The sequence below is a fragment of the Adiantum capillus-veneris genome, chromosome 8 (assembly GCF_014529385.1).
Source record: "Adiantum capillus-veneris isolate H3 chromosome 8, ASM1452938v2, whole genome shotgun sequence".
In the NCBI taxonomy this organism is placed as follows: Eukaryota; Viridiplantae; Streptophyta; class Polypodiopsida; order Polypodiales; family Pteridaceae; genus Adiantum; species Adiantum capillus-veneris.
Window position 1 is genome coordinate 22701853 of NC_140938.1, and position 144179 is coordinate 22846031.

The following is a 144179-nucleotide window of genomic DNA, read 5'->3' on the forward strand; positions in this document are numbered from 1 at the left end:
TGAAAACACCAAGATTTCCTTGGGTCATAAGTCTCTAAGTAGAAAAAGTCTAGTAAGAATTTGGCAAAGCATCAAGAAGAGTCTGCACAAGGAAACTGTCAGAAATGACTTCACGTGCAGAAATGAGTTGCTCATTTATATCCTTGATACCAGCAAGGAAAGTGTCCATGTCATCTTCCTTATGCATAATCTTTGATTCCAGCTCTTTATGCAGCAATTTAATTTTGGCCTCATTGTGACTTGCATAAAGACTAGTTAGAATATCCCAAACCTGTTTAGTTGATTTAGCTGAGCGAATGTGAGGAGTAATAGTGTAATTCACAAATAATGGAACCAATGCATGAGCCTGCACATCTCTAACATCTCAACGAGCCTGCTCACCTATAGGATGACCAAGACGTAAACTCCCGTTGAAAGTGGGTAAACCCGACTCCAAACTTGCCAATCCTTGCACCACTTTGGCTTTGTCAGGCCTGCAAATTGAGGCTACCAGTAACCTTGAAAATCACATGCTATCGTTCTTAGGCACCAACTTCCGGCTGCAATATCTCGGCCTTCGAGATCCCGTTTGGCAAGCCGTTGATTCCAGCTAACCGCATACAATGCATATGACATTCTAGAACTTGGTCAAGGTCCAAAAACTACCAGTTGTTGGTAAACTTCCCAAAGCAGGAAAATGGGCCCATAACTGACCCCCATCGACAAAAATTCAACTGGCCATAACTTTCTCTCTAGAGCTTCGATTGATGATCCAAGAAGATCTGCATGCTCCCTAACTTGAGCTCTTCAATCCTATCTACTGACACTAGCTCTAGCCATATGTCCCCATCTGCCCTGCATGTAAGGGATCTGCAAAGCCTTCTAACTTTGAACTTTAATATCTTTCACATTGGTTGACGAGCCATTTGGACGGGCTTCTAAAGAACTTTGAACACTACATTTTTGGGCATTAGAGAGGGCATTTGGACACGTGAACCTGCTTCCCCAGTTAGCCTTCCTCAAGCCTATTTGAACCAAAATACCACATTATGCATACATTTCCACCATCCTTTGCCTGCCTAGGCCTTGTATACTTCCTTACACACTCGGCCCCACACCTGTAGGCACCCTTTACATGCTTGGCCCCACATTTAGCTTCGACCAACTTTGCATGCACCAGCACCGTGACATCCATGGGAACCCCCTCTCCCTCAATAAAAAGATATCAAGCCACTTGGGCCACCCACCAGATAGGTTTCCACATCATCAGCTAGAAAATTATGATCAAGAGCACCATCGATGGGCCAGAGGCATTGTCCTCCACCTGACAAAGCCGCTACAATGCCACGTAGCACCCGCTAAAGCTGACAACTCCATCCCGCACAGAATGCCATGGCTAGCCATGTAATGAGCTCCTTGGAGGTCCTTTGAGATGCTCATGAGGTTCCTCCCTTGCATATTATATACAATGTCTCCAGATTAGTGGTCCTCGCATGTGGGATGATCCCCCTATTCATGTGGAATGCCCCTGTCGAGCGACTGCCCTCCACAAGGCCCCCCAAAGCCCACTACAAACTGCAAAAAAATCTTTTTCTTGATCCCCCCTTCGAAGATTTCCAGGTCCTTCTTGAAACTCCAATCCTCGAACCAAAATCCTCCCCAAAATTTGCACAGCCAGCCTTGAAATCGGCCTTGAAATCTCCCGCCTTGATCCTTTTTGACTTCACCAAGTCCGCTAACTATGGCCGCCCAAAGCTGGCAAAAAAACCATCTATATCGACCTGCTTAGTTACAGAGCCCAACATCAACCGGCTATAACTCTGCAACCATAAGCCCGTTGGATGCACCGTCATTCTTGCTAACTCCATATACTGCCCTCTACCTTCTCTCAAGCTTCAAAAAAGCACTTGATGGCACATTTCCCAAAGCGATCAAACCGATTGAGAATTGACCCAAGTCAATTGGAAATAGTTTTCTCATTCTAGCTCTGATTGACGATCTAAAAAGACCGACATGCTCCATAATTCATGCTCTAAACATCCATCACTTCAAATTGTCTTTGACCACATTTCACTACATGCCATGTCCATCTCGGATCGACAACCATCTCCAACTTCAAACCACCATATCTTGCAATCCATAGCTCCATTTGATGAGCCATCTGGACCTACTCTCTCAACACTTCAAGCTCTACATATCCAAGTAGAAAATCATCCCTATGATCCTCTATACCTTCCTTCCTAGTTAGCCTCTGTAGAGCCCTTTTGGCCTATGAAAATCACATTAGACATACACCTTTGCTGGCTATCTGCCTGCCCAAGACCCTTGTAGCTGTTTCAGTCTCTGCCATGCATCTACTAGCACGTACATACCTGTCGGTGCCATCTTCTACAGTCGACACACTTTGGCTGCACCAACATACATCAGTGCCTTGCACACATTCCAAATTCCCTTTGACAAGAGAACATGTTGCATCATGTATGCCCACATTGTCCCAATCCAATTTATCCTCAGCAGCAAACATCTTGAACAAAACTATATTGTTGTTAGCTATGGCGAGTGTCTGCACCCGATGTGAAAACTGCTCAAAAAGAGGAGAAACAAAGCGGGACAAATCCATGCTATATAGCACAACCCAAAGAAGACTGTAAGGGACCTATTATGCAAAAAAAGCGTTGACAAAAAACATGAACAAAAGGACAAAATTGCATGCACAATATTGCTTGAAGTGGAAACGGCGGCCAAAATGAGCCCGAATGGAAAATTTGAGCAAACCAAGCTCGTTGAGCATCCTCAAAGTATTTGTGTACCTACTGATGCTCACCAATGATCACCCAAATATTGAGAAAGTTATCAGGCGTGTGCTGGCAATGCTGGCGACTAAGCTCGGGAGGATGCAACCTGCTTTGATACTAATTTTTGGAAATAGGGTTGTAGGGAAAAACATACAGCTTGGAGAAGACAAATAAGCTCAAGGCACACAATAGAGAGTATGTATTCCTTAGTGCACAATGAAAGATAATCTAGACCTAGAATCATGGGCATATATACAATGCACGGGGGGGAAAACCTCCTAGTGAGGAAAAGAAGGCCTCGATGGTTCTACGTGTGTTCGCACCACTACCACACATATGTGTTAACAAGTGGAAAAACTAGACTAAAGGATTTATCTGGACTAATATTACCTAGTGTATATAATGGGGCCAAGATAAAACTTTACTATTCAGCACCAGAAGAACCCCCAACACATCCAACTCAGTTATCAGATACATCAAATTTAGAACTAAGGTCATGTATTTACTTATGGTAGGGTTTAATATGAACCAAGGTGTTAGGACAAGGGCCAGAGGCGAGTTTGAACCAAGCTCGAGGGTTGCCTATATAAGGGGTAAAGCAGGCAGGGAGAAGAGAGGGGTTCTACACTCTCCACTCTAATGGTGGTATTAGAGCCAAGTGTAACAAAGCATCTCTCTCTCTCTCTCTCTCTCTCTCTCTCTCTCTCTCTCTATCTATCTATCTATCTATCTATCTATCTATCTATCTATTGAGGAAACATGGAAAAGCACCCTTACACAGAGAGGGAACTGGGGTCAACCATCACAAAACTACCCGCAAGCAGGCTTGATGGAGGTATGTCGCAATGGGAGGGATTTTTGGTTGAGTGAACGAGCCAAACCAAGCAGGTGCTTGCAAGCTTTGTCTTGTTGAATCCTGCACACAATCTATTGTCACCATGGAACCTTGCTGAGATCGTTTTTGTTTCACATTCAGTGCCCATAAGGGTTGAGAGGGTCAAAGTTACCCCCCCTCCCCCCAAATTTATTCAAGGGATTGTGCCCACCCCAAGCACACCTATCACCTCCCCTTCATCTTCCAAGTGAAAACGACATCACTGATAGTGATGTATCAAGCAAGGGAAGTCATCACTAGCAACACCAATGTTCTATGAAAAAAAAATTGTGGAGAATTTTTTTTTTCCATCAAATCTTTATTTTTTGATGAGGTCAAGGATGGCAATAAACATCAATTAAGCTCTTCTTGCTATAACAAATTCGAACCATCTTTCTACATCAGAATTGGCAAAGTCAATTTTGATGGTTTTCTAAATTTTTTAATACGATATATGTTTTTTGACGTGCAACATCACCACCAACAATTAGTTATGAATTGAAAATATTTCTTTAGCAAGGGTGAATTGATTCCATTTGCGGTTTCTCTTTGATTTTGCAAGGCGATCTTTCTTTAAGTTATTTATTTATCTCGCTCTTCTAGTGCGGAATGCTTCATGGGCTCCATGTTTAGCTCACTAGACATGGAGCTTCGTGGAAATTAACTTTTTAATTTTGAGATCGCTCCATGGGTACCCACTCCTCCTCTCTAGAGTGTGCTCAAAATTTTGGATGGTAGCAATAATTTTCCCAAAGCAAAGGAATATGTCACACTACGTGAGCTTCAAAATCTTGATGACCGTTTTTGTAAGTTGGTAATATGTGGCCAACTACTCGCCACTCAGGTGGAGACACTTACTGAGTTAGTAACCTCTTTAATTCCAACACAGTCATTAGACACCCAGGGTGAAACAGTCTTGACCAATGTGGCCAAGAAGAGATTGTCACGTACAGCTTTTCAAAAAGCAAAGCTACAAAAATTATGTTTCAACTTTTTGGGACCACATCAGAAAAAGCATTATCCCCATGCCCTAGATCCATAAGTCTTTAATACATGCCGTTAATAAGCTACCACCGTGATTTTCAAGTCCCACGTTAGGCATCTAATTTTCCAATTATTTGTATATAACATTAAAGACTGATAGATACATATATAGTTAGGACTTTACAAAATTTTACTTTCTGTTTTATTCCTTGAAGGTTTGTTTGCCACATCTCTCCGGTGAATCTCTTTGTGTTGCTTGAATCTCCTTTGTCAAGCACTTCTCTTGTGAAAATATGACATGATGTGCCTTGTTAGTTGATTTTTTTTTTTGGAGGGAATGACCCAATGAAGGGCATACATTTTTTCTTGAAAAACTGCATGATAGGTGAATGTGTGTGGAAGCATAAGGTGGCTATTAGCATAGTAGCATGATAGAGTTTTTAATATGACATTATGTGAAGCAAGGCTTCAATTTTATGCATATCGTATCGTGACTTCCAAATTTGGAGATATGCTATTGGCGTACAAACTTGGGGGGACTTTGCAACATTGCTGCATGATTTTTCACTAGAGGATGCTATGTACCAAGCCAAGCAAGCATGTAGGATACAAATGACATCTCTCAATTTATCAGCATATATGGCTATGAGCTAGATTTAAGCAAAGACAACTCACTATAGAGGGGCGACAAGCTTATAAGATTTCAAATTCTTCTTGTTTATCTGCGTTTTACTCTTCAATTTGGATAAGGTTTCCTATTGTAAAAATCAAAGTGCTTTGAAAGACTTAACCAGAAGCAAGGCTTCTAATTCATGCCATGTTAGTGTCCATTGAGTTTAGATCAAGAGCACTGGCATAGAGGTCTAGGGAATTGGCAATATAGGGGTATAAGCTTACATGGATCACTAGCATCATGAAGACTCAATTTCAAACCTGTTTCCATGAGAGTGGCAATAGGTTTGCAATCCTCAAGTCCAAACTTACATAGCAATGTCTTTGTGAAGCTTTTTTGTCACAAGGCAATACCACCATCACACTGCTTAAACTGTATACCAAAGTAATGATGAAACATCCCCAAATATTTCATCTTGAAAGTAGCATTCGTATCATCCTTAAATTCAGCAATATGTCTCTCATTTGTTCCAATGATCAACAAATCATCCACATAAAGAACCACAATGAGAAGTACATCATCCTCATGCTTTACATACAATGTGCTTTTTGTTGGACTGTTATGAAAGCCTCATTTGACCAAATGAGTGTCAGCCTTCTCATACCAAGCACGAGGAGATTGCTTCAACCAATAAAAATCTTTCTTACATCTTCACACTTTATCCTCTTGTCCTTTCTTGACAAAACCACAAGACTGTGCTACATAAACTTCCTCAATTATGTCACCATTCAAGAAAGCAGTAACAATGTTAGATTGATGTACATCCCAACCAAAATGAGTTGCCAATGCACATAGAAAACACACAGTAGTCATACGATAAGTGTGAGCAAAAGTCTCTTCATAATTTATGCCTTTTTGCTGTCATAACCCTTTGCAGCAAGTCGAGCCTTATAGCAATCAATCTCACCATCCAGCTTGCGTTCCAACTTGTAAACCCACTTTGTACCAATGGCCTTTTTGCCAGGAAGCAAATCACATAAAGTCCACGTGTCATTTTTTATAAGTGCATCATATTCTGATTGTATGGCAGCCATCCAATTTTTTGAATTTTGTGCTTCATCAAAAGATAGAGGTTCCTCAATATCATGGAAGTTAGACACATCCAAAGCATAACAATATGATGCATAAGATGCATGGCGAGAACTTGAACGAGTACAACTAGACAAAGGTGCATCCTTACTGTCATGAAAAGTATGCACCAGATGGTCAAGGGTGGCACAATCACCAATTTTTTGTCATTGGGCCCTTGGTGAGTCCAAAGGCAAAAAATTGGAGATTGTTTTGCCCTTGATCGATGAGACAAAAATGGATGGCCATGAAATTTCACATGGGTGGGAAAAGCACACTAATTCCTGCCCCTACAAAGTTTCATGGCGATCTCAATCCATTCCAAACGTCAAGGTTGGCGAGTCCAAAGGCAAGAAATTGGTGAGTGGGCCACCCTTGACTAATGAGATGGAAATGAATGGAAATTAAAAATTTTATGGGTGGGGAAAGCACACTTATTTTTACCCTTGCAAAGTCTCATGGCCATCACAATCCGTCTCGACTGTCAAGACAACACGGTCGTCATTTTTTTGACATTGGGTCCTTGGTGAGTCCAAAGGCAAAAAATTGACGATTGTGTAGCACTTGACAGACAGAAATTGATGGTCAAAATTGCCAATTTTTTATTGTTGGCAAACCCAAAAGGCAAAAAGTTGACGATTGTGTCATCCTTGGCCCATCAGACGGTAATGGATGGCTATGATATTTTGCAAGAGTAGGGAAAGAGAATTAATCCCCACCCTTGCAAAGTTTCATGGCCATCACAAACTGTCTTGATGGTCAAGGACTACACAATTACCATTTTTTTGTTGTTGGGCCCTTGGCGAGCCCAAAAGCAAAAAAAATTGGCGATTATGCTACCCTTCACTAATGAGATGGCAACTAATGACTGTTTAAGGCATAGACATTCAGAATAGACAAAGCACACAAATCAGAATGGAACTAGAACTAGAACAGAACACAGAAATTGACAACAGACTAAATCCATCATAACTTCCACCTTCACATTCCCAAGAAGATACTGATCGTTCGACAGTTACATATTTCGATAAGACTAATGGGCAACGCCCTTTCCCAAGAACACCCCTTGGAATCCCAAAAGTACAAAAGTTCACATTCCAACTTCCACTAAGTAAAACATCCCAAAATTCCTAGACTTAACACCTGGCACAACCCGGTGGCTAGAGCCACAGGCTGACCTGGACCCACAATCCCTTGATCAAACAACCTGCTCCCCAACATCTCCTTCTGTATCTGCCTTTTCTGCTGCAACATCCGAATCCGCCTTCTTTTCCGCTTCAGCTTCCACTTCTGAATCCGCTCCTCCTGCTACAATCCATTCTGGTCCCAAAATATCACTGCTCAGCGCTGCTGTCCACTTACTCACTGCCCCTGCATTCACTTCAATCTCCTTACTTTTTTCCTTCAACTCCTGCATCTCTACCACTAATTTCTCATTTTCCACCTTCAATTCCTCATTCTCCCTCCTTACACTTTCTTTTCCTGCCAGCTGAACCAATTTTTGAATCTGTCCGTCGAAACCTCCATGTGTTCCCTCCAAAGCCTTGTAGCTTTATTCCACATCTCTTGTATATACTCCAGCACTTCCTACTTCAGAACATCCGCATCCGAATCTGCAACCAAAATACCTGTCATTCCTTGGTTCTGCAATGCAGCTTTCTCCATATCTATCTATCAACGGAGTCACTCTATTAATCAGGAAAATATTCTCAGTAGTCAACTCGGTCACTTTATCTCCTAGTTCTTTGAATTGGTCATCCACTGCAGCTTTTAGTCCGTCTACCCACTTAGTAAAATCCTCAGCTACACTCAAAAATTTCGCATTTCTCGCCAAAGCCTCTCCTGTAATCCGTCTAACTTCCTCCTACAGTCTTTCTTTATCTAATCTCTCCTGAAACAACTGCATCTGCACTTTCTACATTTCCCACTTCGGGATGGCACTGCATTTATGCTCCATTTTCTTAGCTTCCATCACCCTCAAAGCCCGGGGCAGTCACTTATCAAAAGACCCCTATATCACGTGCGTTCAAGAGGTAATTAATAATACCCCAATATACATACTATACTTACACTGTGCGCCTATTTAAAAAACCCCCACCCCCCTCTGTATGTATACATTTTTATACATTTTGGTCTTTTAATAATCCTCTCCGGTTAACTCACGTGATATCATACACATTCTAAAAAGTGACCGCCCCGAGCCTCAGAGCTGCATCTTGATTCTGCATAAACTCATTCAGTTGAGTCAAATTATTAGCTGCCTCTTCCACAGAAAAAAATCCCTTATGCTCATAACTATCACTGCTCCCCACTTTTACTTTGAAACTTTCCAGAGCAGTCTTCTCAAAACCTCTACCCATTCCTTTCATGAACAGCGTTACCTTCTTGCCCTTGGACTCCGATTTCTTTGATTCTGATTCCATTGTGAAACTGTTCGGCTTTGATTCCAATTCTTCCAAACCCTTCCAAGACACTTTGAAAGGTGATTTACCTTTTTCAACTATTGGAGAGCCCAACAACAATGTCCTTCTCTTACTTCCATATGCTATTCCCTCTTCTTTAGCCACATCTACCACTGGTGTATACTCGAAAATTGCATCCAAATAAGGTGCTACTCTGCCCACTGCTGGTGTCCAATGTCGGTCTCTTTTTCCAGTTAACTGAATCCGATCATAAAGAACTGATGCCCAATCCATTTTAATGCCTCTCTCCGCTTGAAACAAAGGAGCAAAAGCCTCCTTGGACATGTAGGCATTCTTCTAGAGGATACACACTTTTTCCAAATACCAAAACAAATTTGAAGATCTGTTTAACAAGTGCCCGATCCATTTTAATGCCTCTCTCCGCCTGAAACAAAGGATCAAAAGCCTCCTTGGACATGTAGGCAGTCTTCTGGAGGATACACACTTTTTCCAAATACCAAAACAAATTTGAAGATCTGTTTCCACCCGCATTCTTCACCATGTAGTATGCCTTCGTTCCTACTGGATTTCCGAATTCCCCTTTCATCTAGAAATCGATCAGCTTCCTTGTCTTAGCCGGCACAGTTAGACAGGGAACCTTGAAGACTTTGGACACCAACTTAGGTGTCAAGCGCACATCTGCTGTAATCATTCCATCACTTTCCTTTATCATATTCCACTATTGCTCAACAAATTCATTTTCTGCCCATGTACCCCATGGTAGACATGCAAATTCATAAAGACCGATACGCTTTAGCCATACCTGGGTTTCCGCTTCATTAGGGTCAAAAGCTGCCACCGCCATCTCCACGCTGCCCTGATCACTCAGTGATTCGGCCTCATCGCTTTCCACCTCGATTGGCTCTTCCTGTTGCCACGCTTTGAACAACTCCTCCATCGCCGTCTTCATCGACCTAGTATGCGGCATCGCTTCTGTCGCATCCTCTTGCATACCCGCCATGAGCTTGCCCTTAATATTCTCTGAAAACATGTCGCCCTTCTCACCCGACTTAACACTCACTAAACTGCGACACTCACACACTTAGATGTGATCCTCTACTCCTCTCACCACCTTACTCTTATGATGATAAAAATTCTCCTCGATTCGGGCACGCCATGCAGGATTCGCCAAAAAATTATTCTTCCTTAAGTGAGTCACATCAGCACTAAGCGAATTTTCTGCCTTAAAATGAGTACCCCCACTTATTAGTACCTCTGTACCCTTTTGTTCAATTCCACTCCTCCAACTTTCCACTTTCGAGACTTCAAATCCGACAGTCCGATTTCCGATTTCCATTCCACAATCCGAATTCCGAATCCCAAAACCCTTGACAAGTTTTGAATTGCTAGAACAAATTGGCAATTCTGCCTCTGAACATTCCACTTATTAGTACCTCTGTACCCTTTTGTTCAATTCCACTCCTCCAACTTTCCACTTTCGAGACTTCAAATCCGACAGTCCGATTTCCGATTTCCATTCCACAATCCGAATTCCGAATCCCAAAACCCTTGACAAGTTTTGAATTGCTAGAACAAATTGGCAATTCTGCCTCTGAACATTCCACTACAACTCCCACAACACCAACTGTCAACAATTTACTGCCAATATCCTCAGCCCTATTGACCATCCACTTGGGAACCTCGGGCACTTTTTCATAAAATTTCTTCAATCTGAATCCATTCACTGGTTTCACAATCTTTGTTCCAAAGACATCTTTCAACAAAAATGTTCCTTGACCCTGTTCTGATTCAATCTGATAAGGTCCCAAATATCTCAGCTTCAGCTTACCTGGATGTGGTCCCAATTTAGAATTGTATAACATCACCCAATCCCCTTTCTGAAAAATTTTGAATTTCACCTGTCTAGACATCCATGCTTGTCTCCTCTTCTGCCCAATTTCCACCAAATAGGCACTTTGAATTCTATCCTCTTCCAATTTAAGCAGTTCCTTTTGTCTATAAGGAATTGATTCCTCCGGACTTAACTTATGCTGAACTGACAACCTCAAACTTGGAATTACATATTCCATTGGCACCACATCTTCAATCCCAAAGACCAATTTTAAAGGTGTCATTCCAGTCGCCACCTTAAAAGCTGTCCTAAAAGCCCATAGTGCTGAATCCAACTTGTCATCCCAATCCGATTTGTTTTCCAACACAATCTTCTTAAAAATTCTCACCAACACTTTATTAGAGATTTCTTCCTGCCCATTTGCTTGAGGATGATATGGGGTAGATTTCTTATGGAAAATCACATGTTTGGATGTCAACTCCCGAATCACAGAATTCAAAAAATGTGTTCCTTGATCCGACACCAACTCAATAGGACATCCAAATCTTGTCATAATGTTTTTATATAGAAACCTAGCTACACTTGCTACTTTATTATCTCTCAAAGCCACTGGTTCCACCCATTTGGTAGCATAATCTATTGCAACAAGAATTTATCTGGAACCTGTCCTCTTTGCCCTTGGTTTTATTGGGCCTACAAAATCCATTCTCCACTTCTGAAATGGTTCTAATGGCAATATTGGATGATCCTGCATCCTGTCCCCTTGTGTAGGTTGCCCCATCTTGTGACATTGAACACATTCCTTGGCAAAACTATGTGCATCCTTCAATAAAAAAGGCCACCAAAGTCCAGCTTGTAAAATTTTCCGACCTGTAATTTCCCCTGAGAAATGTCCTGCAGCTGATCCCCAATGTGCCTCCTGCAACATTGCTTTCTGCTCTTCATCCGGAACACATCGTCTTATAATCTGATCTGCTCCTCTTCTATATAATGCTCCAACTATAATTAGAAATGGTCTGCTCCTCAATGCAAACTTCTTCCTCTGATCCGGAGACATTGTCGAAGGTAAAACTCCATCTGTCAGAAACTGAACCATCTGATCATACCAATTATCAAATAATTGTCCTTCCACTCGGAACAAATCCGCATCAGGTAATTTATCCGATGCAGTGGCAGATTACCTCAGCAGATTCGAACATAAGGAGGAATTACTAGGAGTATGAACAACTAATCAAATTCTTGCAACATGAGCATCCACCTTGCTAATCTGCCTTCCAGTTTTGGCTTCTTTACCAAAAACAATAAAGCCTGATGATCCACATCTGCCAAATATCGTAAATACCTACCATGTCATTTAATATGTCCAACAAACCGCATCACTGCCTTCAAATTTTTCAAAGCTACAGCTTTCTGAATGGCACTAATTTTGTCCCCATCAATCGACATTCCTTCTTGAGAAATCATATGTCCCAACAATTTTCCCTTTTGTACTGCTATTTCACACTTCTGGGGATTAAGTGACATCCGAAACATCCTACATCTTTCAAAACACTTCCTCAAATATTCTAGATGCCTGATTTTTTCCCCAAAAACTAAAAATCATCCATAAAAATCCTCATAAAATCTGTCAAATGTGGCTCAAAGGTTTTAAAAGCTGCCTTCGAAAATGATGGTGGTCCATTCTTCAATCCAAAGCTCATCACTGTATATGCAAAAGCTCCTCATTCTATGATAAAAGCAGTTTTTTCAATATCCTCCTCAGCCATTGGTATTTGATTGTACCCTGAAAATCCGTCAAGAAAAGCGTACATCTCATGTCCCACTACATCATCCAGAACTAAATCAATAAAAGGCAATGGAAATGGATCTGCAACTGTTGTTGCATTTAATTTTCTGTAATCCACACAAACCCTTAACTTCCCCGACTTCTTGGGTACCACTACAATTGGTGACAACCATTCCGCCTGATCCACTCGCACTATAAACCCTGCATTCAGCAATTTATCCAATTCCTCTTTCACCTGCTTGGCATAATTTGGATTCATCCTGTATCCTTGCTGAATTACTTGAACAACATCCGTTTTCAAATTTATATGATGCTTATACACTTGAGGATCCATGCCTTTCAAATCAAAATAATCCCATGCAAAGACATCAATATACTCCAACAGTAATTCCTTCAAGTCCTCCTTGAAGCCTTCTTCCCAAATGAGCACTAACTCTTACCATCTTTGGATGATCCTCCGTTCCCAAATTCAGATCCTGTAAATCATCCTCCTTTACTCAAAAAACTTTCTTTATCATCTTATCATATAGAGCTTCCACTCTCTGAATTGCCTCCTTTGGCTCCAATTCCGAATCCTCAATCACAGTTTCCTCTCCGATTTTCTTCTGTTCTAAATCTTCCTGTTCCACACCATCTGTATTCCCCTGCCACCATTGATCAATTCCCAAACTGTTTTCTTTTTCTACATATTTGTCAATGATCCGCTCCATATCTACCTCAAATACCAGAACAATTGTTGGATTTGCTGCTAGGAAACATGCTTCTTCATCATCCTCCAATCCTTCAAACATGTTAATTGCTTGTGCCAACATTGGCTTCGTCTCTTCTGACAATTCCTTCTTCGGCCCCATTGGTAATGTAACTTCTCTCCTTCCTTTCTTAACCGTCACGTCATTCTTTCCCCAATCCTGTTTTAGCTTAGCCGTGCAAAACCATGGCCTCCCCAACAACATAGAATATGTATTTTTTGAATCCTTCATCCTGTCGAGTACAAAGTTTACCATAAACTGCAATCCATGAATAATAATTCCTTGCCTCCTTAACATCCCCACTGGTTGAACTCTGCTCTGATCAGCCATACGCACTTGAAATGGAGCTGGTTCCAACCTCACATCTTGCATCCTTAGAAATTTCGATTCCGAAAGTATGCTAACCCCTGATCTGTTGCACCTCCTTCATACTTGGAACAGTCTTTGTCCTTCGCATCACTGCATATAGTCTATCTCTGAAATGGAACTAATGACAATAATTGATCCAATGTAAAATGTATAGAGGAATTAGTTAACTCTTCAAACAAGGCACCCGTCCTTTCTCTTTCCTTCTCCTCCTTTTTTACTCCTTTCTCCTTCGATTTAAGCTTGCTCTGCTGTTGATCCTTTTCCATCAAATCTTCAGCTACTTCATCCCGAATCTCCTTCTGCTCCTCCCAATCCAGTGGAGGTTTCAACCTTGCTTTGGACCTTGTTGTCACTAATACATCTACTTCCTCTTGCAAACATTTAGAACAATCACATTCCGGTTGACAATCCATAGCAACGTCATTCACCCCTTGATCCTGAAACGATTCTACTACTATCAAACTGCTTCCAGGCTCTTTGTTTGCTTCAGCTGACTGTGCTGGTGGTGCTACAATTACGACACTGGCACCTCTTGGCTGTTGTTGATTCCCCTCTTGATAATTCCAAACCAACTGATTCCATCCTTGTGGTTGTGGTTGCCAATTCTGCCACCGCTACTGCTGATCCCAATTTCCCCCCCATGGGGGTCTTGAATTCTGCCATCCTCCAAATCTCGGTCCTCCTCTCGAATTGAAATTTCCTCTAAATGGTGGTCCCCTTTGATTAAACTGTGGTCTCCACCCTAAATACGGTTGTTGCCTTTGCCATCCTTGATTATTGAACATCCCTTGCCTTCCTCCTGTCTCTGGAAACACCCCATGAGTTTGAGGTCCTTGTTGTTGTAACTTCTACTCAATCCTTTCTGGTACAACACCTCTGAAATTCGGATTAAACCAACCTTCCTTTGTCCAATGCCCATCCTTAACACAAATTTCACAATGAGGGGTTTTTGATTCCACATCTTTCTGCACTCCCAACTTCTTCAATTTCTTTGCTACCAATTTTTCCACTCTATCCTCTTTCTCTTTAGACTTTTTCTTTGACTTCTTCTTGCTTTTCTTCTTCTTATCCTCATATTCTTCTGAATCCGAATCCTCACTAGAATCCTCTTCACTATCAGAATCTGTTTTGGTATCTGAATCAGTATCAGTTTCCGAATCCGAATCGCTGTCTGAATCCGAATTATCAGACCTCTTCTTTTTCTTCGACCTACTTTTCTTATTTTCTTTAGATGACCTTTTGGCTGCTTTCCCATGAGAGACCCCAAACCTTTTCTCTGCTCTTTGAGTTGTTTCCACTAATGCTTGTAATCCACCTACAACATCAACTCTAGCAACAGCATTCTTCAATTCCTTCCTTAATCCATTAAAAAAAAATCCAGAAAGCATCTCGTCAGTTGGCCTTTCTTGAGCAGACAACCTTCTCACATATTGGTTAAACTTTTGTGCACATAATCCTCAACAAACATTTTCCTTTGTTTCACTTCCCTAAGCTTGGTCAACACATCATGTGGAGTCTTTTCCTTTCTGAACCTGTTCAAAAATGCTGCTTTCAAACCATCATAATCAGCAAAATGACATGCTGGAAAATTATTGAACCACTGCATAGCCTTCCCATCCAAAGTAGCTTCAAACTGGCGTATCTTAGCCTGGGCATCGTACACTCTGGAAAATCCTCTGGCCTGCCATCTTGTCTTGTATTGAGATATGTGGCAATCGGGGTCTTCTTTCGACTTTCCCGAAAAGGTCCGGAATTTGACATGCATATCCTGCCTAGCCGCCGCCATATTTGTAGCTCCACCTGTTTGTACAGGATTTCCTGCACTGGTACTTCCCAATGGATCAAAAATCAATCTCCTTCTCGCCACTAATGCATGTTGAATAACTGCAACTGCAAACAGCTATGGAAATATATCCTTTTTTTCATTCGGTACTTCTTCTTCCCATCTATCACTTAGATAATCCTCTGTGCCATCCAAATCCTCCACCGTATCATCTGAATCTTCCCCTATAGAAACTCAGTGCATCCCAGTATAATCCAAAATTCCCTGTAGTTCCGAATGTTGACCATCTCGCCCATACAACTGCCAAAACCGCCTAGCACCTGACCTTGTCCAATACGGGAATATATCCTCCTCCGCTTCCTCCAGAGTGCAACCAACTACCCATGCCAACTCACGCTATTTTGAACACCCTCCCTCCATTGCCACAACACTCGCTCCTACAAGAGAAACTTGAATCCATCCATGCTACATCGCACTTACACCGTGATCACCAAGTGTTTAAGGCATAGACATTCATAATAGACAAAGCACAGAAATCAGAATGGAACAGGAACTGGAACAGAACACAAAAATTGACAAACAGACTAAATCCGGCATAACTTCCACCTTCACATTCCCAAGAAGATACTGATCGACAGTTACATATTTCGATAAGACTAATGGGAAATGCCCTTTCCCAAGAACACCCCTTGGAATCCCAAAAGTACAAAAGTTCACATTCCAACTTCCACTAAGTAATTCCAACTTCCACTAAGTAAAACGTTCCAAAATTCCTAGGCTTAACAATGACCATGAAACTTTGCATGGACATGGAAAGCATAGTAATATGAAACTTTGTAGGGGAAAGAAAAGTACATTGATTCACACTTTTGCAAAGTTTCATGGCCATTGCAATCCGTTTCAATGGTCAAGGGAGGAACAACCGCCAATTTTTTACCATTGGGGCCTTGGCGAGCGTAATGAAAAAAATTAGCGATCTCGTTATGATTATGTCACCCTTGACCAATGAGACGACAATGGATAGCCATGAAACTTTGCAAGGGTGAAGGAATCTTACTAATCTCTACCCATGAAAAGTTTCATGGCGCATTGCGCATCACAAGCCATCTCAAAGGTCTAGGGCTACACAATCGCCAATTTTTTGTCGTTGGGCCCTTCGCAAGCCCAAAGGCAAATCATTGGCGATTGAGCCGCCCTTGACCTATGAGAAGGCAATGGATGGCCATGAAACTTTGTAGGGGCAAAGAAAGCACACTATTCATCACCCTTGAAAAGTTCCATGACCATCGCAAGCCGTCTCAACATCAAGGACAACACAATCACCATTCTTTTTGTCGTTGGGTGCTTGGAGCCCAACGACGGGAAATTGGCGATTGTGCCACCCTTGACCAATGAGACGGCAATGGACGGCCATGAAAATTTTTAAGGATAGGGAAAAAACAGTAATTGCCATCCTTGAAAAGTTCCATGTCCATCACAATCTGTTTTGATGGTGGTCAAGGACGGCACAATCGCCAATTGTTTGTCATTGAACACTTGGCGAGCCCAAAGGCAAAAAATTGTTGATTATGCCTCTCTTGACCATTGAGACAGATTGCGATGGCCATGGAACTTTGCAAAAGTGGTAAAAACACACTCCTCTCTATCCTATAAAATTTTGTGGCCATCACAATCCGTGTTGACAGTCAAGGGTGGCAAAATCACCATTTTTTGGTCGTTGGGCCCTAGGTGATCCCAAAGCCAAAAAATTGGTGATTTTTCCATCCTTGACTGATGAGACAGCAATAGGGGAAGCACACTACTATCCACCCCTTCAAAGTTTCATGGCCATTGAAAGCCGTCTGGATGGGCAAAGGGGCATAATTGCCAATTTTTTTGACGTTGGATTCTGGGAGTCCAGAGGCAAAAAATTGGTGATTGTGACGTCCTTGACTGATGAAATGGCAATGGGTGGCTATGCAACTTTGCATGGGTGGGTAAAACACACTAATCCCCACCCTTGCAAAGTTTCATGGCTATTGCAAGATGTCTTGACGATCAAGGATGTCATGATTGCCAATTTTTTTGTGTTGGGCCCTTAGCGAGCCGTGCCACCCTTGACAGATGAGACAAAAACGGATGGTCATGAAACTTTTTATAGGTAAGGGAAGCATATTAATCCCTTCCCCTACAAAGATGGCCATGAAAGTTTACAAGGGTAGGGAAGCACCCCCTACAAAGTTTCATGTTCATTGCAAGCCGGCTCGACGGTCAAGGGTAGCACAATTGCCAATTCCCTGCCATTAGACTCGCCAAGGGCTCAACTGCAAAAGCAATTGACATTTGTCCTACTAATTATCATCAAGACGAAAATGGAAGGCCATGAAACTTTAATAGAAGGAGATCAATGTTAAACCCAAATAACGACATTGAGATAATCAAAAGAAAAAAAAGGTGGAATGATAAATAGCACCAGTGAAGGGTCATTGCTAGTACTCATCATCACAATTTTATCTCCAAAATGAGTGCCACTGTCATCGGCAAGGTCTGCCCTTCTCTACAACTCATTGTATCCATAATTCTCTCATGATCATCCGGACCGAACCCCTAGCAAGGGATGCTCCCTTTCATCTTGCTAAAAATACTCTCCAACCATAGCTTCACAGCAAGCAGAAGACGGGAGTAGTATATGGCCACCTTCAGCCACTTATAATGTTAAAAGAAAAGTGACGCCCATGTTCATGCACTTATTGAAACTAGTGCCTTGAACCAATCATATTGTGAGCATCGTATGCCTGACCATAATCATCCACAATGGATTCTTGAAGCAAAAACTTTGCCTTGCTGCATCTCAAAATATAGTAGTCAACTCCATCTACATTCCCCTCCTCAGCAATAACCGCAAAATCATCTCACTTTGCCAAGTAATCAGTGAGAGTATCAACATCATCTAAGAACTGTCTCATCTCACCCTCAATGGAGCTACTCAATGTGATCATCTCAAAATATAGTAGGTCAACTCCCTCTACATTTCCCTCCTCAGCAATAACCGCAAAATCATCTCACTCTGCCAAGTAATCAGTGAGAGTATCAACATCATTTGAGAGTATCAACATCATTTGAGAACTGTCTCATCTCACCCTCAATGGAGCTACTCAATGTGATCATACCTTGTGATGGTGAAAGAGGCTGTAATGTCCACCTATCACCCCACTCTATCATGGTGCAATCTGCCCACTCTCGATTCCCATGCCCCGACTCAAAGAATCTCCAAATGCAAGGTATGCCACTGATATGGTGTCATTTGTACAACCAAAATAACTGATGTGTACTTTTAAATTGCGCACCACAACCATCCAATCAAATTTAGTGATAAGAGTATGAGATGTGACATGATGGGAATGGAATCTTGCTAGCTAGGGTGGATGAAAGAGAAACATTGTGCATACAAGTGAGTGTGTGTAGGCTAGGTTATCACTCAAGAAAATTTGGTTCCAAGATTAATTAACTTGGACTCATAAGCACTATCTTGAGTAGTTGTTAAGCCATCACAAGCTCACCATAAACAAGAGAGGTGTAATGCAAAGTAGAATGCGTTTGCTTATTCATGATATGAGCTTTAAGTAGCTCTACAACCTTGCACCACTGCATGTGGGATAATTCCACCTTTTCTCTCCTTGACTCGTGCTCCAGTACACTAGGACAAAGCTCACACCTTACAATCCTCCCCTTGAGGTTTGGACTAGGAAGAATACAATGAAGTTCTTTATTCACTAAGGATAACACATGGTATCCACACAGGATGGAAATAAATGAGGAATATTTCTCTTGAACTTTGGGCTACAACTTGATGAAAAAGATAACAATCCAATCGAGGAGCATAGACAACATACATCCCCAATACAGGAGATAAACATCATAAAACTCCAATCCAAGAGCCACACTCCACTTCAAGAGTAAAAAACAACGCTCTAATCCAAGAGCAAAATCTTGAAAAATGTCTTCTTCGCTCTAATCAAAGACCACCTTGGTCTTCTTCAAAAGTTTTTCTTCAATTGCTTCATGGCCTTTGTCTTTGTATCCTCCCCTCAAACATTGTTGTGCAATCAAGATTTATTAAAAAACAAATGCAACACAAAAATACTCATGAAAAAGAACTGCTAATGTGGATGCTAATGATGATGTCAATTTTCCCTCCCCTCCAAGTGAGTTTTGAAATTTCCCCATGGTGCTTGGAGCGTTCTTTTGAACTTGGAGACTCTCCAAGGCCAGTGTCTGGACTCCGTATAGTAGCACAATGACATTATCCTCCTTAATGATGGATGCAGTGACATTCATTGCAAAAATTTTGCTTGGCTGCAAAGTTTTTTGGAGTTAAATGAGAGAGAAAAAGAGAGAGAGAGAGAGAGAGAGAGAGAGAGAGAAGAGATATTTTCCTTTAATTTTGTGAAGTACCTCCTCACTTGAGGTGAAGTCACTCTTCACAATCAGCAACGTTGGTGATAAAGATCATCTACTTTTGACTTGTTGATTGCTCATGAGAATGCCTTCCAAAAATTTAATGCTTGAATCCTTGATTGAATGCCTTTGACTATGATTTCAACTTGATCTTTGGTCCTGAGGCGGCCGTGTGAGTGGGAGCGAGCCTACAAGAGAAAACCCCCCTTTTGGTCGGTTTGCTATGGGTGAGAACATCTTCCAATTAGGAAGTTTTGGCCGTTGGTGGTGACGGTCCCCTTAAATACCCAAAAGAAATGAAGCTCTTAGGAACACGAGGCCAGGTCAGAGGAGCCAACATTTGAATGCAAGGCTGAGAGGTGGGTTGTTGATGGCGTACAATGTAACTTGGACACCAGTAGCTAGTCAACAAGGGAAAAATGAAAAAGAGGGGCAAGCAGCGGGACCCACTATTGAAGACAAGAATGTGAGCATATGTGAATGTTGTAGATGACGTAAGCAATGATGATGCAGGCGAGGCCTGGTCTTCTCACTACACATGGCGGTAGGGGCCAACAACAATGAGAATGTCAAAATTCCACTGCAAATGGAAAATATCAATTTGAGCTTGAGATAGATCCAAAAGCAATAGGCAGAGAGCTTTCACAGGGGCTGTAGGTGATTCCGAGTTTGTAGGCAATGACAAGTGGGTCGCAAATTTTGTGGGTATGAGCTGTCAGTGATGAGGAGATCAACTTAGCAATGTGCCATAGCATTGACTAGGGGCCAAGGACGGTGGTGAGAATGCAGTAGGTAGGAGGCATGTAAGGGAAATGTCCTATGAACTTTGAGAACATCGGAAATAGGAGAAATAGAGTGAGCATTTTTATGAGACTACTTTGAGAACATAGAGAGTGAACTTAATTAGTGGTAGCAACATAACCATAATACTTAATTAGCTTGGCATGAACAATACTTTTCAAAGAGAGAAAGTTTAGATAACTTGACAACAAATTGAGGATTAGATTTATGTGGAGCCGGCGGTCCCCCCCTCCAACAGGCTTTTGTATTATAGATTCTCCCATCAAGAGATACTTGTTACAATAAAATCTTTGTGTTCCTTGTAACGTAGGTGATGTAATGAAGATGGAAAGCTTCATGCATCACGCACATAACATAGACTTTGTAAAAAGCATTAACCATCCCCAGCCTCAGTCCCAAGGCCTCAAACACCTTCAAAGGTGGAGAGAGTTGGTGTAGGCTCTCAACTTCTCTACAAGCTTGGAGAAGGATATAGAGCTCTTGAACTTTGCACCTCATAAAATGAGTGTGTGTGTGTGTGTGTGTGTGTGTGGGAGAGTATACCCCCCAAGCTAGCGCTCTCCTTTCTTTGGTCGATCCCCTCTTCTAGCTCAAGATGGAAGATCATTGGATCCCTGCAAGCCTGGCCAATCACATGCATAGCGCATATCAAGCAAGCATGCTAGCCTTGGGACAAGTGTCCCCATCCTTTGAGAGAGAGGACTTGATAAATGCATAAAAAATTAGTTAAATTAACTAAATTATCATTGGACCCCTTGGGAGGCCAACCAATAGGCTTTAGGCACACTATGAGGGCAACATGAAGAGGAGCTTGACAAGTGTCCTAGTTGCTTTCTTTATACCAAGCTTGCCTTGTGAGAGGGTGTGTGTTTTCTCTCTCTAGGTCCTACAATGAGGGCTCGCCCCCTCATGAGTAGGGATGTGCTTTGACTTTTTGAACACCTTAACCCCTCAAGCACCTTAGACATGGATCACCTTAGCACCTTAGTCATTAAGCACCTCAAGCACCTTAGTCAGCAGCAAGCACGACAAGCACCTCAAGCTTGGGTTGGGTTCCCATCTCAAGCACAACCCTAAATTGCCTAAGGTCAAAGGACTTTTAACACCAACCATTGGAGGTCTTTAATGAAGCTAACTCTAAGGTCTTTAAGCTCCATTAGCTTGCCTTTCTCTTTGACAAATCATCTCTTATTTGGACCCCTTTAACCTTGGCCCCGTGTGGAGATAGATCCATAAGCACATGTATATTTTCTAACCCTTGTTCCCATTTATTCTCCCACATTAAATGATCAGTTTAATATGAGCAAAATATTTGGGCTGGTTAGATATTATGTTGTATGACATTACCTCTCTCTTGAAATCATAGTCATCCTCGACTATGAGGTAGAAAAGATAAAGCCTTAGACATTAGTCAATGTTTCTTAGCGGGTAGAGGATCCCTTTTTACCCTACAAAATCATTCCAAGATGAATAACCAATCCATTTGGTTCTTGGAAGACGTAGATGCCACAAGCATGTATGCTCTTTAGTCCATTTCATTCTCCCAAAGTAGAGTGATAGATTCTACTTGGTGTTTGAGAGACGTCGTCATCGCAGATATGATTGAAAGCATGCATACTATTTAGAATTATTCACAATAAAAAAAGAATTAATCTTATAAGACAAAAACATTGATCATTAAAAAGAAACATGTAAATTTGCTTACTCTAGTGTAGCATTGTAAGCATTGACAAGGTTCATACTATCCTTAAGTTGTATTCCTTCCATCCATCTAGCATCTTCAAAAGGATAATTTTTGAACTTAATAAGATATCGTTGGATAATCTTACCATGTCATAGTACCTTGTCTTCATGCTGAAGAATAGCTTCGGGTTGTAGCACCTCTTCTTGTTCTTCAATTTTGGGAGGGTCTTCAATAATTGGTTCACTTGGTGGTTCTCCTCTGTCGGGCTTAAGTAGGCTTACATGAAAAGTATTGTGTATGAGCCAATGGTTGGGAAGCTTGAGTTGAGCATAATACTTTTGATGGCATGTAGGATTTTTGCCCGTCATTTGTCTCAATTGAGCCTTGGGAAACTTAAGTAAGACCCAATAATTTTCTTTAAACGTTAAGGCCCTTCTATGCTTGTTAGTAGCAGCTTTTTGCCTTTGTTGAGAGGGGATATAGCCTCCTTCATCTTTTGAAAATATTCTTATAGGTCATGGATATACTCATCAGCAGTGAAGATCTTCCCATGTAATTTAAGTAGCAATGGACTTCTAGGTCTTCCCTCTATGATTTCAAAAGGTGTTTTTATATATGGATAATATTTTCGTACGCATACTCTACAAGGGGTAAGTACATTTTCCATTGTGAGTGTTGAACTACTTTTGTAACATAAGTCTTTAGTAGATCAAGTATCGTAAAATTGGCTATCTCACTTTGGCCATTCGTTTGTGGGTGATAGGCTGAAGAGAAATTCAATCTTGTATCTAGATTTTCAAAGAGACCTTTTCAAAAATTACTGGTCATTCTAGGATCTCTATTTGACAGGATGGATGTTGGCAATCCATGGTGTTTGAAAATTTGAGATATTAAGAGATTTGCCATTTGGTATGCCTTATTAGTCTTTTTGATAGGAATAAAGTGTGCTTGCTTGCTAAACCTTTTGACTATTGTCCATATTCCTGTATTCCCATGGATAGACTTGGGTAATCCAAAGATAAAATCCATGGATACACTCTCCCATGGTGAATTAAGGATTGGAAAATGGCTGGAGTAATCCAGGTTGCTTTCCTCTATCATACTTAGTCTTTTGGCATACCACACATTTTGAAACATACTCTTGTATGTCTACTTTCATGGTGGGCCAATAGAAGTACGTCTCTACTCCTCGAGGAGTAGGTTGAATGCCTCTATGCCCTGCATAGAAAGGAGTATGGGATTCATACACAAATTTTTCTCACGAAGGGAGTAGGCAACACATAGCTTATTGCGATGGAGAAAAAAACCATCATGCAAGGTGAATGGCTCCTCTTTCTTTCCCGAAGCAAGGGCTGACATTATGTCTTTAAAGTCAGGGTTAGTAGCATACTCATCTATTATAGAAGACAGATCATTGTGAGTAGCTATAGACACCGCATTAACTCTTGGTCGTCTCGTGAAAGTGCATTGGCCACTTGATTGTTCTTACCAGCAATGTGAGCAATATGAAAATAAAATTGCAAAAGAAAATTTGTCCACCTCATTTGTTTGTCAAAAAGCTTGGTTTGCATCATGAAGTACTTGAGACTTTGGTGGTATGTTTGTAAAATAAATGGAGTCTCCAATAGATAGTGCACCCATGTGTCTAGGACATGTAGAACAGCTAAAAACTCTTTTCCGTATATACCCAAGACTTGTCCATCGGCATTGAGCCTTTGGATCTTATATGCTATGGAATGCCCTTCTTGAAGCAAGAATGCTCCAAGGCAATCACCACAAGCATCACATTGGACCTCAAGTGGCTTTGAGAGATCTGGAAGCATAAGTCCTTGGTTGGGAGGTAAGCTTCTCTTTGAGCTTATCAAAAGCATTTGCTCCTTAGCAGTCCATGAGTACTTAATTTTCTTGTTTGTTAAGTCATCTAATGGTCCGGCTATTTGAGAGAATTTTGCTATGAAGCATCTGTAGTATGCACACATACCAATAAAGCTTCTTAGCTCATGTAGATTCCTTGGATTAGGCCATGCTCTAACTTTGATGGATCCATACGGATACCATCTTGAGAGATAATATGACCTAAGTATTGAATCTCTTGAAGGATAAATTCACTTTTTTTTCAATTGAGAAAAATCTTGTTCTCCTTCAGTGCTTGAAAAATCACTTTGAGATGTTGCTTGTGTTCCTCCATGGACTTGGAATAGATGATGATAGCATCAAAGAACATTCCCAATGAATTTGCGGTAGGGTCTAAATATTTTCTCCATTAAACGATTGAACTTGGATGGTGCATTAGTCAAGCCAAAAGAAATCACTAGATATTCATAACAACCAGATGTTGTACGAAACACGTTCTTTAAGATATCTTCATCCACTATCCTTATTTGATGATAGCCATTTTTAAGGTTTCAATCCTATTGAAGTAGATAGAGCCTTGTAGCTTATCAATAGATCTTCTACCCGAGGTATGGAAAATCTGTTTTTGATAGTAATATGGTTTAGTGGTAGATAGTCCACACACATTCGATATGTACCATCTTTATTTTGCACTAAAAGGATTGGAGAACAAAAGGGAGAGGAGATAGGCCTCACTATCCCTTTGTCTACCAATTCTTGTACTTGCCTCATGATCTCCTCTTGTTGAGCTTGGGAAACTGGATAAGGAGGCTTGTTAGGCGGTGAGCTTCATGGTAGGAGCTCAATTTGATGGTCATCATCCCCTCGTTTTGGAGGTAAGTCCATTAGGATATCATCGATGAACACATCTTGGAATCCATTTAGAAAATTAAATAAGTCTAACTCTGCTTGATTCCTACCATTTACATTTGATGAAACATTGAGACCTTTTAGGGACTCTTTGACAAAAATCATGTACGCAAAAATTGAGCTTTTCATTGATTTATCAAAAGCAGAAGGATTTACAAGTGCTATAGTACAACCAGAATCACTAGCATCTATATACATGCTCTTTGCCCTGTAGGTGAAGTAAGTTCTCCTTTCAGGGAACTTCATGTTTGCAACCATGCATTGAACCATGGTGCCCCTAGGATAACATCCTCATGTTGGAGAGGAGAGATGAAAAAGTCTTCTTTGTCCATGTAGATTTGGACATGAAGCCTCAACTTCCCAATCAACGGAGTAACAAAGGGTTGTTGTCTCTTGAAAGCTACATCTGCAGTTACATTATCTCCCATCTCAAAAGCTTGAATGCCAAACTTAGTGGCCAACTCCATTGATATGCAGTTGTGAGTAGAGGCTAGGGTCAAACAAGATGAAAGCATCATGCTCCCTTACCTTTCCCCAAGCATAAGAGAGAGGTGATCCTTTGCAATGAGCATCCTCTTTTGGAGCTTTGATCGTGGAAGCTCTAGGAGTATCATTGAGGGAATTCTTCTTGGGGCAAGAACGATATCCATGTCCTTGCTCTCCACACCCAAAAAATTGTGGTCCTTGCAAAAAGCTTCAAGCTCTTCAAGAGAGATTTTATTTTTACCTTTGTAAACTCCCTTCTCCTTGGACCGATTGTTGTTGTTAAAATTGCCTTGGGAAGAATTTTGGACATTGGTTTTTCCCTTTGCATCTCTTTTGTCTTTGCTTTCCATGGGCTTGACGTTCCTTGTCTGAGCCCCTTGTTGGAAATTGATGTGCAAAAAGCAACCATAGTGTGGTGGATTACTTCGGTGATAGAACCAGGCTGTTGGGAGTTGACGTACTCGGCCATCTCTTCAGGTAATCCCGCACATAATTTTTGCTTTTTCTCGGTAAAGTCTATCTTTTGAAAGTGAGGCCTAGCTCCTCTCTTGCCTTGAGATGTAAATCCGAAAACTTGTCCACATATTTGTGGATAGACTCATGGGTGAGAAGCTTCAAACTCCTCCATTCAGTAAGAACTTTGTCCTTTGCATCGCTTGCAAGGAGTTGCTTCATGATGGAAACTCATAGATTTTTCCATGTCTTTGGGGCTTTGCCATTGCCACAAAGGCTAGCCCACCTTTGACGAGCAGATTTCTAGAAGTGCATAGCTACATGGAGTAGCTTGGAGGACTCAGTGAAGCCCTTGTCTCCAAAGGCCACATCAAATTGCTGGATGAAGGTCAATATTTTTTTGATAGCACCAAAGGTGCCATCATAGGTGAGAAAAGAGATACTCTTTCCTCTCTCTTTGAACTTCTTGAGCTTTTGGGACCTTCACCATGCAGGGTAAGATTTGCGATGTCCTCCCCTCTTGTATTCTTTAGGAGAATAGCTATTGCTTTTGTCCGAAGAGGAGGAAGGGAAGACAAAGGAGAAGAGGGTGACCTCTTTCTTACCCTTTTCTTCCTTTGTTTTCCTCTCTTGCCTTTTGAAGTGATGAGGAGAAGAACTGTGGGTTTTGACCGTTTCCTCTTAGGCCTCCCCTCTTGTATTCTTTAGGAGAATAGCTATTGCTTTTGTCCGAAGAGGAGGAAGGGAAGACAAAGGAGAAGAGGGTGACCTCTTTCTTACCCTTTTCTTCCTTTGTTTTCCTCTCTTGCCTTTTGAAGTGATGAGGAGAAGAACTGTGGGTTTTGACCGTTTCCTCTTAGGCCTCCCCTCTTGTATTCTTTAGGAGAATAGCTATTGCTTTTGTCCGAAGAGGAGGAAGGGAAGACAAAGGAGAAGAGGGTGACCTCTTTCTTACCCTTTTCTTCCTTTGTTTTCCTCTCTTGCCTTTTGAAGTGATGAGGAGAAGAACTGTGGGTTTTGACCGCCGTCTTTGTGAAGCCACATTTTTAGAGGAACTTAGGGATGCATTACTCACTCGTTATTTGGATTCCTCATCTTGTATTGGAGAGAGTCTTCTTTTGGGGAGTCTCGTCAAGAGGCCTCCTAACCTCTCTCTCCTCTTGGAGAGGAAGGGAAATCCCATAAGCACGAAGTTGTTGAGTAACTTTGGCTTGCAAAGCAGGGTTGCCCATAGCTTGTTGCAACCTAGTAACAAGATAATTAACAAACATGGGGGCATCATCATTAGTACCTTCATGTGCAAAATAAAAGTTGTCAATATTCATTCTACTCTCTTGGTTATTGTCAGCCATGCTAATTAAATTATGTATAGAATTAATCTGTGCTTTGGTACACTCAAAAACCTTTGTTGCTACTCTTCTTTACCTTTGAAAATTAGTTCTCAAGCATCCACACCCGTGATTTAGACACTGTTGATTGCAAAGACTAATGGAGTGGGTCTAACATTGCTCGGTTAATTATGGTTTGTGTTGAGCTTTTGCTCGTAGGTCATAATGGTTAAGCCAAAGGCAAGCCCCGAGAGGCTCCATTATTAAGACTATAGTTCCCAACGGTATACCTTGAACTAATTCCTTCTCAACCAAGATAATAGATCCCTATCCCACTTACCCTATTACAAAGAACACGCCCAACCTTTATGGACAAATTAAGGACCTCTCTTCTTAAGCAAGAAAAGAGAAACCAATAGCTCTGATACCAATGTAATGGAAATGTCCTATGAACTTTGCAAATAGCAGAATTAGGAGAATTAGAGTAAGCATTTTTGTGAGACTACTTTGAGAACATAGAGGGTGAACTTAATTAGTGGTAGCAACATAACCATAACACTTAATTAACTTGGCATGAACAATAATTTTGCAAGAGAGAGATTCTAGAGAACTTGACAACAGTTGAGGACCAGATTTATGCGGAGCCAGGGTCCCTCCTCCAATAGGCTTTTGTATTACAGATTCTCCCATCAAGAGAGACTTGGTACAATACAATCTTTGTGTTCCTTGTGACCTAGGTGATGCAATGAAGATGGAAAGCTTTATGCATCACGAGCATAACATAGACTTTGTAAAAAGCATTCACCATCCTAAACCTCAGTCCCAAGGCCTCAAACACTTTTAAAGGTGGAGAGAGCTAGCAAGGAATGAGGATAGGGAAGAGGAAGACAAAAAATTCATAGGAGAAAGAAATAGTTCCTCACTTATCATCACTCTTCTTGCTTAGCATACATAATAGCATAGTAATGAAGATGGAAAATATGACAAGCTTAAGCATAGGAGCATGGCTATTGGTTGGATTTCATTCTTTAGCCAAGAGTGTTGGTGTATGCTCTCAACTTCTCTACAAGCTTGGAGAAGGAGATGGAGTTCTTGCACCTTGCACCTCACACAATGAGAGAGAGAGTGTGTGTGTGTGTGTGGGAGAGTATACCCCCCAAGCTAGTCCCCCTCCTTGCTTTGGTTGACCCCCTCTTGTAGCTCAAGATGGAAGCTCATTGGACCCCTGCAAGCCTAGCCAATCACATGCAGAGTGTTAGGATTTGGATCGTGCTAGCTATGGTGGATGAAAGAGAAACATGGTGCAAGTGTGTGAGTGTGTGTAAGCAAGCTTATCACTCAAGTGAATTAGGTTCCAAGATAGATTAGCTTGGACTCATAAACACAATCTTGAGTATTGACTTAGCTTAGCACAAGCTCACCATAGACAAGCATGTAGTGAAAAATGAGTTGTTGTTTATTGATTCAAGAAATGAGCTTTAAGTAGCTCTACAGCCTTGCTCCACAGTATGTGGGATAAATCCACTCTCTTCTCCTTGACTCACACCTTAGGACAAAGCTCACACTTTACAATCCTCCCCTTAAGGTTTGGACTAAGACAAGATACTGAAGATGCATGATCCACACAGGCTAACAAAAATCCACACAGGATGGTAAAATCCACACAAGAAAGATCCACAAAGGATGGTGATGTCCACACAGAATTAAAAGTTGGTATCCACACAGGAAAAAGTCCTCCCCTACAAGTAGAGAGTCTGCATCTTTAAAATGGGTCTTCCCAAACGCTACCTTCGTCTTCGTCCTTTTTTTCTTCTACTATGTGAGCTGATCCTCTGTCAGGTCTCTTGCCTTCGTTGCTTCTCCTGTTGCTTCTGCTGCTGCTGCTGCTGCTTTCTCCACTGCTACTGCCTCCATTTGAGTAGCACCGAGAAGGAGGGTGTCCTTTCCTACCACATTTGTTGCAAGGTTTGTTTGTGTAGCAATCTTTCGCTACGTGTCCCATTCTTCCACATTCATAACACTTTCGTCCGTTTGATGGCGAATATCTTCCCTGTGAATATGTTGCGATGAAAACTCCTCGTGATGGGGTAAGTGAACCTCTTTGCTTTCTTTCTTCTGCTTGGACCGAGTTGATTACATCTTGAAATGGTGGTGCCGGTTCTTTTTCTTCAAGAATTGTAACTAAGTGGTCATAAGAAGGTGGAAGTGCACTTAAAAGTATAGCCACTTTGTCATCTTCTGGTACTTCAACTTGGATGTAAGTGAGTTGCGTGACAATGCTCTTAAGCATGTTCACTAGGCTAGAAATATCCTCGCCTTCAATCATGGTTGCTTCTTTTGGCTCTAGCTCCAAAATTACTTTCTAGGACATGCTAGGCTTTATGTGCATGCTTACATTCATCTATAAAATGCACATAGTTATCATGCAAAGAAGTGATGATAATTCCCAATGCTTGTTCGTCTTTGGCCAAATTTTGTGCACTTGCTATGAGTGTAGATGCCCTAGTGTGCACTCCATTGGGTTCGGCTTGTTGCTCAAGGGCAGTGCTAATGACATACCACAAACATTTTTTCATAAGATAGCCTCCTAACTTCGTTTGCCAAGTGTGAAATCCCTCCCCATTGAATTTCTCTATTCCCTTGTCCCCCATTTGTGCCAATAGAGGGGTCTTAGCTTAGGAGACTCTCCTAGCCAGTGTCTGCCTCTATACATGGCGCACAAATAAAGAAAGATGATTATTTATTTGCAGTTTATTGTGCTTGGTTGCAAGATTTGAAAAGATGAGAAAGAGAGTAAGACTTTGTGAAGCTCCTCTTCACCGTCGTGTCAGTGAAGCCCCTCTTCACAGATAGAGGAAAGGACTCTTTGATTTTGCTTTTGATGCTCAAAAGAATTCCTTGAAGCTTGGTTATAAACTTGTTGCCGTAATGTTGTAAGCTTGGTAGCCCTTGGAGTGCCTGATAAGATCTCGAGGTCCGCCTTTGAATACCTCTTGGAAGGCTTCGAAAGCCTTGCTGCAGCTTTGGTGGGAATGCAGGCCTGTTAAGGGCCGAGAGATGTGATGAATGCCGCGGAATGGCTTGCTTGATTGGGGCTTAAACTTGGAGCTTTGAGGCCGGGGAGCCAAAGCCCTAGAGGTAGCGCCGTGGGAAGGGGGGCCCCGTAGGGGGGGACCCGAAAGCCTTATTCAAAAGGCTTGAGCGCGCGGGGGTGGCCTGTGGATGGACGGTGCCGGTCGGAAGTAGACAGCGGCTGCGGGCGGCTAGTCACGGGCACCAGGCACGGGCGGCCAGTCGGCCAGGCACGAACGGGGCAAAAACAGGCGCGGCCGGCCAGCCGGGGTCCGGTCAGACCCAAAATTTTTTAAAAAGCGGGTTGAAGCGCTGGCCTTATGTCCGCCGTGGGTGCCCTCTTCCTTAAGTGTGGCCGCCCTTTAAAAAAGGGTCAAAGGCCCCTAAAACCAAGGTGTTCCCACCACGGTAGGGCCTATAAGGAGGGTGGGAAAAAGTTGATGATCATTAAATGCCCTCTTAGGCACACACACACACACTTTTAGAAATCTGATTCAAGGCTGGAAATCAAGCTTGCAAAACAGTGGGTTAAAGGCTACAAACCTCGATTTTGGTGAGATTAATTGAGAAGCCAAATGAGGTGCGATTCAAGTAATCAATGGCTCTATGGAAAGGCGTCGGAAAGCCCTTCGCACACACACAGATCGTAAATGCCAATTTTACTAGAATAAGGAGCAGCCGTTGAATGCAAAATGCAAGTTCTTGATCGAAATTGAATGCAATCTAATGCTAATTAGGCTTCTAATTAGCCAGTGAGTAGTGGCTCAAGAGTCTTTAGCTCAAGAACATGCTCATGCTAGCCAATGGAATACTAATTAGGCATGCATTATGCAATAAAAGAGTAAACCTAATGAATCTATCTAATGATGATCAATGAATGCTAATTGTACTAACACACAAATGCATAACAACAATCCTAGCTAGCACACCATGGCTCTGATACCAAATGTTAGGATTTGGATCGTGCTAGCTACGGTGGATGAAAGAGAAACATGGTGCAAGTGTGTGAGTGTGTGTAAGCAAGCTTATCACTCAAGTGAATTAGGTTCCAAGATAGATTAGCTTGGACTCATAAACACAATCTTGAGTATTGACTTAGCTTAGCACAAGCTCACCATAGACAAGCATGTAGTGCAAAATGAGTTGTTGTTTATTGATTCAAGAAATGAGCTTTAAGTAGCTCTACAGCCTTGCTCCACAGTATGTGGAATAAATCCACTCTCTTCTCCTTGACTCACACCTTAGGACAAAGCTCACACTTTACACAGAGTGCATACCAAGCAAGCATGCTAGCCTTGGAGCAAGTGTCCCCCTTTCCCCTTTGAGAGAGAGGACTTGATAAATGATTAAATTCACTAAATCATCATTGGACCCCTTGGGAGGCCAACCAATAGGCTTTATGCACATAATGAGGTCAACATGAAGAGGATCTTGACAAGTATCCTAGTTGCTTTCTTTATACCAAGCTTGGCTTGTGTGAGGGTATGTGTGTTCTCTCTCTAGCTCTTACAATGAGGGCTCGCCCCCTCATGAGTAGGGATGTGCTTTGACTTTTTGAACATCTTAACCCCTCAAGAACCTTATTCATGGAGCACCTTATTCATTAAGCACCTCAAGCATCTTTGTCAGCAAGCACGACAAACACCTCAAGCACCTTAGTCAGCAAGCACGACAAGCACTTGAAGGTTGGTCCGGGTTCCCACCTCAAGCACAGCCCTAGCTTGCCTAAGGTCAAAGGACTTTTAACACTAACCATTGGAGGTCTTTAATGAAGCTAACCCTAAGGTCTTTAAGTTCCATTAGCTAGCCTTTCTCTTTGCGAGATCATCTCTCATTTGGACCCCTTTAAACTTGGTCCCGTGTTGAGATAGATCCATAAGCACATGTCTATATTCTAACTCTTGTTCTCATTTATTCTCCCACATTAAATGATCATTTTAATATGAGAAAATCATTTTGGTTGGTTAGATATTAGATTTTATGACAAGGCAAGGGCAACAAATTGAGCCTTGCAAAGTGAGCAAGGAGTCAAGGTTGTAATGACTATCTCTTTGTAAAATGGTCTTGAGTGCTTGGTTTGAAATCTGCCCAATGGCGTGATTTGGTGGGACCTTTTTGTGCATGGCCACCCCAACATTACAGTCTTATCCCACGTGCTCAGAAAAAAGAAAAAATGATTTTTTCTTTGTTTCACCAAAAAGGGGCCTTAAGCATTGAATGGTTTGAAGTACACACACACACACTAAGGTGCTATATGTATTCTGAATACAATTTATTATTATTATTTTCCCCCTTTTTTTACACATCCCCCCCCCCCCCCGCCCCTCCCACCCACCATACTGATATGATAGGACTTTGTTTTACTACTAAAAAACATGCCTTATAATAGGACCTAGCCCTTGATAAAATAACGTGTATACTTCTTCTAAGAGTGTAGAGCGTGAATATCTCCCTGTTCTCATTACACTGAGAAGGCGGCCTCTTCTACTCTCTGGCTATGGATCGCCCCTGGCGGTGGTATCTACCTCCCACTTGATTATCTCACACAGTGGAGGGCGGCTTGGCCCACTCATTTCGCAAGCTCAGAATGCATGCAGATCAACCTATTTAAACAAGGTAAGGGCGCACACTACCCCTTACTTAGCCTTTGATTGGTTTTTATTGCGTATTGTTACTGTCTACTTCACGAACTGAGCTATGGAGCTCACCACTCAAACTTCTCAGGTGCCTTTCTTTTTGGCCTTTACTTAGCTTACTTCCAGTACCGATTCTCGTTTTTTTGTTTAAAAAACAAGTTAGCAACACCCTGCCATTTTGGTTGATTAGCATGATCAGAAATGGTTTGTCAAATGCATTGTGGGTTGTTTTTGCTTGCTGACATGACTGGTTTTTCTTCAACAACTGATACACCAAGGCGCTTGTACAGTTTGCCCTTATAACTTTAAATGTATGATGATTTTACTTAAAAAAGGTGACTGTTGGGATTTTCAGTCGATTGGTTTTTTTTTTTAGTAAACTCGAATCTCTCTACTCTGTTTTATTGGCTTTGTTCAAGCCGCTGCAGGTCTTTGTGATTGCTGACTAAACAGGTTGTGTCGCTTTTAACTGGTTTACTCATAGAGAAAGGGGGTTATTGATTACAAATCGTCTGATACCTTTAGTTGCTACACGGTATGGGAAAAAGATTGGTATCTTGCTCATTTGACAAACATAGCCGGACATCACCTTACTTTGTTAAAGGGGATGCTAATGGCCGGTGTAATGTGATCATTGTTCTGCTACTGCTGAAGGTAAGTATATGACAGCTACTTTGGGTTTGGCATATGGAAAGAAACCGAGCTATGACTCTTTGAATGATGTACCTGGTTTAGAAGATAGATTCTTGTTATTCTTGCCACTGGTAGTACTATATTGCATGATATCTACCACCCTTTTGATACTTAGAGAAACTTTTCAAATGGGGACATTGCTTAAGGTGTTGCACTTTCTCGGACCTATGTACTGGGGTCAAAAACATTTACAGGGCTTACTTTGAATGACCTAATCAATATGACATTTACAATCTTGTTTGGACAAGCTAGGCCTCTACTTTTTGGCTAGCCATTAGTGGATGTCTAATTTGATTAAAATTACATTGGACTTCATTACAGCATCAGTTCTATAATTAGAAGGAGATCTCCTTGCTCTAGATAACAATTAAACCTCATTACTTTAAATTTTCTAAAGAAAACTCATGATGTTTGGATTCTTGGTGAACTATACCACTCTGATTAGAAGGTAGATTGTACCACTCAGTTTGGAAGTAATAAGTAAAGACTACAAACATAAAAGTTCTACTAATAACCTAGCTTGTTTAAAGTAATTAAATTCTTTAAGATGGACATGGATAACAACTGATATGGTCCATTGATACCTGTAAAATACATCCAAGGCTAACTGAATTGTTGTCTTGTGTGGATGGATGCAGGTAAGGACTCTATCTTATCTTGGTGGGTTTCTTTTCTTTGGCAAGCTTCCCTACTTTGATGGAACACTCACTGATGACTTGGGAAGTTCTCTTACTATCTACATACTGAAAGGAGATCTCTTTCCTACAATGTAACCTCAATTGTAAGATATCCTGACTCAAGAAGTAGAAGCATATATGGTGTTTGTGTCTTAGCTTGGAGAAAGTTTGTAAGAAAGTCTTTTAAACATTTTCAAACTCTCTTCAAGTAGATCTTGAGATGCTCTTGTCTCACACCAACTCCATAAAGAAGAACTGGTGTCATTTGGTGACACCAAACTGGGGTAATAGCTAAGTTGTGTGTAGGATTAGTGATTTGGTCATTGTAAACCAATCTACCACACTTTCTAGTTAGAAGTCGACAATTGACACCCACCAAAACTGAAGCATTTCAATTGGTATTTACTCATGCCATATATATATATATATATATATATATATATATATATATAGCTAGGCTATGCTTAAGGTTAGTGATTCGCTCACTGTAGCCAATATACGATACTTGATCTCTCTCTCTCTCTCTCTCTCTCTCTCTCTCTCTCTCTCTCTCTCTCTCTCTCTCTCTCTCTATATATATATATATATATATATATATATATATATATATATATATATATATATATATATTGGTTACAATGAGAAAATCACTAACCCTAAGCATAGCCTAGCTATTATCCCACTTTAGTGTGACCAAATGTTTCAAGAGTGTCTGCAGTATGTGGCTTTGAATGGAAAGTGATCTTAGTTTCACAAAAGAGAAACGACTACCATTGGCACAATAGTGGTAGCATCTCAAAAGACCATGGTTTTGACACCTTACACTCTAAATAATCTACTCTCACTCTCTTTCTACGTGGATCCATGCATTTCAAAACGTAGTGGTTTTGACTAATAGAGATCTCTCTCTCTCTCTCTCTCTCTCTCTCTCTCTCTCTCTCTCTCTCTCTCTCCTCCCCCCCCCCCCCCCCCCCCACACACACACACACACTCGAAATAATCTACTCTCATTCTCTTTCTACGTGGATCTCTTAGTCTACATGCATTTCAAAACATAGTGGTTTTGACTAATAGATCTCTCTCTCTCTCTCTCTCTCTCTCTCTCTCTCTCTCTCACTCACACTCACACACACACACACACACACACACACACACACACATGCGCACGCGCACAAAACCTTCAAGTTTTAACTTGTATATCTATGTGTGTGCCCCTCTTTTATTTTTCATCAAAACATGGTCTTCCCCTCTTCTTCTTCTTCTTCTTCTTCTTCTTCTCTCTCTCTCTCTCTCTCTCTCTCTCTCTCTCTCTCTCTCTCTCTCTCGTTTCCACTACATGAACAAGGTTTTTTTAAAAAGGGCCTACATAAGAGGCTAAGGTAAATTGTGTATGATCCACTACTGAATCTCCCTCTTTAGTTTTAACTATGCACATAAACATAAGGCAATGCATAGTTAATGCCTCTCTTACAAGAAAAAGGAAGAAATCCACCTCAGCTTTCCATGTGGCACTAATCTTTAACACTGTTTGGTAGCCTTATAGGACATTAAAGTGTCCTTTCAGAGTTTTGAAAAAAAATCCAAAACCATAGTAGATCCACTCATTTTGGAAAATCCTTTCACGAGCTTATAGTTCAAGGACTACTACATATGGCGAAAATGACAAACTTGTAAAAATTCTCATCTCTTGGTCACAACAAGCCTCCAAAATTGATGGACCATTCCATTTTGCCCAAATTAGTCATTTATAACGGTTGATTGCATATAAATGAGAGTGGGGATTTTTGTAAGACATGAGATAATTTTCCCCGTTAGCTTCAATGGTTGATGATCAAAGCATATGGTTGCTTTTGCCTCACTATTTTTTTATTTGACAAAAAATAGGTAAAAATAAGTTGCATTTTTTCCACTCTACAGAACTATCATCAAAGTTTCTATAGTCACGCTCAACATATATATACTATATACATGTTTCTTTAGTTCCCTTTGGGCCTTTGGATTCAAAAGGAGCCATGGAGCATGTCAAAAGAATAATGAATCTCTTGCTTGGGGACAATAATGAAGTGTTAAATACAACAAACATGAAAAAATCGATTTTAGCATTATGACCTCTAGAATCTTATCGAAACTACTCAATATCTAGCCAAATTTGAAGTTTATGATTAGATACGGTTACTACCTACAAAATGCACACAATTGGCCTAATAAACTAGCAATATTGAGAAAGATATACTTGCACACTAGAATGTTTTATATTCTTTTGCAATTGAAAAACTCAACCATCGTCATATACTATGCTATATTGGGTATTAGGTGTACCAAATCTCAAGGAAGATTATCTTTATGCTACACATGCCACTTATGCAATCAAAATTGCATTTGGATATCAAGACAGCCACCCAAAAAAACATAAAAGTGCTAAATTTGACCAAAAAACAAGACTCGGTAATTCTTATAATTTGTTCATAACTTTCAACTTTAACACTTATCCCTAGAAGCATTAGAACATGTTGAGAACTACTAAGGCTAATCCTCCAGCAATCTAAACCTGCCAAAGTGAGTGTTTTAGAGCAATGTTTGCTAAAAACTTGTAAATTATCAAATACATTAATTCGATTTGAAAAAATTGAAACATTTTAATTTGTTTCATGGTGTAGTTCAAAAATATAAAGTTTTCCAAATATTTTATGAATTTCAAAATCTCATCTTTTTCTTATCTTTTAACTATACTTTTTTAAAACATACATTGTAGTTCTCATAAGCTAGGAAGTTGACATAGGTCTTCATGAAAGGTTAAATGGCACAACAAGCAAGTTGGTATGATGTTTGTTTGATTAATTCTGTGTATCAATTGACCAAAAGCGACGGAAAGGTCTCCATTTGTGATTGATTATATTAGAGACAAAATTAGAAATTTTTTATGCACAAAATATAGGCCAATTTTTTTTCTTTTGCTTCTATATAGAATAGCACTTTGCAAGATTTATTTTCTCTTTCTCAACTATGAGCTCTTTTCTATCTTCATCACAATAAGACCTAGGGAATTCACATAACTCCTACTACTTATGATAACCACTTTGCAGATACTCATCCTAAGAGACCCCGCTTACATTGCCCAGAGAATTGCTATCACTAAAAAAAACAAATGGTATTTTTTCAATCACTGATTGTGGCAACATGCCAACTCATAATAGCCCTCCCCATGCTAAGCTTGCCAAACTGCACATTACCAACATAGCATGCTCCGTCTAGTCTTTCTCTTTCAATGTTTGCCATCTTCTTAGATTCAAAGGCCTATATCTATGTTTTGTCTTTGCATGTAGATAAGATAGATGATGACATTGATTTTTACGATGAGGATAGAAAATTGTCTTGTAACTAACACTTCCAATTTATGCAAATTTCAAGAGTTGGTTTTGTGTTCTTCTGATTTGAGGTGTTTTACAATCTCTTGAAGCTTCTTTGTGACCATTCTTTCCTCGATTAGCATCTAGTGGATTACATCAAAGATAAAGGAAGATTGATTTTCAAAAAGAAAGTAGTGCATGCAAGTATATTGTGTGGTGTGTGTATTACGTATGCTATGGAAGGCTTCTACTCAAATTTTCACGCTAGCTTTGTATCCATGCACACTTTTCTAAGCTCGCTGAATTTTCTACTTATGTACCTCTAGACAAGGATGAGGAGGTGGCCCGTCTTTTGGATTTCCTTGGGGCCTGATACTATCCTTGAGTCTTGTAAATGTAGACATGTCAATGGATTCTATTTAGAGAAGTAGGGGTACCCTCTAGAAGGATTTGGTTGGGTGGAGTAAGGTACTCTATAGAGACCTTTAGATTCACAAGGTATTTTTTTCAATAGTCAAACACTAAAATTTTCCTATAGAGTTATTAATCTTGTAAGAGAATTTTTCTCTATCATGTGAACGAGCCACACACTCAAAATATTTAAAAGTTTTCCTTTCTTAAATTACCAACTTGGGATGTAGAAAGTTCAAATTGGAAAGGCCATACACGTACATAGGTTGACTTAATATGCAAGGATGTAAATGCAAACACATTGATTTTGAATGACGCCATGCAAAGGCATGTTAGTTTGGTTGACAAGCAATTGAACTATTCAAGGGTGGATTCAAGGTGTTGATAGTTTCAATATTAATGCTATGCTCTCAAGTTTTCTCAATATATTTTAAGGAGGAGCTTTCGGTTGAGCATGCAAGGCGTATTCAAGCCAACATCCTTAATTTCTTGCCTTCTGGATTTCGGATACTTGCATGTAATAAATATAATTACCTCTCCTCTTTTTCCCTCCTACACTCCCTTACACCACTTGGAACCCTCTCTCCCTCAATTGTCTTTTTCTCTCACTTTGTGTCTCCTCTACTTTCCTTTCTCCCTTCTCCATCTCACCCTCTTGCCCCTTTTATCTCTCACTCCTCCTCTCTTTCCCTACTTATCTTAGCACCTCATTTTATTACATTTCATTTCTTTTCTTTTCTTTTCTTTTTTCTCTTTATTTGATTCATCATCACTCTCTCTTTGTGCATGATCTCTTAAAACCCGAAAAAAAAGAGAAGACCTAAGCAACATTAAAATGCATCCGATTTTCCTTTGAGAGAAGGACAACCAAACTATAGATTAAGGGCTGAGTTGGTGATTAGAAAGGTCGATATTACCTTTGGTTTCCATTTCGATATTCAAGGTATTCACAAGGAATTATTTGATGTTAAAGTGTTGGTTAGTTGTCATGTTATGCCCACGGGTATTGATGCTTTTTCTCTCATCCTTGGAAGATGATTGATTAGATGCAACTACAATTGTACAAGATTGGAGGCGTGGTACCGTCACTCTCTACAATCAAAGGCGTGACAAGAAAAGGATTGATAGGGCTAGTAAGCAATCTTTGGATGTTGACTTCGACGAACAAGATGATGAAGAAGAATACTCAAGTGAAGAAGAAAAAAAGGGGATGACAACACTAAGGTGTATGATAGCAGTGAGAGTAACCTAGATGTTTCTTCCTTGTTTCTTGAAGAAGAGCATGATGACAAACATACTTTTCTTTGCCTTATGGAGAATGAGGACATCTCTGGTCCTTAGGAGAAAATCAGAGAGCTAATTTAATCTCGGTTATACCTTTGCAACCCATGCACCACTTACCTATCTCTATCCCACCCCACCATCATGTGTGATGACACCATTAGTCATCTAAGGCAACCCAATCCTAACTTGCCACCTCCACTCAATTGTGCACTAGGAGTATTGTGCCCATTTGCTTCCATGATACTTTAGTGCATAAAGGAACCTAATGCCCATCTTTTAGCAACGAGTGTTATGCCACGACCAAGATCATGCATGGAACCTTGCTCTCTTTCACAAAAAACCATTGAAACAATTTGCTTAACCTTTGGAGCAATGCCCCCCAATCTACACTAACCGTGGACAAAGATGTCACCCAGGTACACAACTCCAACTTTGAACAATTTTTGCGACCTTTGGAGCAATGCACCCCAATCTACACTAATTGTGAGACAAAGATGTCAACCAGATACAAAATTCCAACTTTGAACAATTCCAATTTGTGGGCTCTTTTCATGTTGCAAGGTGTTTTTTAATGTAGCTTCAATTATTTTCTATTGTGATCTAGAGGGCAATTAGTATCAAGTAGCTAGAGACTTGAATCAGAGGGGTTTAATTTTGATTTAATTGTATTTAGATGTACCTAGTAAACAAAGCCAAATATTACATTAATGGGGGAATCCTTATGTCATAATGGACAGTAGCACCCCTCATGGAAATTATGTAGCCATTCTACTATAACAAAGAGTTGCACACACATGTACAACAACTATCACCATTACACAAACATGCACAAGCACAAAAACTATGGAAAGCTTGACCTTGAGGTCTTGAAATTATACATCTCAAGTAGGAGAGTTAGCAAAGGTCTCTTTCACAAAGTTTCAATTTAGTAATTGTCCTTGGGGTTCCTACTCATCAAGATATTGGTCAATAGCCATGAGCCTAGTGGCTAGGAGATGAGTACGTTATATACAAGCTGTACTGCAAAAAAACTCACTAGCAGGCACGCACTTAAGGTAACCCACTAATTGACACTAGTCAACAACTTACACTGCATGTATATGTGCTTGCTTTAGCCCACAAAAAGAAATCCCACACACCTTTTGGACACAATGCATCATGTCCATATGTACATATTTTTCTTAAAAAGGGTGTCACAAATGCTCACAACATAGTTTGCCACACCCCAAGCGTGTTAGATCATTCATGATTGGCAATATAAAATAAAGCATGTAACCCAAGTGAATGGAGTCTTCACTTTATCTTCATATTCAAAAAGCACATCATCATTTTATTGAAATGAATAATAATCTTAAACCATATTCCTTAACCTTATAACACACCGCTTTAAAACTTGTAGCCATTTACACATACTTTATGTGGAGTACCATCCAAGTTAGCAAGATGATATCTGCCATTTGCAAACCTATTCAAAACCAATAATGGACCTTGCCAATTGATTTGAAATTTCTTTTAAAAATTATTATCAAACTTGGTATTGATTGTAATGTACCCAATATTTTTCAATAAAAGTATTTTATTTACTTTGCAAATATTAAAGGTTCGTATTTTGTTAGGTCTTGAAGCTTTCAAACGGAATGATCGGATTAAAAATCGGACTTTAGAACTACTAATTATGACCCTTATTCACTTGAAAACAATGGGTTGATGGGAAACTTAAGCCTCAAGTCTATTTCTAAAGATAAGAATTGACGCTAAAGAAGGATGGAGTATTTTTAGGAAAGGAAGAGTAATTTTAGAAGAGGAGTAGGAGGAGTACTTTTAGGAAAGAAAAAGTCTTTTTAGAAAAAAGTGAGGAGGAGCTTAGTTTAGAGCTCTTTTCTTGGAAGCCAAGCTTCTTCGAAATCGTGCATCGGATTCCGTGTCCGCCAAAAAAAAAGCCGCAAATGTACGCAAACTTATCTCTCTTTGATTCCCTCTATTTTTAGCTGGCCTTGAGAGCCTATATAGAGGACCCTCTTCTCTCACTTTCAAAACACAAACACACACTCTCAGAAGCGGAAGCTCTCTTGCTTTGACGTTGAAGTTACCTTCTCTCCCTCAACCTCTCTCGCTCAAACTCTTACCTTCAAGCTATCTCCATCTCCATCTCCCTCTCTACCATCATCGTGTTGCCCGTCGGATTCTTAAGTTGTCTTTCTCTCTTTTCCTTTTCTCTATCTCGTTACGATGGCCCCGAAGCGAGTGGCCCGAAGCTCGAAGGAGGCTCATGTTGTTCCATCTTCACGGAAGGTGCAAAAGAAGATATCATCTACTCCAATCATAACTCAAGCGGAGGTATCGACTCCGAAAGAAGGTGAAATCGTCCAACCTCAAATACGGGAGGTAATCGAACATGGCGCTAATCCGATAAGACAAAGTTATAATTCTGCATTGCTATTCATGTTGACTTGGGAATCTAAGTATAGAAACAAGCATATGTTTTCATAGATTAGTGAAAGAACTGTTTGATAAATCATCACTGTTTGCTAAATCGTTATTGCTTGATAAATTGTTATTGTTTGATAAGTTGATACTGATTGATATGAAGAGTTGATTGATCATGTTTGAAGAATCATTTAAAGAAAAGAATTGTTAAAAGAATATCTTTTGCTCCTCGCGTGTAGCGAGATGATTCCGCGGTTAGCGAAAATTAAGCTGAGGTTATCAGGTCTCTTTTTGTTCCTCACGATTAACAGGATGCCTCACGTGGGCATGGAAAGGGTTTTGGAGTACATGATAAAGATGTGTCAAAGCCCCTCATATCCACTTCCTACAATTCCATCGGAAGCAAGAAAAATAGTTCAAGAGATGCATAAAAGAAAGATCTTGAGCACGGGATGGATGCAAGACATAAAGTGAGGGTTTGGAAGATGAGATGCATTAGACTTTCTTCATGATACCTCAATAGACTCCCAAGTGAATGACACTTTTCTACAACGCCAATGTATTACGGCTTGGGAGGAATCCGGTGGATCGCACGTCATACATTACACCACGCATATTGCCTCTAACTACAAAACCATGTACTTTGCCAAAAGAGGGAACCTTACTCACCCTGATATGCTTTGAGCCTATCCCCTTGTCAGTGTTACACACTATCGCAATCATTCGACTTAGCTCCCACTCCCTTTGACGCGAGATGGGGCACTGAGACAATGGAGAAGAGTAAAATCCAATCCACACATTATGCTCACTTCAAGTTCGAGAGTCTTAAGTACCACACACTACAGAGTGCTTAGCTTTTGCTCACATCTGAACTTGCTTTCCTCACATTTTTCAACCATGACTTACACCTACACACTTTCCTCTCACAACCACAGTGTGGACTCTCCATTGCAATTTCATCAAGTCACTTATTATTCCCATACATAGTACATCACATGTATTTTTGGTCCCATAGTTCATATTTGACCTTCGAGGACAACAATAAAATCTCTATTTGTGGTCTCTTGGGATAGTTTCCCACGACCTTAAAAATCCTCTTTATTCTTCTCTCTCTCTCTCTCTCTCTCTCTCTCTCTCTCTCTCTCTCTCACACACACACACACACATGTTGGCACCTGTCAAACCACAATGTATTGAAATGATGTAGTTTGATAGGTGTTGACTCTAGCTAGCACCCAATGCATTGACATACATCCATCCCAGATAGAACTTCTTTGAGCTCAAGCATCCCACATCAAACTCTGTTAACATGAAATTGGTGCAAGCTTTATTTGATAGTGAGATTTGACATCCTCTTGAACATGAAAATGTAGGGGAAGTTGCAATATTGCATTAGCAAGTAGGCGGATTGAGGACATGCGAGGGAACCTTAAACAAGCCATGATAGTGAGTTTTTTCGTTTCACGCCAACCAAGCCTAGCTTATGCTTTACTTGAAGGGTGAATGGGGTTTATATGCATTGGTCGTTTGTACAACCAACGCAATGCACTTGTTTGAGTTATTAAATTTGTTGTGATTGGCACTTTGGGAGGCTAGAATTACGGCCAATATTGTGCAGATTCCCTCTTCTCCTCTCTACTCTTATGTGTTATGCTATTGATCTTGTTTACACTTGTATCTAGTGCACATTTTAGATACTATTTGCTTATCAAACAAACGTAATCATACTTCTAGACATACACTATAGATACAATTACATCATGAAGATGATGATAGATAATCAACATATTTACAAAGGATAACTATATACACCTATAGTTGGTCTTTCAGTAGACTTGCTATTATAACCGCATGCTAGCCCGACGGGTGATGCTGTCTAAAATGCCTAAAGCTCAAAATAGTCCTTTCACATTAAGTGTCGTTGGTCTAAGGTTAACACGGGCACACCCAGTCAATGGATTGAAAATCCAAGACCAATATCCAATATCCAATAGTCCCTTGATCAAAAAGAAATTACAACGGTATTCAATGGTCCTCTTTCCATTCTCTGCATATCAAGAGACCAAATCAAAAACTTGTTTCCTCTCTCCTGCATTTTCCCTGAGCAAAATTGCCATCAACCTCAAATCTTCATGAAACACAATGATCGGGCAACAAGAACAGAGCACTGGAGCGCTCCAAATAAGCTGTATTTCCACTTGACACTTGAATTTTCTTGAGACTCTCTGCATGTGTCAGCTGCTTTGAGAAGTGTCTTCTTGCCGTAAGAACACAACCACAGCCGATATATCATCTGTAACACCGCGCTTCTGTGCAAGCTGAATCAACTGTTTGGCAATTGATTCTGCAGATGATGTGGCCCTGTACAGTATGAAAAATAGCTTTGGCTATCAATCAAGCAGATAAATCAACTATGGCTATTTTATCCATCAAATTTATGCATTTTTGATACCTGGCATTTCTACAGAAATCTACAATTTCTTGATTAGGCAATTTCTCAAACAATCCATCAGTGCCTAGGATAAGAAAATCATCATCTGCAATACAAAAGCAATAGTCAGAACCAATCCTGAAGAGAGAATAAATTATAAAAATCTGTGAGCCCACATTCATACCAGAGCTAAGGGTCTCCACTGCTACAGTTGGTTCTGCATTGAGACCAAATCCACCACGGGCACCATCAACCTTGCCATCTGACCAACTTTTTGAATCACACACCATACGCACATACATGAGCACAACTTAAGTAACTTCGCAAATTCCCAAGCAAAATGGGAGAGAGAATTAACATGATAACACAGTACTCTTTCAAATAGGCATCACCAAATGCCCTCGATAATGCAAGCAAGCCCCCCACTCTCCATGTCCCTTCAACATTTACAACCTGCAGAAAGAATTTCTGCCCTAAGCAAGAGAGGTAGACTGAGCTTTGAGGTCTGCTTTAAATCAGAAGATATGTCTGCCTGTCAAACATGTTCAGAAAGGACCGATGAGGTACCAGTGGTTTTCTGGGAGTCGGATTTTTAGCCTCAATACGTTTGCGTTCTGCTTCCACATTTGGCTGTTACAGGGAAAAACTGTAAAATGAAGAGGTCCTCTTTATAAAAAAAAATGCTCAACATGGAGAACCAAATGCTTGTGACCTTTTTGTTTCTGAAAGCAGTCCCTTAAACCTTGGCATTATATGACGTTCTTCTCTGATATGAGCCCATGAAGGAAGAATTACAAACACATTGCTCAAGTGGAAGAAACTTTAGCTCCTTCCAGAATCTTGTTGCAAACTTATGACCTGCAACTTTCATGTAACTAACGTATAAATTTATTTTTATTCTAGTTTATCTTAGGAGGCTATTTGCTCCATCAAAGTCACCACAGTTGCCCCCACATGGTGTACAAGCTGTATCATCTCATAGAGCCTTTCATTTTATCTCCAGCAGGTGCCAGGCATATTTTTACCTTCTTTCGAGGTTTTTTTCTCCCGACTCTCTAGAGCACTTTTGTATCAGTTATTCATGCTACCCCCTTGACCTCACGGTTGCATCTGGATAAACCCTTTCTAGATAGTGCTGTCTTGGCCGTAGGAGGGTGTAGCTAATGGATGATGGATGTGGAGACTGGATAAGAGTAGTAATGCGGAGAATAGAGAGGGAGGAGGGTACATAGATGAAATATATATGATGACAGTCATTACTCCCCCATGAACCGCTCCCTTATAGTTCTGATCTTCTCGACCGCAAAGAACCTGGTGGATTCTTCCCTGTCCCCAGCAACGATCTCCTAATCCTCTTGTGCTTGTAGAGCCTGTGTGAGGGCCGTTGAAACCTTAGACGGACTAATCTGCATAGCATGGTCACGGAGGACACCCTGTCTAGACTTTAGTGGACGGCTAAGAGTGCCCCTCAGACTAGCACCAATCAAGTAAAGATGTCCGTCATCTGTCCTTGTACAGGTCCTCAGGATGCTGACCTCCCATTCAAAGGTCACTCCTTGAGCCTGTGCATCTCCAATAAGAAGAGACCATGACATATTTTGTATATATCAGCTTCACCTCAGGCACACTTCCCCCACCTCTTGCTGCAGCGCTTCTTGCTGCCACAGCGCACACATTTCCCACACACTCATACACATGCTCATGTTCACATCTAGGAAAACTACAAGAAAAAAAATCAACTCAGAATGAATACTATGTTTTGGTCTTGAAACTCTCAAACCTCCTGACCTATACAACTCAATCTAATACAAGAGGAAAATTCTTCTCCTCATTCTGCATCATGAGCACACCCAGAGGAATATCATCTCTACAGCACTAACAAGAGAAGTACAAACAGTAGGCACGCCATCAGGCACCCACGACCAGGGAGATGATGGTGATACTGCCACTGAAGAAGAGGGGACATATAAAGAAGATGGAATTCTAGCTGTGGAGACCCTGCATCTGTAGATTTGTGTAGTCCTAGGCACCCTGTTTTACATATAAGTCAACCTTAACCTGTAACATAGATAAAATCATCGTGTACTTGAAAGAAGAAAAGCCGATCAAGAGACGATCTCAGCGCTCACTGCTCTGCTGCTCACCATCACTGCAAACCCCCCCCCCCCCCCCCACTTGTGCATCCCTCCTCGCCCTGCCCCCCGTTCACTTGCGCTGCCCTAACCCAACCTGCCACCCACTGCTTCTCCCAAAGAAAGAGCTCTCAGCAACAAAGGACGCATCGATGCCCCGCCCCCTAGCACTAGCACACACAGATGAAGGCTCGTGCTTCGCCCCAGATGGACTCCGATGAAGTCCCCTCCACCGACCCCACCATCCAACTTGCTCTATCGCCATCGGAGCAAGTGAGCCTTGCAGAAGAGGTGGAGCGCCTTCAGCCACCTCTGTCATTTTGCAAGCTTATTGGCAACAATCCCAGTACAGGTGAGGTGCGCGACCTCCTTCAGGCCCGTCTCCTCGTAGAGGTGGGAAAGATCATCGACATTCAGCTCCTTGGGCGGAGATACTACCAGATAGAGTTTGAGATTCTCGAGACGGTTGCCAAGGTCATTGCGATGAGCCCACTGGCCATTTGAGCAATCAAGGCTCATTTCCGATAGTGGCGCCATGGGTTTGACCCAGCTTGAGAGAGAGTACCTCCCACTTCTTTCTAGGATTGGTTCCGAGGTCGGGACAGTCTTGGAAGCTCGGTGAACAGCAGCTGCAGTCGCTGCAAAGGCTGCAGGTATACCCACAATATGCATTCTGGTTCGAGACACCCACACTCTCCTGAAGGTTGTCCTTCTACCTATGGTGAGTGGCGGTTGGCCTGCCAAAAAGTGGAGTATTCGGGATTCCCGAACCAATGCTTCATTCGCAGACAGATGGGCCATCTGGTGAAGGCTCGTCCCCGCAGGAGATCTCGACCCACGCCACACGCTGAGCCTCCCAAGGTTGATCAATCGCAGCAGGCAGATACCCAGGACACACGCTACACGTTGGTACTTCCTCAAAGCCGGGTGGCCAATAAGCTGATGGCTGGCAGCAGGTTCATGGCCACCACCAACGGGGTCAGGCTCGCCACACTGTCCCCTTTGGTGGCCGACCTACGGTAGTCCAACAGCACTGGGTTCCTACAGCGAACCGTTTTGACCGTTTACAACAGGATACCCCTTAGGAGCCTCAGTCCACCCGAGACTCCCTGTTGCCCGTCCACCTCCGTCTCCCCCCCCCCCACACACACCCCATCCCCTTTCCCTCCATTGAGGCCGCAGCTTCTTCCTCTGACCCTTCTAGCACTCCTCCGCAGGCTAAAGGGACTGGACATTCCTCTGCAGCTCGACGTTCTCTTGGCAGTGCTTTCGCTACGAGCTGTTTGGCTCGGGGGGACAGCCCTACCTGAGGACAACACTGTTGGTGCATGCCTCTCCTCTTGCATCAATCCCTCGTGGGTTGACGAGCTTTGACATTAATTGATGGTGGGACTTCTTCAACTACGGCTTCACCCGATTCCTCTGTGACCCATCTCTCGACCTTGAGGCAGCCTGCTTCACAGTACACATTCTCTTTCTGGCCGCCACAAGCACCGAGGCTTTGGACACACCAGTTGGCTTCTCCTTCCCCTTGTGCGGCAAAAATCTCATAGAGTGGACTCTGCATACAGTCCTAGATTGGCTCCAAGTCCACGCTCTAGAGTTTTCACACCACACAGGAGACCTAGGCGAAATAGACTTGATTCAGACTCTTTGGCCGCTAGCCAAGTAAAGTGTGGCACCTCCTGATGTAGCTGGATGTAAACACATTGTGGTATACTTCTTTGCTGACACTCAGAGTGCTCCTTGCTATGTATTATTTGTACATAAGGATTCCTGGACAAAGGATGTAGCCCTATGGACTACACGCTCTTCTTGGGCCTGGGTTGGACAGGCACTTCAGATACGTCTATCTCGAGGTCGCTTGGATGCGGATTACTCCCCATTCAAGCCCACCTCAAAGATTGCGAGGTTGGTTGCTATAGCAACATCTGTTTTTTCTCACTAATCCCATGAGGATTGTCTCACGGAATGTGCAGGGCTTAGGTAGACCCCAGTTTCTGCGCTAGAGGGGTCGTTTGTGTTAGGAGCTCCAGAGATGCCTTGTGTGCGGTACGACAGATATGCTTCAGGAGCATCATTTTTGTGAGAGCCATACTCGGTGTTGTGGGCAAATTCTGCATGGCCATTTTGAGAATTTCTGGTCAAGTGCTTTTGGGCCTGGAGGCATTCAGGGAGGTGTATGTATGACTATTCCGGACTCACGGCAGCACGCCATTGTGGACAGAGGTATCATTGTGCCAGGTAGGGCCCAGTGGGTTACTATGGGCTTCTTGAACATTTATAACCCAACCATGTGAGTGCACGAGCTGAGTTTTGATCACATATTGTAGAGTCCTTGCCTCATGCAGAGCAGTGTGTGTTGGGGGGGACTTCAACATGTTGGAGGACCCTTTGGATAGGATTGGAGGCAGCCATGCTACTGAGCACAGGGCTGAGTTGGCAGCTTGGGAGCGTCTATGTATGACCTTGAGGATTTCAGATGTATGGCAGATGTATGGCAGCAGCAGGCTTTGTACGGCCCTCACATAGCCTCTCTTTCTCTCGATCCGATCGCAAAGTGGGGGCTATCTAGAATAGATCGCTTCTATGTTAGTGACCACATCTGTGAGACAGGGGAGGATTTATATGCATTTTGGTAGGGAATGCTTTTTCCGATCATGCGCCAGTGATTCTTACTGTGGTGGATAGACAAGGAGCGGGAGTGACATATTACACATTCCAGAGAGGATTCTACTGGATACACATTCGGGAAGGGCACGTCGCCACGAGATGGTCGAGCCACTCGGCATTGGGACCCGAGCAGTAAAAGGGTGTCTAGGCTCAATTCAAAGTCATTTAGGGCCCTCGCTACACTTTACAAGTCGGTGGATACTAGGAATTTAAGTCAAAAGAGACAAACTAGACACATGACGGTCAGAAAGCTTTCCTGCATGACTACTTAGCAAGGGACCCCCAAACTTGATTGAGGCAAGAGGGAAGGAAGGCTGATTTTGGCTCATAAGTGAACCACTGTGTGTGTGAGTAGTGGGTGCAGGTGACAACTTTAATGGAAAGCTTGCCTTCTCCCTTGCTCTATGTAGCGCGATGATTCCACTCTCGCGCACCTCTCTCCCCCTTTGAATACAGAATCGTAATGCCCAGCTCAAGGGCTTTCCATCTGTATGTACAGTTGTGTGGGTTCATGTACGTATGCCGAGGCAAGAGCCTCTTGTCCAGGTACTGGATTAGCTAATTGCTAATCCCTCGCAGCAGGTACAGGTGAATTCGGAGAGATTTCACGCGAGAAATCTCGTCCGATTCAAAGGGCAAGTAGCCCTACGTGTGCGGGAGTACGTGGGCTTGCTACAGATGCGACCGGCACGCAAAACGGAGCCCAAAACAGTAAAATACATTCTACTGTGTATTTTTGCAGGTTTAGGGTTTTGACCCTATTGATCCATAATACCCCTAGGAGACCTGATATCGAATCATGAATTTTGAATCACAACTAATTCAATGGAACTGTCGTGAGCGCATCAAGAGTTCCTGCGGGATGAGATGGCCACATAGCTAGAATTGAATGAACTCTGTTCACTATGAACTTATGATGGATTGGGATCCCTAGAAATGATTACTCGCACATGACAGTGCTGGAGTGCAAAAAACTATGGAGATGATCGCAATATGGGATTAGTCAATCCGACATCAATGAAATGTGAGATAGATCTAGATGCGATTGCTAAATATGTGCAGGAATCTATGGACATGCTCGCAATATGGGATTAGTCAATCCGACATCAATGAGATCTTGGATAAATCTAGATGTGATTGCTAAATACGTTGCCAGGAATCATGGTCCTAGATCAGAACCAAATCCGTGGACGTGAACGCGATATGGGATTAGTTGAATCGACATCAGTGAGGTCCGGTGCGGATGCGATTGCTAAATACGTCGCCAGGAATCACGGTCCTAGATTCTATGTGATGTGATTTGAATGTGATTTGAATGTGATCTGACTGTGATGTGATGTGACTGTCATCTTTGTACAAGTGCTGAATTTGTGTCATCTAGTGCATCGTCATTGTCTACTGAACTGGTTTATGGCTTATGTCTGATTTTGCAGGCGTAATCGAGGGCGATTACAATTCTTTCAAGGGGGGGGTATGTCACAAATTGATAACGTGGCATTACTGCCCGGAGACACAGTGCTCACGTGGCAGCAAGTGTGCAGATGCTGACTGTACGGACTGTCCACATATCGTGCTGAAGAGCTGATGACATGGCAGCTCCACAAATTACGCTGACAAGCTGATGGCGTAGCAACTTTGAAAAAAGCGTTGGCTGCTGTACGGAATTTCACAAATTATGTTGATGCTTTTTGGGCCAGCTTTTGAGGATTATTGCTTTTGGAACACTTTGCTTTTGAGTTTAACTGCTTTTGGGACTCTACTTTTGGCATCCCTTGTAAGAATAAAAGGACCCAAGGGGCCCCACTCTTCAGAACATCTGGATGCAAAGTCTGAGAGCAAAGGACCCGTCGGGAGTTGTAAATTTGCTCAATTGTTGATATAAAAATAAATACCAATAGGGGCGCCAGATTTTGGAGCCAATACCTCTGGGCACACAACTGCGTCGGGCTATGTCGACTCAATTGTGAAAGTGTAATAAAGTTGTGCAGTATTTTATGTGATTTAAGTCGTGTCTGATTCTCTTGTTGGGGTGCCCGAGCCCATGACAGTACTTCTCAATCTGTTCTGACAATGGCACAAACCTATAAGAGGTTACTGGCAGCACTGCGGCCTAGGACTGTTTATTGTACTCTTCAAGATTCACACACTGTTCAGCATTCAACTCGTGCCATTCTGTAATCACATCCACTCTAAAAGTGTTTGTAAGCCATGCAGGTGCAAAAGCTGTTTGAACTGGACACAAGTTGTAGGGGCTTGACCTTGATCCAACAATGCGGTCCACCATTGAAGCGCATTCCCTTTCAAGAAAGTGGCAGCCTTGCATATCTTCAAAGACTTTGTGAAGTTTCCTCCAATATAAGCTACATCAAACTAATGTATGAAGGTCAAAGGCTTCAATTGATCCTCACTTCCCCTGAAAGTTTCAAACTTCACTCCCTGCCCACCTTCCTTGTAATCCTTAAGTTGACTCAAAGGAGTCACGTTGTCATAAACATGTGCCCACAAAAGTGGTGCTCCACAATTGTCCATTCTAGCACTTGCATCACCTATTTTACCTGTCATATCTGCATTTTAGGCATATGGCCGCAAAAAAACCGCCATACTAAATTATGTTCCAAGCACTCTAAATTGATCATAAGGCACCCTGAAAACCTGGTTGGACACCCATGTTCCCATACATAGGGTTAACCATGCCTGTTTGAATTGTCCCAAACACATTCCTTGGCATATAACCTGTGGAAGGTCAAGCTATAGCTTGAAACACTGAACCACCTCCAAAATAATCAGGATATGAAGTAGGTAACGGAAGGGTCTGACACATAGCCTGCTCATAACTCCCTTGACCATTTACAAACGGTTCCTGTCCCATTGCTTGGGATCAATGGACACCGCTCGTTGCTCAATCACATGGGCTTTCCCTTGAGCATCACGAGACCTCTGTGCATTGGAAATCTCCTTTTCCTGCAACGGCTCCGTCATGCCTTGTGTCGGAGGCTGAAAACCCTGAGTAGAAGCCTATAGAACTCCTGCATCCTTGAGTTGTTAGCCAATTGCTGAAACATTTCCATGCAACTACGTAGTTGAGCTCTCAACAACCTCTCCTCTTCTTGAAGAGTTGAAGAAACCTTCTATGTGCCATGTGAGGAAGATCACTCCTTATGTACTTGGTCTCTCTTCTCTGCCATAGCGACAAGCTCTGTGTTGCTGTCACCCACAACAATCCACGATGCACTTTTTGAAGAAAAAGTGACAATCTTGTCGATGGAACCATATAACCGGCCTGTACACCGTAGAGGGCGGTACTAATTCAATTACTTGTTAACTTTCACAAAGCACTGAGAAGAAAAGAGAACACAAAAGCGTTCAGTTACTAGAATGTCACTGCGCACACGAAGACCAACACCCTGTAGGCCCCAACAACTAACGCCCCTTTCGGTATTTCTTTATTCAATTAACAACAGACGATCTGGACACATAGATCAAAGTCTCACATAGCTGTCCAAACCTGGCGAGGGCTGAAATTGCAGGTTTTTTACCAAATTTCGATAGCATAACGACGCCAAAACCCTTGTAGGTCTAAAGTATATGTCCAAGATGGATTCCCTCGCAATTTAAAAGCTTTCTAGTGAGCTGTAGCAGAATTTCAGTGTGCTGTAATTCCCTGTTTTGTCACTGCCAGGTGCCCAAAACCTTGTCTAAACATCCCGAGGCTCCCCTACTGTTCTCTTGTAGTTTAGGTGCGAGACCTTAAACCTGCAGAAAAACACAGCAGGCTGTAATTCTCTGTTTTGGATCGTTTTTAGCAGAGCAAACACGTCTACGCGTGCCCCAAGGGCTCTTGCACACGATGGGACAGTTCCCCTATAATTTAGGCGAGTTTTCACGCGAGAAAACTCTACAAATTCGCAATCTTTTGCGACGAAACTGTGTGTACCTGTGGGGGGGATTAGCAATTAGCTAATCCGGTACCTATTCAGAAGGCTCTTGCCTTGGCAAACGTGCATAAAACCTCTTAGTAGCCCAACTAGTGGGGCATTACCATATGTGCAAAGGGAAGAGAGAGAAGCACGAGAGCAAATCATCGTGCTACATGAGATAAAGGAGAAGGCAAGCTTTCCATCAAAGCTGTGAACCTGCACCCAGTACTCACACACACACTATAAATGCACAATGAATAATTTTCAGCCCCCACTTCAATTTTGGGCGCCCCCTCTTGGGATGAGAGCCTCTAGAAGTGTGTTGACTTGCAAGTTGCTCTCCTACTGCCAAGTGTCCAGTTTGCCTGTTTTGAGTTAATTCCCTAGTTCCCGCCAACTTATAAAGTTGTAAGTGACTTGTCTAGTGGGCCAAATTCCATTTGACGCACACAGGCTTCCATACTCATCAGAATTTAGTGCTGACTAGCTTGACCAGTCCCAAACTGACCGAACTAGATTCCCGATGTGAGAAACCCGTTCGGCCACAGCCATTTCACACTGGCCATGCAATGTCCACTTGCACCTTTTCAAGGGTTCCAAGGAAAACAAGTAAAAATAAAATAAATAAAAATATATAGTACATATTTAAAGAAGGCAACAGGAAAAATACACCTCCTGGTGACAGTTCAGTAGTTCTGAGTTTCTCTACAGAGAAGAGGTTTTCGGATGGTTGTTGATAATCAAGTACACTATGTGGATTGACCACTAAAGTATGCAAGTTATAGTTGCAACATACGCTTCTCCATAAGCTGGTCGGTACTATTCGCATACTGCTAGAAAGAGCATGAACTCTTATGTTCGTGAGTGTATGATCGGCCAACTGTTCCAAGATGTAAAGAACTACCTAAACCACGTACGAGAGAACATCGTGAGATTCAAAGCAAGTTCGCTTTTATGTGAACCGAGTTCAAACATCCCTTTAGAAAATGCTGTGGCTAGAATTTTACCTGCCTAAGATTTTACAAGCCATCATTCATGCTTGCCAGTTGAAAACACTCGATGACGTTTAGCCAATTTTGGCAAGCTGGCAGACTCCCTTTGCCAAAGCAAAGCATGCACACACGAGATGAATGCTCTATGATTTGGACATGCCCTATGCAAGAGAACACAAGGGGTTTACGACTATACGCACAAGATTATGCGCAAGCACAAACACCTAGATTGATTTCTAGGAAGATTATTCTTCTCAAGGTTGAGGTGTCATTGAGTTAACAAATTCTCGGATAAGACGTGAATGACGAGTTGCCTACGTGACTCGTAAGGTTGATGATTTTCTTGGGACTTTAATATAGTCCGGTGAAAGATATCCTCGAGGAACTAGAGGAAAGACAAAAATTTCTCCTAATAAGGTTGAGTGCCCCCTTCTACTTTTGAACTCGTAATGTAAGTATTGGATTATTGAATTTTTGTTTAATCCGCGAAGATAACGCCGTCGGTGATTCCCATGGCTGCCCCAAGTGAACCGGATGTCGCCAAGACCAAGTAGGCGAGTTCCATTGCAAAGAAGTGCCTACAGAGATTGTTTCCATCACAACAAGTTGCTGTTTTTCTTTGTTTTCAGCCTACAAACGTCATCAATGGGGCTGATTTATGAGAAGGAGCCCGATAACACACCTTTTTTGTGTAGGATTGGAAGAGAAGGTTCTCTACATAGAGATCTCTTCTGAGGAGTTGCTTTTCGAGAACCGAATTGCGTTCCGAGTGTCGAGCCTTCATAGGTAACATTTTTCATGTTTTGGTCTCTGAGTTTTTGTTTGTGCAAGCACTTCCTCTTCGCGAGGGTGTAGGGGCAGAGGAAGTAAGCGCTCTGAGGAACTAGAGCCAGATCAGCCCTAGGGTTTTGTACCTTGAGTTTGGGAGTAGATCCACGGATCTAAGAGTGGTAGACTCTCGAGTTGGGATCACAGAGTTGAGATTCCCAAGGAAAGACTTTGTGTCCAAGAAAGCAGAGTTGATGGAGGCAAGAGGACTCTAGGAATAGAATCGGAAAAGAGTTATAGGGATGCCATGGCCTAAGTCTGGAAGGTGAGTTCTAGAGGCCAGAACCTCGATTCTCGAGGATTCTGAGTAAGGAATGAGGGCTCCAAAGAATAGGGCTTTTGCCCTGAGAATAAAAAGCCTAGGCTTCCGAGTACCATCGAGTTTGATCTAGAATGAACGTGGTCATACGTTCGGCTCAAGTGCTCGTATAGACTTCTCCCCATTAATAAAAATACTCTTACTGGGGAAGACCAGCCCATCTCCTGGTCCCACTACTGTGTCGATCTGCTTTCTCTCTCCTTCATTCGATTGGCCTCGGTATTAAGTGATAAATTCTATTTATCCGAGTCTATTCGATATTGTTATGCTCTCCCGTTTGTGCTAGTGTTACTCTTACATGCACATGGGCCATAGCAAAAGGCTTAAGTGGCTGCAGCATGGTCAGCCTCATCGTTACTGGGGCTTTCACGTTGGCATTGACATTTCCTTTGGCCTCAAGAAGCTCTCTGAAATGGCCCAATTCTTATCCTTGGCTAGGAGAGTCCTTGTAGTCAACTAGATTTTGTTGGCCTATTGCCTCTTGTAAGGTGGTATATCTTTCTTTAGTGGGTCAATTGGTGTGTAGCTTTTTCTGGGTAGGATCTGATGGTGCGCATGAACTTCAAGCTAGAGTGGGGTGGAGCACCGTGACCCTTTTCAGATCGGAGGGTGCATTTGAGATTGTTGATGTGAGGTGCGTCGTATTTGTCCAAATGTCAAAGTCGGTTCAGAAGTCTCAACAGTAGAAAAAGAAGAAGAATATTTCTTCTGAGGTGGATAGAGTACAGGAGACAGGAGTAGACTGGAAGTTTCTTTTGCACTTCTGGACTGTATGCCTTGGTATGGAGGTTCTTTGGTGCCCTTTTTATCAGTGGGTCTTATCAGATGCTCCACCGAAGACGTCTGCTTGTCCTTTCATACGCCTTACTGTACAAGTATGGCAAGCACTTCTCCAGAGTTTGATTCAGCACGAGCCCATCCTTCCAGAGGAGGTGGAGAGACAGCTGCTTATATCAAGTAGACGGTTGCAAGATACAGAAAATCTACATATAGGGGAATGCATCCATGGACTAACTGGGAAAGAGGTCCAGCCTTGTACTATTCTTAGTGAACATACTCCGGACACTTGGTTGCGGATTTCATTGCTCAGCAGTACAATATTTTTCGTAGATTGGTGCCTCAGAGTTGTGAAATTGACGCTGCCTTTGCAGAAAATTGGCCAGGAGATGGAGACCTAGGGATAGGGACCAGGGTAATGGCCTCTTAGACACTCCTAGTGTACCCTAATTTACTCAGTTTTCTGGGTGAAAATTTGAAGGGTCTGACTATTTTCAGCTGTCCTCTGCTCGTTTCAACCACAACTTCTATTTCCCGTCTTCCGTAGGAGGAAGCTGTCCCAGATGGATCCACAGATGACGCCGTATCAGGCCCCACTTTAGCACCTGCAGCTATAAGAGGGGCCAGCTGTTATGCCAGTTTTCTTGGGACCTTGGGAAACCTTCACTCCAAGCGTGAGGCACCATGTCTCCTTCTTTGACAGTGCAGATTGGCATGCATATTCTGATGCATTTAGCAGCGTTCCAATCCCACCTGCCTACGAGCTTGACTCCATCCCTATGTGAAGCTAAATAATAATGCTAGAGAGAAGCACTGGAAAATGAGGCACAAAATTGACAATAACAAACATCACAATGCAAGCTTGAGTCAGAGATATAATTGAGAATGACAGCAGTCATCAACCACAGAATGCAACATAGAAAACAACATATCATGCCTAACAGTCATCAAGCACACAGTGCAACATAGAAGCCATCATATGCCTTAGTATTCCATGACTAGGTGTCAGGCATTAATTATGCAATGCTGAGGCATATGTTGTCTTTCTATGTTGCATTGTCATTCTCAATCATCTTTCTGACTCGTGCTTGCATTAGGATGCTTGTTATCATTTCACAAGTCACATCTCATGATTATTTTTAATGTTTAGGTATGAGCAATATTTGGCAAATAAAATTAGTTCGGAGAACCTTATGGTCAAAAGATAGCTGAAGTGCCTTTGAGCCCCTTGAAAGCACAACCCGAGCATCACCAACATTTGCTGCAATAAGCTGCTGCTTTCCATCTGAAAGGAGTAAAATACAAGTTCACTTGCAAAATATCCATCTTACATTACATAAAACACTTTAGGTAGAGCATTTCCTGCTTTAAGACAGTGTGATATACACCTGAAAAAGGTAAGAGAACTGCAGTGGCAGCAGTGGATCCACAGCGTGATCCTCCTACCCCTCTTTCACGTAGAGCCCCAAATAAACCCTTGGGCTGAGCCTGCAAATTGTGCACAACCAGCCATCAAGCATGTTCCAAAACTTTTAGTGCATAAAGAACTCCCCTTTCCATTTAAGTAAGAAGAAAAGAACAGGGTTTTTACTAAGCCAAAACCAGTATGCTTGCAGTGTCAATGAGTGTTAAGAAAAAAAAAACATTACTCATTGACCTGTCGGAACGAGGAAGGCAAAACAGGATGTAGAAATAACTTCTCAAATATGACCTGTATTGTAAACTATACCTTCTGATTTGACTAATAAGAACATTGGTGGGGAGAAAAAGACGCGATTGAAGCTTTAAAATCCTCTATTTTCATTATGCCTATGCATTTTTTCAAATAGCCTAAAACCAGTCCCCGCACAGTAAAGAAACCACACTAGAAAGCAACTCTCTGATGCACTTCATTGGTATAAACATTCTCAAACAAGCTGTTTGCCTTATAAAGACGAGAATACAAATTGAAAACCACGTAATGCATAGAATTTCAATAAAACATAAACAGCTGAAGATGGACCTCTATTAAACAGATTCAATTTTCTTTTTTATGTGTGCATGTGTGTGTGCCTGAACGTGCGTGCATGTGTATCTGTGTTTTTTTTTTTTTTTTTTTTTTTGGGGGGGGTGGTAGGGGGGGCAATGAACCTTACCAATGTTACTGTGTCAAACTCCAAATATGCAGCAATTGTAGCTTTCACTGGATCAGAACCTGAAAGAACCAAAATATCCGTAAGATCATCGATCAGTCCCAAGCTAGCCATGACGACATAAAATTTCCTCTCTAAGTCCTCTCTTCAACATTCTGTTAGGATTTTTCCCACCCTTCAAGTGACTGACTTGAGTTACCTGGGAAATCACCGTGATGACGTGGTTTAGCATCATCATGAAAATTGAAATAGCTGGTGTCACGAGGACGTGGCAATTTGCTAATTACTGGCACGAGGACGTGACAACTGCTAACCTTTGTTGTTGGTTTCTTTCCAATGATTTTTATTAATTTTTGGGACCCTCTTTTTGCAGTCACAAATGACCGAACATTGCGTGGCTAGTGTGAAGCGGCCGATGGCCGAGAGTTTCACCCGCAGTTGGGAAGGGCAGGTCGCCACAAGATGGTTGGGCCAATCGGCACTAGAATCCGAGCAGTAAAAGTATGTCTAGGCTCTACTCAAAGTTTGAAGAGAGGTCAGATGACCAGTGGAAGTGCCATGACAGCATCTCCTAAAATTTAGGGAACTGCTATTTTGGGCCATGAAATCTGTTCGCGTCATTATCTCCGGAATGACAAGAGGATTATTTTATTACTCTGCCGCTAAGTCAACTGAGCAACCGGTTGAGATATTTTTAGACCGGAAGGTGCAAAACGGAAAAACCATGCACGAGTGCCATTTGGCACATTTTTGGGCACTTTCTAGCTTGAGAGTGAGAGAGAGAGAGAGAGAGAGAGGCATTGAAATTAAACATGGAGCGGCATTTTCAACCGTATGGTGGATTGTTGCAGGTACCAAAGCTACTGTGTGCTTGCCTACCCTCTATGTACAGTGAAGTGCAAGAACTGAAGCCTTGCACAGCATTCACTGCTCTCTCTCTCCCCTCCGTGCAGTTATGTGATGCCCCACAAGAGGGCTCTTCATTTGACCTACGTACAGTTGTGTGGGTTCATGCGAGATTGCCGAGGCAAGAGCCTCTTACACAGGTACTGAATTAGCTAGTTGCTAATCCCCCGCAGGTACAGGTGAATTCAGAGAGATTTCACGCGAGACATCTCATCCGATCCAAAGAGCAAGTAGCCCTACACGAGCGGGAGCTGGAGGACTTGCTACGGATGCGACCGGCTCGCAAAACGGAGCCCAAAACAGGGAAATACAGCTTGCTGTGTATTTTTGCAGGTTTAGGGTTTCGGCCCTAAACGGTCCCTAATACCCCAAGGAGGTCTGGGGACGCGAGGAGACCACTGTGCAAGTGATTTGGCGCATTATCAGGGCAGAAAACAGAGAATTCAGTGTGTTGCACTCGCCAAGTTTTGCAAAGTGTCCGGTATGTGTCAAGAAAGTCACTTTTAGCGTGGGGATACTATCTGTGAAGCGTCCTAGTATGGTTATGCTCTCAAAATCGGGCCAGAACAAGTCATTTTCAGCCCAGATTATGCGGGGCAGCTTGTAGGAAATCACAGGTTTTATTCTCTCTTTGAATACAATAAAGAAATACCGAAACGGGCGCCTGCCTTTGGGGCAAACAGGTGTCGACATCTGCTTGGTAGCACTCTAGCTTCTAAGCCGTGTGTGTTTGGAGTATCAATTCCCGTTACAGGTTTTTATTTGCAAAGTTTTTCTATGTCCTAAAGTCTAAAGTAAAGTTTCGGGTGAAAGCCTACGTCTACTGCCCTACGGACCAGTTGCATGGTTCCGTCGTCGGGACAGAATCACTTTTTCCTCAAGAAGTGAGCCTTGGTTGGTTTGTGGTGAAGACAGAGTACAGGAACGTCGGATTACACCATGGCCGACAAAGGGAAAGGCATCATGGCAGAGGGTTCCTCTTCACATAACAGGTAGGCAATTCCTACAGTGTTTGAGGTTGGCGAGAGTTCACGGCCACGTCTGTCTGTACCTCTTGTTGATGTGAATGCTCCACCAGTGCAGGACTTTATGACTGGGCAACTTGAAGATGATGCATTCAGGACTCAGTTGGTTGCCGCTGTGAATGTGTTTTGACACAAGACGGGCACCACGTGCCAATAGAAAAGATCAGACTGATCAGACTTTTAGCACTTCAATAACAACTGAACTGAAAGAGAGAGAGAGAGAGAGAGACGACACGCGACACGAAATGGCGGAATTCCACCCCAGAGAGTATTGGCCCCAAACCTTGGCGCCCCTTTCGGTATTTCTTTATATTGCCTCATCAAAGTACAAGCTGGTACTCCAGACTCTGCACCTTCTCCAGGAAGCATGCCAGACAATGAGCCCTAACCTCATATTTAAAGGCCCTTGGCCTGAAAAGCAGTTACAGTAAAATGCCTTTAAAACTCAAAAGCTCCTGGTCCAAAAAGCAATGCCAAAAGATGCTAGCGTAAATCACAGAAATCCGTACAACATACCACGTCATCAGCCAGCGCAATTTTCAGAAATCTCCTTGCTGCCCTTAGGGTTAGGGTTAGGGTTTTTGCAGTTTTAGGATTTCTGGCAGCAAAATCAGGGTTTGCACGTTTTAGGGTTAAGGTTTCCAGAATTAGGGTTTGCAGGTTTTAGGGTTAGCGTTTCCAAAATTAGGGTTTGCAGGTTTTAGGGTTAGGGTATCCAGAATTAGGGTTCAACACTTAGGGTTTCTGGCAAAAATTAGGGTTAGGGTTTCTGCTCTTAGGCAGCCACATCACTTTGTCCCCTCGGCCACATCTATAAGTTGGCTCCATTCTTTAGGCTTTGACACGTAGCAGTTTGTTATATCTCCCCTTCTTGAAAGAGAGTAATAGTCCGCGATTACAGCATATCTGCAAAACAACTCAAGTTAGCTCAAAAATTTCAGAGGGTCATTCCGAGGGACATTCGGAGGGACAATCAGTTTGCTCTTTTGATCAAGGAGTTAGCTTCTCCTTTCTGCTCTTTTGCTCAAGGAGTTAGCTTCTCCTTTCGGCTGTTTTGATCAAGGAGTTAGCTTCTCCTTTCATCCAGATCGGAACTCTTGATATTCCGGCGTAGTAAGATTAGCCATCACACCCAGACCGTACTGATCTTCCACGGGTGTCTTGATGCACTAAAATTACATACCCAGGCAATCTCATCCAATAAGGAATATTCAGTAGTTGGCACATCACAATGCAACACAAATGCTTACATATGCATGTTACAAGACATAGAAACATAAAGCCACCGATGAACACTCCTCCCGCATAACCTAACAAGGTCCGGGTCGGGAGATATTCAACGACTCCCTCATCATTCCTCCCGCATAACCTAAAAAGGTCCGGGCCGAAAGATATAGAGGCCTTTTACAACCAAACACCCCCCAGACCACAGCTTGCGTCGTTTGGAGGTGCTGAGAGTAACCACTGCTCAGACTTCTTAATACTCCTCTCGCATAACCATCCAGGTTGGGGCCGGGAGTCACAACAACAATACTCCCCCCGTAAATAACCACAAGGGTCCGGGCCATGAGTATAAAAAAAACAACACTTTTCAATCATTCAATACTCCCCCCACAAATAACCACAAGGGTCCGGGCCATGAGTATGAACAAGCATTCTCAAACATAATTTCTCACTTCTCCACCAGGGAGTAAAATCACCAATTCTCGAAACCAGTATTAAAACCAGAGTCAAACAATTCAAATCGGCACCAAGACAGGTTCAAAACAGATACCATCCATTTCAAACAAATTCCAAACAGGATCATCAAACAAGTTCTCAGATAAAATTCAAACTTAAAAAAGCAATCTTAACATCAGCCGAGCTCGAAAAGTCGACTGACTTTCCATCCTGAAACCTGCACCAAAATTAGGATTAGGTTTCTTCCATAAGATCGTAGGCGAGACAGCATGGTCTATCAGCTCTTGGACAAACAGTGTTTCTTTGGTGGCGATGGCAATCCCAAGATAGCAATCACACTGGATCTCCTGCTCGTGAAGAGACATCTACTGGGAGATATCGAGAAATTTCAAGTTATAATCTACTAGGGTTTCCATGGCAAGCATTTCAGGATACCCCACTCTGCCAGAAGTTGCACTTCGAATGAAGATGTTAGAAACCATATAACTTCAGGCAAAAATTTTCTTGAAAGCTTAGCAAGTACTTGGAGTATGCTGCTTGGTAGCTATCAACTTCTGCATGGCACTGCCTCTGAGAAAAACAGTGACTCGAAACAAATCTTGGGTCCTTCTTTTGCAAGTGATCTTAATGGCTTATAACCTGTAAGACATGAGCAGTGAAGACGGGAGCGCGCCCGATGCGCGATGAAGTAAGGGTGGGAGTGGCTAATAAGTCCTCGTTGGAGAGCGAAGATACCTCGAATTCTGTCCTCTGTCTGCTCTTTTGTGGGACCGGTATGCTTTCAGAAAAGCACACGCCTGATGCTCTGATACCACTGTCATAAGACGGGCACCACGTGCCAATAGAAAAGAACAGACTGAACAGACTTTTAGCACTTCAATAACAACTGAAAGAGAGAGAGACGACACGCGACATGGAGTGGTGGAATTCCACCCCAGAGAGTATTGGCCCCAAACCTTGGCGCCCCTTTCGGTATTTCTTTATATTGCATCATCAAAGTACAAGCCGGTACTCCAGACTCTGCACCTTCTCCAGGAAGCATGCCAGAGAATGAGCCCTAACCTCATATTTAAAGGCCCTTGGCCTGAAAAGCAGTTACAGTAAAAAGCCTTTAAAACTCAAAAGCTCCTGGTCCAAAAAGCAATGCCAAAAGCTGCCAGCGTAAATCACGAAAATCCATACAACCTGCCATGTCATCAGCCAGCGCAATTTTTGAAAATCTCCCTGTTGCCCTTAGGGTTAGGGTTAGGGTTTCTGCAGTTTTAGGGTTTCTGGCAGCAGAATTAGGGTTTGCAGGTTTTAGGGTTAGGGTTTCCAAAATTAGGGTTTGCAGGTTTTAGGGTTAGGGTTTTCAGAATTAGGGTTTGCAGGTTTTAGGGTTAGGGTTTCCAGAACTAGGGTTTCAACAGTTAGGGTTCATTAGGGTAGGGTTTTTGCTCTCAGGCAGCCACGTCATCACTTTGTGATAGTTTAGGCCCCTCGGCCACATCTATAAGTTGGCTCCATTCTTTAGGCTTTGACATGTCAGCAGTTTGTTACAGTTTTCTCGATTGGTGAAAAACCCAAGGTTTATGGAGTTTTTGCAAGCGCCACCAATACCACAGTAGACAAGGCAACTCACACATCCAGTAGAGCCCGATGAGGCTCAAGCCTAGGTACTTCATGCGTCCCAACACGATAGGGAGCATTGGAGTCAGGGGCTCCAAGACAGGTTCCTTTTCCTCCACAAATAGGTGGTTAGGACACCAATTCCAATGGTAGAGAAACCTCTCCTGAAGCGCGCCTATCCATGTGACTCAAGCCCTCACGCTCACCACAATGTCTCATGTCCGTGTATGTCCTCCATGTGGGAAGCTCTAGTGGATGATCCCCATAAAGGCCTCTATCTAGTCCAGAGCCCTTTGATGTGTGGGCTACCCTCCCCTCTGCTTGCTCTACTAATTGTAATATCTCCATATCATGATAAACATACACCTCACATTGCCAGCTTTGTGTGTGGGCATTGAAGTCCCTCATGAGGAAAACCTCTCCCAATGTAGAGTAGTACATGATTCTCCTCTGACACGTATACGTATGGTGATGCTCCCATCTCCTCCTCCTCTCAGGGACCAGCCTCTGTGATAGCATACGAAAAACCTAATAGGGAGAAGTAACATAGGGCTATGTAGATGACCTTGTCCTATGCTAGTCTCTCTCTCTCTCTCTCTCTCTCTCTCTCTCTCTCTCTCTCTCTCTCTCTCTCTCTCTCTCTCTCTCTCTCTCTCATATTGACAAAGACTTTGCATGATGCAACACGAGGCATACTTGTGCACTCAGCCTGAGTAGAGACGGCCTTCTAGGAGTATGCCCCAAAACAGTTGATACAATGAGGAGTGCAGAGACATGAGAGCATGGCTATAGAGAGGTACTAGTGGGAGTCATCACCTATCGAGAGTCACATATTGCCTTCCAACGCCTGGTGCGACGAAAGAAGCCGGGTTTCTTGGCTCAGTTAGAGCACGGTTTTACCTGTTGTCCTTAAGCCAAGACTCAGGTGACATGGAGACTCTTCCATGAGCACTCACCTACATCACTCCTACGGAGGTATGGGGTCAATATGCCACACCTTTGTACATGTTTCCTGGACGGTTACCGCTTCCAGACCCCCTAGAGCCATGCCCACTTACTTGTGTTTTCTTTACTTCAGATATGGTAAGGAAAGCCATTGACAGGATGAGGGTTGGGAGAGCTTATGATCATGAGGGCTTAGTAGTAGAGAATTTTATACATGCTTGGGATATGCTTGTAGAGCTTCTAGCAGTGATGTTCAACCGTGCAATGTGTGAGGGTATACCTACACTTGAAGCTTGTCTACTATAGTGCAGGGGACCCTATATTGCCTATCCTCAAGGCAGGGGACCCTATGGAGCCTGCGAACTATCGTACTATTATGATTGGGCACACATCGGTAAGGTTATATACATCCATTCTTGAGCAACACTCGAGCAAATGGTCAAAGAGAGCACGCATCCGAGCAATGGGACAAGCACGTTTTAGGGAGGGGTTTTCTACTCTTGATCACATTCTACTCTTAGAGCTATTATTGAGGAGGGTAGATCACATGGGAGGAGGATTTATTGCAGCTTTGTGGATTTTCGCAAAGCATTTGACATGGTGCCTAGAGACAGGTTGATGTGCAGATTACAGGAGATGGGGTTACCCACAGAGCTTATGTCTGAGTACCAAAAAAATATAAAAAGTAATGAAAAAAGGTACTAAAGAATCCTAAACTGCTAAGCATGTAGTTGGAACTGTGTAGGAAATGAGTAGGGGTTTGAAAGTAGTGAATGAGTGCCAATACAACACAATGTGGGTGTTTGTGTGGGGAGATAATGGGTAAGAGCTGATACAAAGAAGAGAGAGCAACCGAGTTGAGCTACTATCATGTTAAGTCACCCTCTAGGCCTGCCTATCTCCAATTTAGGGCTTGCCTAGTAACCAATCCGTCAAGACACCCCAGCTGGTATCTCACTTGCCAGAGGAACTAAAGAATCCAAAACTGCTAAGCACGTAGTTGGAATTGTGTAGGAAATGAGTAGGGGTTTGAAAGTAGTGAATGAGTGCCTATACAACACAATGTGGGTGTTTGTGTGGGGAGATAATGGGTAAGAGCTGATACAAAGAAGAGAGTCTTGAAAAAAAGTTACTAAAGAATCCTAAACTGCTAAGCACATAGTTGGAACTGTGTAGGAAATGAGTAGGGGTTTGAAAGTAGTGAATGAGTGCCAATACAACACAATGTGGGTGTTTGTGTGGGGAGATAATGGGTAAGAGCTGATACAAAGAAGAGAGAGCAACCGAGCCCAGCTGGTATCTCACTTGCTAGAGGAACGATTTGAAAGTCCCTCATGGTCCGGCATAGTGCTCAATGATTTGTATGCATGCATGCATAGATGTATAATGAGGTCAGAATCTGACATTGTGTGAGTGTGTGTGTGTGTGTGTGTGTGTGTGTGTGTGTGCACGTTCCTCTTTTGGCCATTGCCAACCATCTATCTGGGAGGTGGTTTTTGGCAAGATGGAAGGGTACATTCCTGGATGTCCTCTTGCTTCCACTTTGGTGTCTGCCTGGAAAGAGGTTGCGATTCATCTTTCATGGAATCCTCGGCAGGAAGGTGATTCAATTCGTTTGGAGAGTCTCCATTGGAGTAGAGCATTCTCTCTTACTTTGTTCGACAGCTCCCCTCGCCAAGCTTACTTTCTCTCTGGCCGTGGTATTCGTGTGGTTGAGGATGTAGTCGATGAGGCTGGATACACTTATGAGTTTCCTTTCGCCGCTCGCCGTTTTGGATTGGGCATGCATTACCGTCAGTTTTGGAGAGAACTTCAAAGTATGCTGCTTGACTTTTTGCCAGTTTTACCTTTACTTGATGGTGATCGCATGTCTGATTGGGATCTTCGGGAGACGTCTTTTCGAGATATTTCTGTGGGTCGAATTTATGCTCTTCTTCTACCACAATCATGGCTTGCTGATCATTGCAATGCCCTTTGGCACATGCACAAATCTGATCTCTGGTGGAGGAAGCTGCTTTCTGCCTTGTGGAAAAGCCATTTGCCTTTGAAGGAGCGACTGTTTCTTTGGCGCTGTTTGCTTGGAGTGCTTCCTGTTGGCACTTTTCTTAGGGCGCGTCATATTCGCCCCGCCTCTTGCGTCCGTTGCTCCACTGCTGAAGAGGATTTTCCACTTGCTGTGGGATTGCTGCATTACTAGAGACTTCCTCGTCATGTATCGGCCTGTCTGTGGCTCTGCTTTCCTGTGGTTGTTTTTCACAAACGGTTCTGGGTATTTGGCATTTTCTCGCCGAAACTACAACGTTCAGTCTTCTTTATGTGGGTTCGATCTTGGGCTTATTGGACCCTGTGGAGTCAGCGTAATGCTTGCATGTTTCATCGTACTCATGCAGACCCATTCCCACTCTTCAAGCTTTCCCTCAAGCAATCGTTACGTTTTGCTTTGGAAGTTGGTGATATCACAGCAGAGATACATCGGCTTTCCTATGAATGTTTCTAGCTACTCTGTACAGCTGAGTAGTTCTGTGTTCTTCCCCTTGTACATTACCCTTTCGGTGGGTTTTCCTTGCTTTGAGGTTTCCCACTAGTAAGTTAATCAAATAGATTTACAAAAAAAAGTGTGTGTGTGCACGCGCACACACATGCGCATAGCACACACACATGCGCATACTCACGCAGCATACATGCTACATGTGGATAGAATTAAAAACAGGCGAGTATGTTGACATTTTTTTTTTCAAAAAAAATCGACAAAACTGAAATAATAAGAAATAAACAATTTAGTTTCTGCCACAATAACCCCCAGCACTTGTACCGTCAGAGCACAAGTAAATATACACCATAGAGAGCCAGATTACGACTAACGCACTAAGCTAAGGAATAACTCCGTTTCTCAGCTACCCATTACTATAAAAGTACATGCGTCATATTAAACTTTCAAAAAGCATCTGCTTATGCAATCAATGATAGGCAAATCAAGAACTGTTCTTGACACAATACATCATAATCACAAAAGCTACAAGAGCTTCAACATCTAAGTCTCCTGCCTGCTTCCCTATCTAGAGTTTGTATTCCTTGAATGAGTAGCAAAAACTTGCACATATTCCAATGATGCAAGGACAACATTTTATCTGGTTACAAGTTGCATCACGACGCAAAGCTCTTACTTTCTTGTCAAATGGAAGGTTTTAGCTAGCAATACTCAAACAGGGGCAAACCTGCCTGGGAGGCGCTTCCTGTAAGCAGACCAGAAATCATTTTTCAGCATCCTGCAATAAACACAGAGAGTGTCAAGGTAATTCTTGTTTGAGATAAAAGCCAAGAAAGGACAATTACAAAACACTAAAAATGGTTGAGGTCGACCAAATGGGAATGGGAAACCTTGTAAAACAGTCCGCGTAAGGTCAGGTACTAAAAGGCCGTCAATGTTTGCCAATCATTTGAAGTTGAAGTAGTTAGTGCACACAAAATACAGGTCTTTATGACTATGTCTATCAGAACCTCACAATCCAAGAAACCGACAGAAACAATTTTTCTGAAACAATAATTCATAGCCATGATGTCTTGGCTAACAGTGTGGAAATAAATCTAGCCCAAATGATGTATCCCATTACCATATTGACTACAATGTCTCAGTATAGTCTTGATTAATTGCAGGTTCTGATTATTTTCAGTCTTATGTTTCCGATCATCTCGTTGATTTTCAGTTAAAAGTCTGATATTCTCTTAAATGCATGTTCTTCATACTTTAAGCCTTACTCCCTCAGTCACTTCGTCAAATTTGATTAGGTTAATAATCCTCTCGTGAAATTACACCAAAAGTACACTATTCGACATATTAAACTTTTTGTAATCAGCATTGTCGGGAGCATCTACAAGCCAGCCATGCTTCATATTTCTAGAGAGATAAAGACTTCTGTAGAATTTTATGATTCCATAATCCCTTCAATGGATTTTCCCCTAACTCGGAACTCATATAAAACTGTTGCTCATTCAATTTCATCTCTGCAGTGTGTCGTCCTTCTTTCCACTTTAAGACTTGAAATGGCTGAGCCTTCCCCTCATCAAGAGGAGATGAGAAAAAATAGCACCAGAAAAATTAAGTGGGAACATACTCAGCAACAGCTATTCCACCATGGCCATCAAAAACTCCAAAGAAAGATGGTTCTGAGCCTTTTGAGGCAAGGGCAATGCTGTAAGTATCTTCCATGATAGGTCTGCCTGTGCCTTGCACAGCTGCAGCTCCAACCCTGCCACCAAGAAAGAAGTGGTGTAAGAAGTATTTAGCTCAACGAAATTCAATGAACATTCAATCCATATTACAATTCCCACACAATATAAGAAAGGTCCCTTTGAGACAAAGAGTCTCCTTTACAATGATGACTCAGCAAGCGCTTCTTAAATAAGTTTAATGCTGCCACAATTTACTCGTAGTGAATGTAAGGAGTTTGATGATGTGTCACAAGGCACAATTAGCATAATGACATACTAGTAGTTCCAGACCGGCTGGCCCCCACCACTGCCTTTGGCAGCGGATTGCGGATATAGGGAGATCCCCACCCCCAAAACCACACACAAACACGCACACATGGACATAGAGGCTAAAATTTGTGTAGATGTAGAAAGAAAGGGGAGTTTTTTTATGGCTTTGAAAAGGAAAAAACGTGGAGTCACCCTTAAGATGACACGTGGATGCCTTGAGGTCAGCATTTTCCCAAGCTTCATAAAGAATTAGTAGAGAATTCCACACCCTTTTTTCAGCAATTGCATGAGGACACCCCTTGAGTAACTGACGTGGGCCCCGTAGGTTGGGATTTGTGTGTGTGTGTGTGTGTGTGTGTGTGTGTGTGTGTGTGTGTGTGTGTGTGTGTGTGTGTGTGTGTGTGTGTGTGTGTGTCATCTGGGAGTTTGCTTACCTTTTCTCAAGTGGCAACACGCTTTGGGTTAGGCCTACATTATCATCAGATTTGGAGCTTGCTTCGGCATATGCTGGATGTTTTTCTCCCTATTCCGCCGCTGGCCGGTGGATGCCGTATGCAGGATTGGAATTTATGGGACTCTTCTTTGGATGCGATTTCTGCTCGCCATATCTATGCTTCTCTCATGCAGGACTTTTGGCTGGCTGACCATTGTAATGCGCTCTGGAATTTACAAAAATCTGATCAATGGTGTAGGCAGGCTCTTACTGCAATCTGGAAGTCTCGCTTGCCTCTTAAGGAGCGTTTGTTTCTTTGGGGTTGTTTGTTGGGAGTTTTTCCAGTTGGAACACTCCTTGCGGTGCGTCGTATTAGCTGTTGCTGATGAGATTGTCAGACATCTGCTTTGGGAGTGTCGCTGCACCAGGGCTTTCCTTCGCCGCGTTTCTACTTGTTTGCACCTTCAATTTCCCTCGGCAGTCTTCCACAAACGATTCTGGCTTTTTGGCATTCTTCCAAATTACCTCCAGCAATTTGCCATTTTCTTCGCATGGGTCAGATTTTGGTCGCTATTGTCCTTGTGGCACAGCCGCAATCTCCGCATGTTTCACCAGCATGATGCAGATCCTTTTCCATCGTTCAAGTTTTCGTTGAGGCAATCGTTACATTTTGCCTTTGACATTGGGGACATATCCCTGGAAATCTTGCAACTCTTCTATGTTTGCTTTTAGCGCTTTTGTATCGCAGAGCACTTCAATGTTCTTCCCTTTGTATATGATCTTTTCGGTGGGTTTTCCTCGCCTTGAGGTTTCCCACAGGTAAATTAATCAAAACAAATTTACAAAAAAAAAGTGTGTGTGTGTGTGTGTGTGCACGCGCCCGCGTGGGCGTTAGCGAGGGCATGCGTGTGCGTGCATGGGCGTGTACGTGTGTGAACACGTGCCCGCGCGTGTGTGTGTGTGTGTGTATGCGCACGCGCATAAGGGTGCGTGCGTGTGTGTGTGGTATATATAGATGGTTTAGTAGAGTGGATGTCGCTTATATATGATCGCTTATATTTGCACTCAAATGCTGAGTGTAACAAACTTGGACACTCCAAGTCGAGATTCTACCGCGACACCACAAGAATTCACTTCAAAAACAGTTCACAGTTCACAATTGATTCGACACTGGCCCGGCGGAGCTCTCTGCCTAAAGATATTGGCCCCAAAGACTGGCGCCCCTTTCGGTATTTTTTTTTGTATTAATCTGTTGCCAAAGTACAATAGAGTGGTTGGGTCTCACTCTCAGACTCTGCGTCCAGATGCTCTGAAAAGTGAGAGGCCAGGCCACACTTTTAAAGAGTTACAAGGGATGCCAAAAGCAGAGCCCCAAAAGCTGAAAATCAAAAGCTTTCAAAAATAAAGCATGGCTCTCTCTCACAAACTCTCTTGAGGCAAAAATAAAGCAAAATCCTTTCACAAGCCCTTTTAGGGAATTAAAGCAACTCCCAAAAAGCTGCCCAATAATTTGCGTGGATTTTTTTCAGCCTGGCATTGCGTAGAGAAAAGCATGTCTCCGTACAGCTGCCACGTCAGCCCTGCTGCCGCATCCAGCGCCGCAAATTCCGGACAGCAGTGCCACGTCAGCATTCAGCGGGAATTTCAGGACCAACCAACCGAGGAGAAGGTGTGTGCTTTGCTCTAATGCTCCCCATGTCCAGGGCTATGCCTGACACAACACCTGGGGTGTAGGTGTCCTGCCCAAAAGGCTGCCACGTCACTGATTTGTGACACTGAGAGATTATACAATGTGCCAGTCCAGCCACCCATCAAAAGCCAAATGGTCCACCCCCACAGCTCCATAGTTTTACAGACATGATTCAGACGTAGCTTTTCCAAAGTCAATCACATGTTCACACTCAGATGCTTGATCCAGTAAGCCAGGGCGAGAAGGAGACAGCTTAATGCTTGTGAATTTCCACAAAACTTTTCATTTGAAGTTTTGACACAATACCCAGAGAACGTCTGTTTCAAAGACCGCTATCATTAGGGAGTGCAATCAGCTATGTTATGGGCTTGAATCGGTGACACACAGAGATTCTTACCCAAGAGGATCATCAGACAGCATTGCTGCACCATTAGGATGAAGCTTTTGCCTCCTAAGAAAGCAGTATCAAATTGTTGAATAAAGGCTAACGCCTTATTCGAGTCTCTCAAGGCCGCAGAACACATCAAATTTGACGCTGTGTCCTCTATCCTTGAAATATTTCTTGGCCTATCTGTGCTCCAATTTGTCATACATTGTTGGCCACAAAATGTGGCTCCATCTCTGCCCAAGAGACATACCAAAAGCCAGAGTAAACCCATTATCTGCCTTCATCATCATCCTCAGAATAATCATAACATCCTCTGTATCTGCAAGGCATGGCTTTGCTCTATCGAGGCCTCAGGTTCTCGTCTTCTTCCTCCTCTATGTTATCCAAGGCCTCATCGTTGACCTCAACTGCATCTCTATGGTGTTTCCCGAAAGCACCCCTGCCGGTACCTCCAGAACCATAAACATCAACCCAAGCATGCTTGGCCGCCATATCAATGACAGCATGCTTTCTGCCCAAGAAGCCCGTAAAAGTTTTCGACTCACATTGCTTGCAAGCCGGAGCATGCCTCATACTAGCCCATTGCAGATATAGAAGAGTTGAACCCTTCTTGTTGGTGGATATAGTCGACTTTGGTTTTGATTTGACTTTCATCTGTGTCTTGGATTTAGGGTTCATTTCACTTTGCCGCTTCTTGAAAAGTTCTATCATCGGCCGAGTCCATGTGTGCTTGGCATAGAGAGGATCCATGGAAAAAGAAAGAAGTTGATCCATATAAATCTGCACCTCCAACTGTTGCATTCGATCAGTAACCTGAGATCTATATCCGGTTTGGGCTATGCAATGGGAGTATCTTCTCCTATAGGTACCTCAAGCCAAGCCTCCTCTCGCTGGGCCTCCTCGTCCTGGGCCTCTTCGTGGTCGGCCTCTTCTTCGACTTTTATCCTCTCTAGATGAATGCCCCCCAAGGATGCAAGTGTGTCACTTGGGGTGCCAGGTCAGCATTGGCTTGACACCAAAGCAGCAGATTGCCTCTCTCCTCCTGAGTATCTGGAGGAAGCTTTTACATTGGAGCTCGGCTCGCCTCTCCTTAGCAGGGAGGATTGAGGTGGCGAATCAAGTGCTTATGGCAACGATGCGGTGCATTACTTCCTATTGGGTCTTTTTGAGCTCTTGCACAGGCAAGTTTCAATGGCTTAACATGCGCTTTCAATAGTCCCGCAAGGACAGACAACTCGCACAAGCCATAGTTTCTATCACTCTGCCCACCTCACACAATGGGGTGGGGGAGCGGGGCGGGGGGGGGGGGGGGGGGGGGGGGGGGGGGGGGGGGGGGGGGGGGGGGGGGGGGGGGGGGGGGCGGTGTGTTGTCAAACCTGGCTTTCAGACTGGGGAACCCTACTAGGACTCATTGTTTGTGATCTCTTTCCGCGTGCTAAGCCTTGGAAGGATTTTCTTCTAGCCAGGAAAAAGGTTTGATTTCCCCTAGAAGGTGGCCCTTGGCGCCCAGAGATTTGGTGGATTTTTTTATAGCTGCGCAAAACTGGCTTGAGTCAGGGACACGAGGACAGATTTTGATCAGGGCATGGGAGCAGCTGCGGCTGGGCCTGATACATAGACAACCCTCTTGCATGGAGGAGCGACTTTGCCAGCCCCTGATATGGAACCCCTTGCTACACACTCGCATATGTTGGGCACTAGACCACATGTAGCTTGAGGTTTCCTGGCAGCGAGACCACCACAGAGTTTTGGGGAGTGGGTTCAGTTCTTCAGCTCGCCAGATGATGTACAGATGGATAGATTTTCAGTTCTTTAGCTCGCCAGAGGATGTACAGATGGCTAGATTATTAGATTGAGCCTCATTTGGGGAAGATTGGCTATGAGGCAGGAGATCCAGGGAATGCTCTCGGTAGATTGGCACATACCTTTTGAGTTCCAAGCCCCAATGTGGATATGAGCTGACACATAGCTAGACTCCAGAGGTATCGATTGAAGTCAGAGCATATCCAAATGAGGGGAGTGCTTCTTCTTTATGGTGTAAAAGGGTTGGCCTTCTCGCATTCCGTGTGAGGCGACCTTGATTTCCATGTGCACTTGCCACAAGGTCAGAATTTTGGCAATGGCAAGAGTGAGTGGATTCTAGACCCAGCTCTAGAGGAGTCAGACAGGGGGGGCTGGAGATTATGGGCTTTCTGGGCTTGGCCTTTAGCTCAGTTACAGTGGGACTAGGGCGAGTGGTTGTGGCAGGATCCTAATGCCTCTCCTGACCACTCCTTTCTTTGGTACATTGTGCGGCCTGGGCAGCACATGTTGATGGATAGACAGGAGGCCAGCCGCCATACCAGAAGGGCTCGTCGAGAGGTTCTACTCTCATCCCTACAACATTGCCGAATTCTCAATGGTTGAAGATATTTTTAGGAGTTCTTTGAAACATTGAAAAAAGTCAGAAAGCGTGTTTTCTTTGGGCTTTTAAAAGCAAAAACGTACATGCTATTGCTTTTGGATGAGAGTTGACTTTGTAATGCTTTAGGACCGTGCTTTTAAAGCACAAGGGCCTTTATAAGAACCTGGACTGTGTGCCAGTTATCACCCGATGAACTTTGGAGTCCATGGAGTTCTCAAAGGAAGAGCACTGAGGAGTTGCACCCTACCTTTTGATTAATAAAGAAACAAATATCCTTTGGGGGCACTCGTCTTAAGGACCAATGCTTTTGGCAGGGGAACTCCACCTCTCCATTGCCTTGAGTCTGGTTTGTTGCAGTTCCTTTTCAAGTTCAGTTGTGTTTGCAGTATTTTTGTCAGTTTACTGGCTTGCCACCTGTGGTATAAAAATTCTGGAATGTTTATTTACCAGCCTCTATCTTCAAGGACAGCTCTTTAGCAGATCAGTGTGCAAAATATATTTGTGGTTTGCCATCACCTCTTAGTGGACATTGCTTAAACAAACAGATTTCCACTATACAGCAACTCATGGATCATGCTAAAGTCGGATATAGAATGATGAAAGACAAACTGGAGTTTACTTCTCAACAAGCAGTACAACCTAGAATCGTGATTCTCAGGAGCCCCTCATCTTCCTCCCCAGACAAGGGATTTTTGGCAAGACTTCAAATGTATTCCCCTTACATCAGTACAAAGGGAATATTTGCGACAATAAAAACAATGTTTTAGGTGCTTTCAAACTGGCCATACTTTTCATTCTTGCCCAATCACTAGAAGACCTAATTTGCCACAGAATCCAGCAAATCCTAAACGCGATAAACCAGCAGCAGGTCTTATTGTTGACATGGTTGGTACACTCTTACACATGACAAGTCTCGAGAATCATGCAGAGTATGGGGAAAGGTTCGGGGAGTCAAGGCATTGATATTCAGGAAAGCTCATGCACAGCTTGGGATGTCCTTAAATGCAGAATTGGCAACAGGTGAACTTGCTCCAGTAGCACCATTTATAGGGGCTTTACAGGTTAAAATACAGGCTTATTCTGGCCAGTGAATTTTCACGTGTGAAGCTACCTCAATTAGATGTTCTCATGGGAATGCCTTGGTTTTACAAGAATTCGGTAATTTTGGACTTCCGCAAGAAGATTGTCCCTCTGACACAGAGGGCAAGATGATTCAATTGGATGTGAAACTAAAGAAGGAACTTGAAGATTCCTAAACTATTATGTAGCTTTAAATATCTTTTTTTAAGCAATTTTTTATTTTGATTGACTACTCTGTGGACTTGTAAAAGTTGTCGCATCAGTGCTGCTCTACACACACTTCAAAGACGGTGTTGTATCAGCTTTTATCCTGAGAGAGGATTTAAAGTAAAGTTTTGAATAATTGATGTGCAAGCCTGAAAGATGGTCATACGCTGCTCTGCGGATCTGATGTCGCATCAGCTCTGCTCTGCACACATCTGAAAGACAGTGCTGTATTGTTGTTTTTACTGCTCTGTGGATCTGAAATATGATTGTTACATCAGTGCTACTCTACGGATCTGAAAGATGGTTGTCACAACAGCTAGTAGGGTTAAAATTTATGTTGTGAAGTGTTTGTCATTGTGAGTATATGCATAATTTGTTGCAACAGTGTGTTTGTGATTAATGGTATATCTACAGTATGCTATCATTGATATTCATGTCTGGGATCTATTCTAGTGCATCATGAGTAACTAATCCACTTCGCTCATAACGGTCATGTGGATGTTAAATGTTCTAACGGCTGCTGTTGGACATTTTGTTTTGCAGGAGTAATCAAGATATTTTTCAATGGGGAGGTATGTAACAAAATTTTGTTTCTGCTTAGAAACTCTAACATCCATGAAACTGTACACCTCTATAGAAGCCTCAAGTGGTTAAAACCCTGGTTTCTTGAAAACCCTAATTCCTGCCAGAAACCCTAATTTGCTAACCTAAATTTTCAAGATTGTTGAAATTGAATTCTGTTCATGCCAGTGCAAAGGGCTCGTCGAGAGGTTCTACTTTCATTTCTGCAGCATTGCCAAATTCTCAATGGTTTAAGAGATTTTTAGAGTTCTTTACAACACGGAAAAAAGTCAAAAAGCGTGTTTTTTGGGCTTCTGGGCCGTGCTTTTAAAGCACAAGGGTCTTTATAAGAACCTGGACTGTGTGCCAGTTATCACACAGATGTACTTTGGAGTCTGTGGAGTGCTTTTAAAGCACAAGGGTCTTTATAAGAACCTAGACTCTGTGCCAGTTCTCACACAGATGTACTTTGGAGTCTGTGAAGTTCTCAAAGGAGAGCACTCAGGAGTTGCAAGCTACCTTTTGATTAATAAAGAAACAAATACCCTTTGGGGGAGCTCGTCTTGAGGGCCAATACTTCTAGAAAAGGCACTGCGCCTCTCTTGGGTCTGGTTTGTTGTAGTTCCTTCTCAAGTGCAATTGTGTTGGCAGTATTTTTCTCAGTTTACTCCCCCTTTTGTACATGGTACCTCTTGCTGGGGCACATGTAACCGATTAGGCAGTTCAAAACCTAACTGAAAGTTCTTTTGTGTTTTTGAAAGGGCTTGTATCATTTGCATTACATCAAAACCGACTGCATAGAGTCGGCCATTCAACGATGGGCACCGTAGAAGAGTTGAACCTTTAACTACCTTAGGTTACGATACAAGAAATATAGGAAAAACCCTATAGCATGTAAATGATGTCAATGGAAAAATACCGACACAATCACAAGATACATAAACATGACACAGCCAACGAAGAATGGTATGAAGTCCACATGCTGAGTGATGCCCACATAAATCTGTCATCTGCTAGTCCGACCTTCCCTACCACAATGACCTCAAGTATCATACTATACATGAAGCATCATCGTATAACCTTTTATGAACTCCAAAGATAAGTATCCCCTGCGCTACGCCTCAAGCATGTCTTGCATCCATCTCAAAAGGTCTCTACGACAAGTCCCCAAAATAGATGTGTTCCTCTTGCAAAGCCACATTGATATTGTGTGGGGAGGAATCCACTTATCCTCTATGATGAAAACCGAGGGACAACACCAAGATGCTGCAGTTTCTAACCATACAAGCCTCAAATACCAAGATGCAGCAGTCTCTAACCATACAAGCCTTCCCCAAAGCATCATCAATTTGGTGCTCTACCATATGGAGTAAAAACTCATGATTTCTAAATCTTTGTGCATTCATCAAAGTCTGCTTGGGAACAAAATTCTGAGGATCTCATCTAGAATAGACACATCAAAACAGAAACCATGTAAGCTGTTCAGGTCAAATAAGTGTAAAGAGGCAATAAAATAGAAGGTCCATGTTACGAGCACAATAGAGGCTTCTCAAAACCTTCCACCGAATGTGTAAATCGTTACTACAATATTATTATAATTGGCCATGCCTCGCACACAGATGACCCTTATTCTAAGGAAAATATCACTCTCTTGACCAATTGAACCATGCAATCTGTAAGAGACTCTAAGGCTCATATGGCAGAACAACAGAGGCTTCCCAGAGGAGAAGCAACTTCATTGAATGCAAAATATTACTACAATGATGCATGGTTGACAATGTCCAGCATGCAGATGAGCTCTTAGATCAATGTCTTAACCATCAGAAGACAACTCACTGCCCTTAAGAAAGCTACTAAATAATTCTTGACATATAGACCAGTGTTATGCACCAGTGCCGAGGTCGTCAGTGTAACCACATCAAGAGTTTACAGCTTATTAAAGACCACAAGATAGTCGGAAAGATTACCAGCGTCTGCTGAGAAAGGCGTTTTGTTAGTACCTTTTATCAAGAACCAGCGTACAGTGTACATTGAACAACCATCCGGACCTCGATCCATCACCAACTGCACAAGACTAAAAGTTGATGTCAATATGCACTCAAGCTCAGCAATAAATGAGACACAGATACGGCAAGTCGTGTTGATTAGCGGCCTAATAATCTGTTAGGGTAAATAGAAATAAGTTTAACAAAGATGAACAAAAGCAGGAATGCGTGGTTTAGTTTAGCAGCCTTGAAAACTACACACTTGTGCTTTAAAACACATACAAGAGATGTCAATCAGTCATCCTCCATTGCAAAGTCACTAATTAGTTTGATCCAAGCTCAAGAACATCACAATGTAAATCAAAACCTTTTTTTTTGTGCAAAGGTTTAGTTTAGCGGCCATCAAAACTACACACTTGTGTTTTAAAACCATATAAGAGATGTCAATCACTTGTCCTCCATTGCAAAGTCGCTAATTAGTTTGATCCAAGCTCTAGAACACCCTAGAACTTCACAATGTAAATCAAAACCTTTTTTTTTGTGCGAAGGTTTAGTTTAGCAGCCATCAAAACTACACACTTGTGCTTTAAAACAATATAAGAGATGCCAATCATATACCTTCATAAGTTCAGAATAGTCTGAAGTCACTAATTATAAAAGGAAATAAAGCACTCATAAAACTATAAAAGCAAGGGACACCAGAAAAGAAAAGAAAAACAAAAACAAACAAACTAAATCACTTTGTTTGCTATGAAACAAAACTAGATAAAACAAAACATTATTAACTTAAAAATGTTTTTAGAAAAGGCATGTGTAAAATAAGTTGACGTAACTTACTTGGTTTAAAACAAGTACTCAACTTTAAGCAAAAAAGGATACGACATCTTAAAAACTTAATCCTAAAAATCAAACTTCACACAACAACTTCTAAAGGAACACATTCTTAAGTCCTCAGGTAGGCTAAATACGAAATCGAAAAATGAATACTACTACAAACCTACGAAGAGCAAAGAACCAAACTTGACAATATGTGATCTCAACTTCGCTGCTTGTCCAAACAGGAAGAATAAGATTATCACTTTATCATGCATAGCTTGACAAAAACTATGACATCCCTACTCACGTCGTCAGTGCCCAAGAGTAGGTGCAGGTTTGTATAGAGGTGCCAATCAGTCGTCCTCCATTGGAAAGTCACTAATTAGTTTGATATCCAAGCTCTACAACTTCACAATGTAAATCAAAACCTTGTCTTTTGAGAGTGTAAATCAGCTCTAGCTAGAAAGCGTGCAATGTCACTGCAAGAGGCTCTAGTCTACCCTTGAAGACCTTGAAGCATATGAAACCGGCCACTACACAATAGAGGGCAGTACTAATTCAATTACCTGTTAATTTCACACAGGATTGAGAAGAAGAGAGAACACACATGCGTCCAGCAACTACATTGTCATTGTGCACACGAAGACCGACACCCTGTAGCCCCAAAGATTGGCGCCCCTTTCGGTATTTCTTTTTTTAATTGAAAGCAAACAATCCGAACACTTGGACTAAACTCCCACCAAGCTGTCCAAACCTGTCAAGGGCTGAAATTGCAGGTTTTCAACCCAATTTCGGCAACATAACGGCACCAAAATCTCTGTAGGTCAAAAGTACAAGTCTAGGACAAATTCCCTTGCATTTTAGAAGCTTTCCGGTGAGCTCACACTGAAATTTCCTGTTTTGGTCACTAATAGGTGCCCAGACTCTCATATAACCACCCCAAGGTTTCCCCGAAGCTTCCCAAGTGTTAATTTGCAGTTTAGGTGCGAAACCCTAAACCTGTAAATAAACACAGCAAGCTGAAAATCTCAGTTTTGGATCGTTTTGAGCAGAGTAAACACGTCTAAGAGTATCTCATGTGGAGAATTAGCAATTAGCAAATCCGATTCCTGTTCAGAATGCTCTTGCCTTGGGAAGCGCGCATAAAATCCACCCAGAAGACTGTACAGTCATTTGAGGAGCCCATTTAGTGGGGCATTACCATATGTGTAAGGGGGGGAGAGAGCAAAATCATCACGCTACATGATACAAGTGAGAAGGCAAGCTCTCTATCAAAGCTGTGAACCTGAAAATCCACTCAAAAAAATTCCAAACCAGCCCCCTCTCTCAATTTGGGCGCCCCCAAGCAGACCCTGTGTTTCCTGGGTGGTTAGTTGGTTGCTCTCCTGCTGACACGTGTCCATTATACCCCTTATGGTCTAGTTTCCTAACCCCTCCCAACTTATAAAGTTGTCAGTGACTTGCTGCGTGGCCCAAATTCCAGTTAGGTGTGCACATGCTGCCATACACCTGAGAATTCAATGCTAACTAGCCCGACCAATCACCGATTGACCGACCTAGATTCCTGATGACATGGCATGACCTCCCGCGGAGGGAGCAGATGACGTGGACAACAGTACAGCATTCCGTGAATCGCCATGGCATGCCCTCCGCATTTTGCGCTGACATGCCACATGGCAGGCTGTACGGATTTCCGCCATTTGTGCTAGCTGCTTTTGGGACAGTTTTTGGAGATCAAATGCTTTTGAGTTTATTGCTTTTGAACTGAATGCTTTTGGGGCATCCCTTGTAACAATAGATAAGACCCTTGGGGCCTCACTCTGCAGAGCATATGGACGCACAGTCTAAGAGCAAAGGTCCCTTGGGTTTCTCAAGCATTAATATAAAAATAAATACCGAAAGGGGCGCCACATTTTGAGGCCAATATCTCGCTAGGCCCTGTCAGCTCTACTTTAAATTGTGAAAAAGTTGTAAATTATTTTAAGTGATTCTCTCGTGTGTCGTGCCAGATTTCCGACTTGGGGTGCCCAAGTCCGTGACACCCGATGTGAGAAACCCGTTTGGCTACAGCCGTTTCACACCCCATGCAATGTCCACTTGCACCTTTTCAAGGGTTTCGAGGAAAACAAACCAAAATAAAATAAATAAAAATATGTAATACATATTTAAAGAAGGCAACAGGAAAAATACCCCTCCTGGTGACACCGTACAAACCAAAGGACGAGGCTACTAATCAGCTCCCGTAACGAGTTGACACCATGTGCCAGCTAGAATATCACGTGAATAGACTTAGCAAAACTGGAAAAGAGCTGAAAACTCACATTTGAGATCACTTTCAGAGTCAGGACTTAAAAGGTAGAGTCAGCTTGTTGGCCCCCAAATAGGTCCCTCTGGCAGATATTTCTTTAATAGCTGGGCTATGACTATTGTGTGTGAGACTACTCACTGCCAAAATAGCTATGAGAACGACATAGCCCTCGCACGGAGAAATGAAATGAAATGAAATGAAATGTTATATTAACGTCTTCAAAAAGGCCAGAATGACCTATGAGACCAAACTGATACAAAAGTGGTGAATCTATTACAAAGTCTGGGTACCTTAGTACTAAAGTACTAAGTGTGAAAAGTGTGAAAGTGTGAAAATAAATGTGAAAAACTAAATACAAAGTATTGAATAAACTTCTTAAGAGCATTTTGGGTGTCTGGCTAGAATGCTTCTAATCCTTTGTTGTAGTCTCCTCTGGTGAAGTGTGCTTCTGCATCTCGGTCGTGGTCGTCTCGATTTCCTAAGATCAATCGCCCTGTCAATGAGGGTGCCTTTGGTATGGATGTGGGTACTCCTTTGTGCTGGTTGCTGGTCTCTTGCTTCTCCTTCCCCTCCTGCTTCTCTCAATCCGAAGAAATCTGTGATCTGCCTCTGAGGCTGTAGTGCTCTTTGTCTTCTCATTAGATTATCCCTGTGCCGATGTATTTCCAGTAGGTACAAGCCTAAGCATCTTTGATCTTGGTATTGCATGACTTTATCTAAAGGTCCAAAGCCTTCTTTAAATAGGCAATGGAAACGCCCACGTATCTCATAGTATACGGTGCAATGGCATATGTAGTGTAATTCTGTCTCCGGCTCCATTCCACATAACTTGCAAATTCTACTCTCAGGTGGGATTCCACTAAATCTGCCAAATTCAATTTCCAGCTGGTGTGAGGATGTACGAATCTGACCAATAGCACATCTCAAACGATGAGACAGGTGGGTATCCATGTAGCTCGGGCGAGTCACAAATCCATCTTCAGATAGCTGTAGGAAGTTTTCTTTGTAGTCGGCCATCTTCGTGCCCAATTCTTGTGTAGGGTCTACCCATGTCCTCTTAGTATCCAACTGTATAAGATCCTGACAAATGATTTTATTAATCTCCGTTCGTATAATTGCCAGTGATGGAGCCTCAAGAGAGTATTGGTAGGGGGGTAATCTTTCCATACTGAACCCGTGTCTCTGAAACCACGAAGACAGTTGCGCATACCAGCATGATGTATCCCCTTTCATTGCTAACTGTCGAGAGGATTCGAGGGCCAATCTAGTATAGCGGCAATTATTTGTATCCCACAAACCATGTATAAAGGACACTGATCTGGTAAGAGCTTCAATTTCTATCGGAGGGGCAGCTAGTTCTGCTCGGATAATCACGTGTGGTACGGAGGCCTTAGCTCTAATCATTCGGGAAATCATAGATACCAAAGGTCTCTCCATTGGCTTCCAATTATCCTGATCCACAGATGGTCCCCAAATCTGGACCCCATAGAGCATAGCCAAAGCCACCAGAGTATCAAAGAGCCAAAGTTTTGTTCGTGGTTCCTGAAATTGCACTTGTGAACACATCCTCTCCAACCCTCCCAAGGCCGCAGAGGCTCTGGACAATCTAGCCTCTACTGCTTTCTTAAGAGTAAACTTCGGTCCTACAAATACCACACCAAGGTATGTGTATGCATCTGTGTACTCTACTGTATCCTGGCCATATGCAAATGTAGGTGTTGATCTCCTAACCCACTGCGGTGTGGTGTTAAACACCATAACTTTGGTTTTACCCAAATTCACCGACAGTCCGCTGTCCTCCATGAATCAAATGTTCTGCTACTAGACCCTCATGATCATATGCTCTTCTTGTCTTCATCTTATCAATGGCTTTTTCCACCATTTCCGTAGTAAAGAAAGTACTAGTAGCAGGGCATGGCTCTAGCGGATCTGGTAGTGGAGGCTGTCCATATACCATATATAATGATGTTACATATTGACCCCAAATCTCAGGAGAAGTAATCGTCGGAGGCGGTGAGTGCTCGTGAAATAAGCGCCAGACCTCATGTGAGTCCTGACTCAAGAAAAGCTGATATAAATCCTTCTCCAGTTTGGCTAAAAATGCCCTTTTCTTGCGACGTACTATACGCCGAAGAGCAATCCGAGACTGCTTATATGTGATGATCCCAAGTGTAAGCTCTTTTTGTACCTGGGTTCTCGTCTCTCTGCATTCCTCGTCATACCAACTGTTCGGAGGCATGTCCCAGATCCTCTCTTTGGATCAGGTTGAGTATGTGGGTATGCCTCTTGTGCTGCTCCATGTAGTATCTCTGTTAACTGAGAAGTAATCTCCTCTACAGTATATACTGGCTTGGCTGCCCACATCCTATTATAGATCTTTGCCACATAGACTGAATCAGTCTCTGGTGTGAAAGTATATCTTGTGTGTGTCTTCTTCCTTGGTACTTGAGAGGCATTGTATTGGAAGGAGATTGATAAGGTCAAGAGAGCATGATCCACTGCAATTCCAGCTGGTCTAGGTCCCACCTTAAAGTCCTCGATACTAGAAAGAAAGCTTGGTGAAGTCATGACATAATCCACTGTGCTGGCCCCATGCCTGTGCGGGAAGCATGTGAATCCCCCAGATAAAGGGAAATTCTCTAGACCATTAAGTATGGCTAAACCATGTGTAGTTGCCATCTCCATGAGATGTCTACCATATTCAGTGTGTTCTTTATCCTGTGAGTTTCTAGTAAGCCCCCTCTGTGATAAATCCACTTCTCTGAGCATTTCCTCAGAGGTATCATAGAATACTGCTTGAGAGTTGGCCGTTCTAGCATTAAAGTCTCCTAAGAGAACGATGTCTCCATCTCTAGAAAACTCCCATATGTCATTACTCAATATGGAGAAAGGGGACTGTCCTTTAGGTGAGGAGTAGACTGATGTACTTGGAGGGAAGTAGCATATAGCGATATATAGAAATCTATCTGTCTTGGCTCTCATTCTCACCCACATATACCTTGCTTGTTCATCTTTCCTGATGATCTTAGTAGTGGTTTCAGCTCTTCTTTAAATAAGACTGCTACTCCTCCTGAACCCCGGCTACCCCGTAGAGATCTTTTGTCTGGTCGACCAACTGTTTCCCATAGATAACCCTTCACATGTGGCATACGCTGTCCCGGTATCTGGTGTGTCTCTGAGTAGAAAACTATGTCTCTGTCCCTAAAGCTGTCTTCAAAGGCAACTACATCTAGCCTATACGATCCATTACAATTCCACGCCGCTATCCGGAGCGTCGCCCCATAGGTCTCGCACCGTCATGCTGAGCGCTTTTCCAGAACCACTACTTTCCCTCCTCTATAAAAGGCGATTTTCCCCTTTTCTCTTGCTGCCCTAATCTCTGGCATCAACTCTTGCATGTGTGCCACTTGTGCCAATGTAAGGTCATCTCCCAAGAAAATACCGGTTTTCTTAAGAGTTGGCCTCTTCTTTAGAAATTCTTTCCTTATTTCTATATTCGAGAAGCGGAGAATAAGTGCCCTATCCTTTACGTTTCCCTTCACATCGATTCCTTTCTTGCCCACTCTCCATGCACTTGTGTGAGTGGGCTCTGTGATGCCCATGCGTTGTAGCAGTTCCTTCACTTCTTCATCTACATTCTCTTTGTCTTTGACCCCTGTGACCCGCACATGTAGAGCCCGATTCTTCCTTTCCTGCTTTTCCTCAATGGTCATATTAATAATAGTGGAGGTAGGTGTGGTATTGGGCATCTGGGCCTTCCCTTTCTTCGCATCCTCAATCCATTTCTCTGCTTCATCAACCTTTTCTTGTGTCTTACAAAGACGTTCCGCCCATGAAGATGCCGTTTTCGATTTCTGTTCATCTCCTTCCCGTAGAGCTTTCATCTGATCCTTCATGTCCTCGAGCTCCTTTAGCACCGAAGGTTGGTCGTCTCCCTTCTCCTTAGTTACAGATTTGCAAGCCGCAAGTTCTCCTTTTAGCTCCTCAATTATTGCATCTTTTTCCCCCATTTGCTTTTCCATATTTGTTCTCCATGCTTCAAAACTTGCTACTGCCTCATCGATTTTCTTTTGCATAACGCATTCTGTTACATTTACTTCGGCCTTGATTAGGTTTCGTAATTCCGTTTTCAAGCTCTGAATCTCCTCGTTCTGTATCCCCCGGATCTCTCTCCTTAGTTCTCTCATCATGTCTCCATAAAAGGAGTTCCTGTAGCTCTCAGCGTTCGCATGCATTTCCTTCCTGATGTCATCCCTCATATAGTTTAGCTCTGATTTGAGCATCACCTGGACCTTCTCCATCATTAGCTCATCATGTATCCTGGAGGTTTTCCCCACTCGTAAGGATCCTGGTGATAGTACAGTATCTCTGTTTCTCCGTTTAAATGTAGCTGTTGTTTTTTTGGGGGTGGTGTAGCTATCTACACCCGGCCCTTCCCCTTCGGTAGGCGGATCCATCGAACCCGAGCCACAAATGTGGGGTAGGGTATTACGGTGAGGAAGTCCTTCTACTCGTAGAAGAGCTTGCAGAGAGAGCGTGTGTGCGTACGGCCCTCGCACGGCCCTGAGAGAGAGAGAGAGAGAGAGAGAGAGAGAGAGGGGGGGGCAGCACGATAGAGTTAAAATTAAAAAACGATAGTTAAAAAAGGGTTAAAAAGAGAGAGAGAGAGAGAGAGAGAGAGAGAGAGAGACAGAGACAGAGAGAGATCCGTCAAGATTTCAGCAATAGACAAGGCATTAACCTCAGGAATCTGGTTGAATGCATCAGAAACTTGATTACTGGATCCTTTTCTGAACGGATCTCAAGGTCAAACTCCTGCATAAGCTCAACCCATCTGGTCTCCCGGCCTCTGAGATCACCTTGATCACAGACACAACGCACAGAGTGATGGTTTATCCATGCAACAAAAGAAGAGCCATACAAATAGTGATGTCATTTCCTCAAAGCCTAAACCATGGCATGAAGCTCTTTTTCATACATTGGATAGCGCATCTCAGTGTCAGAAAGTTTCTTACTTTCAAACGCAACAGAACGTCCATCCTAGTACAGCACTGCACCAATCGCATACTCAGTAGCATACGTTTCAACTACAAAAGGCTTGCTAGGATCCACTATATGCAATATCGGCGCAGTAATCACCAAGTGCTTTAGTGTCCAAAAGCTCTCGTCAGAACGCTCATTCCAGACAATAGGGGGATTACCTTCACAATGAGGACCCAAAGTCTTCGGTCCTTTCACCGCTCCTTTTAAAAGTTGTGTAACCTCGATGAATTTGCAAAAGAATCCTGTAAAGCCTAGAAAGGACTTAACTTGGCGCACATTCTTCAGAATGGGCCAATTTCGTACTTTATCCAGCTTTTCAGAGTCGACGCAAATTTCATCACGAGTAATAATATGACCCAACTACAGAAGCTCTTTCTCAAAGAATTCGCACTTAGAAGCCTTAGCATAAAGCTTCTCAGTTCTCAGTACCTCGAGAACAACATGTATATGTGCCAAATGCTCAGACAAACTCCGGGTGTAAATCAAGATAACGTAGCAAGAGCGTCGGTCAAACCAAAAGGCAAGACGAAAAATCCATACCAACCATAATGCATATGGAAACCCATTTTAGGAACATCCTCCGGTTTGATTTGTATCTCATGATAGCCTAATCGCAGGTCTATCTTTGTAAAATACAATGCTCCATGGAGTCGATCTATCAGATCGTCCATACGTGGGAGTGGATACTTATTCTTGACAATGAGCTTATTCAACGCCTTGTAATCCACGCAAAAACCCATGGTGTTATAGAAACTAACACAGGCGCTCCCCACAAGGATTTACTTGGCCGAACAAAACCCTTGTCGAAATAATCTTTCAATTGTCGTTGAATCTCGTCCTCTTCGATTTTACTAAACTAATAGGGTTGCTTTGAAAAAGACTAACTACCAACCACCAACTCAATGGCATGATCTACTCCTCTCGAAGGCGGCAAACTAGAAGGTAGATCATTAGGGAAAACATCCGTCATGATTTCTCGGATAAGGTTGGATTTGGCGAAATCCCGAAGTTGAACAGAACATAAAACAGTTTTACGAAATTCAGTGACAGAAATATCAAGCACTAATGAATCAAACCAAGCAAATGGTACACATTGATAAAAGTCAACATCAAAAGACTTTGTAACATTTCGAAAGCAATAACAAGTGGTATTGCAAAACCATTATTTACAAAAATCTGACTACAAAGTGAACAAATACATGAGGCATGTCTTGTTTAACAAAAACAAGAGTGTGATGTACATAGTCTATATACAATGTGTCTTGTTTATCATAAAACCATGGAATTCCTAAAATAACATCTATTTTGTCCAATGATGTGAAAATCCAAGGTCTCATTGTAATCAGCTAGCTCGAGCGTCAAAGTCAGGAACCATTTGATTCCATACATCCGTATCCTTGCCACGAGCCATCTTCACGCGATACTCGTGGTCATTCTGCAAGCGCAGTTTCTACATCAATTTTGCATCCACAAAATTGTGTGAGCTTCCATTATCAAAGAGTACGGTCACGACGGTCGTGACCATTGATCTTCCCGGGAGTTATCAAACACTTTGGTGCTAAAAGTACAATTAGTGCATGAACTATGCGCCAGATGATGGATTTCAACTTGAATAACATAAGAGTTACCTGCGATCTCGGGAATCTGAACCAAAGGGTGTCCCTGCGGTTTCTTGGACTTCTTCTTGGGGTAGTCTTTGATTTGGTGGCTCATCTTGCCACACCCGAAGTAAGCCCCCTTCTTCACTGCATCAGCAATAGCAGCATTCCTGGCTTTCTTCTTCTCCTGAGAACGCCTCGACGGTGATTTGGACCTCACTGGAACCCAGGCCGCAAGTGCCCTCGCTGGATTGGTGATTTGAACTTCTTTTCTTCTCATAATTCGCTCCATTATCAAATGGAACGTTCTAGCCTTTGCCACAGCGTCCTCAATGTCAGTCGGGGCTTTATCTTTGATCAAGGCCCGACTATAGTCTTCGTGCAAACCCAACAGATACATTTACACAACATGCCAAGAATCCACCTTGCAGATTGGTGATCTTAACTTCTTTTCTTCTCATAATTCACTCCATTATCAAATGGAACGTTCTGGCCTTTGCCACAGCGTCCTCAATGTCAGTCGGGGCTTTATCTTTGATCAAGGCCCAACGATAGTCTTCGTCCAAACCCAGCACTTACATGTATACAACATGTGAAGAATCCACCTTGCATAAGGTGAGCGCTTCTTTGTGATGCTAAGTTGGCTTTATCTGACAGAAAAATAATTCTAAATGAATTATTGAATTAATTAAGTGAGAGGGTTTTCTCGCTTGGAACACCAAGGAGAAATAATTCTAAATGAGTTATTGGAATTTTAAAGTGAGAGGTTTTTTCTCACTGGAGACATCCGAGTACAGAGTATTCCTAGTACGTCATTCAAAGTAATGACGGAAGCACTGAGAACGGGAATATCTGTGAGGCCACCAGGAACGGGTACTTTTAATGCGTCACATCGGATAGGTGACAAGGAGCATCGGGAAGTAGTATCCGACCATCCGGGAACGGACATCTCTGATGCGTCATAGGATGGGTGACATACAGCATCGCGAAAGAGATTGTACCGTAAGTTCGGTAGCAAGTGACTAGGTGATGGGTATTCCTGATGCGTCACAAGGTGGTTGACGGGTGCATCTAAAAGGGGATATCCATAGTCGAGAGGAAATTCCAAACTGTGTTAGAATTGTGCACAAGGAAAAGCAAGCACTTGAATGAAGATGGGTTCAGAGAAAACTTTGAGGAAAAACAGATGCTTTTTGAGAAAGCGGGATTGCTTTTCGGGAAAGCAAATGCTTTCCCGCGAGGAAGTCTATGTTTGCATTGCAAAGGGACACCTGGGAAGTGCTGTGAAAGCATTGTTTTTAACTTATAAGGTTTTAATGAGTTTTTGGGCAGATTCAGACTATTTAAATAAGGCAACAAATCAGCGAGCGTTTTCTCTCTCTCTTTTTCTGGCAAAACAACGAAAAACCAAAAAAAGAAAACGGCCGCAATCTCTACGCGAGCAGCCTGCGCTTAGCTATTCGTGCCGTGGCAAGGAGCTATAAAAGCATCACATGCCCTCACTTAGGGAAGAAGATCAGTTCTTGCAAGATGTTGCTGCAGATTTCATCCGCAAAGAAGACGTTGCCAGTGATGCCCATGGCTGCCCCAAGTGTACCAGATGTCGCCAGGACCCAGTGCGCGAGGTCCCTCGCGAAGAAGTGCCTACGGAGCGTGTTTCCATCGCGACAAGCTGCTGTTTTTCTCTTTTTTCAGCCCATAAACATCGTAGACGGGGCTGATTTATGAGAAGGAACCCGAGAACACACCTCTTTTGTGTGTAGGATTGGAAGAGAGGAGTTTCTATGTAGAGATCTCTTCCAGAGAATTGCTTTTCGAGAACCGAGTTGCATTTTGAGCGTCGAGATTTTGAAGGTAATGTATTTCATGTTATGATCTCCAAGTATTTATTTGCAGGTGTACTTCCTCTTAGTGAGGGAGTAGGAGCAGAGGAAGGCATGAGCCTTTGCAGGGCGCTCTAAGAAATTAGAGCTAGATCAGCCCATGGGTTTCGTACCTGGGTTTGGGAAGTAGATCCACGGATCCAAGAGTCGTAGACTCTCAAGATGTGATCCGGAAGTTGAAATTCCCAAGGGAAGGACTTCATGTCCGGGAAAGCAGAGTTATTCTGCAAGAAGAGGACTCTAGAACAGAGTCGGAAAAGAGTTGCAGGGATGCCATGCCCTGAGTCTGGAAGGTGAAATCCAAAGGCGAGAACCTTGATTCTTGAGGATTTGGAAAAAGGAACGGAAGTTCCTTGGAATAGGAATTTGCCCTAGGAATAGGAAGCCGAGGCTTCCAGGAACCATCAAGTCTTATTCTAGAACGAACATGGTAATACGTTCGGTTCAAGTGCTTGTATAGACTTCTCCTCAGTAATAAAGATACTATTATGGGGGGGACTAGCCCATCTTCTGGTCCCCAGAATTGTGTCGATCTTCTCTCTCTCTCTCTCTCTCTCTCTCTCTCTCTCTCTCTCTCTCTCTCTCTCTCTCTCTCTCTCTCTCTCTCTCTCTCTCTCTCTCTCTCTCTCTCTCTCTCTCTCTCTCTCTCTCTCTCTCTCTCTCTCTCTTTTTGTGTGTGTGTGTGTGTGTGTGTGTGTTGCAGTTGTACGAACGCTCCGGATTTTGCGCTGACAGTGCTGACGTGATAGATTTTCGCAGAACGCGCTAACAATGTTGACGTGGCAGTTGTACGGATTTCCGTGATTTACGCTGGCAACTTTTTGGCATTGCTTTTGGACCAAAAGCTTTTGAGTTTGAAGGCTTTTCATTTAAACTGCTTTTCATAGGCCAAGGGCCTTTAAATATGTGCTAAGGGCTCATTCTCTGGCATGCTTCGTGGAGAAGGTGCAGAGTCTAGAGTATCGGCTTGTACTGTGTTGATGCAATATAAAGAAATACCGAAAGGGGCGCCAAGGTTTGGGGCCAATACTCTCTGGGGTGGAATTCCGCCACTCCATGTCGCGTGTCATCTCTCTCTCTCAGTTCAGTTGTTATTGAAGTGCTAAAAGTCTGTTCACTCTGTTCTTTTCTATGGACACGTGGTGCCCGTCTTGTGACAGTTGACCTGTAGGTTGCTCTCCTACTGCCATGTGTCCAATTTGCCCCTTTAGTTTAAATCATAGTTACCCGGAACGCGGAACGCGGAAAGGCGACGAGCCTTCCCGCGGAACGGGGGAACGGCAAGGGGTCTGGAACGAGAACAGCGCGGAACAGGAGGCATAAAAAACACCCAAATAATGCAATTTTTAGCGTTGTGTGTTTGAATACAAGTAGTATTAGAGTCCTTTGACTCTAATACTCACAAAAAACATCATTTGAAAACCATTCCACCTTATTATGGCTTGATTGCATTGTGTGGTGATGCGTGTCATAGTACATTCACAACAGACACTCTGCATGCTTGAGATAGAGAGCTTGAGAGAGGCTTCACTTCTTGAGACCAAGGGAGAGAGAGCTTGAAGCCTTGAAAGTTGAGGGCAAGCCCAAGAGAGAGAGCTTCAGGATAGAGCTTGAGAGCTTGAGGCCCGAGCGCGAGGGTAGAGCTTGAGAGCAAGGAAGGGGAGAGAGCCTTGAGGCTTGTTGCATTTGTGAAGGAAAGGGGTGAGGGGGGAGCAATTTATAAGGAAACACACACACACACACAAAATCTACCCCTTTATGCTTTCTTACCATTGCTACCGTTCCGGGACGTCCGAGACGTTCCGGCCCTGCCGTTACGGTGATGCCTAGTCTGCCGGAACGCCCTGTCGTTCCGGGCATCTGCAGCCGATCGGAACGCCGTTCCAAGCCCTGGTAGGGGCGTTCCCCGGTACAAGGAAGGTTAGAGGAAAGGTTGAAAGACGCTATTTGGTGAAGTTCAAGAAATATCTATCTTTGGATGCTAAATGGATGGAAGAGTCTGAATTGGTTGATTCACCTCTACTATTGCAACTATATCTTAAAGCCTTTCAGATGGACCCCACAATGACTTGATGTCGCCTTATGGAGTAAAAGGGCATGGTTCATGATGCTCAAAGGAGTAGTTAAGCATACAGAATGTGGCTAGAGATGTTTGTGCTTCAGAGTACACCTGAAGACTTCTATGCTTTATATATGTGTGGTAGCCAAGTTGGTGGGATTGTGTAATCATCCAACGCTACATTTTCGGAAGCATGTATATCTTGGATTCCCATCATAGAATATATGTGATGTCGGGAGATATCAGCATGTATTATTGGCATGTAAGCGAGGTCGCTTGCAGTATTTCAAGGGTGGGGTGTGTCATCAGGAGGTGTATTTTTCCTGTTGCCTTCTTTAAATATGTACTACATATTTTTATTTATTTTATTTTTACTAGTTTTCCTCGGAACCCTTGAAAAGGTGCAAGTGGACACTACATGGCAAGTGTGAAACGACTGCAGTCGAATGGGTTTCTCACACCGGGCGGTCATTCTTGGACTGGTCGGGCCAATTAGCACTGAATTCTGATGAATATGGAAGCCTGTGTGTGCCAAATGGAATTTGGGCCACTCGACAAGTCACTTACAACTTTATAAGTTGGTGGGAACTAGGAATTTAAACCATAGTGTCAATATCTGTTCAAGAACAAGAATCTCATCCAATTCTTCCACTTCGGGCTATTCCTCACCAAGCACATTCTCTCGCATCACCAACAAAGGGCCTTAGAAGGCTGACATGAAAGCATTAAGTATTTTCCAGCCATCTGGTAGCTTCAACCTGTAAGCTACATTGCTGATCTTTTCTAAAATCTGAAAAGGACCATAATATCGCACACTGAGCTTTGGAAACAAACGTTCCTTGCTAATGTTTGGGCTACGTTCCACTCGTTCCCTGTTACACTGGATCCCTAAGAAGCTCCTCATTTTACACGCTTTCTTTAAAGGTTGCGAGTTGTGAATAGCCTCGACCTTGGCCACATCCACCCAAACACCCTCGGGAACCCCTCAGAAGACACATGAAGAACTCACTCTGCGTAGCGTGGATCTTTGGAATAGGCAAGAGGATGCTCCATGAGGCTGTTGACTTCGTTTTCCCATGCCTTCTCCATGTCAAGCAGAGCATGCTGTGTCTCGAGCTTCCCTGCTCAGCCGTCATCAATACCAGCTTCATCCTGCTCTTTGTTCACCCTCAGCCTCTTCTTCTACTTCCTCTTCCACATCCTCATACTCCTATTCTTCTTGATGGTTAGGAGGTGTCGCTTCCATGGTTGTTTGCTGTAAATCTGGATTGGCGGGCTCTTTCTAAGAGAAAAGTCAACTGGTGCTCTGACACCACTGAAACCAGCGAGTCACTTAACAAGGCGTTAAAACAATGCAACAATTCCACAACTAATAATAGAGTAACAGCAAATTGAACTGAAACAGAACGCTTTAGTCAAAACACAATGAAGTTGAGTTCCCCACTTAGAGAGATTTTCTCCTTAACAGGTGCTCCTTGCGATATTGATTTTTATGTTGATGAATTGTCCGGGTTATAACTGTTCATGTGAGCCCTCTCGTATAATCTGAGTGCTACTCGCACCCTCACCTGTTGCCTATGAGCACGTGGCCTCGACTAAGTCGTTAAAAATCATCTACTATATACAATTATGCCTAAGAGTACATAATAACTGCTGTTGTTAAAATAACTAGCACCAGAAAGCACCCGAACATAATCTGCCATACCCAAGCTGCCATGGCATCAACGACAACGCCAACAATCCATGTGAATTGTACAAATCCCCACAAAAGTACATAACAACTGCTGTTGTTAAAATAACTAGCACCAGAAAGCACCCCAACATAAACTGCCATGTCAACACTAACCAAGCTGCCATGTCATCAACAGCCGTGCCAACAATCCAGATGGATTGGACAAATCCCCACGGATGGCAGCATGTTTTGAGGTGCGTTTTCCGATTCTCTGTTCTACTACCATCGGGTCTCCGCTCCTCAAATGCCGTTGCGCCACATCATCATCATTTAGTGATAGACTCGAGTCCTCTTACTCAAGGAAACAAATAACCAATTTCCCACACTTCTTATTCAAAAGAAAGGATAGAGAAAATGTTGATCACAATTGAAATGGAGAGAGCGCGCGTGTAGGGGCAGAGACTCACACGTCCCCCAAGGTACTCAAGGACATTTTGTCCATAATAGAGGTGTAAGCCCTCTAATATATTGACACTAATGAATCACTCATGACCGATTATAATGCAATCAAATAGTGCCTCATAACATGGATGTTAAGGCCACCCCTCCAAATGACGGGGGGGTGTCCAATGTCCACTACAACCAATGGGGCTAAAGCTTACACAGGCTCATACACAAGATGCACTCCTGTTGATAGTCTCCAGTGCACGCGTGATCTACATGTTTGCATTTGTTGTACCTAAGGGTGATGGAGGGTGTAGACTTGGAAAGTGGGTGCCTTTTCTTCCTTGAATATTATGTATTATGTATCTACATGTAAGGGAGGGTGTGTAGTTTTGGGGGTTGGAAAGTGGGTGCCTTGGCTTTTTGCTCCCTTTTCCCTACTTTTAAGCCCTACTTTGATTCGCCAGCTGCCACATCATTTCCAGTTTGCAAATTAAATTCTTCAAGACACTTAAGCCTTGTCCCAAATGCTATTGGTGACAGGAGCCACTTTGAATAGGAAACTATATATCGTTTCTTGCAACACTGATCAAGTTAGGATTTGCTTGGTCTTGGTTGAGTCATCTTGTCAGTGAGTGTCTTTTGATCCCAAGCTACAAGTATGTGCCTTGCTTTTAGAGAGAATTAAGCGGTTCGATATGAGCCACTTTATGCAATGCATTCCTCTCAAATAAAAAGGTCTCTCTTGCTTTTTCCACATGAGAAAATGTTCGGGAAAATGCCCGGTCCTAGGAAACAAATGGGAGAGAATTTTCTTTTATGGTAGTGCGTAGAAATGGCCATCTCAATCCAATGGCAGAAAACCACCCAGTTCTGTCTAACGAAAGAAGTGGAGAATCATAGCATAAGGAGAAGCCAGACTATTTAGTTACTCTCTCATCAAGAGCAGGGTTATACAGAAAATCATATCATTTAAGGCTTGGCTTGCACATATGATTCTCCAGACACATAATAAAATAATCTTTGCATGTTTGCACGAGGAAACAACAGTTGCGCTACTTTTATTTGAGACAGAAGATAATCTTCGAATGGAAATCTCACTAACTGGGAGGGTGCCTGTCTAGGAAGCTACATTAGCATTCTAAGAACATTCAAAAAGGGTGATACCAGACACGTTCATTAAAACGAAAGAGAGGGCAATGCCATTAAGTACAGGAGAAGGACTCTTGCCTGAAGTAATTGAGGCCCGTCTCCAAAAGCAGTGGCTTGCTACTGATCCACGCATGAAAACAGAACTTTCACTTCGCTTTAGAGAGGCATTAAAACTGGCAAAGGGCAATCCGCAAGTCTACGCGCACACCACACATAAAACTGTTCTCTCTCTCTCTCTCTCTCTCTCTCTCTCTCTCTCTCTCTCTCTCTCTACACACATACGCACGCACGCACGCACGCACATTGTCGGGGCGCTTACTTGTGCACACAGGTGCGCAGCCATTCTCTCCACACTTCCTTTCGCAGCGGCGAGAAGAATACAGTCTATCTGCGCGGCCACGTGGCGGAAACTGGAACTAGAGTGCTTCGTTAGCTATGTTGAGATCGAACAAAATATTGGAAACTAGAGAGAGAGAGAGAGAGAGAGAGAGAGAGAGAGAGAGAGGGGGAGGGAGAGAGAGAGATTTCATGAAAGAGTGTTAGATTTTTTTACTTGAGAGTGTTTGAGATACCGATCGTCGTGGTTTAGTGGTGTACCTCCGTATAAATTGGTTATCGATCATAGTGCTTCAGAAGGGTACCTCGCCAAAAATCACAAGGAGTGTTAAGAGTTTTGTCAAGCTCAATGTTCATGATCATACAAAATGTCAATGTTATTAGATTGTTTGTTGTTCCGATTTTATGTTTTAAACAAAAAAAAACATGCAAGTCTCTTTGCATGGGGGAGTTTGCACAGTCCTCCCCAATTTTTATAATACGAGGGAACGTGCCATTCCCACGGCAGCGTGCAATTTTCAATGTGTTCATTAACTGCATTCTCATGTCAAAAATCAGAAAATGATAATGCTTACTCACCGCACGATTGAATGTCTATCGCCAATGGACTTCCTTGCATCAACGATGTTGGGCATCTCTTGCCCTTAACCCGCTGCAAGAGACGACATCCCTGGGAGAATACCCTTTAAGAAGATTTTTTGTGCTATTGTGAGAACACCACATTTTGTATACATATCGATCAAACCACCACTAAGCATGAAATCGTACTCCCAACAAACGTTGACTAGCGATCATATCATGAATTCTAATATCTATGGTTGTGTATGTGATTGCATCTGTTGACCCGCATGCCTTCCAGATTCCTATGTAGGCGTAGTTGATTGCATCTGGATAGAGACCCTTCCTGCGATCTTGTGGCGGCGTTCCGCACAAGAAGCTCCTTGGGCGCTTTTCGTGCATTCTAAAGAGCACCATATGTGACGTACACATAGTCCCAGGCAAAGCCAAGCACAACTTCTTTCCTGTATCGGTCATTGGCCTTGCTCTTGTTGCGCATATCCCACAGTGAGTGCATTCAAGGAGTCCATACTACAGATAGAAAGATGAAAATAGCCTAGAGTTTTCTGCGCTTGCTTCTGCGGTGTGTATCCCGCTACCAATGCATTGAAAGAGACGCCATTCCCATCATTTAATGCATTCAACAAGCAACATTTCGGGCAAAATGATCATGAAGAATATTCCCATGTCATATTGCATCTTTGAAATTAATTTCAGAGCTTCCTCACCTGTCCTTGCTTGACATAACTGGATATAAAAGCACTCTAAGAGACTTCGGTTGGTGAGAAACAATATAATTGTGAATTTTTGTGCCAATACAAGCTTGTGGAGCTACATGGCTTCATGCATACATACATGATTGCATCTGGAGAGAGGCCCTTACTTCGCATCTGCTAAAAACAAAATAGAGCTTTCTGGCCCTAGCATTGTGGAGCAAATCATGCAATCAACGCATTCCAAGAGTCCACACTCATGACATGAAGCTCCTCCAGCACTTGCGTAGAGCCACATGCCTTGAAGATGAAAGTATAGGTGACTGAATTTGGAGAGATATACTTGCTTTGCATCTTTCTTGCCCTGCTCTTGTTGCGCACATCCCGTAATCAGTGCATTCCAAGGGGCAACATTCTGGACAAAAAACTTCTCTAGCACTTTTTGTGCTCTCTCAAGCACACCACAATTGGCATACATATCGACAAAGACAGTCCCAAGCATGGCATCTTCTTTCAACAGCCATGTTCTTGTTGTGTACATCCCGTAATCAATAATGCATTTCAAGAGGCAACATTCCGAACATGCCTTTATGCATGCATACATGATTGCATCTGGAGAGAGGCCCTTGCTTTGCGCCTACTAAAAACAGAATAGAGCTTGTTGGCCCTGCCCTTGTGGAGCAAATCATTCGATTAATGCATTCCAAGAGTCCATACTCAGAACATGAAGCTCCTCGAACACTTGCGTAGAGCCACATGCCTTGACTAAATTTGGAGAGATATACTTGCTTTGCATCCGCTAAAAACAACCTAGAGCTTTCTTGCCGTGCGGGCTCTTGTTGCACACATCCCGCAATTAGTGCATTCCAAGGGGCGACAGCCCGGAAAGAAAACTGTTCTAGCACTTTTTGTGCTCTCTCAAGCACACTACGTTTGGCATACATATCGACCAAGACAATCCCAAGCATGGCATCTTCTTTCAATAGCCAAGTTCCTATTTTGCACAACCTGTAATCAATCCATTTGAAGAGGCGACATTCCAGAAACGAAACTCCTCAAGCACTTTTTCTGCCCATATCAGCTTCTTGCGTGGAGCTACATGCCTTCATGCATGTATACGTGATTGCATCTGGAGAGAGGCCCTCGCTTCGCATCTGTTGAAAACAAAATAGAGCTTGCTGGCCCTGCCCTTGTGGAGCAAATCATGCAATCAACACATTGTAAGAGTCAACACTCAAGACACGAAGCTCCTCGAGCACTTGCGCAAAGCTAGATGCCTTGAATGAATTTGGAGAGATATACTTTCTTTGCATCCGCTTAAAACAACCTACAGCTTTCTTGCCCTGCTCTTGTTGCGCACATCTCGCAATCAGTGCATTCCAAGGGGCAGACATTCCGGACAGAAAACTGCTCTAGCACTTTTTGTGCTCTCTCAAGCACACCACATTTGGCATACATATTGATCAAGACAGTCCCATGCATGGCATCTCCTTTTCAACAGCCATGTTCTTGTTGTGCACATTCCGCGATCAATGCAGTTCAAGAGGCGACATTCCGGACAGGAAGCTGCTCAAGCACTTTTTGTGCCCATAATAGCTTCTTCAGTAGAGCTACATGCCTTCATGCATGCGTACGTGATTGCATATGGAGAGAGGCCCTCACTCCGCATCTGCTGAAAATAGAATAGAGCTTGCTGGCCGTGCCCTTGTGGAGCAAATCATCCAATTAGCACATTGTAAGAGTCCACACTCAGGACACGAAGCTCCTCGAGCACTTGCATAGAGCCACATGCCTTGATTGAATTAGGAGAGATATACTTTCTTTGCATCTGCTAAAAACAACATAGAGTTTTCTGTCCCTGCTCTTGTTGCGCACATCCCGCAATCAGTGCATTCGAGGAGGCGACATTCCGGACAGAAAGCTCCTTAAGCACTTTTTGTGCTCTCTCAAGCTCACCACATTTGGCATACATATTCACCAAGACAGTCGCAAGCATGACTTTTCTTGCATAGAGCCACATGCCTCAAGATGCATGCCTAGGTGATTGCATCTGGAGACAGGCCAGATGCGAAGCATTCCAAGAGCCCACACTCCAAAAAGGAAGCTCCTTGAGCTCTTGCATAGAGCCACATGCCTTCAAGACGCAAGTATAGGATGCTGAATTCGAAGAGATACACTTGCTTTGCATCCGTTGAAAGCAACCTAGAGCATGATACGCTTCCCCAAGAGCATCGGACCAGGTATGGGCTCATTAATTCTCTCACCCATGTCAACGGCGTTGCAAAAGGTCAATGGCCTTCAAGGTGCAAGCATATGCATTCAGCAGCCTCTGACTAACAATATAATTGTGAATTTTTGTGCCCATACAAGCTTCTTGCGTAGAGCTACATGGCTTCATGCATGCGTACATGATTGCATCTGGAGAGAACCCCTTGCTCCGCATCTGCTAAAAACAAAATAGAGCTTTCTGGCCATGTCCTTGTGGAGCAAACCATGCAATCAATGCATTCCAAGAGTCCACACTCACGACATGAAGCTCCTCGAGCACTTGCGTAGAGCCATATGCCTTGAATGAATTTGGAGAGATATACTTGCTTTGCATCCACTAAAACCAACCTAGAGCTTTCTTTGCTCTTGTTGCGCACATCCCTCAATCAATGCATTCCAAGGGGCGACATTCTCGATAGAAAACTGCTCTAGCACTTTTTGTGCTCTCTCAAGCACACCACATTTGGCATACATATCGACCAAGACAATCCCAAGCATGACATCTTCTTTCAATAGCCATGTTCTTGTTGTGCACATCCCGTAATCAATGCATTTCAAGAGGCGACATTCTGGAAAGGAAGCTCCTCAAGCACTTTTTGTGCCCATATGAGCTTCTTGCGTAGAGCTACATGCCTTCATGCATGCGTACGTGATTGCATCTAGAGAGAGGCCCTTGCTTCGCATCTGCTGAAAACAAAATAGAGCTTGTTGACCCTGCCCTTGTGGAGCAAATCATGCAATCAACACATTTCAAGAGTCCGCACTCAGGACACGAAGCTCCTCAAGAGCCGAAAGATTCCACATGAGACTATCAATAGCCACCTCATCGCCGTTTAATAACATAGTATTTTGCGAACACGCATTGGTGACCTCAACAACAGATTGTTCGCCATCAGTGGTGGCAGGTTTTCCTTTGACTTGTTTATCATGGGTGATGGTTCTCTTGCGAAGTTTTACGAGCACGTAACCTTTGACACTGTCTACGGTGCATGCTTCCATAAAATATGTGCACCCATCATGATGCTTAGCGATATCAATTTGCTTCCCTTTCCATTTTTTGTACGTGAAATACACTAAGGTATAGTCACTGTTCTTTTTCACCACCGGTGGCCCTTGTTGCTTCCAATGATAGTCATCCTTGGTAAGCATCACTCTTTTCCCTTTACTCGTGTACTTGCAACATACTACCAACAAGTATGTGTGATCATTTGCTACATCATATGATGAGAGAAAGACGAACCCACATTTAATGAAGTTAGAAAACTTCCAAGTCCACTTTAAAAAAAAGAAAATGTGCTTTTCTCTACCTGTACAGACATCCCATGGATACTTGAGAAAGAAGTCCTCATTCACTTGAATGTTTCTCAGTGACATTGTTTTGAATGCATAATCCCGTATAGTAGGCACAAGTGATTCCAAGGAGGGCACATGACCACATTTTCTCTGCATTGTCGTACCTTGAGACATTAGAGAACTACATGATAATACTAGAGTGATCTTCATGTGTCGACGGACTACGGTTTTGGACCGCGCATCCATATGATTGGTACTTGGTGATGACCTATACATCCAGATTGCAATGCTTCACTAGAATATACCTCAACAGAAGACGGTGGGGATGGCGGACTGTCCCGCTGAGGTGGTTGCTGGCGTTGGCGTTCCAGAGCAATAAGCATGACATGCTCTTGGCAGTGGCGCCATCCCACAGTATTGCGAAGGCCTGGAGTTTTTTAACGCTGGGCTTTTGACGGCGTAGTTTTTTTCAGAGCTTTTAAGCGTTGGAGCCACGTGGGCTAATGACAGGCCAGGGATTGCGAAATGCTCACTACGCTAACAGAGTAACAAGCTGCAAGGCATGTACTTTTTCTTTCTTTTTCTTCTTCTTTTCGAGAGAGACCTACAAGTTGAAATTACATTACAACTCACGCATGAATTTTATGAGGTGGAGCAGGCGAACCCATCGTATAGACTGTCAAGGGGGTATGAACCCAAGACCTTGGGGGCAAGAGGCTCTTGCTCTATCAACTGAGCTAGCACTCAGTGACCGACATGCACGTTTTAGCCTCCAGGATCAACTAGAGCTTCTCATAGAGTTGGTTATGATTCACGATTATGAAGGGGACAAGCCCTTCAAAATCGTAATCTTTCACTAGCATAACATCAACGTTCAAAAATATGGCTCCTCCTTCTGTTGCATTGGCATGCGTTGATTCGTTGATTTATGAGCTTAAAAAAGCAACCCAATAAATAAGGCAGCTTCCTGTCCCAGAAATAAATAGAGTGAATCGCGATTTTGCAGCTTTTCGGGTGACCATCACTAGTAGTGTGCAACAGTTCTCTCTCTCTCTCTCTCTCTCTCTCTATATATATATATATATATATATATATATATATATATATATATATATATATATATATATATATATATATATATATATATATAAATGTGTGTGTGTGTGTGTGTGTGTGTGTGTGTGGGGCTTGCTACACAAGTCAAGCATAGACAGGAACAGCATGATGAGTGGTCAAAAGCAGCGAGTTCTGTGTTCGTGACTGGACTAAAAGCCTCTACTCAAAAGAAGCATCCATACCAACTCAGTAGGAAACAAATTTAGCCCCATAATAGTGGGTTACTTCAGAAAGACGCATATTGGTGAGTGTGTATGCCAAATGTGAAAGCATCAGACTTTCTTGTCGAATGTCATTACAATTTGATTGCAGGACATGCCCAACATGGTTGTGGCAAGTAAAAATCTCTTGTTTTCACTAGATGCGAAGGGAAGGAAACACAATTGCCTATGCTTGTGCCTTGAAGGCATGTGGCCTTATGCAAGATGTTGGCATGGGTGATGGGTTGTTTCACAAAGATGTTGTACTTGGCATTGCTTTTGTCGATATACCTCAAATATGGTACTTCGAGGAGAACATGAAAAGTTGTTGATGAGCATTGTGTCCAAACCATCATCTCTTGGAACATGTTGCAAGGTTCTTCATGAGTTTTGTGTCTGAATTGACTTCTCTTGGAGCATTACAAGGTATGCCCAACATGGTTGTGGCAAGGAATCTTTGTGCAGTTTTCACCAAATGCGAAGGGAAGGCCTTTGCATCTAGATGCAATCAACTATGCTTGTGACTTGAAAGCATGTGGCCTTATTCAAGACGTTGACATGGGTGAGGAGTTGTTTAAGAAAGTTGTTGTGCTTAGTTGTGCTTTGGTCAACATGTACGTCAAATCTGGTGCTTTCATGAGAGCATGAAAGTCTTCATGAGCTTTGTGTCCAAACTATCGTCTCTTGGAACATGTTACGAAGTTCTTGATGAGCTTTGTGTTCGAATTGTCTTCTCTTGGATCACGTTGATTGCAAGGTATGCCCATGGTTGTGGCAAGAAAGATTTGTGATTGTTTCACCGGGGATGCGAATGGAAGGCCTCTCTTCAAATGCTATCACCTACGCTTGCATTGTGAAGGCATGAGTTTTTCGTTCCTGACCAGGCTAAAAGCCTCTGCTCAGAAGAAGCATTCGCACTAACTCAATAGGAAAAAAAAATTAGCTCCACAATAGCAGGTTACTTCAGAAAGGTGCATATTGGTGAGTGTGTATGCGAAATGTGAGAGCATCAAGGCATGTGGCCTTATGCAAGATGTTGGCATGGGTGATGGATTGTTTCAAAAGATGTTGTGCTTAGCAATGCTTTGGTCGATATGTACCTCAAATGTGGTGCTTTCACGGGATCATGAATTTTTTGTAATGAGAATTGTGTCCAAATTGTCATCTCTTGGAACATGTTACAAAGTTCTTGATAAGCACTTCTCTTGGAGCATTGAAAGGTATGCAACATGGCTATGGCAAGAAATCTATGTGCTATTTTCTCCATATGCGCATGGAAGGCCTCTCTCTAGATGCAATCGACTATGCTTGTGCATTGAAGGCATGTGGCCTTTTTCAAGAGAAAGTTGTTGTGCTTGGCAGTGCTTTGGTCAATATGTACGTCAAATCTGGTGCTTTCATGAGAGCATGAAAGTTCTTCATGAGATTTGTGTCCAAACTATCGTCTTTGGGAACATGTTACAAAGTTCTTGATGGGTGTTGTGTCCAAAATGTCTTCTCTTGGAGCACATTGATTGTAAGGTATGCCCATGGATGTGGCAAGGAAGCTCTATGATGTTCTCACCGGATGTGAATGGAAGGCCTCTCTTTAAATTCTATCACATATGCTTGCATTGTGAAGGCATGTGGCCTTATGCAATACATGTGAATGAGTGAGAGAATTCACAAAAACATTGCTAGTGGACTAATGTAGCGAAAGTTGCTCGACATGTATGCAGAATGTGGTGCCCTCACAAAAAGCACATAAGTTCTTGATGGGCATCCTCTTCAAAATATGCCCAACATGGCTATTTCAAGGAATTTATGATCTATTTTCATGAGTTGCAAAAGTAAAGCATGCATCTCTGCAGATGAAATCACTTCTGCTTGCACCTTAAAGGCATATGGCCTAACGCGAAACATTCACATGGGTGAGAGAATTTGCAAGTGAGATTGCTACTCGCAAGTTGTTATGGAAACATGTGTTTGGCGGTGCTTTGGTTGATATCTAGGCTAAATGTAGTGCCATCTGAAAGCATAAATAGTTCTTTGTGGGCATCCTCTTTAGAATATCATCACTTGGAACACATTGTTTGCAGGATACTCCTAACATGGTTGTAGCAAGGAAGTTTTGAGCAATTTCAACTGAATGGAAAGGAAAGGCCTTTCTCCATGTTTTGAAATTTGGACATGGACAAGAGAACCCACAATGAGATAACTAGTTTGGGGCTATCGAAAATATATGTCATGCGTGTTGTGGTGCTTCGATCGATGTGTATTCCAAATGCAGGTGCCCTCAGAAAAAAATAATTCTTAATGCTTATCCTCTTTAAAACCTGATCATTCAAAGTGTGTTATGCCATCATCCAACATGGCTGTGGTAGGGAAGCTTCGGGATGTTTTCACCAGTTCCAAAAGCAAGGCATCTCTCCAAATGTAATCACTTCAACTTGCACCTTGAAGGCATATGGCCCTACGTCAAAGATTCACATGTTTGAGAGAATTCCTAATAATACTGCTAGTCATGGGCTTTCAAAGCTCAAGTTCTGTTTTTCTCTCTCACGCTTCATAGTTTTTGTGGTTAATGAGTATTCTTTAAATTTCATTTGTTTTAAGGAAGCTTGAGGGCTGCTTTAACCAGATGTGAAGTGAGCGCTAGGCGGGGGCAGCTGTTGGAGAAAGATGGCATGCTTGATAGTGCCTCTCTCCAGATGTAGTCACTAATACTACTAGTCATTCCTGATAATACTGTTAGTCGTGGGCTCCCAAAGCAAAGATTCTCTCTCTCTCTCTCTCTCTCTCTCTCTCTCTCTCTCTCTCTCTCTCTCTCTCTCTCTCTCTCTCTCTCTCGTTTCATATGTCGGTTGTATGAGTACTTTTTCGTTTGTGTCCATCCAGAGTTAGAGGCTATACCTCTTTCGGAATTTTAAGTGCCGCTTATCGACCTAGCGAAAGCAGCCTGGAAATTTCATACTATCTACTGCCACAATAATATTGATGCTCATAAAAGATTTTATTTTTTGGTATCCTCTTTTTATATTGTTCAAAGCTTGTCTTTATCTTTTAATTACCCTAAAAAAATGCCTTACACCTGTATTGCGTGTACTCTGAGTAACCCTCTGCAATACTTCTCTTTTATTAGCCTGGGTGCACGTTACCCTCTGCATGCATATAGTGGGTTTGCAGGAGCGCTTGTGACTCGACACTTGCATTTCTCAACCGGAGAGAAATCCCTTGAAACAGGATCTTTAATGGCGACCTCGATTACATGAATGCTTGGCATAATTCGGGTCCCTTCTGCTATGGCGGAGCATCAACATCTATAAAACCTTCACTAATTTACATTATGTGAGTACTTTACTCACTTAGCATCGTGGTTCTGTGATTACAACTTGTGCGTTCAAAACTTGTAAGTTGTTGTGACTTGAACATGTCTAAAAGTATGGAGAAAATTTTGGTAGAGTCATCATCCTCTCCAAGTCTACAGGTTATCTATCTATTCGGCACTCATGTAGCCTTTAAAAATATCGGGCTGGATTGGTTTGGCTAAAATGAAGGTGCTTAAATTGAATAAATGGTAATCTTTGTTTGTTTAATCTCTGGCTAATTGGATAAATTTTTGTTTAAAGATGATGCTCTGATTCGGGGAAGTTTGTTTTTGGTTGGAATCTTTGAAGAAATTGAGAAAATTTACTATTGCTTAAACTCAGGTCACTGAGGTGCTGCCAGGTCTCTAAAATATTAAGAAGATTCAATGTCTGGTTACTTTTGTGCAACCAGATATTGGAAAAATTTGTAGAGGTTGTTGAGCATCACATACCCGAATAATGTAGTGTTTTTTAGGTTGTTTAAATCTTGAATACTTTTTGCCTTCATACATCACTTGCCCGCTTGATCACCACTTGCAGTTTGTATATATTGCATACTTATGGCTATGGGATACATCTTGCATGTTATGGTTTGGGTCACCGGCTTTAAAATAATCTAATCATTGCTCCGTTTAAACTTACCCTTTTTTGCTCTCATTATATCAGTGCATAGGAGGATGATTGCATACCTGCATGATGCTGTGAAGAAGAATATAAAAATGTTATCTCCAGCTAGTGTGTAGATATCTATAAAGGGCTGATGGTATATTTGGTACTCGCTAGTATGTGAGATGGTCTTTGACTAAGCCTGTGATGGTCTCTGGCCTTTTTTATTCTAGTTTTGACTGAATGCATTTTCCAGGGAGTTAGACCTTCCTGGCTGGTCTTGCTGTGATTTTATCATAACATATTAGACATTTAACATGGGGTAATGGTATTATGGCTACTCTTTGGAGAGTGGGAGGATGACTTTGGGAAAATACTTCAGCCGATCTTTGGTTTTTTTACTATATCTCTGGCTTGTACTAGTTGGACCATTTTTAGCTTGATGCTATGACCTGCCCTGTTGTGCAGGTTATTTTTCAAAGAATGGCACTTTGGCCTGCACTATAAAAACATAATTTCTTATTTGTCCGCTCTTTTTTTCATAATAAGAAGAACAAATCTGTAGTTTTTTTGGTTTAATTTTGGGTAAACAACTGATGAGAGTGATTTAATTATATACTCGATTAGCGAGGATTAAAACAGGTATTTAGTACTGGCTATATGGAAGATTATGTCGGCTATGACATAGGAAGAGAATCAACTGTTAATAATGATGGTATTTCAAAGGATTTAATTGGTTCTTAATTCTGGTATTAGTATAGTTTGAAAAATTCCAAACATTTGTTTCAGACTCCTCTGGTTGGTCTGTTGGTCATGTACTTACTGTGTGGCTCTGATGTATGTTGCTTTGGCTTGCGCTAATATACTACAGATGCCTTTTAGGCTTGTAAATGAAATAAGATTCAAGCTCGAACTTTGTTCAGACATAACCAGGCGGTCCTTTATCTCTTCAAGAGGTGTTTTAGCCATTTAAGATCTAATATCTAGTGTAGAATTATATGTCTCGAGCTAACTTGGGCTTGCTCCTATGGGGTTAAAATCTCCCCGATCTGGTTAACGAATGAGTTTGGGATCTTTTCCATAAAAACCTAGTTTTTTTATAATCTTTTTAAAGCTCTTGAAACTAAGGTTAGGCATCGGAAAATTTTATAAAATAAATCTCGAACCAACTTGATATATAGTAGCTTTGGGGGAACCTCACTCTACGGATAGATTGGCTAAAAACCAAGCACTCTTATTTTGTTAAAAAAAAAACAAAATACATGTAGAGAACTGTTTGTTTTTTCATTGCGACATGGATAACAACTGGGATGCCCAACATCACCTGCGTATAGTCACGTGCTAACGAATTGTTTTCTTGTGGCTATGGGTGCAAGTGAGGGCTACCTTCTTTGATAAAAACATTCTATTCTATGTGGTTGATGACTTGTGGCGTATCTCTTACCTTGAAGCAACATACCCAAGACTTTGGGATTACTTTCTCCCATGTTGTACTTTGTTATCTTCATTACCTTGTACACAATTTATTTCAATTGCAAATAAATTATTGTACAAACCCATTGTATTTGCCTAGAATTATTGGTTTGTGAACATGTAGTGTTCATTTGCGTGTATATATCTATTTAGAACTGCTACACACACAATAAAAGCAAAAGAGTGATTGACTTGTCTTTCTCTCTCAGACCTTAGTTCTAGTTCTAAAAGCCTATTATAGTATAATTTATCATCACACAGTCTCAGTGGTCCCCTTTGACTTGACTGGTGAAAGGTTGCTACCACGACCATTCCATTCTATACTAAAGATTCTCGTTCTCTCTTTATGAACGACCTTTTTTCCTTGTCATTTCACTAGTTATTACTTTTGTCTACCAGGTTACTAGAAAACTCACTGCAACAATGACCCAGTAAAAAGAGCTCTGATTTCGAAGAAATTACGACTTGCTAGAGAAATAGAAAGCGTCATTCCTAATATCTCTCTTAGGATTAGGCCCTATCTTCATAGGGATGTAAAATTCAAAAAGAAGTTACACTCTGTATAAGATCTTTGGGTCTCCTTAGCTCTTCCAAAATGCGATAATCTAATTGTTGTTATTGAAATCTTTGCAGATTGTCTCCCTTTCCCAAGGGCTCACTCTTCCTATGGAACACCTATCCTTTGCTTTTCTACTTGTGCTGAAATGTATACAAGATAGAGAGGCTTCAGCTTTAATTTTTGATGCCTCAAAGGATTCTAGTATGTCACTTGTCCATCTTATTTCTTTTGACCAATGGGTGAAAGTTCTCGCTCTCCTCGTTAAAAATAAAACTGAAGGTATCAACCTACTGCTGGAATTTAATTCTAATTTGGCCGGTCTTTTCAAAGCCCACATTCAGGACTTAGCTTCCTTCTCTTCTAAAGGCTTTGAAGTATCCAATCTTCTCAAAAAAAATTGCGGGCTTAGTCCCATCTTTGTTACTACTCCCTCTACTCCAATAGTCTCTCCACCTAACAGCCTCTTTTGTAGAGATGCTGCTGCATTGGAAGCTGTAAAAGAATTTTAGAAGGACCTTTGTTCACTCACTGAAGCATCCCTTTTGGATATGGTGCCGAAAATCTCTAGGGCCTTTCCTTTTTTACCATCACGACAGGTTGAAGTAGAATCCTCGGAGCACAGATTTTGGTTGTTCCCAAATAAAGGATTTCTTGCACCCATTTCTATAGAAACTTGGGTTTTCCTTGCCAACCTGGCACATGCCACTATTAAAGAATGCAAGCTTAAGGTTCTTAAAAGGTTTCAGCTCTTGGATAAAGGAGATTTGATTAACGCTCCGTTCAATATGAATTTCCTTGATGATAAAAAATGCGGATCCAATACAGGTTTATATGCAAGACCAAAGGTGTGATGACCTATAGTAAAAATAATGCTGATTACTACACTGAAACAATATGGAATGTGTTCAGACCTTACCTTAAGTGTGCATACAAAATTTTAGATCCTAAAGTTGCTTGTGAGTCGAGCATCATTTGGTTTGACCATGCTATTTGGTACGCCCTCAACAATCTGCCAAATATCTTTCCTGACAAAGCAGAGAGTTTCATCTTTCCCTCTTCTGTTCGTGGCTTGGTGGACAAGCTAAGGATCTGGTCTTAGCTCAAATCGCCTTTATACATTACATATCAATTATGTGTGACACCCTCCAAGAGCTTGGTTCTAAAGGTTGTGGCACACTGTTAACCACTTATGGAGGTTATAAAGGAATCAAAAGTATGGTTGGGCAAAACAAGCCTAATATTGATTATGATAAAAGTCAAGTTTCCAAATGCCCCAACACTCTTCTCTCTCCGTCGGCTTCTGACACCTCTTTCTTCACTCCCTTCTCTAGTGATTGTGTTTTTGGGAGAGGGAGAGCTAGAAGTTATACTAGAGGCTGTGGCAGAAACCTACCAATCCGAAATCTTTTGGATAGGTAATGTGCAGGTACGAAGGAACGCCTGTGGGGCAAGCATGTAATAGAATATTTTCACACTGCTTGTTTACTAGCAAGATTTTGGAAATTTTTACTCCCCAATCTATTTTTACTAAATGCTTTAGACATGTTTTTGGATCAAATTTGTTGCTAAAAGATGTGGTGTTTAAATGGAATTACTTGCTATCTATCATAATTCTTTTTTATTCGAATGATTTCCTCCACAATGAAGAGGTTCCCGTCTGTGCTTGTCACCTATTTCCAAAATTTTGTAAGACTTTTACTAACTTTGGCTTATATGTTTGTACTTCTAACTTAGAAATCATATCTGATACTCCTGTGAGGAGCCTCTTGAGTAAAAGCTTGAATCATATTCCTCCTTTTCCACTAAATCCTCAGCTTGCCTTATTGGCGCTACTTGAATGCCTGGCCGACTTGGCCTTAAAGCTCCAACTGGAGGTTGATGTTCACATTCTACTTACCTCAACACCCAAAGAAATACTCTAGAAAAAGATCAATCTTATGCCGCAGGTATGGCTAAGTACTGAGACTACCTGGTTAACTCCTAAAATTAAGGCTTCCATCTCTGATATTAAGGAGAGATGGTTCATTATTGGCCTTGATAAAGCCTCGAATATTGCTTCCTTTATATGTAAAATGTTACCATATACATGTGGTAGTGAGGTGTGTGAACATACTAGGACCGCCGTGGCATTTTTTCCCTCTTTAGGAGGTTTTTTCCCCCGAGCATTGTATATATGCCCATCACTCTAGGGCTATCTATCTTTCCATTACACACTAAGTAACACACTCTCAATTGTGTGCCTTGAGCTTCCTTCATCTTCTCCAAGTTGTGTGTGTCTCTCTACAACCCTAATTCCAACAATTGGTATCAGAGCAGGTTGCATCCTCCTGGGCTTAGTCGCCAGCTGCACCAGTACTACACGCCTGCTCACTTTCTCCATTTTAGTGAGCTTTAGCGAGCGTTCGTAGGTCGACAAATATTTTGGGCAAGCTCGTAGAGCTTGGTCTGCTCAAATTTTTGATTTGGGCTCATCTCGGCCTCCGTTTCCACTACAGGCAATACTGCACAGGCTAATTCGTCATTTTGTGCAGAATTTCTGTCAGTGCCATTTTTTGCATATCAGGTGCCTTATAGTCTTCTACGGTTTGTGCTATATAGCATGTGTTGTTCCCACTTCATTTCTCCTATTTTTGGGCAGTTTTCACATCAAGTGCAGCATTTACCATGGCTGACAACAACAACACAAATGTGTTCAAGATGTTTGCTGCTGAGGACAGGTTGGATGGGGACAACTACCCTATGTGGGCTTATATGATGCAACATGTTCTTGTGTCAAAGGGCGTCTGGAACATTGTGCAGGGCATTGATGTACGTCCTGGTTCTGAGGATGTAGGCGATGTTGAGGATGTTGCAGGTCTTGCTGCAAGGATTGCTGCTGTTAGAGTTGTTTTGCCTACGATAGAAAAAGCTCATTGGGATGTTAAGGATGCACAAGCTCATGCATTGATTGCGTTGTCTGTGAAGTGCACCATTGTTCCTCACATCCGTTCAACAAAATCTGCAAAACAGGCTTGGGATATTCTAGTAGGTCTTTATGCAAGTCGCAATGAGGCTAAAATTGCTTTGCACATCATGCGCCTAGACAAAGCAAATGTTATTTTGGGAATTCCATGGTTTTATGATAAACAAGACTCATTGTATATAGACTATGTACATCACTCTCTTGTTTTTGTTAAGCAGAACATGCCTCATGTATCTGTGTCGCTTTGTAATCAGAAGTCTGTAAATAACGGTTTTGCAATACTAGTTGTTACTGCTTTGGAAATGTATAAAGAAATAAAGTCTTCTGATGTTGACTTTTATCAATGTGTACCGTCTGCTTGGTTTGATTCATTAGTGCTTGGTACTTCTGTCACTGAATTTCGTAAAAATGTTTCATGTTCTTCTGTTGAACTTGGGGATTCCGACGAATCCAACCTTATCCGAGAAATCATGACTGATTTCAAGGATGTTTTTCCTGATGATATACCTCTTGGCTTGCCGCCTTCGAGAGGAGTAGATCATGGCATTGAGTTGGTGGCTGGTAGTCAGCCCTTCTCAAAGCAACCCTATCAGTTTAGTAAAACTGAGGAGGACGAGATTCAGCGACAGCTGAAGGATTATCTCGACAGGGGTTTTGTTCGGCCTAGCAAATCCCCGTGGGAAGCGCCAGTGCTACTTTCTCGAAAGAAGGATAACACTATGCGCTTCTGCGTGGATTACAAGGGGTTGAATAAACTCACTGTCAAGAACAAGTACCCGCTCCCGCGTATGGACGATCTGATAGATCGGCTCCATGGAGCGTTGTATTTTACGAAGATAGACCTGCGATCAGGCTATCATCAGATACGGATCAAACTGGAAGATATTCCTAAGACAGGCTTCCATACGCGCTATGGTCACTACGAGTTTTTAGTCTTGCCTTTTGGTTTGACCAATGCTCCAGCTACATTCCAGCAGATGATGAATGATCTGCTGAGACCATTTTTGGGCAACTTCGTTGTTGTATTTCTCGATGATATCTTGATCTATAGCCGAAGTTTGTCTGAGCACCTAATGCATACACGCACTGTTCTCGAAGTACTGAGAACTGAGAAGCTTTATGCTAAGGCTTCGAAGTGTGAATTCTTTAAGAAAGAGCTTCTGTACTTGGGTCACATCATTACTCGCGATGGAATTCGCGTCGACCCTGAAAAGTTAGATAAAGTGCGAAATTGGCCCATTCTGAAGAATGTACGCCAAGTAAAGTCCTTTTTAGGCTTTACTGGATTCTTTCGCAAGTTTATCAAGGATTACTCTAAAGTTGCTGCTCCGCTTACCCAACTTTTAAAGGGAGGGGTAAAAGGGCCGAAGACTTCGGGTCCTCGTCGTAAAGGTAATCCCCCTGTTGTCTCGAATGAGCGTCTCGACGAGAGCTTTCGGACACTAAAGCACTTGGTGACTACTGCGCCAATATTACACATTGTGGATCCTAGCAAACCGTTTGTGGTTGAAACGGATGCTAGTGATTATGCTATTGGTGCGGCATTATACCAGGATGGACGTCCTGTTGCGTTTGAAAGTAAGAAACTTTCTGGTGCCGAGATGCGTTATCGAACCGAGATGCGTTATCCAACGTATGAGAAAGAGCTTTACGCCGTAGTCCACGCCTTGAGGAAATGGCGGCACTACTTGTATGGCTCTAAGTTTGTTGCATGGACAGATCATCATTCCTTGCGCTATATCTGTGATCAGGGTGATCTCAGAGGCCGGAAGGCTGGATGGATTGAGCTTATGCAAGAGTTTGACTTTGAGATCCGTTATAGAAAAGGATCCAACAATCGAGTTGTCGATGCACTCAGCAGGATTCCTGAGGTCAATGCCTTGTCTATGGTTGAAATCCCGACAGATTTCTATCTCTCTCTCCGAGGGCTATGTCGTTCCGATGGCCATTTTGGCAAGATATGGAACGAGGTCGAAGCGGGGCATGACTCGCATACAGGCTTGGGTGGTCCGGAGACCCAAGTGAGTCGTGCTGGAGAGACGAGACAGCGACAATATTCCATTAGAGGTGGACTATTGTTTAGAAATGGTAAAGTCTGCGTGCCGGAAATCGATGAGATTCGAGAAAGGATTTTGTGCGAATGCCACGATGTTCCTAGCGTTGGGTACCCAGGCATCCAAAGAACTTCGGCTTTGGTCAAGCGATATTTCTATTGGCCAAGAATGCGCTCTCACATAGAGAGCTATGTGAAGAGATGCGCTCAATGTCAAGTCAATAAGACAGAGCGCCTTAGAAAAGCTGGCCTGCTACACCCATTGGAAATCCCAGATGCCAAGTGGCAGAGTATTTCCATGGATTTCATCGTTGGTTTGCCTAATACTAGTCGGGGCAATGACGCTATTTGGGTTGTGGTTGATAGACTCACAAAAATGACGAAGTTTATACCAACGAAGTTGACAGTAAAAAGCCATGAGTTGGCGGTTTTATTTGTCGATCAGCTTTATAAGTTGTATGGTCTCCCAGAGGATATCGTCAGTGATCGAGATACTAAATTCACTCGCCGATTTTGGCGAGATGTGTTTGCTCATCTTCAGATGAAGTTGAGTATGTCATCTTCTGACCATCCTGAGTCCGACGGACAAACTGAGAGGATGAATCAGACATTAGAAGACATGTTGAGAGCCTATGTCTCTCACAGGCAATCTGATTGGGAAAGGTATCTTCCACAGTTAGAGTTTGCTTATAATAGTAGCAAGCATTTTGCTACTAGATTTAGTCCGTTCATGCTGATGTATGGATTCGAGCCTAAATCCCCAATTGCTATTGGCTTAGAGAAAGTCAAGGAGCACCAAGCTCGCGATTTCCTGTATGACATGCAGGAAATGCTCGAATTGGCCAAGGATAGCATAAGAACGGCTCGTGATCGAGTCACTACTTATGCTAATCAAAAGAGATCTCCAAGGACTCTAGATGTGGGACAATGGGTTTATCTGAAGATACCCAAGGATTCCAAGACTATGCGAACAGGAAAGCATTATAAGCTTTCAACTAGATATTGTGGTCCATTCTTGATCACAAAGAAAATTGGCCAGGTTGCCTACAAACTCGCTCTTCCTTCGGATGTTACTGTACATCCAGTGTTTCATGTCAGCCGCCTTAAAGAGAAATTGGGCGAAACCGACGTTGTGGTGCCTATCGAGGAAAATGTATGGCAAGATATGCAAACTGAGTATATTCCTCGAGAACCAGAAGCAGTTTTAGATCATCGTATTCGTCATTCGCGTCAAAAGGCTTATGACGAGTACTTAATTAAATCGAAGGGCCAATCTAAAAGGTTTGCTACTTGGGAACTTGTTAGAGCTTTGAAGGCTCAGTATCCCCACTTCATTGATGAGGACATCAATGGTTCTTAAGGGGGGAAGTATGTTATGTCCCACTCACAGGAGAGGGAATCTAGCCCAGATGCCGTCGGGATGGGCGTCCAGTGTCCGGGCGGACGTAGTGTGAACCCGGCCAGTGTGGCCGGCCATTATTATAAAAGGGAGGCCAAGGCCTCATTTACAGTTATTGACCCCACTGGCAGAGTGCCAGAGGTTAGCCCGCGAGGCTAGGAGTGCGCGAGGTCACCTTGAGCAGGTGAGGCCGGGTGGTATGGGACGCTCGGTCTTACAGGTGCACGCCTACGTCCTCGAACGCTGGCCCCAGCACGGGGGAGCTGCCGGATGGTGGCTATGGTCGGGTGGTTCGTCCGACGAGCATCTGTAGGCGGTCCGTGTGGCCGGGAGATCCTTTCTCCTCGTTCGTTTCAGCTGCGTACTACCCTCTTAAACTGAGGCAACCATATCCTGTAGCCCATTTCACCCTCTTCCCCATAACCTAGAAAGAGTCCTTGGATGGACTTGGCATCTAGCTTTGTCCTCAAGTCATTACGAACATGGACAAAAGCCTCGCAGCCAAACACTCTCAAATGATCATAAGAGGCAGGTTTGCCAGACCAAACCTCCTCTGGAATGTCATTTTTTGGCCTACTGTTAGGAGAGCGATTGCATACATGAACTGTAGTTTTCAAAGCCTCTCCCCAAAACCCATGAGGGAGATTAGCCGTGGACAACATACAACGCACTCTCTCACATAAAGTACGGTTATACCTCTCAGCCACACCATTAGAAGATGGATTATAAGGGGCTGTCAACTCCCTTTTAATCCCATATTCTTCGCAATAACGCTGAAATTCAGCAGACGTGTACTCCCTCCCATTGTCAGATCTCAGACATTTAAGCTTACTACCCTATTGCGTGGTCACAAAAGCATGAAACCTCTTAAATGCATTAAATGTCTCACTCTTATTCTTTAACAAATATACCCAGCCTTTCCTAGTGCATCATCAATAAATGTAACAAAGTATGATGCACCACCAAAAGACTTAACAGGCATTGAACATACATCGATGTTCAACATTGGTGTAAAAGCTGTCACAATTGTCAGATAAATGGAAATAGAAGGTTGGTGCATGGCCCGAGGCAAATAGTGCTTGCAAATGGACCCTTTGAAAAATGGGGCATTGATGCTATGGGTCCTCTGCCTAGGACAAAAAATGGTAAACTCTACATTCTAGTGGCTGTAGACTATATGACTAGGTGGGTGGAAGCTCAAAGTGTGGCAAGAGTGAATGAGAGGACAGTTAGCAAGTTTGTGTACACTCACATTTGTTGCAGATTTTGCACACCTTTGGAATAATAAGAAGACTTCTTTCGTTCACCATACAAACAGTCATTACAAAAATCCAACTTGGTGCCCTTTACATCAACCCTCTTCAAAGAGGAAAGCACATCAAGTCCCTTCTGGCTCATATGGCCAAGTCTTTTGTGACACAACTCCAAATGAGAAGCAACTTCGGCCACTGCAAGAAACTTGTCAGGCAAAGCTTTGCCATGTAAATAGTACAATGTACCACTCTTGCCATCCCTTGACAATGAGCATTGATCCCTTAAGCAACTTCCATGAACCCCCAACAAAAATGGTTGTATAACCCTGTGCATCCATCTGGCCAACAGACAATAGACTCTTCTTGATGCCTGGTACATACCTTACATCTTTAAGCATAAACTCTTGGCCATTGTTTAATGCCAAGCGCACATTGCCCATTCCTTCAATGTCACAAGCATGGTTATCCCCAAGGTAAACCTTGCCATACTTACCTGCATGATAAGAAGCAAAACACTCCACAGATGGAGTCACATGAAATGAGGCACCCGAGTCTACTATCCAAGACTGTGTAAGGCCATCATTTGCACTTAGCAATGTATCAATGACATCTCTACGTGAGATAAGCATGTCTTCTGCATTTGCTACAACAAAATCTGAAGGGCATGAAGCTGCAACCAAGATCTCCTCACTGTCGGATAACTCTGTGATAACAACACTAGAGGATACATTGACAGTCTCCAAATCCTTGGAGGAGGTGACTGCTGATTTTTCCCCTTTCTTATCCTCTGTCTTCTTCTTCTCCTGTGATTCCTTCTTTCTTTCCTGCTCTTTCTTGAAATACCTGCAATCTGGCTTCTTATGGCCTTTTCTGCCACACTGGTAACAAGTCACATCCTTATCCCTAGACTTGCTTTTGCTCCTGTTTTGAGTCTTGGTACCTGTATTTTGCTTCTGACTTTTGCCTCTTGCATTGTAAGCAGAACTGCCACCTTCCCCACCACTAGAATTGCGTCTAATTTCCTCATTTAAAATGGAGCCTCGCACTCCATCATATATGAGGTTGGGGCTATTACTCAAAGAAACCACAAGCGTTTCCCAAGAGTCTGGCAAAGTCATCAACAAAAATATGGCTTTCAACTTGTCATCAAAAGGTTGAAGCCTAGTATCTTGTAGCTGACTCATAACACTGGTGAAAGCACTCAAGTGCTCAGAAGCAGACTTGGCTTCGTCAAGCATCATGTTCACCAGTTTGCGCATCAAATGCACCTGATTCACAGGGGTGGCATTCTCATAAGTGGCCTTTAACTTATGCCAAATTGCATGTGCACTGTCCAAGCCCTTTATGTCCACCAGAATATCATCGATCATAGCCATTTTAATATAGGCCTTTGCCCTCTTGTTGAGCTTGGCCCAATCCTCATCCGGCATATCCTCAGGCTTTACAGCCAAAAAGACGTCCTCACAATCCTTGAGGAACAAAATCCCCTGTATCCTGTCCTGCCATAGGTCGAAACCTGTACCGTCAAATCGTTTGATTTCCATCAAGCTCTTGGCATCAGACGACGAGGAAGTAGAGGCCATTTGCACGGATAAAAATGCAGCAGAAAGTGTCTACACAAAATCTGAAAATTTTCAGTGATCACAATGTACCGCACGTTGCATACAATGTGCTGAAAATTTCAACAATTAACAAGTATCCCCAATGCGTACTTGCATAAACCCACAAAAGGCGTACATAAACCTCAATTTGTGTACATAAAAACAATCCAATTCTGAAATTTCTGCAAATTTACTGTTTTGGCGCATCAATTTGCATCAAATGGACCTGTGCATTCACGGGAATCGATTTAGAACACATACGTTTTGCTGTTTTGACTTGTAATTTTCTGGTTTTTACCTGTTTTGACCTAATTTCAGCCTGTTTTAGGCTGTTTTGGAAATCCTAATCATCCTAGGTGACACCGGAAGCAAGGGGCTTCGCGATGAAAGCGAAAATTTGACGCGAGAGAAGCCTTTCGCCTGCTGTCCAGTCACCTGCGCAAAGCTTCTGAAACCCTAATCTGGCTCTGATACCAGTTGTTGAGCGTGCGACGGTGTGTGCAAGTAAAAGAGCATGCGAGGAAGTGCAGTGTGTGCAGAGAGGGGTGGCGAAAGCCAGCAGGAGAGGAAGCGCTAGCAGAACGATAAGGGAGAGAGAGAGGGCTCACGTTTTTGGGGAAAACTCAATAATTGAGTTTTGGGTTTTCCCACTTTTATTATAAGTGACCTTAAAAAAATGTGTCCAGGTTCAAGATGAACCTGGACAAAGTACAAAAATGTACAAAAGGGATTATTTAGGCCTTTAACCCAACATTCCCCACCAAGAGGTTTTTCTGATCCTCCCCCTTCCCCATCTACGCCCAGGATTGCACTAACTCCTATGGAGGAGTTGAAGCAGTTGTTTATGGAAAGGAAGTTAGAACGTGAAGAAAGAAAGGCAGCTATTGAGCGTGAGTGTGAGCAAGCACGCTTGGCGGCCGAAGAAAGAATGGCAGCCATAGAGCATGAGCACAACGAAAGGGAAGCCGCCTTGTTCCGATTCTTTCCTCAAGTGCAAGCACAGATGCAAGAGATTCGGGAAAAGGAGACTCTCAGTCTTGTCTTCTCCAAAGCATGACACACAAGATTTGCATGATGATAAGCATGAAGAAGTGCATGACAATGACAAGCATGATGATTTGTATGATCAAGATGTGATTTTTCACAAGCATGATGATTTGTATGATCACGATGTGATTGTTCACAAGGATGATGGGTTAGTTGACGCTTTTTCTAGTGAAGCTAACCTCATTGCAGATTCGATCAATCACGAAGAACCGATCTTGGCTCTCAAGCCTAGGTCCAACGAACTCCCTCACGAAGAACCGATCTTGGCTCTCGAGCCTAGGTCCAAAGAACCCCCACAGGAAGTATTATGTGTTCGAATGATTAGTCAGCACGCATTGTTCCAGTGTTTTATTCGTGATGCTTTCTTGTATTTTAGTCACCGTCCTTATGTGATCCCTTTTTACAGGCATGACATATTGTTCGATTAGCACGATTCACTCATGAATGAGCACGGATATATGCGGATGATTCATGAAAAGCTAAAATGTTTGCACCCAAGGAGCTCACATTCTATGTCTCTTCCTTGGCATGACACAGTATCAAAAAGAGCACAAGAAAGATTGAGCATCAAGCATCTACATTTCCTTTGTGATTTGCCACAGTTGATTGATTTAGATCAGAAAGACAAGTTTCGAATCCATTGGTTGCGTGTGTTTGATGAACGGTTTGGCATTCCGTCTCTATGTTCATCTACATTGCATGCACAGTCTTTACAGAAGACTAGAATTTTTCCAGTCCCTTTACATGGAATGGGTATGTTCATGTTTTTGTCTTGGAAGTGGTTTCAGGAATTTTCGTCCTCGGAGATTCTTAAAGAAGGTAGACGCATGACTATCGACGAAGTTGAAGCATTGAAGGAGCCACAGATGACTTTGTCGCTTTCGGCGAGGCCCAAAAAAGCAAGCGTTGCAAACCTTATGAAGTTCAAGTATCGCACGACCCACACATCAGAGTGGGCCAGCGAAGAGTCCTTCCCAGGATTCCAGACCCTGTTGACGATCTCCCTCGACACCATACAGTTCGGTACCAGTACCTCACTTTGAAAAGGAGGGGATGTCATGTGCACATCTAACCTTATGTGTACGTGGACAAGCTACTTCATGACATGGGTTCAGTTCAGTTCAGTCAGTCTAGAATAGGAAGTGATCTGGCACTTTTGTGAGTCTATTCGCAAACCGTGCATGTCCAGACACTTAGATTAGATGCATATCCTTTGGTTGCACACAGCATGATCATCAAATTTCCATCAGAACCCATCAGGAGCATTTTTACAGTGCATAGACCTATTTTCCCTATTGGCATTTTTCACTTATTATTTTTAAGTGACTTTTGTTGGAAACTAGGTAGAGCAAATTTAGCAAGCAAGTATATCAATAAAGCTAGCGCTAGCACTTTCTGGCAGAAGAGGCAGCAGGAGCACTTGCTCAACAAGCACCTTCTCAGCAAGACCCCCAACTGAGGAACCCTAGCGTTTTGCAATAGGCAAGGCCTAGCGTTTTCAGCAGAAGACAAATCAGCCAGCGTTTAGCACTTGCAGTTTCCTGGCGACAGCAGTACCCAGATCAGCCTGTTTTTGCATTGCAAAGCAGCCCGACACTACAGAAGTACAGCAGATCCCTAGCGTTTTTGCAACAAGGACAAGAATTCAGCTCCTAGCGTTTTTGGTTTGCAGATCCACCTCAGCGTTTTTGCAGATCTTCGCGAGGAAATCAGCCCTAGACTCAACGTTTTCAGTTTTCAGCAATCAGTTTCCGCAGTAGAACCCCCGAACCTTGTAGATCTCACCTTCCCGCAGCAGATCCTCGCCACATGGTCACCATCGCGAAGTTTGCAGTTTCAGTAGTTTCAGCTCGGGAAACACAGATTTCAACATCTGCGTTTTAAGCGCGTCATCGTTGCATCATCGTCACCGACATAGAGTCGGAATTCAGCAGATAAAGATTTGCAGATTTCAGCCCTTAGCATTTTCAGATTTCAGCCTGTCTCGTCGTCGTCGACATTGTCGGCAAGTCCAAGCATTGTAGAGATTTGTGCAATCATAGAGATTTGTGCAATCATAAGTAGACCGCTCTCGCCATAGAGAGTGGGGCCTTTGGAGGAGGGTTTTACAACTTTCTGGTGTCGTATTCTTCTCTCTCTATCTCTCAGTCTTAGCACCTTCATTCACAGTGTTTATCCACTTTGTTTGTGATCACTTGCACTCTCTCATTAAGAACGGAAGGCTCTCCCTTCCCTAAGTAAAAGGAACCTTGAGCACAGTTTGGAGCACTCATCTTGAGCAAAGTTCAACATTCACTTCCGCTGCACCTTACAGCCACTCACTGAGCTGTGGCCATTTGACACTTTGATCACTTCTACCATGCTTTATGGAGTGCAGATATGGGGGCCTCGCCTAGATCATCATAGTAGATCAGGGCACAGATATGATGGACAGAGATCCATGAGAGCCCACTTGTATCCATGATGTCAGGCTGATCCGGGTGAAAACCTTAGTGCCACATGAGATTATCAAGGTTGAGATGAGTGCACCACCGACTGTAGTGGAGGCTCCTGCTAGATCAGTGTTTCATTCATAGCACGTGGGAGCGAGCACGCGACAGAAATGCAAGACTAGCGCTTGAGTCATTACGACAGCCGGCTAGTAAGGGTGATACTTCATGTTGGTTTCCACAGATATTATCTTGGTTTGAGCTACATGGATTTGTATGGACAGGCTGCCCCTATTCCCTAAATGCGACATCCCTCACCCCCACATATTCACACATTAGCAGGATTCTCAGACATGATCTCATTTAGCTGGATAGTAGGAAGACGTGGCTGTCTCCGTCACACGAGCTGGGGACGAAGATGGCTACCATCTTCTCCCCACAACAGATGATGGGTTTATCTCACGGCCCAGGTATATGGACACCCACCTATCTCATGGCATTAGATGTGCTATTGGTCAGCTACACACCTCATCTCACCAATTGGAGATAGAAACTAGCCGATACAGAGGTATACCCCCAGAGGAGAGATTATGTCAGGTTTGCCAGAGAGAGCCACACACAGAGGAGCATCATAACTACCAATGCACAACATACTACAACAGACATTTTCCTTGCTTATTCAAAGAAAGCTTTGGCCCCTTATCTTGCATCATGGATTACTATGATCATAGGTGCCTAGGTCTCTTCTTGTTGGAGATCCATAGACTCAGAGAGACTACCCTTAAGAGCAGAGGACCTACACATAGAGGATCCATACAGAGGCAGATCACTACTTTTTACAAAGTGACTACTTGGGATGGCCCTAGTCACACCCTCATTGGGGCATCCTCCTTGATCGAGCCATCCAGCTTGGCTGCTCGCAACACCCGAGGATGCGAGGATCTTCACATCGTAGACAAGGTCTACATCGGAGAATCATTGAGCGACATTGAGCACCCGTCCCTCCCCCAAAAAAGAGAGGCCATACTGCAGAGACCCATGAGAGAGTCCATGGGATGATCACTATTGTCTACTTTCTCCATTGTGCACCTCATTAGCCCTCATGTGGATTGTACCCCTCCCCATATGTTTTGAGTTGATGTATTATGTGATGAGGGTGTTGATGATGATGAGGATGTAGGTTAGGCTTACATACCTACCCACCCTAGGGACCCTCATTTATTCTTATCTTTATGTTCCCCAAACACTGTACTAGAGTCACACATGGATATAACCTTTTGATCTCATAAGTCATTTTGGCCTTTTGAAGACGTTAATATAACATTTCATTTCTATACCCTGTTTTCAACGCAATTTTTTCTCGCTAGGACATATTTCCTCTCTTTAAAATAGAGCCAATTCTCACAATCTTCAAATATCTTTTTCTCATAGGTATAAGTAATAGAAACCCTAGACATAGGCTAACCATTGATCAATATAGAGAGTTAATTTTACTATGAGGTCAAAAATACAACATAACTCAAGACCAGTTGATACCATTATCTGATTGCAGCATTAGTGAGTGAAACTCACAACTAATTTAAGGCCCTTCCACTCCTCCATCTACTGAAAGATTTTACTTAATAATCCCCATACCCATCTGTAAAAGAACAAATGACTATCCCTTTTAGATTCTTTGACCTCGTTCGTATGTCTGCCCATATCTATTACACAATCCTAGAATCTATAAAAGAACACAAATCATTGTGTCTGTTTAAAATCAATGAATTATGATGCATAAAAAATAGAGAAAAGGAGTACAATAACAAAGCTATTGGCACGAACCTGAGTTAAGTAAAGTGAATTATCCTCTAATAGCATGTGATTTACTCTTGTTCCTGAAATCGTGATCTTAAAATAATATGGATCTAAGAACTCGAACTTTTGAGAAGCTCTAACTCTTTCCTCATATGCCTTCTTTCCTCCGAAAATCTGAAAATTTATCCCATATACTTTTTTGCAGGGCCACCTCCTCCTGCATATACGAAGGCATGACACAATTGTAGACTTTGTAACCAAAACATTGACTGCAATGCATTATGCATTCATGGAGCAATTATCACAGTCATCAATGACCAAGAAGCTAGTACAATATGAAGTGCTCCCAAGTTACCTTAACCCTCAATGATTCTAGACATTCTCATTTTAAAAAACATATACTTTTGCAATGCTATTGTATGCACTGGTAAACAACACATTTTGATACATGAGGACATAAATACACACATAACAAAGTAAATACTTGTATACAAACACGCATGCACATGCATACACAAAAAACCTACACATGTGCATACGGATACACATACACACGTGGATTGCAAAGCAGGCGAACGAGGGGTGTGTGTGTGTGTGTGTGTGTGTTATCTTCTATTAATATGTTGTAGGAGATGATGGATGTGGCAGCAAATCAAGGTAATGGTGATGAGCAAGTACGGGCAATGATGCAAGGGCAAGTCAAAGACCTCAGGAGCAGTGCATCAATTAGCATGTGTGTTACAAACTTGAACACTCCAAGCGAGAATTCAATAGCAACACACGAACAGAAACTTCAAAATCATTGAACTTTAATCTATATCTATATATATATATATATATATATATATATATATATATATATATATATATATATATAGAGAGAGAGAGAGAGAGAGAGAGAGAGAGTCGACACGGCACGGCGAGTTCTGTGGCTAGGAGCAGTGGCCCCAAAGACTGGCGCCCCTTTCGGTATTTCTTTATTATTGATCACAACCAGGTACAACTCCCAAGGGTCCTGTCACAAGCTGTTGACATGTCAAGCCACTGAAGAACGAAGCCAACCTGCACATCCCGGCCGAGGGGCCTAAACCCTAGAAGAAGCAAAAGCAGAAGTAGCAAAAGAAGAAGCAGCAGGCAGAAGAAGTTTTACCAACTTGCAAAGTCTTGCCGAGTGGCCTATTTTCTAAGAAGAGTTTCCACCAACTTATGGGACCCCGTCCGATGGGGCCCAAGTGACCTACAAACCTTAAAATAAAGCACTGCCTCTTTTCACTCATTGAGAGCGGAGCGTGCACTTAGCGACCGGCCAATCGACGTGAGGAGGGAAAAAGCGACCTTGGTGTGAGCGCAAGGCCGCCCAGGGGTGCGCCCGCGAAAAAGAGCAAAACTCGGGTGAAGAGAAGATCCTTCTCTAACACAGATTGCAAGCTAAAGAAGAACCTCAAGACCCACAAGAACCTCAAGAACTCAAGAACTCAAGAACCCCAAGAACCCAGACCCCCAAGAACCCAAGTTCCTTGTAAACTTAAGAACCCAAGACCACAAGAACCCACGACTTCTGTGGATGGTCATCACTCGAAGCGGAATGGGTACTTCGATTGGAGGTGATGAGCATGAGAGAGGCGAAGAAGAATTTTCCCCACCACGAGGTTTTTACGACCCTCCCCCTTTCCCATCTATGCCAAGGATTGCACTAACTCCTATGAAGGAGTTGCCGCAGTTGTTTATGGACAAGAAGTTAGAACACGAAGAAAGAAGGGCAGCCATAGATCGTGACTACGAAGAAAGAAGAGCAGCCATAGATCGTGAATACGACGCAAGAATGGAAGCCATCGAGCGTGAGCACGCGCGCGAGAACAAAGAAAGACAAGCAAGATTTGATTGCGAGAACAGAGCAAGAATGCAAGAGATGTTGCGACTCTTTTCTCAAGTGCATGCGCACTTTGCACACAATCAGGAAAAGGAAACTCTCTCAGTCTCTACTTCTCCAAAGCAAGACACACATGATTTGCCAAATGATAAGCATGATGAATTGCCTGATAATGATAAGCATGATGATTTGCATGACAATGACACGCATGATGATTTGCTTGAAGATGATGTGATTGTTCACAAGGATGATGTGTTAGTTGATCCTTTTTCTAGTGAAGCTAACCTCATTGCAGATTCATTCAATCACAAAGATCCGATCTTGTCTCTCGAGTCGAGGTCCAAAGAAACCCCTCAGAAAGAACCCCCTCAAGAAGAACCGATCTTGGCTCTCGAGCCTAGGTCCAAAGAAACCTCACAGGAAGTACTATGTGTTCGAATGATTAGTCAACACCCATTCTTCAAGTGTTCCATTCGTGATCATTTCCTATATTTTAGTCAACGTCTTTATGTGATCCCTTGTCATAGGCATGCCACATTGTACATTGAGCACGATTCACTTGTATGCGGATTACTCATGAAAAGATAAAAATTTTGCATTTAAGGAATTCACATTTCATGTCTCTTCCTTGGCATGACACAGTCGTAGAAAGAGCACAAGAAAGATTGAGCATCAAGCATAGGCATTTCCATTGTGATTTGCCACAGTTGATTGATTTAGATCAAAAAGACAAGTTTCGACTTCATTGTTTACGTGTGTTTGATGAACAGTTTGGCACTCCGTCTATTTGTTCATCTACATTGCATGCACGGTCTTTTAAGAAGATTCAATTTTTTCCAGTCACTTTACATGGAATGGGTATGTTCATGTTTCTGTGTTGAAGGTGGTTTCAGGAATTTTCAACCTCGGAGATTCTTGAAGAAGGTAGACGCATGATTGTAGACGAAGTTGAAGCAATGAAGGAGCCACAGATGACTTTGTGTCGCTTTCGACGCGGCCCAAAGAAGAAGGCATTGCAGACCTTTATGAAGTTCAAGTATCGCATGACCCACGTATCAGAGTGGGCCGGCGAAGAGTCCTTTCCAGGATTCTAGACGTTGTTGGCGATCTCCCTCGACGCCATACAGTTTGGTACAAGTACCTCGCTTTGAAAAGGAGGAGATGTCACGTGACACATCCAACCCTATGTGTCCGTGGACAAGCTACAGCATGACCAGGATTCGGTTCAGTCAAGTCAGTCTAGAATAGGAAGTGATCTGGCACTTTTGTGAGTCTGTTCGAAGACCGGGCATGTCCAGACACTTAGAATAGATGCATATCCTCTGGTTGCACACAACATGACCATCAGATTCCAGTCAAAAAACATCACTAGCATTTTTACATTGCATAGACCTATTTTTCCTATTTTTGACATTTTTCGCTTATTATTTTGTAGTGACTTTTGTTGGAAACTGGGTAGGGCAATTTTGCTAAGTTTGTATATAAGAAAACCTAGCGCTTGCACTTTTTGGCAAAAGAGGTAGCAGGAGCACCTTGCTCAACAGACAACTTCTCAACAAGACCGACCCCTTGACAACTCTAGCATTTTCAACATTGCAAAAGGCCTACCGTTTTTGCATCAGATCAGCCAGCGTTTTTGCACTTGTAGATTCACGACGACAGTAGACAGCAGATCAGCCCTAGCGTTAGCAGTTCCCCCACAACGGCAGATCAGCCCTACCGTTAGCAGATTTCCACCGCAGAACCCCAAATCAGCCTATCGTTTTTGGATCAGCCAGAGACCTAGCGTTTTTGCAGATCTTCGCGACAGAAGCAGCAGTAGCACCAACGTTTTCAGTTTTCAGCACTTAGACATCGTAGAACAAGTCCCAATCCTCGCAGATCTCACCTTCCCGCAACGGATCCTCCCCGCACGGTCAAATCCCGCGAAGTTTACAGATTCAGCCCGGAAAACGCAGATTTCCGCACCTGTGTTTTCATCGCGTCGTCCTCGTACCATCATCATCGACATAAGAGTCAAAATTCAGCAGATAAAGATTTGCAGATTTCAGCCCTTAGCATTCTCAGATTTCAGCCGTCTTGTCGGCGTCCATCATCGTCATCGACATCCTCGTCAAGCCCAAGCATTGTAGAGATTTGTGCAATCATAAGTAGAGCAGAGAGTGGGGCCTTCGAAGGAGGATTTTGACAACATTCTGGTGTCGTATTCTTCTCTCTCTATTTCTCAGTCTCAACACCTTCATTCACAGTGTTCACCACTTTGTTTGTGTCCATTGCACTCTCTCACTAAAGGAACGGAAGGCTCTCCCTTCCGTAAGTAAAATGATCATTGAGCACAGGTCGGAGCACTCATCTTGAGCAAAGTTCAACATTCACTTCCGCTGCACCTTATATTGGTATCAAAGCTTTGGCAGTGTTCTGTATCACAACCACAGAATTTTTTTGCTTGTTGCAGTCGCACGAACCCAAGTTCACTTGGGCGTGTCGATTCCTAATCGTGTTTTTGAAGAGTCACAGGAAACCCAGAAAGAAGTGCTTGTCCAACCTTCCCTTGTGCCTCTTTTCACTCATTGAGAGCGGACTGTGCACTTAGCGGCCGGCCAATCGACGTGAGGTGGGAAAAAGCAACCTTGGTGTGAGCGCAAGGCCGCCAAGGGGTGCGCCCGCGGAAAAGAGCAGAACTCGGGTCAAGAGAAGATCCTTCTCTAGCACAGATTGCAAGCTAAAGAAGAACCTCAAGACCCGCAAGAACCTCAAGAACTCAAGAACCCCAAGAACCCAGACCCCCAAGAACCCAAGTTCCTTGTGAACTTAAGAACCCAAGACCACAAGAACGCACGACTTTAGTGGATGGTCATCACTCGAAGCGGAATGGATACTTTGCTTGGAGGTGATGAGCATGAGAGAGGCAAAGAAGAATTTTCCCCACCACGAGGTTTTTTCGACCCTCCCCCTTCCCCATCTACGCCAAGGATTGCACTAACTCCTATGAAGGAGTTGCCGCAGTTGTTTATGCACAAGAAGTTAGAACATGAAGAAAGAAGGGCTGTAACAGACTTGGACACTCCAAGTCAAGAATCAACCGCGACAGCACCAAATAACCACTTCAAAACTAGTCACAGATCACAATAGATGTACACTGGCCCGGCGGAGGTCCGTGCCTAGAGATATTGGCCCCAAAGACTGGCGTCGCTTTTGGTATTTGTTTTTATATTAATCATATCAAAGTACAAGAGAGTAGGTCGGGATTCACTCTCAGAATCTGCGTCCAGATGCTCTGAGAAGTGAAGCCCTCACCACGTATTTAAAGGTACAAGGGATACCCAAAAGCAGAGCCCCAAAAGCTTTTAAAATAAAAATCATCAGTTCTCTTTCTCTCTTAGAGAGTCTTTTTTCTATAAAAAAAAAAGCAAGTTCTCTCTCTTTCTCATGGCGTGGAGAAAAAGCAAGATTCGCGTCGCTCATCATTCAAAAAATAAAAATAAAAATCTTAGCCTCCGCGATTTCCAGAAATTAGGATTTGTGGCAGAAATTAGGGTTTCTGTTGTCCGCCACGTCATCACTTTGTGACATACCCCCCTCTTGAAAGCATTGTAATCCACCGCGATTACGCCTGCAAAACCGACAAATGCAAAACCGACAAAAGCCATAAACCGTCTTAGCAGACACTGACTGTTAGTACCTACGTACTAGGAACACACATCTAGCACATGTACAAAATCGACAGTCACATCACACGACATCACAGGACATCACCAGACATCACAGGACATCACATGACATTCAACATTCATTCGGATCTTAGACCATGATTTATCGGTAATGTAGCTAGCAATCACATCTAGGTCCAATCGGGACCTCATCGATGTCCGATTGACTAACCCCTATTGCAACCATGTCTATTCGAGATCAAGTAGACCAAAATGCTGCAATCATTTCGTCTATCAGTTCCTGCACTCACAAGAAGTCAAGAACAAATCAGTATCATAATCAGGAATTCCATTTCATAAAGTCATCCAGCAAAATACTGTCAGCTCTCAGTATCCCTAAAGCTCAAAGAGACATCAGTGACTTTAGTATCAAAATCAAGGCATCTGTTGACAAAGGAGTGGAGTAACTCCCCTCTTGTGCATCCCACTGCACTAGATCTTCGGCCAAGCTGAATTTCTGGGTTCCGTTTGGAGTAGACTATGCTAAACAAAAACATCGAGGTACAGTTTCACATCCGAGGAGTATCTGCTAGGTCCTTCTCCTCCATCCACGTCGCATCAAATGCAGGAAAGTTCTTGAACTTAACCAAGAACCGCCTTCGGACTTTACCTTTCTTCGTATCCGTATGTGCCAAAATATGTTCAGGAACAAGGGTCTCCTCGTTTTCTTCCACTGCGGGTTGCTCATCAGGCTCCCCATCATTAGGCACATCACCCTTAACAGGTTTCAAGAGACTCACATGCAATGCATTGTGAATACTCCACGTATCTAGCAGTTTCAATCGGAAGGAGACATCATTTATCTTTTCAGTTATCTGGAAAGGTCCGTAGTATCGCATACTAAGCTTTGGAAAAAGCCTCTCCTTTTCCTTTTTCTTTCTTAGGCGTGCCTTCTCAACAGTAAGAGCACCCAATCATCCTCCTTCAGTTTCAAGTCGCGACGATGGCGATCCGCTACCTTTTTCTGTCGTCCTTGAGACTCCTGCAAAGTCTCGCGAACCTTGGCAAAAGCCGTATCCAAATCTCGCGAATATTCATCCGCTTCAAATATCTAATCTTTCGTGCTTAGGAAGGATAGAACCTTCGCAGCACTTTCAACAATCTCACATGGCGTCTTCCCCGTCGAAGAGTGTATCATGTTATTGTAGGCAAATTCCACCAAAGGTAAGTTCTTTTCCCATTGAGTCTTCTGATCCGAGATACAAGACTTCAATAAAACTAAAATCACTGAATTGGCAATCTCAAATTGCCCGTCAGTCTGCAAGTGGAACGATGACGAGAACTGCAACTGCGTGCCGATGTTCTCCCAAATTGCCTTCCAAAACAAACTCATAAATCTGGGGTCTCTGTCGGAGACAATCGTCTCAGACGTGCCTTGTAATCGGAAATCATCGTGATCTTTCTGTGTTCTCGGGAGATCAAAAATGAAATCCATTTCAATACCTTTCGAGGGGCGGGTGGGTATGGGTAAAGGCTTTAACAATCCCTGTGCCTTATGCCTGTCAAACTTGACCTTCTGGCATACCAAGCAACTGCGCACAAACTCTTCCACATCTTTCTTGAGTCTCGGCCAAAAGAAGTATCTCTCTACCCCTTTCATGGTGGTAGCAATGCCGCGGTGACCCGTAAAAGGTGGACAGTGGCATTCAGTCATAACCTTTTCCCTCAACGACTGTGTAACGCACAACATAGTCTTTTTCATCAAGTAGCCTTCCTGAAGGGAGTATCCAGCTACTGTCTCCCCATCCCGTATCCGTGTGAAAATATCTGCAAAATCTGTATCTGTGGCATACTGATCGACCATATCCTTGAAGCTCCTATGATGTATCGCGGAAAAAGCCAGAACCAACGGCTTCCGAGACGAAGCATTTGCCACCACATTCTTCTGTCCCTGCTCATGGACAATCTGGAAGTGAAACTATGACAAGATGGTCGCCCACCGCATCTGCTTTTCCGAAAGCTGCTTCTGCGCGACAAGAAGTAGCGTAAGCTGTGATGGTCTGTAAAGACAGTAAAATCCGCTCCGAGTAGGTAGTGCCGCCACTGAGTAAGAGCATGGAACACTACCAAAAGCTCTTTCTCATATATCTGTGCTGTCATCTCCGGCCTAGAGAACAATCGGATCTCGTAAGCAATGACATGGCCTTCTTGCATCAGCACCGCACCCAGACTATGACCATAAGCATCACAAAATACTTCAAATGACTTCTGCAAGTCCGGCAAGTCAATCTGGTCCTGTAGTCAATTTCTCTTTCAAGGTCTGAAAGGCAGTGACCTCTGTGGATCCCCACGAGAAAGGTACTACTTTCTGTGTCAAGATATGCAAAGGGGAAGCCACCTCTGCAAACTTTTGTATGAACCGTTTGTAGTACAAACACAGTCCCAAGAAGCTTCTAACTTCATGGACATTCCTCAAATCGGGCCAATCACGGATAGTCTCTTTCTTGGCCGAGTCCATTTGCACTCCTGCTGCTGACACAATGTGCCCCAAAAAGTGTATCTCTGGTAGGAAAAAATCACTTTTCTTTGCATTAATCACTAACGTGTGATCTCGTAATGCCTGAAAGACTTGAAGCAGATGATCTCTGTGTTCTGCCTCATTCTTGGAGAAAACAATCATGTCATCAAAGAAAGTGCTAACAAATAGCTTGTACTCTCGAAAAATCCTGTCCATCATCCGGTTAAATGTTACAAGAGCATTGGTTAAGCCAAAAGGCATCACCAAAAACTCAAATAACCCGAAAGTCGTCCGAAAAGCTGTCTTGTATACATCTCCTGGCACTATCCTGATTTGATGATATCCACTCTTTAAGTCAATCCTGCTAAAGCACGAGGATCCCTATAACATGTGGAGTATATCATCGATCCTAGGAATCGGAAATCTGTTCTTGATGGTGATTTCGTTGAGAGTGCTATAATCGATGCACATTCTCCAAGATCCGTCTTTCTTCAAAACCAACAACACTGGAGAGCAATACGGTGAAGTACTAGGCTTGACAAGACCCTTTTCCAAGAGGTCTTTCACTGGGTTCATAATCTTTTCATTCTATACTCGGCTCACACGGTAAGGTGGCCGATTCGGTGGCGTGCTTCCAGGTATCAGACAATGGTTTGAACTTCAGGCCCTCTGAAAAGCAATCGGCATGAGTGTGGAGAAAAATCTTGGCGTTCTTTTGATCAAGTCAAAACATATTCAACCTTTATCCATCATTCAGTTCTCTCCCAAAAGAATGAGTAAGAAACTGAAGTTCATCCAGTACAATCTCTAAGCCCTTCATTTATCAAAGTCGCTTTCTTGGCCCGGTAGTCAACCACGGCATAGTTCTGGTGGTACCACGGGATTCCGAGTAGAACGTCACTCGCGTGCCTTGAACACCCCTGTCATTGCAAACGAAGTTTGCCAATGCTCGGTGTAATGGCAACATCCCATCCGGGTGCAAGTCGAACTACCTCTGCCTGTGGCGTTAGTCTGTCGGGCGTAATTTCAAATCGAGCCGCCAATTCCAAGTGAAAAGAAGTTGGCCTTGGCTCCTTCAAAAGAGCTTCTTGATCCTTCACTTTGCCCCAAAAATGGTAAAGTTTGTACTTTCATTCATTAGATTCAGTGCAGGTCCCACGCCATGTGGTACCAGTTCTGTTTTTCTATCTGCCTTTTCTGCCACGTTCCTCAGCTGCTCTCGAACTCTCAGGCATGTCGTCGTCTTTATCATGTTGTTCTTTCTGTGCCTTTTTAGGGCACTTCGTGGAGATATGTCCATGTTCCCCACATCCAAAGCACTTCCCCTCTCTGATGAAGCGAGCTCTCTCCTCAAGAGTAAGCTTGGGTCATACATCCTTTTTCTCTGGGTTGCTCTTTTTCTTTCTACTTTCATTCCCAGAAGTCTGTTCGGCTCGTTGTGTCATGGCCTCATCCGTGGGGTAGGTCAGACTGCTAGAGTGAATGGCAAAGCCCCGCTTCGCATGACTCATCAACTCCTGAATAGAAGCTGACTTCTGTTCCAAGCAGTGATCTCGGATCTCTGTAGGTAGACCCAAGGTAAACCGCTCAATCTGTTCTCTGAATGAGATCTTCTTGAATAAAGAGGCGGGTAGAAAAGAGCTCCAGAATCTTTCACAATAAGCATTGATTGTATCTTTCTTGGTCATCCGAAGATGGTTCCAAGCAGCTCGTACATCTCGTTCATATTCTTGCGTCAACCAAGAAGAAATAAAAAGCTTCTTAAATTTCAACCATTTAACTGGCGCAGTCTTGTTTAAAAGAAGAGTGGACCACCAAGTACGAGCATTCCCCTTAAAGTAAGAGGCAGCTCTCCGAATCTTGGAGTGCTCTGAATAGCGTCCTCCTGCGAAAGCCATGTCAAATTGTTGTATAAACGACAAAGCCTTCGAAGCATCTGAGTATTTTGAGAAAGTATCAAACTTGATCGAGTGGCCACCTTCCTTAAACTCTCGGACTTTCTTGCTTTTATCTTCGAGAAAGTCATACTGGTTAGCTTTGTAAAAAATTCTTCTTGTTCGCATAAAAGTTTCCGTTGTCAGAGTCTGAACTGTCCGTAGACGAGTCCTCTGTAGAAGTGTCACTCACTGGGCAAGACTTAGACTTCCTTGCCTTTTTCTTGCCCTTTCCAAAGCGTTGTTTCTTGCTTCGCTTTTTGCTTTTCCTGTCTTCTTCGCTCGAGTCTGAAGAGCTTGAAGAACTGTCAGAAGAAGAAGAAGAAGAAGAACTAGATAAGTCTTCAAACTTGACACGCTTCTTCTGTTTCTTTGCCTTGTCGAATGTCGACCGACGACCCAAATATCCCGGGAAGTCAAGTGACTTTCTTTTGCTTTTTGCCGTGCTTTTTTGTCTTTCTTTTGCGCGTCGAAAAGCTGAGCAATCCGTGCATCAACCACGTTCTCCAGTTCCTTCTCCGTATATTTCTTGGAGGCAGAAGGTTTCTTGAGAGCAGGTTTCGGGAGTGGTGTTGTGGTTCTCTGCCACTCCGTCTGTACCTCTTCCAAAGAGGTCTGGTTCATATATTTTGCCATCTTCGGGTCCTTGGCAAAATTGAGCATCATCTTTGCTGCATCGCCAATCAATTGACGACGCTCCATATCTTGCTGCTCCGCCTGAGTAGGCCTAGGCGGGCCATACTCCGTGCCGGAATCTTCGTTGTGAGCATCTCCAAATGCAGAGGGAGTCGACTGATCATTGCCTGAAGCCATAGGTGCTGTGGAAAAAAAATTGGGGATCGGATTTCCCGTAGAAGAGAAATCGGCCGTACTCTGATACCACTGTAACAGACTTGGACACTCCAAGTCAAGAATCAACCACGACAGCACCAAATAACCACTTCAAAACAAGTCACAGATCACAATAGATGTACACTGGCCCGGCGGAGTTCCGTGCCTAGAGATATTGGCCCCAAAGACTGGCGCCACTTTCGGTATTTCTTTTTATATTAATCATATCAAAGTACAAGAGAGTGGGTCGGGATTCACTCTCAGACTCTGCGTCCAGATGCTCTGAGAAGTGAAGCCCTCACCATGTATTTAAAGGTACAAGGGATGCCCAAAAGCAGAGCCCCAAAAGCTTTTAAAATAAAAAGCATCCGTTCTCTCTTTTTTTTATAAAAAAAAAGCAAGTTCTCTCTCTTTCTCATGGCGTGGAGAAAAAGCAAGATTCGCGTCGCTCATCATTCAAAAAAAAAAAAAAAATCTTAGCCTCCGCGATTTTTGGAAATTAGGGTTTGTGGCAGAAATTAGGGTTTGCAGGTTGCTAAAGGGTTTCTGGCAGAAATTAGGGTTTCTGCTGTCCGCCACATCATCACTTTGTGACAAGGGCAGCCATAGATCATGAATACGACGCAAGAATGGAAGCCATCGAGCGAGAGCACGCGCGCGAGAACAAAGAAAGACAAGCAAGATTTGATCGCGAGAACAGAGCAAGAATGCAAGAGATGTTGCGACTCTTTTCTCAGGTGCAGGCGCATTTTGCACAGAATCAGAAAAACGAGACTCTCTCAGTCTCTACTTCTCCAAAGCAAGACACACATGATTTGCCAAATGATAAGCATGATGAATTGCCTGATAATGATAAGCATGATGATTTGCATGACAATGACACGCATGATGATTTGCATGAAGATTGGATTGTTCACAAGGATGATGTGTTAGTTGATACTTTTTCTTGTGAAGCTAACCTCATTGCAGATTCGTTCAATCACAAAGAACCGATCTTGGCTCTCGAGTCGAGGTCCACAGAAACCCCTCAGGAAGAATCCCCTCAGGAAGAACCGATCTTGACTCTTGAGCCTAGGTCCAAAGAACCCTCATAGGAAGTACTATGTGTTCGAATGATTAGCCAGCACGCATTGTTCGAGTGTTCCATTCGTGATCGTTTCTTGCATTTTAGTCAGCGTCTTTATGTGATCCCTTGTCATGGGCATGCCATATTGTACATTGAGCAAGAATCACTCATGAATGAGCACGGATGTATGCGGATTACTCATGAAAAGATAAAAAGTTTGCATTTAAGGAATTCACATTTCATGTCTCTTCCTTGGCATGACACAGTCGTAGAAAGAGCACAAGAAAGATTGAGCATCAAGCATAGGCATTTCCATTGTGATTTGCCACAGTTGATTGATTTAGATCAAAAAGAGAAGCTTCAATTTCATTTATATATACTTTCATAAGTTCAGAATATTCTGAACTCACGAATTATAAGAGGGCATAAAGCACTCATAAAACAATAAAAGCAAGGGACACAAGAAAAGAAAAGAAAAACAAAAACAAACAAACAAACAAACAAACTAACTCACTTAGTTTGCTATGAAACAAAACTAAATAAAACAAAACATTATTAACTAAAAATGTTCTTAGAAAAGGCATGTGTAAAATAAGATGACGCAACTTACTTGGCTTAAAACAAGTACTCAACTTTAAGCAAAAGAAGGATAAGACATCTAAAAAACTTAATCCTAGAAATCAAACTTCACACAACAACTTCTAACGAAAGACATTCTTAAGTCCTCGGGTAGGCTAAATACGAAATCGAAAAATGAATACTCTACAAACCTACGAAGAGCAAAGAACCAAACTTGACAATATGTGATCTCAACTTCGCTGCTTGTCCAAACAGGAAGAATAAGATTATCACCTTTATCATGCATAGCTTGGACAACATCTATGACATCCCTACTCACGTCGTCAGTGCCCAAGAAGTAGGTGCAGGTTTGTATAGAGGTCATTCATGCTTTGAACGTACTCTACAAAACCAACGAGCTGAGTTTCTATCACCCTCCGAAGGTGATGGGCATACTCAGCCATGATAAAGGCTAGCATTTGTCAAGCTATAGTAAAAATACTAGACGCGCTAAAGATTACAACAACAACATAAGGTGATATTGAGTCAAACAATAAGTGGGCTTTTTAGCTCCCCACTTCTATTGAATTTACTACTGATTATCTTGAACATTCCAAAGGAAGAAACATTAAAAATAATCTTACTACGATGCAAAAATGAATAAACGTTTTTCATGATTCTCTTGAATGAGTATCCTTTTTCAACTAGTAAAGAAATAAGATGGCAAGATTGAACAACAAAAGTAGATCTACTAGAACAAAGACGAGAAAATCTAAATAGTTGAGAGCAAATGACACCGTACTTAGCTAAAAGAGAAATGTTCGAAGAAATGTGAGGCATACGGATGATTTTAAGATTGGCATATTCTGGTTCAAGGCGCTTATCATAGATATCTACTTCTAATCCCAAGGGAGTCTGAAAAATCTTAAGGTCTAAAAAAGCACAACAATCTGTACAGTTAAGTTCACAAAACTCCTTGGGATAAATTCCTCCGCCTACAGAACTCGAATTCAAGTACATAAAATCTTGAAAAGAAGGAACGTCAGGGACAAAAAGATCATCTACAAAGCGTCTTACATTGCATAACTTGTGCAAAAATATTGGGCAAGTGTTAGCAAGAACAAGACGCTCCATAAAATCAAACTCATAAGTAAAAAGATAGAAATTAGCAAGAAAAACAGCACAATTGGTGCCCATAGGGATACCAATGGTTTGCTTGAAAAGAGAGTCACCGATGGTTATATATAAATTGTCCAAAAGAAAATCTAACCAAGATATGATGTCAATGTCATCTACAATCCTGGTGAATCTCTTTCTTCCTTTGTCTACATCTACATTCTTATTTTTCAGCCATAAGAAGTCAAAGTTCAAGGCTGACTTTTCTACTAGCAATGCCTTGTACCTATCCTTCTCAAGCTTGTACGCAAAAACTTTTGCGATAAGAGACTTGACTTTAAATTTAAGGTCCTCCAAATTTAGCTTTGTGTATAGCGTTGTAAAGTCAAAAGTTTGGAGACATAAACGAGAAGATTTCTCCTTAAGGCTTCTTGAAGAGTTCAAAAACTTTAAAACAGGAATCACCCCTCCTGAATCATTTAAAATCCAACTTGAATCGGTAGGTACGTCTGCTTCCTTTAGCATATTTTTCAACAATTCATTTACGCTAGGTAAAATGGCTTTGAAACAATAACTAAGCCATTTGGAAACCTCGGTCAAAGCGGTGTTACAAGAAGCAGCTATAAATCTAGGCTTTATAGGGTTCTTTATAGGATTTCATTGTTTACGTGTGTTTGATGAATGGTTTGGCACTCCATCTATTTGTTCATCTACATTGCATGCACAGTCTTTTAAGAAGATTACATTTTTTCCAGTCACTTTACATGGAATGGGTATGTTCATGCTTTTGTGTTGAAAGTGGTTTCAGGAATTTTCAACCTCGGAGATTCTTGAAGAAGGTAGACGCATGAATGTAGACGAAGTTGAAGTATTGAAGGAGCCACAGATGACTTTGCATCGCTTTCGGCGCGGCCCAAAGAAGAAGGCATTGCAGACCTTTATGAAGTTCAAGTATCGCATGACCCACGTATCAGAGTGGGCCGGCGAAGAGTCCTTTCCAGGATTCTACACGCTATTTGCGATCTCCCTCGACGCCATAGAGTTCGGTACCAGTACCTCACTTTGAAAAGGAGGGGATGTCACGTGACACATCCAACCCTATGTGTCAGTGGAGAAGCTACAACATGACCAGGGTTCAGTGCAGTCAAGTCAGTCTAGAGTAGGAAGTGATCTGGCACTTTTGTGAGTCTATTCGCAGACCGTGCATGTCCAAACACTTAGAATAGATGCATATCCTCTGGTTGCACACAACATGACCATCAGATTCCAGTCAGAAAACATCACTAGCATTTTTACATTGCATAGACCTATTTTTCCTATTTTTGACATTTTTCACTTATTATTTTTAAGTGACTTTTGTTGGAAACTGGGTAGGGCAATTTTGCTAAGTTTGTATATAAGAAAACCTAGCGCTAGCACTTTCTGGCAGAAGAGGCAGCAGGAGCACCTTACTCAACAGGCAACTTCTCAGCAAGACCAACCCCGCGATAACTCTAGCGTTTTCAACATTGCAGAAGGCCTAACATTTTTGCATCAGATCAGCCAGCGTTTTTGCACTTGCAGATTCACGATGACAGTAGACAGCAATCAGCCCTAGCGTTAGCAGCCCCCCCACAACAGCAGAGCAGCCCTAGCATTAGCAGATTCCCACCACAACAGCAGATCAGCCCTAGCATTAGCAGATTCCCACCGCAAAATCCCAAATCAGCCTAGCGTTTTTGCAGATCTTCGAGACAGAAGCAGCAGAAGCACCAACGTCTTCAGTTTTAAACACTTAGACATCGTAGAACAAGTCCCGATGCTCGCAGATCTCACCTACCCGCAGCAGATCCTCACCGCACGGTCAAATCCCACGAAGTTTGCAGATTCAGCCTGGAAAACGCAGATTTCAGCAGCTGCTTTTTCAGCGAGTCATCGTCGTGCCGTCGTCATCGACATAAGAGTCAAAATTCAGCAGATAAAGATTTGCAGATTTCAACCCTTAGCAATTCTCAGATTTCAGCCGTCTCGTCGTCGTCGACATCGTCGGCAAGTCCAAGCATTGTAGAGATTTGTGCAATCATAAGTAGACCGCTCTCGCCATAGAGAGTGGGGCCTTCGAAGGAGGGTTTTGACAACATTCTGGTGTCGTATTCTTCTCTCTCTATCTCTCAGTCTCAACACCTTCATTCACAGTGTTTCACCACTTTGTTTGTGTCGATTGCACTCTCTGAGTAAAGGAACGAAAGGCTCTCCCTTCCGTAAGTAAAAGGAACCTTGAGCACAGGTCGGAGCACTCATCTTGAGCAAAGTTCAACATTAACTTCCGTTGCACCTTACATAAATAACCACAAGGGTGCGGGCCATTAGTATCAAACATTATTTCTCACTACTCCAACCGGGAGTAAAATCACCAATCACTGAAACCAACATTAAAACCAGAGCCAAACAATTCAAATCGGCACCTAGACAGGTTCAAATCAAATTCCATCCATTTCAAACAAATTCCAACAGGATCACCAAACAAGTTCTCAAACAAAACTCACAGAATTGTTGAAAAAGCATTCTCGACATCAGTTGCACTCGAAAGTTGATTGGGCTTCCGTTCTCAAACATGCACCAAAATTAGGGTTAGATTTCTTCCATAAAGTTGTAGCAGGCCGTAGCATGTTCTATAAGCTCTTGAATAGTCGAAACAATCCTCGATAGACAATGTTCCTATGGTGGTGATAGTAGCCCAAAGCTATAGCAATCACAGTGGGCCTCCAAGGTTATGAGCATCATGTGAACTAGTGCAAGTGGTGCCGAAACTCTTCCATTGGTACACGCTATTTTGAATGACTCTTTTTCTTCTGCTATTGGTCGAACTCCGTATGAGGCAGCTTTTGGCCGTCTGTTCCAATCACTTTTGACTCGCTCGGTCAGTCAAATGCCTGATGCCAATGCTGAAGTCAGTCATTGGATGAGATTTCTGAGAGTGTGAAGCTTCGGCTAAGCAAGGCTCAGGAATCTTATCCACGGCAGGCTAATAAGCATCGTCAGGATGTTTCGATCAAGGAAGAAGATTGGGTGTATTCAAGAATCATGAAGCAACGTCCTAAGCAAGTGGGAAAGAAGTGTCCAAAGTTGTCTTTTCGTATGTATGGTCCATTTCTAGTCATTAAAAAGATAAATGAGGTTTCAATGAAATTGCAGTTGCCTAACTCATGGTCAATGCACAACGTTTTCCATGTTTCTTGGTTGAAAGTGTTTCAGGGAATACCTCCAAAGGACATTTCGGAAGAAGAAGAACCGGAGATCATTGATGAAGCTGAAGTCATGGAACCGAAGCAAGTGTTGTTGCATCGGTTTCGCCATCGTTCGAAGAAGCAAGTGCGACAATACTTTTTGAAGTTCAAGGATCGAGGAACCCACGAAGCAATGTGGGTAGACGAAGAGTTCTTCAAGGATTATCTAGAGTTCTTGGCAGACTACAACAAAGCCATGCAACTCGGTACTAGTACCTCACTTTAAAAAGGAGGGGATGTCACGTGACACATCCAGCCCTATGTGTCCGTGGACAAGCTACACCATAACAGGGTTTTCGTCAAGTCCAATCAGTCTAGATTAGAAGTGATCTGGCACTTTTTGTGAGTATTCGTAGACCGTGCATGCCCAGTCACATAGTATAGATGCATATCCTCTGGTTGCACACAGCATGATAATAAGCATTCCCATCAGAATCCATTAGAATCAGTTAAAGGAATTTTCCAGTGCATTTAGCCTATTTTACCTATTTTTGGCATTTTTCACTTATTAATTTAAGTGACTGTCCAAGAAAAGTAGGTAGGGCAATTTGGGTAAGAACATATATAAGCAAACCAAAGTTAGCACTAAAAAATGGCAGATGAGCCAAGAGTACAGCAAGCCTTTGGCAACAGGTCCTCCCCTCTCTCAGCAAGAACCATCAAGCACCCACTGCCCTTGGCGTTTTTCCCTTACCCTCAGGCTAGCGTTTTCTGTTGCATCCTCGCCAACCATTGCCTTGGCGTTTTCAGCACCTTCCATAACAGTTCACACCCTTGGAGCCAGCGTTTTCCAACATCGCCAACAAGCTGAATTTCCAGTGTTTTTCATCATCGCTACAGGCTGAATTTCCAGTGTTTTCAGCATCAGAACAGGGCTGCGTTTTCAGCCTTCATTCGCATCAAGTCAGGCAGCGTTTTCAAAGCTAACGACAACAACAGAACAGCGTTTTCCATCATAGCATCTCAGCGTTTTTCAGCAGCCAAAACAGCCCCGAATTTCAGCACTTCATCCGCAGCAGATTTCAGCAATTAGCGTTTTTGGACAGCAGTTAGCATCGCTCAGTTTTCACCCTATTGTCGTCATCGCCATCCCGGTTGTCGTCGTCGACATAGCCTAGATCTGCATCAGTTTATGCATCATCATTGTACCCGTTTGTGCAATCAATCGTAGACCACTCTCGCCAACGAGAGTGGGACCTTCGGAGGAGGGTTTTACGTCTCTGGTGTCGTATCTCTCTTCTCTCTATCTCACTCTCATACACTTGCACGCACAGTGTCCACTCACTTTGTTCGTGATCATAGCACTCTCCATTAAGAACGCAAGGCTCTCCCTTCCATAAGAACTAAAAGGAACCTTGAGCAAATATGGATCACTCATCTTGAGAAAGCAGAACATTCATTCCGCTGCACCTTACATTGGTATCAGAGCTTTGGCAGCGTTCTGTATCACTCAAGGAAAGAATGACAAGAATCACAAGAATTTTTTTTGCTTGTTGCGGTCGCACGAACCCAAGTTCGCTTGGGCGTGTCGATTCCTAATTGTGTTTTTTGAAGAGTGACAGGAATCCCAAGAAAGAAGGGCTTGTCCAACCTCCCCTTGTGTCTCTTTTCACTCATTGAGAGCGGACCGTGCACTTAGCGGCCGGCCAATCGACATGAGGTGGGAAAAAGCAACCTTGGTGTGAGCGCAAGGCCGCCAAGGGGTGCGCCCGCGGAAAGGAGTAGAACTCGGGTGAAGAGAAGATCCTTCTCAAACACGGTTTGCAAGCGAAAGAAAACCTCAAGAACCTCAAGACCCTCAAGAACCCAAGTTCCTCATGAACTTAAGAACCCAAGATCATAGTGCATGGTCGTCATCCGAAGCGGAATGGATACTTCGCATACAGGTGATGAGCATGAGAGAGGCAACGAAGAATTTTTCCCACCAAGAGATTTTTCCGATCCTCCCCCTTCGCCATCTACGCCACAAAGTGTACCAAACCCTATGGAGGCAATGGTCAAGCAGATAATGGACATGATGGCCAAACAAGAAGAGACTCGCATTGCCTTGGAACGCGAACGCGACGAACGAAAAGAACGAAAAGACCTAAGAAAAGAAGAAGCGGCAGCAAGACGTGCCGTCTGGGAGGCCGAGCATGAGGCTCAAAGAGAACTACACACTCAAGAGTTGGTTCGACAAGTACTTGCCTCGAAGTCCGAACCAACCAAAGATCGTGGGGGTTCCTCAAGTGGCACGAACCACGATGCGGATTCCAACAACCCAGTCACAGAGAAGTTGAAGACAGGGAATAGCAAGGTATTGACGGCAGCAATGTACCTTGCCAGTGATGCCATCAATTGGTACCACGCATGGCAAGAGGCACAGCTAGCCGCGCACCTAGAGGAAGCCGACGAACTCACGTCCCTCTCCTTCAGTTGGGCTGATTTCCAAGACAAGCTCAAGGCGCGGTTTATGCCACCTCAGTACCTCGTACGATTGAAGGACGATTGGCGCGCTCTCAAGAAAAATGGTATGCCAGTTATGTCTTTCTCTAATCGTGTTTTGCAGCTCAGCACTCAATTACGCAAATCGGATTCGGAGCGCAAGGAGGCATTTCTTTATGGATTGGACGAGTATATCAAGTATGATGTCGAGGTACTTGATCCAATCGATCTCAACAAGGCGGTAGCGATTGCTCTCGCACACGAGATGAAGCACAACAAAGGAAAGCCTAAGGAAAACAAGACTTCTCAAGGAACCCCACAGAATTCTCAGAACACGCAGAATGGTAAGAATGGTAATTCTTCTAGCCCTTCTTCCTCTAATTCCTCGGAAAAGAACTCTAACAATGAACCTAAGGGTAAAGCTAAAGCACCTGCAAAACCTAAGCTAACCCCATATGAAAAAGCTGCACAAGGAATTGTAGGAGGATACATCACGGCTGAAGAACAAGTGATTTATGCTAAAGAAGGTAGATGTTTCCAATGTCACGTCAAGGGTCACATTAAGAAGGCATGTCCTGAGACAGTCCCACCTAAAGAACAAAAGGCACCCACAGCAACCACAAGCACTATCAGACACCAACCTACATCTTCTCATGACTCTGACATACACATTGATGAGTCCCTCATGAAGTGTTATGGTCATGTCAAGGGTTAGCATTTTATCATATTGTTTGATCCAGGCAGTATGCATGATGTGATTAGTCCCTATCTTATTGAGAGAGCCCGCCTAGAGGTTAGTCAGAAATCTCCTCTCGAGGTTTCTAGCTTCGCTCCTGGTATGGACTCTCTCATCACGAAGGAGTGCCTTGATGTGATGTTTACCGCTCAACAAGCTTCTTTCAGAAGGAAATTTCTTGTGTCTCCTCTCTCAAGATGTGATATGATTTTGGGCATAAGATGGTTTCGTGAACTCAACCCTCTCATTGATTGGGAGGCTAACACTCTCACTTTACATGCCAAAACTGATTCCCCCCTCATCATTCATGCTGAGGAGAGCTTGCATTCTTTGCCTATCATCTCTCATGTGCAGGTAAAGCGTGAATTACAACGAGGAGCACAAGCGGCATTCATCTATGCTGCTCCAGTTTCCCAGAGCATTCAGGCTCCAGCTAAGTATTCAAAGCTGTTTACGAAGTTTAAACATCTCTTTTTGCAGGATGATCTTCCACCTCGTCTCCCACCCGAGTGGCCGGAGGACCATCGCATCGAGCTTATGGAGGGGATACAGCTTGTCAGTAAAGCTCCCTATCGATTGAACAAGACACAGGAGGAAAAGTTAGAGCGAATACTCACGGAGTTGGTGGCTAGAGGATTCATACGCCCTAGTGTAAGTCCTTTTGCTGCCCCTATTTTGTTTGTTCGCAAGAAGGATGGTTCGTCTCGTTTGTGTGTTGATTACAGGGCATTAAACAAGATGACCGTCAAGAACAAGTTTCCGATGCCTCGCATTGAGTATATCCTCGATAGGCTCAATGGGGCAAAGGTTTTCAGCAAAGTCGATCTCAAAAGTGGATACCATCAGGTACGGGTATTCAAAGGCGACATTTTCAAGACCGCTTTTCGCACCGAGCGAGGGCAATGGGAGTATATTGTTATGCCTTTTGGATTGACAGGTGCCATGGATACATTCAATCCATAGAAACAGGGAACGGGGGAACGCGGCCCTTTTATGCGGGGACGGGACGGGGGACGCCGGGACGCAGACGGAGACCCGATTTTGGGACGCGGGGACGTCCCTCACAGGGGACGGGTCCCGGGACGCAGATCCCCGGTGACCAACTCGGATGGGACGCGAGCAGGGGACAAGGCTGCAGCCATTCAAATTTCAAAAAAGTTTTTAAGTACCCACTTTTTGAGGGGGGGGGGGGGGGGGGGGTTCAAATTCAAAAGCACCCTTTTGGGGGGAATTTCAAATTTCAAAATCCCACTTTTGGGGGGCCTTTCAAATTTCAAATTCAAAGTTCAAACCCCTATTTTGGGGGGAGCTCTTTCTACTTAAGAGCACCCACTTCCAAGCCTCAAGGCTCATAGCCTCATAGTATCTACTATCATACCCAAGCCTCAAGGCTCAAGGGCACTTCCTTGAAGACCTGAAGTTCCCATTGAAGTTCCTCTCTCTCTCTCTCTCTCTCTCTCTCTCTCTCACCAGGAGGTGTATTTTTCCTGTTGCCTTCCGTAAATAAGTACTAGATATTTTTATTTACTTTATTTTTACTTGTTTTCCCCAGAACCCTTGAAAAGGTGCAAGTGGACATTGCATGGCCAGTGTGAAACGGCTGCGGCCGAATAGGTTTCTCACAGCGGGAGTCTGGGTCGGTCAGTCTGGGGCTGGTCGGGCCAGTTAGCACTGAATTCTGATGAGTATGGAAGCCTGTGTGCGCCAAATGAAGTCTGGGCCACTCGGAAAGTCACTTATAACTTTATAAGTCAGTGGGAACTAGAGAATTAACTCAAAAGGGGCAAACTGGACACATGGCGGCTCCAGGCAGTTTTGCCACTTCCAATTTGAGAGAGGAGGCTGATTTTTGAACAAAAGTGAGCTACAGTGTGTGTGTGTGAGTAGCGGGTGCAGGTTTACAACTTTAATGGAAAGCTTGCCTTCTCCTCTGTCTCATGTAGCGCGATGATTTGCTCTCGTGCATCTCTCTCTCCCCTTTGGCACATATGGTAATGCCCCACTAGTTGGGCTACTCAGTTGAACATGTACAGTTCTGGGGGTTTATGCTCGTTTGCCGAGGCAAGAGCCTTCTGAACAGGAACCGGATTAGCTAATTGCTAATCCCCCACAGGTACGCACAGTTCCATCGCGAAAGATTGCGAGTTCGGAGAGTTTTCTCGCGTGAAAACTCGTCCAATTCACAGGGGAATTGTCCCATTGCGTGTGGGAGCCCTTGGGACACGCGTAGGCGTGTTCGCTCCGCTAAAAACGATCCGAAACAGCGAATTACAGCCTGCTGTGTTTTTCTGCAGGTTTAGGGTTTCGCACCTAAACTGCAAGGGAACATCGGGAGAGCCTCGTGAGAGCCTTGGGATGCGTGTACACGCTTTTGGGCACCCGGCAGTGAAAAACAGGGAATTACAGCCCGCTGAAATTCTGTGACAGCTCACCAGAAAGCTTCTAGATAGCGAGGGAATTCGTCCTAGACAGGTGCTTTTGACCTACATGGGTTTTTGCGCCGTTATGTTGCCAAAATCAGGTCGAAAACCTGCGTTTTCAGCCCTCGCAAGGTTTGGACAGCTTTGTGAAAGCTTGTGCGAAGTGGTCGGATCGTCTACCTTAATTTGAATAAAGAAATACCGAAAGGGGCGCCAATCTTTGGGGCCTACAGGATGTCGGTCTCGTGTGCGCAGTGACATTCTAGTCGCTGGACGCAACTGTGTTCTCTTCCCTTCTCAGTGCTCTGTGTAAAGTTAACAGGTATTGAAATAGTACCGCCCTCTACGTTGTACAGGCCGGTCATACTCTCTCTCTCTCTCTCTCTCTCTCTCTCTCTCT

General features: G+C 43.0%; 2 protein-coding genes across 2 annotated transcripts; both read right to left on the reverse strand.

Moving 5' to 3' along the window:
* Positions 1–43559: 43559 nt before the first annotated feature.
* Positions 43560–94834, reverse strand: LOC147451799 (putative protein phosphatase 2C 45). The gene is made up of 13 exons (XM_086517667.1): positions 94700–94834; positions 94459–94576; positions 77421–77484; positions 68291–68425; positions 67398–67444; positions 58018–58076; positions 57271–57370; positions 57073–57167; positions 44812–44874; positions 44618–44697; positions 44429–44514; positions 44266–44350; positions 43560–44174 (listed from the first exon to the last, which is right to left on the reverse strand). Exons 1-13 carry the CDS (start codon positions 94721–94723, stop codon positions 44048–44050), a joined length of 1083 nt encoding a protein of 360 aa, XP_086373793.1. The 5' UTR covers positions 94724–94834; the 3' UTR covers positions 43560–44047.
* A 4171-nt stretch (positions 94835–99005) lies between these two features.
* Positions 99006–99980, reverse strand: LOC147451800 (uncharacterized). The gene is made up of 3 exons (XM_086519174.1): positions 99854–99980; positions 99563–99698; positions 99006–99466 (listed from the first exon to the last, which is right to left on the reverse strand). The coding sequence occupies exons 1-3, from the start codon at positions 99929–99931 to the stop codon at positions 99006–99008; spliced, it is 675 nt and encodes a 224-aa protein (XP_086375300.1). The 5' UTR covers positions 99932–99980.
* Positions 99981–144179: the final 44199 nt, after the last annotated feature.

What these genes read in the sequence shown, in the direction of transcription:
- LOC147451800 (XM_086519174.1), bottom strand. Translation starts at nt 99,931, where the DNA reads ATGCTTATTGCTCTGGAACGCCAACGCCAGCAACCACCTCAGCGGGAC. An exon ending in CCCCACCGTCTTCTGTTGAG is followed by an intron (nt 99,699 to 99,853) that starts GTATATTCTAGT and finishes ACGACAATGCAG; the next exon opens with AGAAAATGTGGTCATGTGCC. An exon ending in TCCATGGGATGTCTGTACAG is followed by an intron (nt 99,467 to 99,562) that starts GTAGAGAAAAGC and finishes CATATGATGTAG; the next exon opens with CAAATGATCACACATACTTG.
- LOC147451799 (XM_086517667.1), bottom strand. Translation starts at nt 94,723, where the DNA reads ATGGCTGCGCACCTGTGTGCACAA. An exon ending in AGCTATCTTTTGACCATAAG is followed by an intron (nt 44,875 to 57,072) that starts GTTCTCCGAACT and finishes TCCCTGTAACAG; the next exon opens with CCAAATGTGGAAGCAGAACG. An exon ending in GATTTCTGTAGAAATGCCAG is followed by an intron (nt 44,175 to 44,265) that starts GTATCAAAAATG and finishes CATACTGTACAG; the next exon opens with GGCCACATCATCTGCAGAAT.